We start from the raw sequence: 141,038 nt of genomic DNA on the forward strand, positions 1-141,038 counted from the left end.
GCAATGAAGACCCAAAGCAGCCAAAAATAAAATAAAATAAATAAATTTATAAAAAAGAAAAAAAAACCCACACATTAAAAAAGAATTTAATGTAAATGGGTAAAAATATATTAACTTGATTACAGGTAGTGCTCCTGGAATAGTGAATAGTTGGGGTTAATACTGGACCATGTTGGAAAGAGAAGTCATAGATTTAATCATTTGTTTATTGCAGATTTTACTAGGAATAATTTTAGACCAAAAGCTTAAAAATGCAACCAATATAGTAATTATCACCATAAATTAGATACTGATTCCTGAACTTAAGATATTTCAAGACTTTGCAGGATTTATGGTATGCACAGCTCTAGTTTCCAATATGTAGTTTAGAACTCATAGTGCTTTTTTAACTGTTATAAGAAATCAATCTGGGGACTTCCCAGTGGTCCAGTGATTAACACTCTGTGCTCTCAATGCAGGGGGCACCAGTTCAATCCCTGGCCAGGGAAATAAGATCCCACATCCCGCATGCAGCACAGTGCAGCCAAATAATAATAAAAAATAAAATAAAATGCAAGGATGAGAAAGGAAAAAAAAACAAAGAAATCAATCTGTACTTGTCATTCAAGGGAAAATCTTTGCCCTCAGTTTACCAGTGATGAATGGCTCAATGATTTGGCTTGTTTGGTTGACATTACAGCTCATCTAACTACTGCAAATACAAGGGCATTCACAAGGAGTACAGCATTTATATGATTCAGTTTTCCCGTTTGTAGTAAATAAATATGCTTTTTGGCAAACTTTTTTTTTTTTGGCTGCTCTGCACAGCACGTGGGATCTTAGTTCCCCCACCAGGTGTCGAACCCGCACCTCCTGCAGTGGATGCGCAGAGTCTTATCTATTGGACCACCAGGGAAGTCCCTGGCAAACATTTTTTTAAGGAACAATCTGGATCACTTTCATATGCTGAAGTTGGTTTCCAGAAATGAAAATTATGGCCTTAACTTCATTCCCCAAATTATGGAATTTAAGACTGAATTCCAAGCAGGCTTTTTGATTTTACACTTTATGAAAATGAATGTTTTTCAATTAATAGCAATAAGGTGAATGGATAGCTACAAATGAAAGTATTAAAAACTAAATATTATAACATCGGAGCATAGAACTCTGCAAATAGCTTTGAATTATCCTAAATTTAAAGAACTATGCAAGAACTTCATCTTTGTTTGAAAGTACCTGTGTTTAAGAAGAGTTTTTTTCTCTTATAAAACTCAGTTTTTAAAAACATACTGCTCTTAGTTCAAGGATTCAGGGCTGAATTCTATATTATACATTGCATGCTGACTACATTGACATCTTGGTACAGTTTTATATCAAAAATATATGAGCCACAAGAAAAATTTAATAATTAAGTTCCTATTTTTTAATTTTGTATTTTTTGAGTTTCAAATTTATGATCTCTTATATCATAAATGCTTGCATTATGTTACATGCCTAAATCATAGTTCATTAAAAATAATGTTTGATTCTATTTCTGGCATTGAACTTTCTGTTATCTTGATCACTTCAATTATTTATGTTACTAGCTTGTCCCCTGTAGGTATTTGAGTTTGTGACCTTTGTCACAGTTGAAAGGTAAAATCTTAGCTGTGTCCTTGGGGAAGATGCCTATGAAAATATGGTGATCACATCATTCTAATTAATTTTACACTGTTACCACTTTTCCTTAACTTAGGCATTAAATGTATTTTCCTGGTGGTTTGTTTCATGGTGGCAGTTTTAGGAACTGAAAATTGAGCGTTTATGCTTATTTATTTCAACATTGTAAGTACCTATTAGACAACTCAGTATCATGGGGCAAGAGCTTTTCCCTTCACCCTTCTCTCACCCCCTGTAGAATCTTCAATGAAAATTCCCTGTGAAAACTTCTGGGCAAAACATTGAAAAATAACACCCATAAGCTGTGATAGGATCAGAGACTCCACCCAGACTGTTTAGATGGGTAATTCTGTTCAGATGAGGAACCAGAGGCTGTGCTACGTTTTGTAATAACTCCCGAGTTTCTGTCGTTGCCTCATTGAAAATCTTTGGTATGGGATCAGTCGTATGCTGTCTGTGAGAAGCTGCCTGGTACTCCTGTCTCCCTGGTAGCACTATCCTTGCCTTGGCTCCAATGCAGCTATGGCTCTGCCTTCTCAATTGCTTGCTGTGTGTTGCCTTTTCATAGAATTATAGACTTTAAAGAGTGTAGTAAAACTTTTGACCACAGAAGAAAAAAGTTTTGTCTAGTTTCTAAACTGGTCCAAGGAAAACAGAAAAAGAGGACGATGGAAAAAGTTTTTCTAAATCTTATGTAATTTGCAGGCACTGAATTGTCACTATGCATATTTCCTTTGTTCTTCCCTAAAGTTCAGTGTCTATTTGGGTGTTTAAATTTTAACTTTGCTGACTGATTAGAAAAAATACATTTATTTAAAGAAATGACAATATCAAGAGGTACAATGGCAACTCTCCGCTCTTCACATTTCTCCTCGCTCCCTTTTGATCCTTCTTTGGGGTCAGATAGGAATAACGGGAGTTATGTTTTTGAATCTGTTCTTCAGTGGTTCTCAAGTGTGGTCCCTGTGTGAATAGTTCCCCGTACCACCTGGGAACTTACTGAAAATGCAAAATCTTGGGGGCCATCCCAAACCTACAGAATGAAAAACTGTTGGGGTGTATGTGGGCAGCAATGTGTGGTGATTGTGGCTTATACTAAAGTTTGAGAACCACCGTGCTATATGACTTGAATTATACCTCTGTTAGCTTTGTACATGGAAACCTAGAAAAGTTTACAAACTCCTTTAGTGTCTTTGTGCTTTCCTTTCATTGCTTTGGGAGTCTGAGATAAAGTATATATATTGTGGTAAGCCGGGGACCTTTATGCTAGCTGGCTGGGACTTTGTGGTCCCTGCATTCAGTGAACTGCCTTGAATGATAAAACTGATTGGTGAGGTAATGGATGAGACAGAGATGCCATGGGTACTTCCAGAAGTCAGTTAGGTCTGGCATCCCAGGAACTATTGATCAGAAGGGAACCTAGTTTTGAGACATGGCCAAGAGCAATTATTCTCATCTTGATTAGTTAGTGTATGTAATTCACTAGAGAGAAAAGAAAGTCTGAGTATATGACTTTGCGTGCAAACTCGTGTGTTTAATTTCTTTTTATTGTGGTAAAATATACATAACATGAAATTTACCATTTTAATCATTTTTAAGTGTACAGTTCAGTGGCATTAAGAACATTCACATTGTTGTGCACCTATCATCACTATCCATCTCCAAGACTTTTCCATCATCCCAAACTGAAATTCAGTACCTATTAAGCAATAACTACCCATTCCTCCCTCCCTGGAGTCCCAGGTAACCACTATTCTACTTTCTTTCCTATGAATTTCACTATTCTAAGTTCCTTATATAAGGGGAATCATACAATTTTTGTACTTTTGTGTCTGGCTTATTTCACTTAGCATAATGTCTCCAAGGTTCTTTCATGTACAGTAGCATGTCAGAATTTCATACTTTTTAAAGGCTGAATTCCATTGTATGTATATACCACATTGTGTTTATCCATTCACCTGTGGGTAAACATTTGGGTTGTTTCTACCTTTTGGCTCCTGTGAATAATGCTGCTATGAAAATTAGTGTACAAATACCTGTTCAAGCCCCTGCTTTCGGTTCTTTTGAGTATTTACATAGAAGTGGAATTGTTAGATCATATGGTAATTCTATGTTTAGTTTTTGAGGGACTGCCACATTGTACTCCATAGTGACTGCACTATTTTACATTCCCACCAGCAAGACACAAAGGTTCCAGTTTTTCCAAATATTTTCTTTTTTCTTTTTTCTTTTTTTTATAATGGCCCCCCTAATGTGTGTGAAGTGGTACCTTATTGTGGTTTGGATTGTATTTCCCTAATGATTAGTAATATTGATTTCATGTGCTTATTGGTCATCTGGATATCTTCTATGGAGAAATGTTTCTTCAAGTCTTTTGCCCATTATTTTAATTGGGTTAGTTTTTTGTTCATTTGTTTTTGGGTTGTAGGAGTTCTTTATATATTCTGGATATTAATACTTTATCAGATATACATTTTGCAAATATTTTCTTCCATCCTGTCTGTTGCCTTTTTACTTTTTATACTGTCCTTTGATGCACAAAATTTAAATTTTGATGAAGTCCAGTTTATATGTTTTTATCTTTTATTACCTGTGCATCGAATGTGTAGATCCCTTTGGGTATTATTGAGATTTTAACAGTTTTAAGTCTTTCACTACCTTTACTTGTTGAGTATTTTTATCGTGAAAGGATGTTGAATTTTGTCAAGTGCTTTTTCTGTGTCAATTGAGATGATCATGTGGTTTTTCCCCCTCAAATTCATTTTATGAAGCTAGTATTACCCTGATATCAAAACTAGACAACGAATTAAAAAAAAGAAAAGTACAGACCAACATCCCTCGTGATATTGAAGATGCAAAATTCTTAGCAAAATATTAGCATTAGAATTCAACAAGATATAAAAAGAATTATACACCATGATCAAGTAGAGTTTATTCTGGGGATGCAAGGATAGTTTAATACCTGAAAATTAATCAATGTAATCAATCATATTAACAAGTTAAGAAGAAAAATCACATGGTCATATTAATCGATGTAGAAAAAGCATTTGACAAAATGTAAAATACATTCATGATAAACACTCTCAAAAAACAGGAAGAGAGGGGAACTTTCTCAACTTGGTAAAGATAATCTACAAAAAGCCTACAGCGAAAATCATATCAATACTTAATGGCGGAAGACTGAATGCTTTCTCTTTAAGATTGGGAACAAGAATGGTCTGGGAGTTATAGCAGAGAATAAAAGACATACAGATCAGAGAGGAAGAAATAAAACTACCTCTATTTGCAGATGACATAATTATCTTCATAGAAAACCCCAAGGAATCAAAAGAAAAACTAGAACGAATACATGAGTTCAGCAAGGTTGCAGGATACAAGAAAGACATACAAAACTCGATTGTATTTCTAAATGCCAGCAGTGAACACATGGACACCAAAATTAAAAATATAGTGCCATTTACAATTGCTCCAAAATTCTGAAATACTTAGGTGTAAATCTACCAAAAACTGTACAAGACTTGTTTGCCAAAAACTATACAACACTGATGAAAGAAATCAAAAATGATCTAAATACTTCTTTGGAAAGAAATACTGTGCATTGGAAGACTCTACATAGTGAAGATGTTGATTCTCCCCAAATTGCTACACAGGCTTAATGCAATTCCTATAAAAATATCAGCAGTTTTTTTTTTGGAAAATCTAGATAAGTTTATTCTAAAGTTTATATGGAAAGGCAAAGAACCTAGAATAACTACAATTTTGAAGAATAAGAATAAAATGGAAGAAGTCAGGCTACCTGACTTTAAGACTTACTATCCTTAGCTACAGTAAGCAAGACTGTTGGTATTGCTGGAAGGAGAAACAGATTAATGGCACAGAATAGAGAACCCAGTCATAGACCTACACAAATATGTCCAACTGATTTTTGACAAGATGCAAAAGCAATTTAATGGGGGAGATAGCTTTTTCAGCAAATAGTGCTACTGCAAGTAGATATCCACAGGCAAAAATACGGACTTTGACCCAAATTTCACATCTTATACAAAAATTAACTCAAAATGGATTACCGACTTAAATGTAAAATGTAAAACTCTGAAACTTTTAGAAAAAAAAAACATAGTAGAAAATGTCAAGATCCAGGGCTAGACAAAAAGTTCTTAGAATTAATACCAAAAGCACAGTCTAGAAAAGGAAACACTGATAAATTGGAATCCATCAAAATTAAAAACTTCTGCTCGACAGAGGACCTTGTTAGGGGATGAAAACGAGCTACAGAGTGGGAGAAAACATTTGCACACCACATGTCTGACAAAGGACTAGTATTTAGAATATATAAAGAACTCTCAATAGTTAAACAAAAATCAGTCAAATTAGAAAATGGGTAAAAGACATGAGGAGACATTTCAACAAAGAGGATATGCAGATGGCAAGTAAAAACATGAAAAAGATGTTCAACATCATTAGCCATTAGGGAAGTGCAAATTAAAACCACAGAGAGGGCTTCCCTGGTGGCGCAGTGGTTGAGAGTCCGCCTGCCGATGCAGGGGACATGGGTTCATGCCCCGGTCCGGGAGGATTCCACGTGCCGCGGAGCGGCTAGCCCGTGAGCCATGGCTGCTGAGCCTGCGCGTCCGGAGAGGCCACAACAGTGAGAGGCCCGCGTACCACACACACACAAAAAAAACACAGAGAGATATCACTATACAATTATTAGAATGGCTGAAATAAAAAATAGTAAAAACACCAAATACTAGCGAGGATGGCAAGAAACTGGATCACTCATGCTTTGCTGGTGAGAATATAAAATGGTACACTCATTCTGGAAAACAATTTGGCAATTTCTTATAAAACTAACCATGCAATTACCATACAACCCGGCAGTAGCACTTGGGCATTTATTTATCCTAGATAACTGAAAACTTTTGTTTACACAAAATCCTGTACACCAGTGTTCCTAGCAGCTGTATTCATAATAAACAAAGATTGGAATCAACCTAGATGTTCTTTGAAGGGTAAATATTTAAATTATGGTACATCCATACTATGGAAATCTATTGGGCAATAAAAAGGACTGAATTATTGATACGTGCAACAACCTAGGTAGATCTCCAGACAATTATGCTAAATGGAAAAATTCAATCCCAAAAGGTTACACACCATATGACTGCATTTTTTTTTTTTTCTTTTTTGCGGTATGCGGGCCTCTCACTGTTGTGGCCTCTCCCGTTGCGGAGCACAGGCTCCGGACGCGCAGGCTCAGCGGCCATGGCTCACGGGCCCAGCCGCTCCGCGGCATGTGGGATCCTCCCAGACCGGGGCACGAACCCGTATCCCCTGCATCGGCAGGCGGACTCTCAACCACTGCGCCACCAGGGAGGCCCCATATGACTGCATTTATATAACATTCTTTTTAAAATTTTTATTTATTTTTAAATTAATTAATTTATTTATTTTTGGCTGCATTGGGTCTTCGTTGCTGCGTGCGGGCTTTCTCTAGTTGCAGCGAGCGGGGGCTATTCCTCACTGCAGTGTGCGGGCCTCTCATTGCAATGGCTTCTCTTGTTGCAGAGCACAGGCTCTAGGCACACAGGCTTCAGTAGTTGTGGCACACAGGCTCAGTAGTTGTGGCTCGCGGGCTCTAGAGCGCAGGCTCAGCAGTTGTGGCGCACGGGCTCAGCTGCTCCGCAGCATGTGGGATCCTCCTGGACCAGGGCTCGAACCTGTGTCCCCTGCCCTGGCAGGCGGACTCCCAACCACTGCGCCACCAGAGAAGCCCCTATATAACATTCTTAAATACAAAAATGGTAAACAAATTAGTGGTTGTTCCTGATATGGAAGAAGGTGATTGTGAGAGGGAAGTAGATGTGGGTATAAAAGGGCAATAAGGGCCTCCCTGGTGGCGCAGTGGTTGAGAGTCCGCCTGCCGATGCAGGGGATACGGGTTCGTGCCCCGGTCTGGGAGGATCCCATATGCCGCGGAGCGGCTGGACCTGTGAGCCATGGCCGCTGGGCCTGCGCATCCGGAGCCTGTGCTCCGCAATGGGAGAGGCCACAACAGTGAGAGGCCCGCATACCGCAAAAAGAAAAAAAAAAAAAAAAGGGCAATAAGAGGGATCCTCATGACGGACATGCTCTGTATCTAGGCTCTATCAATGTCAGTATCCTGGCTGTGATATTGTACTATAGTTCTACAAGGTGTTACCTTAGGGAAAATGAAATAAAGGATACAAAGCACCTCTCAGTATTATTTCTGACAACTGCATATGCATCTACAATTATGAAAAATTTAATTTAAAAATTGTCTGTAGACAAATTCAGCAAAGTAGTAGGTTCCAAAGTCAACACACAAAAATCAGTTGCATTTCTATACACAAACAATAAACAATCTGAAAAGGAAATTTCAAAAACAATTCCATTTACAAAAGCATCAAAAAGAATAAAATACTTAGGAGTTAACTTAACCAAGGAGGCAAAAGACTTGTACAATGAAAACTATAAAACATTACTGAAAGAAATTAAAGAAGACACAAATAAATGAGTACATATTCCATGTTCGTGGGTTGGAAGACTTAACTATTTTAAAAATGTCAATACTACCCAAAATGATCTACACATTCAATGCACTCCATATCAAAATGCCAATGACTTTTTTTTTTGCAGAAATAGATAAACCCATTCTAAAATTCATATAGACTCTCAAGGGAACCCCAAATAGCCAAAATAATTTTGAAAAAGAAGAACAAAACTGGAGGATTCAGACTTCCTGATTTCAAAATTTAGTACAAAGCTACAGTAATCAAAAGTGTGATATTGGCATAAAGCCAAACATATAGACCAATGGAATAGAATAGAGAACTCAGAAATAAACCCTTGCATATATGATCAAATGATTTTTGCTAAGGGTGCCACGACCATTCAATGGAGGAAGGATAGTTTTTTCAACAAATGGTGCCAGGAAAACTGGATATCCACATTGCAAAAGAATGAAGTTTGACCTTTACCAAACACCATATAAAAAAATAACTCAAAATGGTTCAAGGATCTAAATGTAAGACCTAAAGCAATAAAGCTCTTAGAAGAAAACATATGGCAAAATCTTCACGACATTGAATTTGGCGATGATTTCTTGAATATGACACCAAAAGCATAGGTAACAAAAGAAAAAAATAGACAAATGGACTTGATGAAAATTTAAGAATTCTGTGCATCAAAAGACACTATCAGCAGAGTAAAAATGCAACCCACAGAATGTGAGAAAATATTTACAGATTATATATTTGATAAGGTATTAATATCCAGAAACTATACAGAACTAAAACTCAACAACAAAAAAAGGCCCAATTCAAAACTGGGCAAAGGACTTCCCTGGCGGTGCAGTGGTTAAGAATCTGCCTGCCAATGCAGGGGACATGGGTTTGAGCCCTGGTCCAGGAAGATCCCACATGCCGCGGAGCAACTAAGCCGGTGCGCCACAACTACTGAGCCTGCACTCTAGAGCCCACGAGCCACAACTTCTGAGCCCCTGCACCACAACTACTGAAGCCCATGTGCCCTAGAGCCTGTGCTCTGCAACAAGAAAAACCACCACAATGAGAGTAGCCCCCACTCGCCGCAACTAGAGAAAGCCTGCGTGCAGCAACAAAGACCCCACGCAGCCAAAAATAAAATAAATAAATTTTTAAAAGCAGGGCCTCAAAGATATGTTTGTAAACACATGTTCATAGCAGAATTATGCACAATAGCTAAAATGTGGAAGCAACCCTATTGTTCATCAACGGATGAAGGGATAAACAAAATGTGATATGTACATACAGTGAAATATTATTTAGCCTTAAAAAGAAAGGAAATTCTGCAATATGCTGCTCAAAGATATGAGTCTCAAAGAAGTGACCAGAGCAGGAGGAAGCTTTTATACATTTTAGACAAAGAAACAATACATTTGTGAAGAATTGACAAGGCAGAGTTTTGGGCTAGGGACAGTAAATGGTGAAGTAAGGTTTCTGCAGCCTTCTGGTCCCTATATTCCTTGACTCTGGTTGATAGGGATTTCTCCCTTCCTCCTGGTACAGGGAGGATACCTTTCACATAAAAAGATTTATCTCTTGCTTTCAGGGAAGAAGGGCAGGGGTGGGGTCTGAGGGGGTGGTCAGAGTGATCTTGCTTCTGCCGTCTTCTCAAACTCCTTCAGCTTAAGATCCACATTCTGTGTGGCATGTCCTGAACCCATCATGTGTAAATTGGTAGAAAGTACTTTGGAAAAACTATTTGGCATTATCTACTAAAGTTGACTGAGAATTTTTACTCCCTTGGTTTATATTAGGGTAATCAACCATCCCAGTTTGCCTGGGATGAAGGGGACTTCCCTGGACATAAGACTTTCAGTGCTAAAACTGTGAGAGTTCTAGGCCCCCCGGGACATTTGGTCTCCTAGTGTATAATCAAGAGATATGCATACACACCTGCACCAGGAAACGTTCAAAGGATGTTCATAGTATCATTATTTAGAATAGTTCCAAACTGTTCAAAAACAAAATTCAAATGAGTAAATTTCTAAAACCTTATTGATTTTATTCGATGATTCATGAATCGGGCAGCATCCCATCCAGCAGATAGAAATGAGCTCCAAGAAGCTGTACAAAATGAAAGATTTTTATAGGCAGAAGAGAGCAGGACAAGGAAGTTCTACTAGCAAAAAGTGGATTGACTGTGTCAAGGTTGCTTTCCTTTAGGGGATGGTGAGGGTCTATGTGACAGATTACCTCACTAACCTTGACCAGGTAATTCCAGATTGACCAGTTTAAGATTCTGTTTCCGGAAAAACTGAAAGTATAATCAAGTATTGGTTTGGTGATGTGGGGCTTAGCGTAAGTAACTCCATTTTGAGCCTGTTGTCTTGTTTTTAACAAACCCAAATGCCCTCCAACAGTGGAACAGTTAAATTATAATATGTTCAAATAATGAGATATTATGCAGCAATAAAAATGAACAATGAAAATGTAACCATATAGGTGAAATTCACAAACATAACATTGAGTGAAAGAAGCTATATACAAGAGAATACATGCTGCATGATTCTAATTATATAAAGTTTAAAAATAAAGAAATGAAATTAAAATGTTTAGGAATGCAAGATTAGGTGGTAAAACTATAACGAAAAGCAAGGAAGTGATTATCATAATTGCCAGGCCCATAATAGTGGGCCTCTGAAGGGGAGGGAAGGGATATTATTGAGAAGGGGCAAGGACCATCTTTGCAATGTTTAATTTCTTGACCTTGGTAACAGTTATATGGGTATTTACTTCGTCATGAAGTATTAAGTTATACATTTCTGTTTTGTCTTTTTTTCATGTATATATGTCATATTTCTCAAAGAGCCCCCTTCCCTCCTTTCCTCCCTCCCTCCCTCCCTTCCTTGCTTCCTTCCTTCCAAGGTTTAGCCTTGCTGGGGAAATATTAGAGAGCAACAATAAAAAGAAATCATTGCTCACCAGGAATATGATGGTAGTATCCTCTCACAGGTATCATCACATAAACTACTGCAAACCTTCAAACCATTCTCCACAATGAATGATATCTGGCATTTATCAGTCAGAATAATGACCGTTTCAAAATAGACATCTGATTATGCTCTTTGGCTTAAAATCCTTCCACAAAGACTGGTTAAGTATATTCTAGGATAGCTCCATAAAATGAAATATTCTGCAGTCATTAAAAAGGATGAGGTAGAGCCCTTTGTATTAATATAGAATAATTTCAAAGAATTAAGTCAGGGGCTTCCTTGGTGGCTCAGTGGTTGAGAGTCCGCCTGCCAATGCAGGGGACGCGGGTTTGTGCCTCGGTCTGGGAGGATCCCACGTGCCGCAGAGTGGCTGGGCCCGTGGGCCATGGCCGCTGAGCCTGTGCGTCCAGAGCCTGTGCTCCGCAACAGGAGAGGTCACAACAGTGAGAGGCCCGCGTACCGCAAAAAAAAAAAAAAAAAAAAAAAAAGCGTTGATATAGTGGAATTTCATCAAAATTCATTTAAGTTACTCAAGATCAACCAATTCATGGAGGTGAAAGAAAGAGAAATAATATATTATTAGAGAGGGCCAAGGAGACTGCCATTGCCTTTTTCCCACTTTTTGAATATATAGTCCACTGTATAACAGTCTCTGGAAATAGTGTGTGAATAATTTTAAGGGTTTTACTAACCATTTATAAAGAAGAGTTATGCATGATTTGAGAGGCCAGAGAAATGAACGGTAGTGGTTTTCTTAACTATCGTGCTGGATTATTAATTTTAAGAGAGTGTCTCGCACATTGCAGGATTTTTATTTATTTTTTTAATTGAAGTATAGTTGATTTACAATGTTGTGTTAATTTCTACTGTTCAGCAAAGTGATTCAGTTATACATATATATACATTCTTTCATTGCAGGATTTTTAGTACATCTGACCCTCAACCATTAAGTGCCAGTACTTCCTGAGTTATTGGGTCAAAGAACCACCCTTACAGATCTTCAAACATTAGTGGGTGGGGCAGGGGTTAGGAGCATACTGTCTCAAGTTGAGAACACTAGGAGAACAAAAGAAGAAAGAATATAAGGTCATAGAGAAAGAAAGCTGAGTGAAGAAGAATTAGAGGAACTGACCACCTGGTCTTTAGGATTGGTTGCACAAAACTGTGAATGCTGTATTTGAATAAGCAATTTTCAAAGATTATTTCGATCATAAGCAAGGCAGAAAAGCAGGTAAGGTGGGTTCATTCAAGTTCTCTCTGGGGCTTAAGTTGGGCTCTCAGTGCCAACACCAGGGAGCTGCCAGGAAATGGACTTGTGCCTAAGGGACTCATCAGTCTTCCCCTCTGACCCTCACTGAGAAGTGTTCCCCTGAGACCTGCACTTGCCTTGTCTCCCCAGTGCCAGCCGGTCCCTCCTCCCTCCCAGAGGAAGGGAAGGGGAAATATCCTTGAGGGGGAGACTAATTTAAGATTTCTAATTTGATACAATGTGTTACTGGAGTTAACTAAGGAAACCCAGAATGAATTCTGCATAAAGAACTGTCTTGAGACTGTTATAACTGTGAAAAGTCACACGGAGTTCCCCTCAGAAGGGGCTTGGTGGGACTTTCCTTTCTGGTTTTGGGCATGGCCATCCTTCATCTAGCACTTCAGTGATAGACTGGATAATGCCCAGTTTTGGTTTCTACACTTTTTAAATGATGTAGATAAATTCAGGAGCCGGTGGAAAGGTGATCAGAGCCCAGCCCAAAGGTTTAAAGTTTTCAGTAGCGATACTATAAAAGACCACAAGATGGCAACAAAAGAACTCTAACATACCACTTTTCTTTCTTTCTTTCTTTCTTTTTTAAAGCTAGATTTGGTAGAGGCGATTATCAGATCAGATGTTCCTTGATGAAAACAAGAAAAAGAGTTTAAGAATGTCTATATTTTAGGTGGTGTGATGAATTGGGCGATTGGGATTGACATGTATACACTGATGTGTATAAAACTGATGACGAATAAGAACCTGCTGTATAAAAAAATAAATAAAATAAAGTTCAAAAAAAAGAATGTCTATATTTTAAAACTTATGAAATGATCAAAATACTTGCTGTGGTAAATTTTTGCAGTGCTTGCTTATTGTTTAGGCGAAGGATTTCATACATGTTAAAGAACAATATTGTGGTATCACTTATATATGAATCAAAAAAAACACCTCAAACTCATAGAAACAGAGAGTAGAAAAGTAGTTTCCAGGGACTGGGGGGTGAGGGAAATAGGGAGAGGTTGGTAAAAGGGTACAAACTTTTAGCTATAAGAGGAATAAGTTCTAAGGATCTAATATAAAACATAACTATAGTTGATAACACTGTATTGTATAATTGAAATTTACCAAGAGAGTGAAACAAATATTTTCATAATATATATGTGTGTGAATCTAGTATATATATCATTTATATAGATATATACAATATATAGAGTTAATTAATATATCCATCACTATATAGAGTATAATATATATTTAAAAATATATATATATATATATATATATAAAATATATATGTAAAGCCACATGTTGAGATGGCAGTGTCACAAGAAGATGGAACCATTTCTTGGTTCCATGGACATGGACACTGTGTGACTACTTGGAACAGAACCCTCTACCAAACTGCATTGGACAGGTAGCACAAGCAAAAAATAAACTTTGTTGTGTTAATTTAAATATATCAATATATATGTGTATATACACACACATATGTCATGATGGATGTTATATGGTGATGGATGTGTTAATTAACTAGGTGGGAGGAAGCCTCACAATTATATCTATGTCAAATCATCATGATGTACACTTTAAAAGTCTTACAATTTTATTTGTCAAGTTACCTCAACAAAGCTGAGAAAAAAAAAAGCAATATTGTTAAATGAGTTAGATATTTGTTTCTCAGACTTTAACAGGTGTCAGTATTGCCTCCTTAGCTTTCTGCCCTCTTTTTCTCTCTTTTCTGACCTCTGACCCTTTCTCTGCTTCCACCAAGACGTTACCAGAGGAAAACAATATAACAAAGTGGTGAAGGGCATGGGTTATGGAGCCCTACTGCTTGAGTTCAATTAGAGACCACCAGTTATTAACTGTGTGACATTCAGCAAATTGCTTAACTCTGTGCCTTGGTTCCTTTGTCTGTAAAATAGGGATAATAATAGTGCCCACTTCATTGGCTTATTCTCAGGATTAAATGAATTGGTATGTGTAAAAGTACTTAAAACAATGCCTGGCATAGAAAAATGTTAAATCTTTATGGAATTAAGGTTTCAAATTTTTCTACTCATTTATAGAGTTACATTGTTTTAATTTATTAAGCAGATGAGTTAACTGTTTGAGGATTTTCTCATTAAAAACAAAAAACAAAAAAACTTTTAGGGAATTCCCTGGTGGTCCAGTGGTTAGCACTCTACCCTTCCACTTCAGGAGGCATCGGTTGGATCCCTGCTGATCGGGGAACTAAGATCCTCCAAGTCACGTGGTGTGGCAAAAACAAAAACAAAAACAAACCAAAAACCAAACTTTTAAATCAAATAGTTGCTTTTGGTGTAGGTGGCATTTAATAGCTTTTTTTTTTTTTTTTTTCTTTTTTTCTTTTTGCGGCATGCGGGCCTCTCACTGTTGTGGCCTCTCCCGTTGCGGAGCACAGGCTCCGGATGCGCAGGCCCAGCGGCCATGGCTCACGGGCCCAGCCGCTCCGCGGCATATGGGATCCTCCCAGACCGGGGCACGAACCCGTATCCCCTGCATCGGCAGGCGGACTCTCAACCACTGCGCCACCAGGGAGGCCCTAATAGCTTTTTTTTTTCTGTCAGTCATGTTTCCCTATTTTCCACTCTTAGATAAGTCACTGAAGAGACGATGGCATGAATTTTGTTTATTTATATGGAAGTCTTTTATTAAAGGGTTTAGGGTTGTTATATTCCAGAAAGTGAAACAAGAAAATAAAAAGACAGATTAAAACAGAATAGATTTTTATTTTATAGATATTTGCTATCTGTATAGAAGAAAGACCTTTTCAGTAATCCAGAAGGTTTTTTTTTTTTAAAGGATACTATGCTTACTTATTTAACCATTTCAGGATAATATTTTTTTAGGGTTTTTTTAAATTGAAATACATAGTGATTTAAAATTTTTATAGATTAGACTCCACTTACAGTTGTTATAAAATATTGGCTATATTCCCTATGCTGTACAATATATCCTTGTAGCTTATTTATTTTATTTTACTTTTTTTTAAATTTATTTTTGGCTGCGTTGGGTCTTTGTTACTGTGTGCAGGCTTTCTCTAGTTGCAGTGAGTGGAGGCTACTCTTCGTTGCAGTAAGCAGGCTTCTCATTGCGGTGGCTTCTCTTGTTGCAGAACACGGGCTCTAGGCGCGTGGGCTTCAGTAGTTGTGGCACACGGGCTCACTAGTTGTGGCTCACGGGCTCTAGAGCGCAGGCTCATTAGTTGTGGCGCACGGGCTTAGTTGCTCAGCGGCATGTGGGATCTTCCCGGACCAGGGCTCAAACCCGGACTCTTAACCACTGTGCCACCAGGGAAGTCCCCTTATTTTATACAGAGTAGTTTGTACCTCTTAATCCCATACCCCTATCTTGCCCCTTCCCCTTCCCTCTCCCCTCTGGTAACCACTAGTTTGTTTTCTATCTCTGTGAATCTGTTTCTTTTTTGTTAAATTCATTTGTTTGTTTTCTTTTTTAGATTCCACATATAAGTGAAAACATCCAGTATTTGTCTTTCTCTGACTCATTTTACTAAACATACCTTCCAGGTCCATCCATGTTGTTGCAAATGGCAAAATTTCATTCTTTTTTATTAGCATACCATTGTGTACATATATATCTTCTTTATCCATTCATTTATTGATGGACACTTAGGTTGCTTCCTTGTCTTAGCTATTGTTAATAATGCGCTGTGGGACAGGAATAAAGATGCAGATGTAGAGAATGGACTTGAGGACACAGGGAAGGAGAAGTGTAAGCTGGGATGAATTGAGAGAGTGGCGTGGACATATATACACTACCAAATGTAAAATAGATAGCTAGTGGGAAGCAGCCGCATAGCACAGGGAGATCAGCTCGGTGCTTTGTGACCACCTAGAGGGGTGGGATAGGGAGGGTGGGAGGGAGACACAAGAGGGAGGAGATATGGGGATATATGTTTATGTATAGCTGAGTCACTTTGTTATACAGTAGAAACTAACACACCATTGTAAAGCAGTTATACTCCAATAAAGATGTTAAAAAAAATAATGCTGCTGTGAACATTGGGGTGCATGTATCTTTTCAAATTAATGTTTTTGTTTTCTTCAGATACATACCCTGGAGTGGAACTGCTGGATCATATGGTAGTTCTATTTTTAGTTTTTTGAAGAACCTCCATACTGTTTCCCACAGTAGCTGCACCAATTTACATTCCCACCAACAGTATACAAGGGTTCCCTTTTCTCCAAATCCTCACCAACATTTGTTATTGTGGTCTTTTTGATGACAGCCTTTGTGACAGGTGTGAGGTGCTATCTCATTGTGGTTTTGATTTGCATTTTCTGATGATTAGTGATGTTGAGCATCTTTTCATGTGCCTGTTGGTTGTCTGTTTGTGTTCTTTGGAAAAATGTCTATTCAGTTCTTCTGCCCATTTTTAAATCAAGTTGTTTGTTTTTTTTTTTTAAATATTGAGTTGTATGAGCTGTTTATACATTTTGGATACAAACCCTTTATCAGTCATATCATTTGCAAATATCTTCTCCCATTCAGTAGGTTGTCTTTTCATTTTGTCAATGGTTCTTTTGCTGTGCAAAAGCTTTCAAGTTTAAATAGGTCCCATTTGTTTATTTTCGCTTTTGTTTTCTTTGCCTTAGGAGAGAGATCCAAAAAAAAAGAAATTGCTACGATTTATACTGTTGTTGTTTTTTTTCTTGTCTTACCTCACTAGCTAGGACCTGCAATGTAATGCCAAAAAAAGCAGGGAAAATGGTTATAATGATTGAACGGCATTCCTCAAAATTCACGTCTGCCTGGAAACCTAGAATGTGAACTCATTTGGAAATTGAGTCTTTGCAGCTGTAACCAAGGATCTAGATGAGATAATACTGGATTAGGGTGGGCCCAAATTCCAATGAAAGCATTCTGATAAGGGCAGAAAGGACACACACAGCCACAAAGAAAAGAAGGTGATGTGAAGATGAAGGCAGAGGTTGTAGTGATGTATTTACAAGTCAAGGATTGCCAGCGACCACTGGAAGTTAGGAAAGAGGGTCACGTCCCTGTTTCTCCCTCAGAGCTTTCAGGAGAAACCAACCCTGCCAATACCTTGCTTTTCTATTTCTGGTCTCCTGAAATGTGAGAATACATTTCTGTGTTTTTTTGGTTTTTTTTTTTTTTGCGGTATGCGGGCCCCTCACTGTTGTGGCCTCTCCCGTTGCGGAGCACAGGCTACGGACGCGCAGGCTCAGCAGCCATGGCTCACGGGCCCAGCCGCTCCACGGCATGTGGGATCTTCCCAGACCTGGGCACGAACCCGTGTCCCCTGCATCGGCAGGCGGACTGTCAACCACTGCGCCACCTGGGAAGCCCCATTTCTGTGTTTTAAGCCACCCATTTTGTGATTTATTAATACAGCTCAGGAAACTAGTGCAATGGGCATCTTTATCTTTTTTCTGGCATTACTACTGTATTTATTTATTTAATTTCTGTGTGTGTGTGTGTGCATGCACGCGCGCGTGTGTGCATTAGTTTTAAATCTGAGAGAAATTTTAAAAATTACATTCTTTTAAAAAATTATTTTGAATAGGCAATGTATTTAAATGGTTCAAATTTAAAAGGTATAAAAGGCTATACTCCAGCCACCCACCGCACGCACTGTTCTGCCTCTTATTTTTTGCTTGTCACTAAGTATAGCTCAGTGATTATTCTTGATTATTCTACAGATTCCTTGGTCATTTCTACAATTTCACAGTATTTTTATTTGTTGAATGTACCATAGTTTTTAAACTAATTCCTTCTGGTGGATATTTAGGATGTTCTCAATTTTTTTGCAATTACAAATATTGCTCAGTGAATAATCTTATATGTTTGTACAACTATGAGTACATCACCAGGATAAATTCCTAGTAGTAGAATTCCTAGTAATTCCTAGGAATTGCTGTTTCAAAGAGCATGTGCTTTTGTAATTTTGATAGATATCGCCAAATTGTCCTCCATAGAGATCACAACAGTTTACACTCCAAATAGAAATATATGGGGGCGCTGCTCTCGGCCTTAGCGCCATCTTCTGATAAACCTCCGCGCCATAGGACCGGAGTGGAGGAAGATGCGAATGCGCATGCCGTAGCGCAAAAGAAAGATGAAGCGGATGTCACAGTAAACTCTTACACCCATGGAATCCACAGGGGCAGAAACAAGGGAAGCCAGAGGCCAGGGACGCTGGTACAAATTGTTGGACTGCATGCCTACTGCCTAGAACTTGTCTCAATGGATCTGAAACATATATGGCCATTCTGATGGCCTTGACCACCTTTGAGAGACCTACCTTGCTCTTATCAAAAGAGCCTCTTTTGGTCCTTTGCCCTGGACCTGGGACATTCTGGACTAGTTCTGTTCTCAGTTGTGACTGAATGTAACACGTGTACAATAGATTGTCTCTCTTGCTATGTTAGCTGAAGAAAAAATATATATATGTGGGGGTGCTGATCACCCACACTCTAACCAATGTAAGTCATACTTTTTGATCTATGCTAATCTGATAACAATAACAATGAGTTATTTTTTCCTTTTTGATCTATAGATGCTGTGTTGAGAAACTAGTCCTTTGTTCGAAATATGCTTTACAAATATTTTCCTTGATAATTTACTCTTTAATAATGTTTTCCACACTTTCTGATTTTGTGAATTTTTTTTGTAAATTGTTTTTTTTCCCTTGGTGCTAGTATGTAGCTGTGATGGGTGTCAAGCCAGAAAAAAATATAAATTTAGCATGCCTGAGAGATTGTATTTTCAGAGAATCCTTATGTGACTTTGGCAATCTTTAGTCAAAACTTGAGGGCTCTTATTCTGTGTTTCAGGTAAAATTTTAAATCTGAGAACTGTATCTTGATGGACACATAAGTTTTGCAAAGTTTGCTTTGGCACGAGGGAAAAACTGTGGTCATTTAAAAAAAAAAGAAAAAAAGTAGATATAAAAATAAGCAGGAAAAAAACCCTCTCAATCTCTTCCACTGTTAACACCAGGCTTTTTATGACATATACTTTTGGATATATGATTGCATATATATTTTGTTGTTTAAAAATGGAACATACTATAGATACTTTAAACTTTTTCAGCTAATCGTACAAATCTAAAAAAATGTAATAGGTTAATAATATTCTATTATATGAATATAAAACAGTTATGTGGTCTGTCCTCAATTATCGCTTCATGCTCATCCTCTTCTTCGTAGTTATTCATTATTGCCTATTCTCAACACTTGACCTTGGCCATCTGCTCTTCTCACTCAATATTATCTCCCCAGGTAATCTCATCCATGGCTTTCAGCTTCAATTATTAGATACATGCCAGTGACTTCCAAATTTACATCTCCTAAGCCTCTTCTGAGCCCCAGCCTAGGTATGTAACTGCCTATTTAGCACTTCTAAATGTGTCAAAGACACCTCAAACTCTGCGTATCCAAGCTAGACAGAACTAATGAATCCCCTCTCCCCCAAACCTGGCAGTCTTCCAGTGTTCCCTGTCTAAGTGAATAGCAAGATCACGTGTCCCACTGAATAAGCCATAAACTTAGGAATCACCATTGCTGCATATATCACCTCTCCCCTCTATCTACTGTATTACCAAACCATACCAATTTTTCCTCTTAAATATCTCAAGTCTTTTCTTGTCTTACTGTTTTCAGTGCCAGCGTCTTAGTCTCTGCTATGATCTTTGGCCAGACCAGCTGGTTTCCTGGACCCAATCATGTATTTTTTGTAAGATACAATAAAAATAAGTTACTGGAAAAAATGAAATAATTAACAAAGATAAAGTACAAGCCTCACATTTTATTAGATTTAACAGACATAAAACTGCTCTGTCAAATTGGTATAAAAGTTTCTGAACACTCTTGATGTTTGCACGTAACTTGATGTGTTGCATCTCCAGTGCTTAGCAAAATGCCTGGCATATAGAAGACATATAGAATAAATAAATTAATAAGTATTTGTGAAACGAAAGATATAACTTTGGCAATTTGGGGACATTTAAGTTGTTTCCAGTGATTGGCCATTTTGAATACTATGAGAATGTTCTCATAGTATAGTTAAATCTTCATTTCTTTTTTTTTTAATTGAAGTATAGTTGATTTACAATGTTGTTTTAGTTTCTGGTGTACAGCAAAGTGATTCAGTTATACATATATATATATATACACACATATATATATATATATATATATACACACATATATATTCTTGTTCATATTCTTTTCCATTATGGTTTATTACAGGATACTGAATATATTTCCCATTCTATATATAGTAGTTTGCATCTGCTAGTCCCAAACTCCCAATCCAACTCTCCCCCGACTCCCTTCCCCCTTGGCAACCACAGGTCTGTTCTGTGTCTGTGAATCTGTTTCTGTTTCGTAGATAAGTTCATTTGTGTCATATTTTAGATTCCACATATAAGTGATATCATATGGTATTTGTATTTCTCCTTCTGACTTGGTAAATTGGGAGGTTGGGATTGACATATATTGTACACACTACTGTATATAAAATAGGTAACTAATAAGGACCTACTGTATAGCACAGGGAACTCTACTCAATTCTCTGTAATGACCTATATGGAAAAAGAATGTAAAAAAGAGTGGATATATGTATATGTATAACTGATTCACTTTGCTGTACCCCTGAAACTAACACAACATTGTAAATCAACTATACTCAAATAAAAATAAAATAAAATAAAAAATACGGGTGTTCCCTGGCTGTCCAGTGGTTAGGACTCCGTGCTTCCACTGCAGGGGGCCTGGGTTCGATCCCTGGTGGGGAACTAAGATCCCTCAGGCCACGCGGCACAGCCAAAATAAATAAATAAATAAATAAATAAACGAAAAAAAAAAAAAAATAACCCTGGCAACCATAAGTTTGTTTTCTACATCTGTGACTCTATTTCTGTTTTGTAAATAAGTTCATTTGTACCATATTTTAGATTCCACATATAAGCTATATCATACGATATTTGTCTTTCTGTGTCTGACTTACTTCACTCAGTATGACAATCTGTAGGTCCATCCATGTTGCTGCAAATGGCATTATTTCACTCTCTTTTATAACTAATATTGCATTGTACATATGTACCACATCTTCTTTATCCATTCATCTGTCGATGGACACTTAGGTTGCTTCCATGTTTGGCTATTGTAAATAGTGCTGCAATGAACATTGGGGTGCATGTACCTTTTCGAATTATGGTTTTCTCTGGATATATGCACAGGATTAGAATTGCTGGATCATATGGCAGCTCTATTTTCAGTTTTTTAAGGAACCTCCATACTGTTCTCCATAGTGGCTACACCAGTTTACATTCCCACCAACAGGGTAGGAGGGTTCCCTTTTCTCCACACCCTCTCCAGCATTTGTTATTTGTAAGTCTTCATTTCTTTAGGATCAATTCCTATATATAAAATTGCTATATCCCGGGTGGATACATTTTAAAAAAATTTTTATTGGGGTATAATTGCTTTGCAATGGTGTGTTAGTTTCTGCTTTATAACAAAGTGAATCAGTTATACATATACATATATCCCCATATCTCCTCTCTCTTGCATTTCCCTCCCACCCTCCCTATCCCACCCCTCTAGGTGGTCACAAAGCACCGAGCTGATCTCCCTGTGCTATGCGGCTGCTTCCCACTAGCTATCTATTTTACATTTGGTAGTGTATATAAGTCCATGCTACTCTCTCACTTCATCCCAGCTTACCCTTCCCCCTCCCCACGTCCTCAAGTCCATTCTCTAAGTCTGTATCTTTATTCCTGTCCTGCCCCTAGGTTCATTAGAACCTTTTTTTTTTTTTTTTTAGATTCCATATATATGTGTTAGCATATGGTATTTGTTTATCTCTTTCTAACTTACTGCACTCTGTATGACAGACTCTAGGTCCAAGGGGTGGGATACATTTTTTAAAAAGGTTTGTTTTTAGAAATTCCCTGGTGGTCCAGTGGTTAGAGCTCAGTGCTTTTACTTTGGGGTCCCGGGTTCCATCCCTGGTTGGGGAACTAAAATCCCTCAAGACACAAGGCATGGCCACAATATTTCTTTTAAAAAGGTTTTTGTTATGCTAAATTGCCTTCTAGAAAGACTGCATCCCCATCGATATTGAATGGGAAAGCTCATTTCTGTTCCTTAGGAATAGGCCTCTTTCTCTGTTAAGCTCCTTCAATCAATTTGACTGTTTCAGTCTTGGCCTCTGTCTTCGGGCAGCTTTGAGGTGGGGAGGCACAGCTTGCCTTCCACTTGTCCCCAGTCTGCATCCCAGAGACTGGCTCACCTATGTGCTATTTACCTTCGTCCCACCTAGAGCCATTTGGGGTGGGCTGGAGGAGGCAGGAAGGACCTTGGCCCTTCAGCTGTCCTGGTTCTTTGGCTCTTCCTGGATCCTGATCAGATCTCCCATTGTGTCTCCTTCTTTACTTTAGCATGCCGTAGAAGTTTTGGCTTTTGCACCCTAGTAAGGTTATTATATCTGACTCACACCATTTTGGGATTTCTGTCTAGGCAATAAAGGTACCTCTTTGCAAGGTTATCTATCGTATTTCCTATTTGCTTTCAGATGGACCAGTTTGACTGAAGCTTGTTCTTTCCTGCAAGAATTATATGCCAGAAGTAGCCAATTATATGACTTAGAATAGTTTTTGACTTTGAGATACAGAAAAAAACAATTCAAACAAATTTATTGTCTTATGTAACCAAAAGTTCAGCAGTAGGGTGGGCTTCAAACTGCTAAACATCAGCAATGGCTCATTTATGTCATTATAGACCCAGGTTTATTCCTCTCTTCATCTGCTATTATCAGTAGAGGCTTCATCCTACAGTAGAGGCGTCATCCTAAGACTGGCTTCTTGTGGTGGCAGGGAAGCTGCCAGTAACTGTGGAGAGCACCAGAGACTTCCTTGGTGATTTCTTGGAATAGAGGCAGGGAGGATCTTTCAACTAAAATGAAATAAATCTTTTTCCTTAGTCTGATTGGAACAACCTAAGTCATGTGTTCACATCTAAAATTTTCTAAAATCCTCTAAAGCTTTAGGTGTGATAGGCACAAAGTCAGTGTTCCAAGTTACAGCAGTTTTAATGAGCTCCTTTGTAACCACAGAATAAGACTTGCTACTTCCCAGCCAGAGATAGAAGAATCCTCATGGCATTCTATACTGTAAGGTCTATCATTGCCACCCCTCCCCTTTTCCATATCAATTTATATATTAGTTAGGACTCTGGTTTGCAAGTGACAAATACCCATCTCAAACTGGCTTAAAGAAAATGGGAATTTATTTACACATGGAACTGACAGGGCTGTGGAATAGCCTGGATTTGGGCATGCCTGGATATAAGGGCTCAAGTGATGTCATCTACGTCCTCCTTTTTTCTCTAATAGGTTTTCTACATTTGGTAGTCATGAGGGTCACCAGAAGCTCAAGACTCACATGTTATCAGTTTAGCAACCTTGGCAGAAAGAAAGCATCTTCTCTGATAAGTCTGGCAGAAAAATCCCAGAGAAGATTCTGATTGGCTATGTCCTCATTCCTGAATCAATCAATCATTCCCACTCCTGACCATGGGAATGGAATATTCTGACTGGTCATGTGTCTACTATGGTCAGGGGAGGCAGATCAGCCACACCTAAACTATTTAGAAGTGGCTCCCTTCTGGAAAAGGGTTTGGTTACTGGAAGAAGGCAGGATGAATGCTGGGAAGGCAAAAATAACAGCTGCTCACTATAATGGTATTTTAGCAATTCGAAGGAGGTCAATTTGGCTAGAGCAGTGGCTCTCAAATTGTGCTCTCCAGACCTACTGAATCAGAAACTCAGCAATCTGTGTTTAATAAACCCACCAGGTGATTCTGATACAGGATAAAGTTTGAGATCCAGTGATAAAGAGGTTTCCCTCAGGGGCTATGGAAGTGCAATGGAGCTAGCAATTAATTTTGGGTATGGGGGGATTTCTTAGGGGAGGTGGAATCTATTTGGGTCCTAAAGTAGGAGGTGAACCTCATGTGTGAGGAAATTTCCATCTCGTACTCTCTAACTTCCTACTTTTCTTTTTCACTGAAGCCTGGCTGATGCCAATTTACCATATTTATCCTGCCTCTTTGAGCCACTGTGACTCATCTTTTCTTTCTCCTAGAATATCCTTCTTTTTCTCTTCACTGATTCAAACCCTAGCCATCCTTGAAGGTTCAGCTCAAACTTTCATCTTTTCCAGGAAATTTTACCTGATAATCTCAATTTTCACATGCTTAATGCTTCCTTATATACCAGGTACTGGTATATAAGGTGTACTCTTTTTTTTTTTTTTTTTTTTGCATTTTAACACGTGTAGATTTATGTAACTACCACCATAATCAGAATAAAGAACGGTTTCCTTATATACCAGGTAAGTACCATGGTAAGTACTGGAATTGCTTAAATGAATTATACTCCCTGGTTTAAAGGCTATATGCATATTTTTAAAGATGCCATTAGAATGCCCTCTAAAAACAGCTCTACCAGTTTACATATTCACCAGCATGTGAGGCTGCTTAGTTCCCCACATGCTCATCACCACTATAGACACTATCAGTCTTTCTCATTTTTGCCAGTCTGAAAAATGTACAATATCTTGTTGCTGTTTTAATTTGCATTCCTTTGACTTTTAATACACCTGAACATCTTTTCTTTGTTGGCTATTTGCATTTCTTCTATATCTTGCTTGTTAATACCTGTCTTAGTTTGGGCTTTGGCAGAATATCATAGAATGAGTGGCTTATAAACAACAAAAATTTATTTCTCACAGTTCTGGAGTCTGGAGTCTGGAAGTCCAAGATCAGGGTGCCAGCATAGTCGGGTCTAGTGAGAACCATCTTCTAGGTTGTATCTTCTTGTTGTATCTTCACATGGCAGAAAAAGAGCTATAGAGCTCTCTGGGGCCTCTTTTCCACGGGCACTGATCCCGTTCATGAGGGCTCCATGCTCATGACCTAATTACCTCTCAAAAGCCCCACCTCCTGGTACCATCACATTTGGGATTAGGATTTAAGTTTATGAAATTTTGGTGGGAGGAAAGCATAAACATTCAGTCCATAACAATATTCTAAGCCCATTAGTTTTTAGTTTTTTTGATTTACTATATTAAAAAAATGATTTTTTTCTTTTGGTGTACTTTTTTTTTTTTTTGCATTTTAACACGTGTAGATTTATGTAACTACCACCATAATCAGAATAAAGAACGGTTTCATCATTCCAAAAACCTCCCCTGTGCTAACCCTTTGTAGTCATACTTTCCCTCGACCCATAACTTCTGACAACTACTGATCTAAGCTCCATAACTATAGTGTTGTAGTTTTGAGGATGTCAAATAAATGAAATTGTATAGTATGTAACCTCTTAAGGCTGGATTCTTTCACCCAGCATAATGTTTTGAGATTCTTTCAAGTTGTTGCATGTATCAGTAATTTGTTCCTTTTTACTGCTGAGTAGTGTTAACTGTGTAGATGTACCACAATTTCTTTATCCATTCACCCTTTGAAGGACATTTGGGTTGTTTTCAGTTTGGGACCATTACAAATAAATCTGCTATGGACATTTGTGTACAGTTTTTGTGTGAACACAAGATTTTATTTCTCTAGGGTAGATACTCAGGAGTGGGATTACTGGGTTATAGAGTAAATGCATTTAGCATTACAAGAAAGGAGTAAACCATTTCCTAGAGTGGCTGTATCATTTTGCATTCCCACCAGCAATGTATCATATTACCTACTGCCCTTGCCACAGCTAATTAAATTAGGGGTAATTGCCTTAGCTAAAAGGTGTATTACATTAGCCAGACCAGTGACTTATGAGTGGACTAGCATGAGAACTCTGCAGAAAAGGGGACAAGAATATCCGAAAAAATTGAATCGGAGACTCTCAAAAAGAAGAGAGGCAAAAGCCAAGATTAGAAGTGAAGGAGAAATCTAGAAATACTGAGTCACTTATTAAGTAGACTTATTAAAGTAGGGGACAACAATTGCCTGTTTCAGAGGGAATGAAGAGAGAAGTCAGCAGAGCTGCTGTCGGATCATGAATGATGAAAAGTTCATAGCCCATTGTTCCTTGAAAACTGGCCTTCCGGTAGCTGAGCTGAAAACTTATACTTTTTTTTTCTTTTCTGTGTAGCCTTAAGATAAACTCTCATTAGTTATGAAAGGAACCTTTAACATAAAAGCTTTATTGAGATATAATTAATATACCATAAAATTCATCCATTGAAAGTATTCACTGTTTTTCAGTATATTCATAGAGCTATACAGCCATAACCACAATCAATATTAGAAACATTTTCATCACTCCAAAAAGAAACTCCATACCCATAGCCAAACAACCTTTCTTACTATAGGGACCAGGCACAGTTCCTGCTTATCCCTGAGTAACAGTTTTCCTTTTCTTGCAAGTCTGTGAAAGTATTCAAACAAGACAATCACAACTCACTGCAGGAACCAGGTATCAACCCACCTTCTTGAAATTACAAAGCCTACCTCCCACATGGGAGTTCTTGAGTACAACTCCCGTGGGGTCCTGTGTGGTGTGTGATGTCCTTCTCCCCCAGGCTGTAAGTATATGTGTAACAAACTGCTCTCAATCTCATTTGTCCCGTTTTGGTTGTCATGTGTTCAGGCATGCCCTTAATCCTAGAATGGGTGTCCCACCCTCACTAATGGGTGATTAAGGAGGAAATTAAAACAAAGTGCCCAATAGCTAATTTGGTCAACACACTTTAAAATAGTTAATTGAGATTTTCCAGTCTGAGGGGCAGGAAAGAAAAAATAAAAATTTAAAAAATGAACAAAGCCTAAGAAGTGTGTGGGACATCATCACACGTACCAATGTATTATAGGAGTCCTAGAGAGAGAGGAGAGAGAAAATAGGGCAGAAAGACGTTTTGAAGAAATAATATACAAAGACTTCCCCGATCTGGTGAAAGACATGAAATTACATATCTAAAAAGTTTAATGAACTCCAAACAGGATAAATTCAAAGAGATCCACATGAAGACACAATATAGCCAAATTGTTAGAAAAGACAAAGGGAGAATCTTGAAAGCAGAATGAGAGAAAGGACCTATCTTGTACAAGGAAGCCTCGGCAACACTGGCAACCAGTTTCTCTTCAGAAACCATGTTGGCTAGCAGGCAATGGGATGACTTAAACTGCTAAAAGAAAAAATTGTCAACCAAGAGTTCTATATCTGGTAAAACTATCCTTGAAAAATGAAAGGGAGCCTCACTCCTTCAACTGCCACTGCTGCCACCTCCAGGAAGAGGGAAAGTGGGAGAGGAGCCCATGTCACCTGTCACCCAAGTCCTCCAACTATGTCACCCCAAAGATATAGTTCACCTATGCCAAGCTTGTCTGCACCCCAACTCTGATCTAAGCTGGATCCAGGATTGCATCCAGAGGAATTTCTGCATCATCGATATTCTCTTTGACTGGAGAGAGCTCTACAGTATTTAATGGGGCCCAGAATGGTGTCTCAACTAATCCAGTGGGAGTTTCCGACCAGTACAATAAGCAGAGACATTGATACTGCAGCCAACTTTATCGATGCAGGTGCTGCAACAGTAGGAATACTGGTCTGGTGCTGGTATTGGAACAGTCCTTGGTGACCTTATCATTGGTTATGTCAGAAACCCTTCATGAAACAATAACTGTTCTCATATGCTATTCTTGGATTTTCCTTCTCTGAAGCATTGGTTCTCTTTTGTTTGGTGGTTGCTTTCTTGATTTTGTTTGCCTTGTAACAGAAACTACTGCTTAAAATGTTGTCATTTGTGGGCTTCCCTGGTGGTGCAGTGGTTGAGAGTCCGCCTGCTGATGCAGGGGACATGGGTTCGTGCCCCAGTCCGGGAAGATCCCACATGCTGCGGAGCAGCTAGGCCCATGAGCCATGGCCGCTGAGCCTGCGCGTCCGGAGCCTGTGCTCCGCAACGGGAGAGGCCATAACAGTGAGAGGTCCGCGTACCGCAAAAAAAAAAAAAAAAAAAAAAAAGTTGTCATTTGTATTAATTACAGATGGAATTCTGTGTATCTTACTGTGACTCTGAAAACTATAGTGTTGGTGTCATGGAAATGTATGTTATTTCCAAAGTTATTTTATTAAAGGTTAAAAAAAAAACAAATGAAGGAGAAATGAAGATATTCCCAGATAAACAAAAACCAAGGGAATTAGTTATTAGTATACCTGCCCCATAAGAAATGCTAATGGACATCCTTCAGGGTGAAATGAAAGAGCACTAGACAGTAACTTAACGCTATATGAAGAAATAAAGAAAAATAGTAGAAGTATCGACATAGGTGAATGTAAAAGTCAACATTATTGCAAGTTTGGTTTGTAACATTTCTTCCTATATAATTTAAAAAGCAAATATATGGTGTAAAGCAATAACAATAAATCTATATTAATGGGCACACACTGTATAAAGATATAGTTGGTGACAGTAGCAACATAAGGAGGGTGGAGCTGTAAACAAGCAGAGTTTTTTAATATAATCAACACTGAATTGGTAGAAAGTCGATTTTATCTAATACTAATATATCCACTTCAGCTTTTTATTATTGCTATTTGCTTGGTATATGTTTTTCCATCCTTTTACTTTCAACCTATTTGTATCTTTGAGTCTAAAGTGTGTGTCCCATAGACAAAATATATTTGGAGATATATTTTTATCTATTTTGATGAGCTCTGCCTTTTGATTGGATTCTTTAATCCACTCACATACAATGTTATTATTTATGTGATTGGATTTATGTCTGCTGTTTTACTTTTAATTTTCTGTTAGTCTCATAACTATTTCCCTCCTTTATTTCTTTTGTATTATGTGGATGTTTTCCTACTGTAATATCTTAATTCTTTTAATAATTTTTTTATTATATAGATATTTTTGAATTATTTTCTTAGTTGTTGCTCTAGGGTTTACCATGTACATTTTAACTTTTCAGAATCCATTCAGATTTATACTGACTTATTTGTAGTGATATTTAAAAGCATTACTCTTGTGTAGCTCTAGTACCCCTTCCCCTTTTTGGTGCTTTTAAAGTAACATTACTTTATATATGTTACAAACCCCAAAATATATTGTTGTAAGTATTACTTTATATAATTTTATGTCTTTTAGGGAAGCTGAGAGAAGAAAGGACAGCAAGTGTATATTTATAGAGTTTGTTAAAGTAATCTTATTTACCATTTTTGGTTCTCCTCATTTGTTCCTGTGTGTTCAAGTTACCACCTGGTGTCATTACCTTACTGAAATACAAATTTGCTTCCATTCACTTCCTTATATTATTGTCAAATAGATTACATTTCTATGTGTTGTAGGCCAACAAAACAATTATATACCTGTTGTTTTAAAAGTTGATTTTTAAATCACTTAAGAGAAGAAAGAAGAATAAATAGGCATTTATATTGTCTTTCATAATTACCTTTACTGGTATCTTTGCTTTTTCATAAGGATTTGAATTACTGTCTGCAGTCTCTTGTTTTCCACCTTAATAACTTCCTTTCGCATTTCTTGTAAGATAGGTCTTCTTGCAACAAATTCTCAGTTTTTGTTTGTTTTCAATGTCTTTATTTCACTTTCATTTTTGAAAGATTTGCTGGATAGAAGATTCTTGGTTGACAATTTTTTTCCTTTAATACTTCGAATATGTCATTCCAGTGCCTTTTGGCCCCCATTGTTTCTGATGAGAAATCAGTATTCGATGAGTTGTTTTTGTACTGCTGCTTTCAAAATTCTTTTTGTCTTTGTCTTTCAACATTTTTACTATGATATGTTTGTGTGTGGATATATTTGTGTTTACATGACTTGGTCGAGCTTCATGTACGTGTAGAATAATGTTTTTCATCAAATTTTGAAAGCACTTGGACATTATGTCTTCAATTTTTTTTTCCTGCTCTTTTCTCTGTCTCCTCTTTCCTCTTCTGGTACTTACATTATGCATATGTTGGTGCACTTACTGGTATCCAACATTTCTCTGAGGCTCTGTTAACTTTTCTTCATTCTTTTTTTCCCTCTGTTCTTTGGGTTGCATAATTACCATTGGTCTATCTTCAAGAGAGCTGATTCTTTCTTTTGTTAGTTCAAACCTATTGTTAAGCCCTTCTAGTGAACTTGTCATTTTAGTTATTGTACGTTTTTATCTCCACAATGTTCATGTAGTTCTTTTTAAAAATTACTTCTCTCTCTTTATAGACATTCTCTATTTATTGCAATGTTGTCATACCTTTGTCTACTTCTTCTAGCATGGTTTTCTTTAGCTCTTTCAATACATTTATAATGGTTATTATGAAATCTTTGTCTGTTAAATCCAATATCTGGGCCCTCTCACAGCCAGTTTCTGTTGCCTATCTATTTTCCTATGTATGAGTCAGTCACACATCCTGTTTCTTTGTATGCCTTGTAATTTTTTGTTGTTGAAAACTGGACACTTAAGGTAATATATTGTAGCAAATCTGATACTGATTATCCCTCTCCCCTGGGACTTGTTTGTTGTTGTTTATTTATTTGTTTAGTGACTTAACTATTTTAGTGAAGTCTGTTGCCCCTGCAGTGTGCAGACTCTGTACTTGCTCCTTAGAGATTATAGCCTTCAATGTGCACAAGTTGCTCTGGGATGACAGTGTTTTAGCAGTACTCTCTTTGACTGTCTCTTTCCCTGATCTCTCTGTTAAGCTGTCTGCTTCTGTTGGTATCACATCCAGCTTTTAGGCTGATTTCTCTATTGTTTCGGACATAAATTTCTTTATAATCTGGTCCAATTCAATTTGGGCTCCTTGGCTGGTGTACTTTTTGAGACTAGTCTCTGACGTGTCTTCTGTCCCCAGGAGGCTATTTTAACTTTTTCTTTCCCTGATTCTCTCTGTTAAACTTGCTGATCTACCAGTTTAGCTTGCTGATATTATGAAGCTATCAGCCTTCCTCTTAATTTCCTACCCAATTTCTCCATTATTTCTGAGATTGCCAGTGTAGGTTTGAACTTCCCTACACTGTTTTAAATAAAGTCATTTCCTCTGAGGAGAGCTTAAGAGCTCTCTGTTGTTATGACTGCCTTCCTCCCTAGGCAAAATCTCTGAGCCACTGCTCCAGAGCAGGTGTTGGGGACAGTGGCCCACTTCTCTTGGAATGACAACTCTGCTTATGAACAGGACTTTGGGTGGGGGCAGTAGCCTCTGGTCTTCTTGGCTTGCCTCTCCTGGAGTAAAATCTCTGTCCTACCAACAGATTGGGACAAGGGCAATTAGGGCCACAGTATTTTTGGCCTGCTTCATCTGGGATTGAGCCTCCAATTTATGAGTGTGGTCTGGGCTTAAGAAGGGAGCCCTAAACCTCTGTGCTGCACTTGCCTGAAATTTAGCGTCTATAACACAGAGCTGGGAAGGAACAGAAATGTTGGTGGCCCATCCTTCTTGATGGGGGGGGTGGGGATGCCATATCCCTTGGGAGTTAGGGGAAGAGGGCGCCCCATCCTCTTATCAGTAGCAACTGGAGTAGAGCTTCCATCACACTGAGGTTGGTGGGAGCGGCAAGTGCGTGGGCCATGGGCAAACTGCCACAAACGCTCACGTCTCATCAAGATTCAGTAGATTTTCTTAAATAAATATTTCTTCATTTGCCGTCTAAACTTAGGACAATTTACAGACACATTAAATGATCGTTTTTGTTTTTGTTTTTGTTTTTGTTTTTTTGCAGTACGCGGGCCTCTCACTGTTGTGGCCTCTCCCGTCGCGGAGCACAGGCTCCGGACGCGCAGGCCCGGCGGCCATGGCTCACGGGCCCAGCCGCTCCGCGGCATGTGGGATCCTCCCGGACCGGGGCACAAACCCGTGTCCCCTGCATCAGCAGGCGGACTCTCAACCACTGCGCCACCAGGGAAGCCCTAAATGATCGTTTTTTAAAAATAATTTTCACCAGTATGTTTGGTTCACTGGGGAGTATGTCTATAGAACTCTTCATGCTTCCACTCTTGAAGTGGATCTTTTTCTTGAATTGCTTTTGTAGCTGATATGTAGACTCTACACAGAATGTACAGGGGTAAGGAATTCATAAGATGAAATTCCTGAAGGTAAAGGATTATTCTCATTTTATGCTTGTGGAAACTATTATTATTGCTTAAATTAGATTCAAGTCAAAATTCTATTGTTTCTAAATCCCAGGTCTTTGTTCACTGATTGATATATCGTGCTTTTGACTTGTATTTTTAATGAATTGAGACCCTAATCTTCAGATAACAAATGCATTAGTTATGTACGGCTACATAAAAAATGACCCTAAAACCTAATGGCGCAAAACAAAAATATACTTTTTAAAACATATTTTATTTATTTATTTATTTATTTTTGGCTGCATGGATCTTCCTTGCAGCACACAGGATCTTAGTTGCAGCATGCAGGCTTAATTGTGGCACGTGTTGCGACATGCGGCCTTCTTAGTTGCAGCATGCGAACTCTTAGTTGCGGCATGCATATGGGATCCAGTTCTCTGACCAGGGATCAAACCAGGGATCCCTGCATAGGGAGCTTTTAGTCTTACCCACTGGACCACCAGGGAAGTCCCCAAAACTATACTTTTTTATCCTTACCATTTCCATGGATAAGGAATTCATAACTGGGTAGTTCCTCCTTAGGGTCCATCATGAGATTGCTTTCAGGTTGTTGATTTAAGCTGCAGTCATTTATGCTTCACTGAGGCTGGAGGTTCTGTCTCCCAAGTGGCTCAATGAAATGGCTGCCAATTTGGTGGTAGTTGTTGGCCGGAGGCTTTAATTTCTCTCCTTACGGGCTTCTCAAAGGCTGTTTGGATGTCCTCATGACATAGCAGCTAGCGTTTCCTGGTGTGAGTAATCCAAGGGAGAGAAGGGAGGGTCGGTCAGAGGCTACCCTTTTCATGACCTGCCTTGGAAGTCACATAGCATCACTTGCACCACATTCTGTTCATTAGAAACAATCTGCTAAGTCTGACCTACATTCAGAGGAAGTGGAGTTAGGCTCCACCTCGTGAAGTGAAATGTATCAGAGAATTGGTGGACGGGTTCAGAAACCACCTTAACAAGAAGAGGCAAACAGATTTCTGGTCACCATTGCACTAGCTTTGACAAAAACTCAGAAAAATAACTGCTTGGTGGTTTTTTTTTTTAATATTTATGTATTTATTTGGTTGCACCAGGTCTTAGTTGTGGCAGGAGGGCTCCTTAGTTGCGGCTTGCCAGCTCCTTTGTTGCAGCACGCATGTGGGATCTAGTTCCCTGACCAGGGATCGAACCCAGGCCCCCCGCATTGGGAGCACGCAGTCTTATCCAATGTGCCACCAGGGAAGTCCCAACTGCTTGTTTTCTTGAGTTAGTTTCTAAAATTCTATATATGTTACACCTGGGTACACACCTTATAGTCTGGCATGAATGCTGCAAAATTCAAGTATCAGAACTAAGTATTCTCGATGTTTATGTTCTATTGCAGGACATGAAATATTGTGGGATTTCTCAAACTTTCATCATGGCCCTGTGTCTATCCCAGTCATTAGATTTGGATTCTAAAGACAGAAGGAAGGCAATGGTTGTCCCCAAATCCTATTTATTAGGACAGTTGCAATTGAGATGAAATAGTGATGAGATTCTTTATGTCATTGAAACAAAGCCCCATTTATGTTAACAAATAACAGGAAACAGTTTGTGATGACTATTCTTTTTCTAATACGTTCAGGCATTGAGCTGTGGGTATGCTGAACAGGCAGAAGCTGAGCTTTGGATAGAGCTGCTCAGGACTTGTCTGGCCAATCAGAAAACAGAGTGGGTAAAAGTAGAGGATGGGGAATTGTAAAATAGAGTAATGGTGAGAAGATGTGGGGTAGGATACCTTTTTTTCTGTTAAGAATATTGACATTTTTAGATGGGAATGAGAATTTCTGTAAGTGGTCCAAAAAGACTAGATGACATAAAAGCCTGGCATAAAAGCATGAATACAGTAGACTCTAAGGGTAAAAATATATTTTGCTTTGGAATGCCATGAATATTGGTGAGCATCTTTCAGTTTACAGGAGATCTCCAGGCTCACATCTTATAGGCAAGCTAATCTAGTCCCCTCCCTTATAAGAAATTGAAATCCAGTGAGATTAGTATCAGAGCAGGGACTAGAAAGGTAACTCTTTTGATTCCTAATCTAGGGTTTTATTCAGTGTTCTATATTGCCGTAAGGGGTTTATAAGGCTTTGCATTAGCTGGTTCCTTGCTACCTCAACTTGTCCTTTCTTTACATCACTTCACCTCAGCTGAGCTGGCTTTCATGTTATTCCTCAAACACACCCAACATGCTCTGGTCCCAGGGCTTTTGCACTTGATGTGTCCTCTATTGGAAAGCTCTTCTTCCAGATCTCTGTGTGACTTTCCTCCTCCCTTCCTTTATATCTCTGCTCAGCTGTCACCTCACCAGGGAGGACTTCTCTGATTACCTTATTGAAAGCATTACCCAGCCCCTGCTTCATCATTTTCCCTTACTTGCTTTATTTTCCTTTAAAGAAGTGATTACAGTTAAATGAGATCATATGGGTGGGCCCTAATCCAATATGACTGGTGTCCTTATAAGAAGAGGGAGAGACAGACACCTGGGATGTGTAGGCATACAGAAAAGCCCACATGAGGACATGGCAAGAAGGTGGCCAGCTGCCAAGGAGAGAAGGCTGAGGAGAAACCTAAACCTGTCCACACCTTGATTTGGACTTTCAGCCCCCAAAACTGTAAGAAAATAAGTTCCTGTGGTTTAAGGCACCCAGCCAGTGGTATTTTGTTATGGCAGCTCAAGCTGACTAATACAGCCTGTAAGTATTCCCTGTTCCCCTCCACTCATCTCCTCTGTCTCCTCTTACTCATGCTGTTGCAGCCTTATTGGCTTTCTTGCTGTTTCTCAAATATGCCAAACTGGCTTTCACCTCAGTGCTTTTGTGTTTTACATTTACTCTGCCTGTAATACCCTTCCTCCTGGATATCTCTACTGCTTATTCCCACACTTCATTCAGATTTCTGCTCACATGCTGCCTTCTTAGTGATGCCTTTCTTGACCATCCTATTTAAATTATAGCTTCTGTCACCTCCTGGTTCCCTATGTCCTGATCCCTATGCTTGTTTTTATCCATAGCACTTAACACCATCTGACACACTACATACTTACTTGTTTACTGTCTGTCACCCCAATCAAGGCTGTAGGTGTCATGAGGGCAGGAGTTAGCATTGCTGTCTGGTTTGCCACTGACCCTTTGGTACCCAGAAGGGTTCCTGGCATAGAGTAGGCCCTTGAGTAATATTTGTTGGATCAGTTAATGAATGAACAAATGGTACTGGCCCATAGGTAGACAAACAGATTGGTAGGATAGACTAGAGAGTCCATAAATCCATTTTTATATACAGGAATTTAATAATTTGTGGTTGTTGTTTTTTAAGGGGAAAGAGCATTTCAGTGAAGGGGGAAAATGGTGGTTTACTTAGTATCTGGAAACTTCATGATGGATCAAATACATTTGGAAGAAAACAAAGTTAGGTTGCTACTTCATGTCACAAAAAGAATACATCTTAAATTAATTGAACATCTAACTGTAAAAACTAAAGTTATAAAATTGTAAGCAAAAATATTGAAATTTTAGAAGAATTTTTGTATAATTTCCGGGTGTATATGCTTCTGGGGGCAGGGGGTGAGATGAGCCTTCTTAGACCAGAAACAAACAAAACAAAAACCCACACCATTTAGAAGTCATAAAGGAATAGATGACAAATTTGATTGCATTTAAACTTTATAATGGCAAAGGACACTCAGAAACAAAAAATATCAATGCGGAGAAACCAATTGCAACATATTTGACAAAGGGTTATATTCCTTATCTACCAGCACCATCTCCTGATAAAAAAAGACAATCAGCTCATTAGAAATACCAGCAAAGAATATTAAAGGTTTTTTTTTTTTACCCATCAGGGTCATTCACCCTTTCATCAAATATACACTGATTTTCTACTGTGTGCCAGGTATCGTTCTAGGTATTAGAAATAAAGCAGTGAAGAAAACAGACAAATATCCCTAACATAGAGCTCATGTTCTAGTGGAGGGAGATAGATAAGAAATAATGAGACAAACTATATGGTATGTTAGAAGGTGATATGTGCTATAGAAATAAAGCCATGTAAGGGGGCAACATAAAGGAAATGAATCTAAGAAGTTAGTTTGCCCAACTCTAGGGAAATGAATTAGAAAACCTAGATGAAATGGATGCTTTTCTGGGAGAATGTAAATTATAGGAATCATTATGGAGGAGAGAGTAAAATTGTAATCAAATTATGTATCATAAAATATCTAGAGAAAGTTGTTCAAGAGCAGCCCCTAGAAAAAGCACCAGAAGAGATATTTCAAAGATGAATTCTACCAAACTTAGAAAGCAGACAGGTCCATTGATTTTTAAACTACGTCACTTTAGAAAAAGAAGTGAGGTTGTGGAGAAATGGTCATTCTTTTACATATTTAGTGACAGTGGGAATTTGTATAAGCTTTTTGGAAAGTATTCTGTCAATATCTAGTAAAATTAAATATCTATCTATCTATCCATGTCCTTTAATCTAGCTGTCTCACTTGCCTTTGGAAATAAAAATATTAGTTGGTAAGGCTGTTTGTATAAAACAATGTAAGTATCAAAAAGACTGAAAACAACTTTAGTGTTCAGCAGGTTGAATAATTGATGATAGAGTCATACTGTGAATCTTACGCAACTATTAAAAAAAGAGGATTTATAGGGTTTACTTGGAGAAATGTCAGTAATCAGGAAAGTAAGTAGCAGGCCAATGTGTAAATCTTTGGAAAAAACAGAATGAAGAACATTTCCCATTACATGCAATTAACACGTTTGGGTATGTTTGTATGAATATAAAGAAATATATGGAAGGAAATAATCACACTTTAACATTGGTTACTTGGAGTTTGGGGAGAGCTTCTTGGCTTTTTCTTTGTTGTTTTTGGCTTGTTGCCTCCATCAGGACTTTAAGTTTGAAAAGAAAATCCGGTAAGATATATTTTACAAAAGACTTTTCTTTCAGCCTTTTCTATGCTTAATGTGAATAAAAGAAATGCATCTACTCAGGTACTAGCAGTTGCTCGTAGGTGATGTGAATTGCATGGTATCCAAGGGGTAGGACTTGTGAATTCTACCAGATTTTGCCCAATGATTGAATTTTTTTGTTGGTGTAGTAGAGGTACTTTGAGACGTTACTCAAAGTCTCTCAACTCAAGGTTTTTAATCAGTAAAATAAAGGTAAAAAATATCTACCACATTAGGTAGGTATTTTTATTATGAAACGACCCAAAGGATTTTCCAGGTGTTAAGCTTTTAGCTCAGTTAGCTTTAATTGAATTCAGATTTCCTGACGTTTTCAGTGGCTATGATATACCTCGCATCATTGCAAATTTATATCTATTGATTTGATATTGAAATATGAAGTATTTCTATATCTATGTTTAGAGGATAAAGGCAGGTGAAATTTTAATCATACAAAGCATTACGATATCCAATGCCAGATGAATAGTATGTATTTTAATGTATTATTGAAGGCAAAAATGATCAGGGAAGGGCTTCCCTGGTGGCGCAGTGGTTGAGAGTCCGCCTGCCAATTCAGGGGACACGGGTTCGTGCCCCGGTCCGGGAGGATCCTGCGTGCCACGGAGCGGCTGGGCCCGTGAGCCATGGCTGCTGAGCCTGCGCGTCCGGAGCCTGTGCTCCGCAGCGGGAGAGGCCACGGCAGTGAGAGGCCCGCGTACCGCAAAAAAAAAAAAACCAGGAAGACTTAATGGAGGTGAGACAATGCAGGTCTCACATATGCGCATGATTTGAACAGGACAATACAGGACAGGCAGAGGCACTGATACCGGTGCTCGAATTTTGCCGGGGAGGCCTGGAACGCCACACGAAAGAGCGCCCCCTTCCGGAACCGAGTTCCTCCTGCCCCTCTCTCGTGCCTCCGGGCGAGCGCGGTGCCGGCGGTACGCAGGCGCCGCAAGCAGCTGAGGGCTCGCAAAGGCTCGACAGGCGCGCATGCGTGCGGCTCTTTGGAGGAGGTAGCTTTTTCGGCGTCGAGACTGGAGGCCGAGTCTAAACTGTGTGGGGCGCAAATGGGATCCGGCTGTTAGTCGGGTAGGCATAGGTAGGACGGCTGCATTGTGGGGAGCAGGGGGCTGGAAGGCGGGAGTCCGTAGCGTGGGGGTCCTGAGCCTTTCCTTTGCAATCCGGGCCGACTATTGTATCTGTGTCGCAGCGGCTGCGCACAAAATGGCGGCGGGCTGACGGCGGGGGCGGGAGGAGGTTGGGGGACCCCCGGGATGGGAAGGGAGCTCGGCTGCCTCGCCACCGCGTCGTTTCACCGCACTGCCCCCGGAGGGCCGGGTCGGGGCCTGTGCTAGGACCCTACTTCAGGAAGAGCCGCCTGACGCCGTTTGCACTGGGCGGAGGAACGAAAACAGCCCTTTGGCAAGGCCGTGGCGGCCCCTTCCCCATCCGCGCAGGGCCTGCCGAGAGCGCACCAGGCCTGACAGCCGGAGGAAGCGGTGGTGAGGGAGCATCGCGAAGGGAGTAACCATTCCCGTCGGGCCTGGAAGAGAGGCGGTGGAGCTCGAGCTGAGCCCTTTGGCGAGCAGTATTGTGCAAGAAGCGTGGAGAGAAGAGCGTGTTTGTGTTTGGGGCTGGGGAAGGGGGAGTTGGGGTGAAGAGGAAATCTACGATCTAGCGGCTTTTGCTGGTCGGGGTTTCCTCTGCCTGCCTTGTGCGGGCCTGAAAGCAAAGAGAGTGTCACCTCTGTGCAGGATACCGAGGGCTCGTGAACTGCTCTGATACTTATATCCATATTACTCAGAGGAATCCAGAATGTGGATCGTTAGTTTTGCGTGATTCCTAGCTTGGGCCCCGTTCTGTTCAAGGTGGGGGGAGAATGTGTACCACACACAAGAATCCTGGAGGACATCTGAAACAGATCTTTTGTTGTTTGGGATAACTGTGAATAAGGGAGACTTATATTATTACAAGATCTTTAGTTGAAGTAGACAACGAAGGCTGCCTCAAGCTATTTTCTCTTAATTTTAAAATTTGCTCTGAGGCAAAATTTGGGGGGAAAGTAATATTTTAATCTGGAGGAGTTCTGAAGAAAAATTTGTTAGTAGGATCCGGCGACTTCTGTTGATTCAAATTCTTTTTCTAACCAGCTTTGGAATTGTGCACAAAAATTTTTTCTTCTTTATTTGTTGTAAAGGGTTAACTCATTTTTCAAGGATGTTTGCTGGCTCAGATTTGCAATTAAAATTGATAACCTGAAAAACAGTTTACAAAAAAAGTGAGTTTAATGAAGCTTATACAGAAAAATGAACGCATAATTTACATTATTTCAAAATAGCTTTAAATATTGTTGATGATTAGGTGTTCTAGACTTAGTGGGCTTAATGTTGCATTCTTTTTCCATTTGACAGCGTTTCATATACACTTTATATTCTCATACTCGGTAATATACACTTAAATAATCATGTGAAATTAACATGTTAATACACAGAAATAATGCTGGGCCTTCTTGATTGTGTTGGAACCAAGTGAGGTGTAAAGATAAAACAGCTGGAAGAAACCACAGAATCTCGTTCGTTTTTATTAACTAGTTTTCATGTCACACATATCTATTACCTTGAGTAGTGGTTGTATTTTAGTTTTGTAATCTCTTGTATTTTGTTATGGAAGGTGTATACAGCATATACTCAGGTTTAAAAAAAATACTTCTTACAATCAGCGATCACTTTGTACTTCATGGCTGACTTAAAATTTTTCTCTTGGGTGCTCTTAGGAAGGTGATCTCTGGAAATTTTTTTTATGTAGTGAAAGAAAATGCGAGACAAATAGTTTAGTGGAAAGAGAATATAGGCTTTGGAATCAGAAGATCTGGCTTCGAATCCCTGTTTTCCTCTTACTGTATGAGTGAGATTTGGGGTAGGTTATTTTAGTCTTTCTGAACTTTTGTTTCCGTATCTGTAAAATGGTGATAATACTACTTCCTGCTTGGGATTATTGTGAGGATTAAGTTAGAAAAGGTATAAAAAGCCCCTATCCTTTGGCACATAGTAGGTACTTAATAAATGTTAGCTGTTACTATTGTTGCAAATTTTTAAGTGCTTAGGCAGCATCTTTTAATAGAAAATTGCAACCTGTGGATACTACCTCTTAATTAAAAAGAAGAGGCTTAAAGGAATTTAGGTTAAATTGATAGAATTTTGGAGCTGAAAGATCATATAATCTTTCATTAAAATATTTTGTTCATCTATTGATATAAACTTATCAAAATAATATTGTATCCATTTATTTATATGATTGTTATGTTCATCTTTGTATCTGTCCCAGTGCCTGGTATGTATTAGATGCTCACACATTGAGTGAACGAACTCAGGTGGTGGTTGCCAGAGTCTGGATAAGAACACAGGCCCTTGGGAGTGCAAATCGTGCTCTTTCTACTGTGACTTAATGTATACTGGTCAAGGTTTGGAAAATATCTGTCCAAATAATTAGTAAAATGCTTTATATACTGAGAAACAGTGCTTCCAGTATGGGTACCCAGTAATATATTTTGGGCTGTTGTGCAAGGAAACAAGTTACTGAATGTTGAAATGTGGTTTTAGAGATCCTCCAAACTGAAAGTAATTATACTTGTGGCTAAAGCCAGTAAGCCCTCTTTGTATCCAACTTTACTTACTCTTTCATTGCTTCAACTTTATTTACTGTAGTCTGAAATTTGTGATTGAAATGAAAATGGAAGGAAGATAGGTATATGGAAAATAAGAGAATAATAGAAAGGAAGAAATAATGGTAGGGAAAAGGTGAGGTACAGAAATAAAACACAGCTCTTATGATCAGTGAGGATCAAGAGTAACGGGCTTTGTATTGAAAAGAGAAATGTTCAGGGAGTATAGGAGAAGGGGTTTTAATGTGCATATATTTTGATGTTTTCTTAGTGCTTACCTTGGGGTACGTACATTTTGGATTATTTTTCTACTCTTTTGAGCCCCTTAAATAACAAAGTATATTTATTGTTACAGTCATTCTTAAGTTTTCATACTTTTTTCTTGCCTTATTTCCACAGTCTTCATTTTATTAATCTTGCAACTGATTTCCCTGTTGTTCTTGCTAATGAGTGAATGTTGCCAACTTTCTATTCGTTTGAATTTCTTCACTTCTTTAAAGAAAATTTTTTTTTTATTAGGGAAAATTTTAAAGATACACAAAAGCAGAGAGTATTTTATAATGATTCACCTCTCACCCAGCTTCAACAATGATAAGCTAATGGTCAGTCTTGTCTCTACCCTCTATGCTGTTATTTTTAAGCAAATCCCATAACATGTCATTCATCAATTTATAGTTGAGAATTTTTCTCCAAAATATTTAGGAAAAAACATGCATATCACACCTAAAGTAATAATAGTTCCTTAATATCAGAAATTCAGTCAGTATTCAAATCTCCCTAATTGTTTCTTATACACCACACACGTGTTTGTGTGTACATGTATTAATTTAATTTCTATTACCATATTGAAATTTTCAGAAATTACCCACGTCTTAACAAAAGGAACAAACAACTATCTGCTTCTTAGGTAAAGCATTTTGTTTACTTTCTTAACATTTTTTGAGCATCTGTTGCATGTCACGGGGTATAATTTTAATCATTCTTCACATCAACATTCTGTGCTGTTATACTGAGTCTTGGGTTAATCAGCTTGCTGAGGCTCACACTTTTAGCAAGCAACTGAGTCCAGGGTCTAAGTTCTTAAAAAACGCTATGCTATGTTAGTGTTAAATTTTACTTATGGGAGTTACCCAATTTTGCATGAAGTCACTTGCTGGCTCCCCTTGTAGCAGGGTGGATATCTTCAGATAAGTGGAAATTTCCCCAAAGATGAGATTATTATGGATTGCATAATGGGCTGACTAAGTCAATAGTTAGGGAGTGAACTGTTGCAGAAGAAGAATAGCCAAATCCAAAAATGTGCTTAGGACTGATGCTCTTTATCATTGCCAGCTTTCTGCCTGTTGCCATACTTGCTTATAGTCTCTTTTTGACCTAGTACTAAGGTGTTAGATAGCCTGGTATTGGGTCATTTACTATTTGAATGAATTAAAGTGCTGGCTGACGGGAATTCCCTATTTCCCTTCCCTTTATCCATCGTTTTGCGTGCTTGCATGCACACACAGGCACCCTTATTTTTTTCCTGAACTATCTTGAGAGTAAGTTGCATGTATTGTGTTCCTTTACCCTTTATTAGTTTATTAATTAGTGTAATAGTTTATTTCCTAAGAATAGGATGTTTTCTTTTGTAGTCATAGTGCCGTCATCAATCTCAGTAAATTTAATATTGATAAAATTTTTTACCATATTCTGATTTTGTCAGTTGGCCCAATAATGTTTCTTACAGCAGTTTTTTCTCCCTTCCAGTACAGGATCAGTAATTGCATTTAGTTGTCATGTTTGTTTAGTCTTCCTTGCTTTGGAATATTTCTATAGTCTTTTAATCTTTTTGTGAAATTGCCATTTTCGAAGAATACTATTTGCTTTCTTTTTTTTTTAATAGAACGTTTTTCATTTTGGATTTTTTTGATGTTTCCTCTTGAATAGATTCAGATTATGCATCCCTGGAGAGAAAAATCAAATTGCTTTATTCCCCCATGGTATCAGATCTGGAGGTGCAGGAAGTCCATCTGCCCCTCATGGATAATATGATGTTTGATAACATGTTTGGTCAAAATGTTTGAGGTTTTTTCTGCCTTGAACTAATTGATCTGTGGAGAGATATTTTAAGACCATGCAAATGTCCTATTCCTCATCAAAATTTCACTCAGGATTTAACATGCACGGATGATTCTTGCCTGAACCAATCTTTACATTACTGTGATGGTTATAAAATGATTTTCCAACTTAGCATTTCCTCTACATTTACAGTGATTGATTGGTATGGTGTTATGGACTCCTGGTTTTCACAGTGGTTACTGTCCAGTTCTTTCTTGCTTTATCTTATTAGATATATATATATATCTTGTTTTCCACAGTGAGAACCCTGGTTCCCAGCACTATCAAAACATTTACTTACATGCTCAATCCCATGATATATCTAAAGTAATTTAAGAATTGTTTCATCCATACCACTGCAAAAAAAAGCAAAAGACAAAACAAACTACTAAAAAGGGTAAGAATTTGTTTGTAGTTCTCAGTTTTCTCCTAGCTCCACCAAAACTGAGGATGTATAAATCAAATAGTGGGTTCATAAATTACTTGTTTTTACTCCCCTTCAGTGAGTTGTGGTATTCATTTGAAAAATGAATTAGTTTGCTTTCAGTTTTAGCTTTTTTCCTTCTTCCCATCCTTGATTTAATTTTTTTTAAAATTTAGTTTGTTGACATGCTTCTGAAAGTCAAAATTATATAGTAAGACATATTCCATGAAATATGGTTCCCATTTATTTCCTTTCAGTCCTGTTTTCTGTGTTATCCTACCTATATTTCTTTTTGTAACCATAAGCAGATACATGTGTTTTCTCATTTCCATTTTTTATATAAAGTAACATTATATATGCTCTTTTGTACTTTGTAAAGACTTTAAGGCATTTGGCATTTTAAGGCATTTGGCCAGATAATTTTGGTACGCTTAATTGAAGATTTTGGAAACCCATTTTAGGCAGATGGGAACATTTTCTGGCTCATGCACTTCATGAAAGAAGTGAACAACCAAATGGCAGGAAGGGTAGGAATGCAGTTTGACTTCAAGAACAATTGGAACTGGGTAGTGAATGTCTTCAGTACTATATTTACCTCTTGGTCCTGCTTACCTATTATACTGGCTTTCCTTTTTTCAGTGTTCGTGCTTTCTCACTAAGGCAGTGAGTATGCCGTCAACAGCATTTTGACAACAGAATTTTATCAGTGTTCACCATTTTTTCTCATTTCTAGTTTAAAAAAAAAATCCCAGAAAAGATTTCTTTATTCCAAGTTGGATCTAGTGGTTTCTCTTGGACTAATGTGTTGTATTTGTTGAGGGTGGCAAAGTAATAAGCAGGACCACCAATGAACATCTCAGGGGGGCATCATTTTCTGTGGGAATACAGTGTTGTCTGTAGAGACCCATTTATGTATGCAGTATACATATTCCTGAAAAAGAAAAAAGCATCTGATTATACTCACATATCCTGTTTATCAAAAAAGTTGTTTTCCTGGAAATAATAACTATTAAATCATTGCTGTATAAGGTTGTTAATGGTGATCTGTTCCTGGTATTGTGCCTTATTAGCAAGTTGATCTTCCGTTTTCTTTCAGATCTGAAATCATGATGGTTACCAATCCTTCCAGGTAGCAGTGAAGTTTGATGATGCCCTTCATGATAAAAACAATGTTGCAGTTTTCTGCTTACTTTTTTCTTTGTTTCTTTGACAGTTTCGTTGAGGTGTACCACGTTTTGGCATTTTTAACATCCAGCATGGTACTCGTGGCACCTTCAGAATTATGACTTGTGTACCTTTTGTGAGACATGAGGGGACAAAACTAAAGGTAGAAAAGAGTTGGCTGAGTGGGTCTACCTATATACTAGAGGAGATTAGAAGATTGAGTACCAGTCAAACTGAGAAAAGCACGGAATGACGTGTACTGTTGTATTAACTGGCCAGTGTAATACTTGCATTCTTAGGTGTGAAAGTAGATTTTATATATTTTGAGACAAACAGTTGCTCTAACACAGGGTATCAAATGAAGTATGTGGGTATATACCTAGAAAATAATGTTAATTGTAGTTTTCCCTTCATGGTAAGATTTCTTATAGAAGACTTTTTAAATTCTTTCCTGCTTGTCAAGAGGATGATTTTTCTTCTTTTCTTTCTTTTGGAGGAGGGTGTTAATGAACATGTATTGCCTTTTTTAATAATTAGAAAAAACAAAGCTATAAAATTTAAATTTTATATATCTAGAATACAGCATGGTAAGAACACCGAGAGGAGTCACAGGCTCTGCTTGTGACCTTGCCACTTAGTTCTAAGGCTTTACTTAACCTGTAAACTTGGATTCACTTGCTCACTGGGTTGTTGCAAGGCTCAGATGAGATAACGGATATCAAATTGCTTTTTAAACAGTGAAGTGCTATAAAGTTCAAGTATGGGGTTTAATAAGTCTTTTCATTATGAATCTAATGGAGCCATTATGATCTGGCTGACTAATTTTTGATGATGCTTTTATATTTTTAGATTTCAGATTTCTTTATGAATATCTGTAAAGAAAATTAAGGATTCCCTTCTATCTGAAAGACTGTATCAAAATAGCAGGTAGTGGACATCTCAGAAATATGTTATGGGATATCACGGCGATTTTAAAAAAATCTGTTAAGCCATTTCTTCATGTCTGCCTCAAGAACTCAGTTTCTACTAGATGCTTCTAAAAGAATTTTTATGGTTGACATTTTATTGAATATTTCATTTCTTTTCAGAGTGGCATATTTTAGTTCTTGATAGGACATAGAAAAGAGTTTTTAACTGGTACTTGTCAAAATAATAATCCTTCAGGAGTTCAGAATGTTTTGTGACCATTAAATATCCTGTTTTTGAAAACCATTAAATTTAGGAAAATAAAATGTTGATTGAAAATAGCAAATAGCGTAGTTCACACAGTAACGTTTGGTGTACCTCTTCCCCGTCCCACCCATGTACGTATGCACATGCACAAAACTAGAAGAAATTACATCAAAATATTAGTTCAGTGTTGGTAATGGTTTTCCTGATAAGCATTTCATTTACTACTTTTTATTGTTTTCTTTAACAAACATCTGTTATATCATCAGGAATAAAAATTTATTTTAAAGGGTAAGTATTATTTAATTGCAGTTGTGTTCAGAGGAGTTAATAATTAAGAACTCAGATCTCAACTCAGATTTTTCTAAGTTAGTTTAATGATTTGATGTGTTGGCTCTCTGTAAATTCCATTAGGTGAATGAACCTCTTTATGGCCAGAACTCCTAGAGTTAAGTGAAGAAGGCTTTATAATTGTTGTCTTTATTTGTTCAGTTGTTTTCCAGGTGTTAATGCCAAATTTACCCTTGCCTTCCTGGTTCTTGTTTCTTATCACATTGTTTTTAGGTTATATCAGTTTCATTCTCCAAAGACTGAGGGTTTGTTTTCTTTGGTGTGGCATAACCTAATTCTTAATCAGGGGTTTCATATCAAGAGTCCTTTGCTTGTTTTGCTTAATTTTACTTTTTTCATCTCACAAATAGTTTTTTTTTCCACACAGAGAAAGAGTGAAATATGAAACTGTTTAATAACTAGTAAGTCAGTTGAGTCAGGTGGGAAGGAATGATGTAGGGGAAAATGAACTAAAATGAGATTTTTAAATCTGCATGTTATTTATACATTGCCTGTTAATCATAGCAAGTTAGCTGATTTTGGCTTTTGTTAGACTTTGGTGTGATAATATTAGATTAGATTGAGAAGTATGAAGTTACGGTGGGTTTATACTCTCCCACCCTCCTTTTTTGTTTTGTTAAAAATGTCATACTGGGCCTCCCTGGTGGCGCAGTGGTTGGGAGTCCGCCTGCCGATGCAGGGGACAGGGGTTCGTGCCCCGGTCCGGGAAGATCCCACATGCCGCGGAGCGGCTGGGCCCGTGAGCCATGGCCGCTGGGCCTGCGCGTCCGGAGCCTGTGCTCCGCGGCGGGGGAGGCCGCAACAGTGAGAGGCCCGCATACCGCAAAAAAAAAAAAAAAAAAAAAAAAAAAAAAAGTCATACTTAATATTTAGCACTTTAATTTTTTATTTTGGTAATGTTCAAACATGTAAAAAAGTAGAGAGGAAAGGTGATAAATCCTTTTGGACCCGTCACTCAGCTTCCACAACAAATATTTTTGCCAGTTGTTCTTCATCTAACTTCTCACTCACCAAACCCCACCCCTCACTACCGCCGACATGCACCCTTTGTTTTCTAGATTATTTTAATGAAAATCCCAAATTCATCATTTCACTTGCTAGATACTTGAGTCAACTTTTGATGCTTTAAATGCCAGTGCATCAGCAAATCTATGTGGATAACTGTAGATTTTCAGTTTATAACAGCCAAGGAAAAAGTGTTAACTTTAGACTGGAGCATACTATTGTGTAGCTGGGAAGCTTCCCTTTTTCTGATCTTTTTGCATTTTGAGGTTTTTTTTTTTTTTTTTTTTGAGACATTGACATTAGCAGGAATTAATTGCTTCAAAACACTTTTATAAAGCACAGCTGACTTTTTGGATAGCTTTTACTTTGGGGCTTACAGAGCACCTATTATATTGTAGTTCTTCCAGGATAGGTTTTGTGTTCAAGAGGTTTAACTCTATTCTTCTGAATCTGTTAAGATAGAAAGAGGTTGTATGTGAATAGAGATAGAAATTATTTTTATGATTTCTGCTTTTACTCATCTCTTACCCTTTTTGCCCCCCTAAATTTAGCTACCCTCTGCTTTGCAGAGGCAGAGATTAAAAGATACTGATGCTTAGGAGTGAGGTTTGTCTGCCTGAAAGACCCCTGCTCAGTGGAATGAGGGGAGGGAGAGTGAAACTAACATTTAGTGGGCAGCTCATTTGTTAGACACTGTACATATTTGTATTTCATCTTAGTCCTTAACAGTAATCCATAGAGGAAGATACTTTCCGTTTTTACAGATGAGGAAACTGATGCTCTGGAGATTAAGTAGCTTGCCCAAAATCTTAATAGTAAATGGTGAATCTGGTAGAATTCAAACCCTTCTCATCTGACATATAGAGATACATTACTAGCTTAGAAATGAATTTGAACATTGCATTATTACTGCATTTATTAGATTAATAGCTTAATGTGTGCCATAGGAGATGATCAAAGAGATTCTTGTGGGGTGGGACTTGGAAACAATCTTGAAGTTTGAGTTTGATTCAGAGACCTAGGAGTATTCTAGGTAGTGAGGCATGAATAAAGTATGGAATGTGTTGAAAGTGGTCAGGAGATTGCAAATAGACCAATTTGGCTGTAGCAAAAGTTTTTCATTAAGTATTATTGGCTAGGAAAGCGTGAAAGGTAGATTGGATTAGGTTATATACTAAGTGCCAGGTTGACAAGTTTGGACACTGTCTTGCGAGAAGCAGTAAAGTGGTGAAGATTTTTATGTAGAGGAGTGATAATAAAAAGTGTTTTAGGGATATTAATCAGTAACGACAGAATGAATTGGGGTGAATTGGGGTGGAGGCCAGCTGTGGTATAGAGTGATGAGAGCTTGCAGTAGGGTGGTGGTGGTGGTGAAAGGAAAAAGGAAAGTATATATTAGAGACATTGACAGGAATACGCAGAATTTTATGATTAGTTAGACATGGAGAATAAAATGTTTTTGAGCCTCATTAACTAAAGGAATTGGTGTAGAGAACAGAGGGTTGAAAATGGATAGTTTTGGGAGGAAGTTCCAAAGTCAGTAAAAACAGTAGCTAAAAGTTGGCATAAGGGAGAGAGGTTCTGGCATTTTTTTTTTCCTGTCTTCATAGATAATTTTATTAAATAGTCCGGGGGTTAATGAAGAATCACATGTCTTAACTGAAACTATATTTTGTCTTGGTCCAGAATTTTATAACTTTGTCAGAAACACGCAGTTAATAAGTTTAATCAGTTTAAAATTTTTAAATCATCCTAGCAAGCTGTTTCATCTTATTACAGTGTTTTATTCAGAAGCCTTAACCTAGGCTATTCTACATTTTAAAAAATTTGATAAACACATGTTTAGTAAGACCTTGTTATCTGAAATCTTTCTTATCCCAGTTCCCTCAAAACTCTAGAAGATACTCATAAAATTCAACTCAAACATTCATGACCTCTTCCAGAAATAAATCCTTTTATGATGCTTTTTAGCATTGTTGTAATAATGAAAAATTCTATTTTGTTTTTCTTGTTAGATTGCTTGCACTTTGGCAGGAATCATGTTTTATTTGGCTTGAAAACTCCATAATGACTGTCACATTAGACAAAAAATGTTTAATAAATTGAATGATTCTGAACTCATTCCTTTCCACTAAAATCAAAAAGAAGGGGGAAAAAGATCTATGATGATAAAGAAACAACTTCTGAGAACTTACTGACCACAGCAACTGAATGTATATTCTCACCCCATCCCCCAATGGCATGCAGGATTTGGACACTTCTAAGAAGTTTTGAAAGGAGTTGTAATTGCCGCTCAGCACCTAGGACAGCACCCAGTGCAACACAGTGTACATGAACTCTGGCTTGAGGTTTGGGGTTTGTGTTCTGGATTCGGGAAAGAAAAGAAGAGAAAGTTTTGGGGAAAGTTTAATATCCTCGTAAACACCCTAAAAGTGTATGAAATGCAGAATGGTTTCATGGCTTTGTTTCAAAATGTTTTACACTGGCTGTAGAACCCACTTCATGAAGTAGTTTGAGTTAAAATGATCTAATATTTGTGTTTTAACTTTCAGCTTTGTGTTATTCTTGGAAAATTTCGCACCACTTGTGAATTCCTTGAACCTGGGCATTGCAAACCCACTTCTGTTGGGCCCATCTCCTTTGCACTTTGCTCAGATTAAGACTCAGTTGGCGCTTCAGCAGCTGAATGCCGTTGCCTCACATAGTTCAACACCACCTTATACTTTATTAAATCAGGCTTTCTTGAAAATAGCCATGTCGAGACCCAGGTTTAATCCTCGAGGAAACTTTCCACTTCAGAGGCCACGAGCACCTAACCCTTCTGGGATGAGGCCTCCAGGACCATTTATGAGGCCTGGATCTATGGGTCTTCCAAGATTTTACCCAGCAGGGAGAGCCCGTGGGATACCACACAGATTTGCTGGCCATGAATCTTACCAGAACATGGGACCACAGAGAATGAATGTTCAGGTAACTCAACACCGAACTGATCCAAGATTGACCAAAGAAAAATTGGATTTTCACGAAGCACAACAAAAGAAGGGGAAGCCTCATGGTAGCCGGTGGGATGATGAGCCTCATATGTCTGCATCAGTGGGAGTGAAACAGAGTTCTGTAACGCAGGTTACAGAGCAGAGTCCTAAAGTACAGAGCCGCTATACAAAAGAGAGTGCCTCAAGTATCTTAGCAAGTTTTGGATTATCTAACGAAGACTTAGAAGAGCTCAGTCGCTATCCTGATGAACAACTAACTCCTGAAAATATGCCATTAATTTTGAGGGATATAAGAATGCGAAAAATGGGGCGCCGCTTACCTAATTTACCTTCTCAGAGCAGAAATAAAGAAACACTTGGTAGTGAGGCAGTTTCGAGTAATGTGATTGATTATGGGCATGCAAGCAAATATGGCTACACAGAAGATCCACTTGAAGTACGTATTTACGATCCTGAAATTCCAACTGATGAGGTCAAGAATGAATTTCGGTCACAGCCAAGCATTTCTGCATCTGTTCCCGCTCCAAATGTGATATGTAATTCTATGTTTCCTGTTGAAGATGTGTTTCGACAGATGGACTTCCCCAGTGAGTCCTCCAGTAATCAGTCCTTTTTCCCAGTTGAGAGTGGAAGCAAGATGTCAGGCTTACACATTTCAGGAGGACAGTCAGTCCTTGAACCTGTAAAATCTGTCAGCCAATCCATTAGCCAGCCAGTTAACCAGACAATGAGTCAGTCTCTGATTCCTCCTCCTATGAACCAGCAACCGTTTTCATCGGAATTAATTTCAGCTGTAAGCCAACAAGATCGGATCCCACGTGAACCTGTCATTAACTCATCTAATGTACATGGATCGGGAGGAAGTAAAAAGAATTACCAGTCAGAGGCTGACATCCCCATTCAGTCTCCCTTTGGGATTGTGAAAGCATCATGGCTACCAAAGTTTTCACATGCTGATGCCCAGAAGATGAAGAGACTTCCAACTCCTTCTATGATGAATGATTATTATGCAGCGTCTCCAAGAATATTTCCACATTTGTGTTCTCTGTGTAACGTAGAATGTAGTCATTTGAAGGTGAGTGTTTTTAAAGATCACTGTATCATGATACTCAGCGCCCAAGTTTCCTCTAAATTCTCATGTATGCTGGTGTTAACTAGTCATTAAGGAAAAGGCAGAAATTTTGATTGCAACATCAACACTTAGTTATAATCTTAATAGCCTGGCCTAAGTACTGAATTGGGTGTTAGGCTTTCTGTATTCCTGTGACTGGGCACACCACATGGGTCTGTCCATTTATTTTGAGCTTCTGAGAAGTTATCCCAGAAAATGCAACATAAAATTGATATGACGTAAACCGTACTTATAAGACAATGTCACATGAGTTACCTTTATCTAAATAAGAGAATCTGTTAGTATAAAAATAAAAACTTGGAATAAAACACTTGTACTGCACACTTTTAAGAGACAGTCTATTGTAGCCTTGCATGTATCTATCGGTCTTGAGCTAAAGACAGTTAATGTTGACTTAAATATTTTCTGATTCTGTCTGAAATAGGATTTTTAGCATTTCATGAGAAGGAGCTTCCTAAAATAACTTAATCCATAGCAAAGTTGAGTCAAGATGAATTATTCGGACCAGCTGTGGGCTCAGAGCATAGATTATAGAATGATAGAACTTTAGAGAGAAGAGTCTTTAAAAAACAAAGAAGCCTTGGGTGTCTTCATGGTTAGTATAGTTAGAATGAAGTGTTTTTCAGAGGTGCCGAAGAGTAATGTAGACTCTACAGTTTGATAGTAATCATTGGTGGATTTGAGTAGAAATTTCCAAGTATGTTTTATTTACTTACATATGTTTGGAAACCACTGTTTCTTCTATTTACTAATGTGATTTGAAGATGTATATTATTCAGTACAAGTGGTCAGGAAGGAATGTACTTCCCAAGGGGAAAAGGCCCATGATTGGCCTTTGATTCAAGGCCATAGCATTGGTTGTATACTTTGAATAGGCTTAAAAGTCTTTCGGTGTTAATTCTCTTGTTTTTTCTCCTTCCAGTGCTGCCCTTTTATTGTCTTTCTATTACCCACTCACCAGGTTTCAGCCAACAAGAATCTGATACCTAAAGCTGATGCTTTTGTCATAAAGGTTAACGCCAACAAAGGAAATCAGCATTCTACCTCATTTTAGCCATATTTGCTGAGTTCTAATAAAATAATAATTGCCTTGCCCTATCACAGGGGATAGCAATAGCAAAGTCTTGAAAAATCTCCGAATAATTCATAGCACTTAGTTAAAATCTGTAAGTAGTCCTGGCCTAAGTACTGAATTGAGTGTTAGGTCCCCTGTATTCCATTTATTTTGAACTTTCAGTTAGTCATGATAAATCCAAGAAGAATATCTTAAATGTTTTAATTTTTTATCTGGTGAATAGAAAAGGTATACATTTATTCAGTAACTATTTACTGATTACTAGTTTTGTACATGACTATATTAGGTGCTGGGATGGAAATAAAGAACTATATAAAGTTTACATGTTGTTCCTAAGCAGTTTTTACAGTCTTACTGAGGAGAAAAATTATACACCTAAAGAATTTTTTAAAAATTGGAGGGTAACAAATGGTTCATAATTAACTTGTTTAGATATGCTGTAGGGGGAGAGATGTTTAATATTTCTATCTTGATTGCAGACTTATATCAGTTGAGGCTAGCATTATCAATTTACTGACACTTGTATATTTAGCAGTATGTAATTAGAAAGTATAATATACTTTCTGACATCAGAAGACTTCTGTATTCTAGTTAAAGAAGACTAATTGAGTGACTACTGCACTAAGTCTGTCTGGATTAGAGTGGTCTGGGAGGGAAAACTTCATGGAGTAGGTTGAAGATGGGTCTTGAATGATGAGTAGGCTTAGATATACCCAGGGAAGGAGGGATGACATTTCAGATAGGAGCAACAACAGTAAGTTTGAGGGGCCTTGAAAAGCTAGCCTAAGGAGTTTAGACTTGAGGTGAGAGGCATTAGGAAGCTAATTAAGGTTCTTGATACGTGAAGTAACACATTAAAAATGTATTTCAGGGAGATAAATCTGACATGGGTACAAGATGAATAGAAATGAGAAGAGATAAGGTAGGGCACCTAATTCGAGAGTTCCCTGGTTATTCAAGTGTAAGTTGGTGAAAGTATGGATTACTATGATAAAAGTAAAAATTAGAGAGGAAAAGAAATCATTTAATGATTATTAGAATTCACAGAGATTGATTGCCATTTTAAATGAACAGATACCTTTTAATAGTCAGAACAACACAATGGACCTAACTAATGAATTCTTCACTACTGGATGACAAATGATAGGGATTTGTGAACACGGACTTAGGTAGTACAAACTACCTCTCTTGTTTCTGTGATATATCTTGCTGCCTTGTAAGTGTGCATGTATTTGACATTATAAATATGTAACCAATAAATACAAATTACCAACTGCAAATTTTTTCTTGCTAAGTAATATCTGACAGTATGTTCCCCATCTCTGAGTCTTTAAAACTATAGCCTGAAAAAGACAACAAGAAACTGAAATTATTTTTTTTCTAAATTGGGTTTCAGACAGAGGAGGAGCCGACCTTAGTTTAGAAGTTACGTCTTTTTGACTGTCACAGTTGGTTTAGAAGCCATGTCTTTTTGACTGAAATAATTCAGTTTGAGAAAATACTGACAGAAGATTTTTGAAATAGTTGGTGGGTAGAGAATGAGCTCTGATATGGGTAGGCATTTTCACAGTTTGATTCTGGGCCCACTCCAGTCCTTGTAGCATCTCCTGCTTAGTAGATAATTATCACTTTTTCTCTGGAGAGGAGTACTGCTCTTGGACCCTTGTCTTACTGGAGAGTCTAGAAATTGGGGTGGTGTACATATATTTATTGAGCTTAAAAGCGAGTGATGTCAGTGAGTAAAGCGGGCCTGTTAAAAGGGTGTGTGTGTGTGTGTGTGTGTGTGTAGAACTGGAGAGAGTATGCCTTAAGTAAGTTAGCTGTCAGCATCACCTGATGGTTGCTATATCAAATACATGTCTAGTATTAATTACATCTTCATATTTTTTCAAGAAAAGCTGGAAATCTCTGGATTTTTAAATATCGGCAACTTATTCAAATAAAACACTTTATGGTCCAAATAAATCATGCCCAACTTGATACCTGCCAGTGTGTCTGATGTAAACAATATCCAGTTAATGTCCAAGACATGGGTTTAACAGTACTAAAGACTCTTAACTGCCAATCTCTTCTAGCTTTCTAAATATTTGTATCACTGAGCAGGATATACAGACATTTCTTTTTTGCAATCTACAATGAATTTCATGGCTTAATGAAATAATTTAGGGTTTGTCATAACCTGCTGCTGAGCATTGCAAATAGCATGCACTTATTTTCAAATAGTTCTCGACAAGGCAGATTCCAAAATTAGTGTCAACTGTTGTTTTTAACTCTGGATATTTCTAGTTCGTCTTTGGCAATGACAAACTAAAATGTTTTTGAAATGGAAATGAGTAACATTTTCCTCAAGGAAAGCATTAAAATATGGAACTGTTCAGTAAGTTTTCTGCCTTTCCAAATGTTGGAGAAACAATAAAACATTGAGTAATATACACATTGCTTTTAACTAACTGTTTCATTTGGGAGACTGTATCTTTGAAAACTGTATTGCCTTTAAAAAAAAAAATCAGATGTATCTTCCAGGAGCTTTTTATGGATACGGAATGTAACTTTAGGGCAGCTTTGTGACACATGAAGTTATGTATAAGAAAGCATTTTGTTCATTGTAAAGCTCTATATGTAAGGGATATTATGTCTTTGAAATGATGTTACTTTGCATTATATCCTGAAAATAAATTAGATTTGATCAGCAGCATTTTTTCATATTTTTACTAGTCTTATCCTTTGCCAATACATAGTGAGTACCTTGTTTGGAATAGTATTAGCCTAAGAGGTAGGATTTTTTGTTGTTAATGTTGTTAGCTTCAATTTTAGAGTTGTAAGGCATTGAGACTGTATTGTAGAGACTGTGTTTTAGACTATATTTTATAGAATGATACCATTCTATTTATAGAGTTTTTGGTGTTCTCTGTAGTAGTGTTTTATATTTGAGATGAGCTATTTCTGATCCATGCTTTTATTTTCTCCAAGTTTACATGTATATTTGACTTCAAAACGAGTATCCGTGGGTATGATTTTTAAAATGTTTTCTATACTAAAATGTTTTAAAATGGTATCAGTGAGTTGGTATTAAGTGCTTTTGTTTGGAGGCCTTTTATTTTTGTTTGTGAAAATTTTATTGTAGCCAAATGGTATTTATAACTAGATTTGGTTAATTTTTGATAAAACAAAGTATGCTGTGTCACGTTAAAAAGCCTAATTTCATTAGTCAAATAAGGGATGTTCTAATTTGTGCACTTTTCTCCTTTTACAATAGGATTGGATTCAGCATCAAAATACATCTACTCATATAGAGAGCTGCCGACAGTTACGTCAACAGTAAGAACAATTTTTTCCTTTTTTATAAGTAGCAAACTTACAAAATAAATAATGTTTCAGGTATGACTGCTTAATACCTTTAGTGTGGTACTTTGGAGAAAAAAATTTTTTTAGAAAGCTATTGTCTATTTGAAATATTAATATAAAAATATATTTAATCTTTTTCCCAAAGGAGAGAATTAAATATGATCCTTTCTTCTGACTCCTTCCTAATTTAATCCCAGTAGGTAACTTTAGTATCATTGGTTCATTCCTGCTGGCTTGCCTTCCCTTGGGACGGTTTATCTTTTTCAGAGCACATAGTCTACCCTTCTCCTATACTTCTTCCCCCTCATCCCCACCCCTTTCCCAAAGGATAAAAAACTAAAAACCACCCAAACCAAACACTAGTCTTTAATTTCAGGTCTAAACCTCTCCTGGTTTAGAACCTATATTCAGAAAAAACCTTAAGTAGGAGATGAACAGGCTAGATATGGTGCTTCCTCAACATTGGTTCTTCAATTCGTTGACCTTTTCCTTTTTTAAGACAGGACACCTATGAAGGTGAAAAGTGTGATATTAACAGTATTCTCTAATATCACCTGGAGTTACATAAAATTGTGCTCCTTTTAACATCATTAAATATGCTGATATAGTTGTGTGTCAAATTCCTGGTCACTACACTGATGATAATAACATGTTCTTGAGCAAATGGATTTGTGGCAGCTGTTTTGGTGTTTTGTTGTTCTTTATGAAAATATCAACAAAATTTTTTGAGATTATTCAGGACTCTTCTAGTCATATGTGATAAACCTAACTCAGACTAGTTTTTTAAAGTAAGGAAATTTATTAGCTCATTTAACTGGGAAGCTTAAGGAGTGTTTCTAGTTTCAGGAACAGCTGAATTAGATGCTCAAACAAAAATCAGAGTGTCAGAAATATTTTCGTTTCTTGGCTGTTCTCTTCTGCTTTAGCCTCAGGAGAAAGGCACACTTTTCTCCACAAAGCAAAGTGACCCCCTTTGTTCCAGACTTAAGCGATATGTATAGCTAGCAATTCCAGGAGTTAAAAAATAAATAAAAACACTTCTTTCCTCATAAATTCTGCAGAAGTCCTTGGTTTGACTCTTTTGGTTCACTGTGGGTTGGTTGTCTATCTCTAAACCAGTTATAATGGTTGCAGGAATAGGGTACTGTACCTCGGTTGGTGTCATGTGTTGAGTGTGATATAAGCCCTACCTTAATTGTATAGACTAATAATAGAGTTGCTTACCTGTATAGATGTGTGCACACAAACATCGGTTATCATGCGGAGATAATTTGTTACTTGAATTGGATAGGCCTTACTGCCACTTAAGTGGAAGATCTCTCCTAAGCCACAAATTTTCCCACAGATACCCAATGGGATGTCTCATTTTTATGAAGGTAAGGTATTTAGGTGGGAGTTAGTTAGTTGCTGTAGGTAGGCATTAATGCTAGTAAGAGGATTCTAGCTACATGCACTGCCATTAATTTACTACATCAAATGGCATTTATACCTATTTAAAGACTTTTGTGTAGATAAGCCTTTTTTTTTTTTTAATGCACACAGGACCCCGATTTTTTTTTTATATATATATTTTTATTTTTGGCTGCATTGGGTCTTTGTTGTGTGTGGGCGCTCTCTAGTTGTGGCGAGCGGGGGGCTGCTCTTCATGGCGGTGCGTGGGCTTCTCATCGTGCTGGCTTCTTTTGCTGCGGAGCACGGGCTCTATGCATGTGGGCTTCAGTAGTTGTGGCTCATGGGCTCTAGAGCGCAGGCTCAGTAGTTGTGGCCCATGGGCTCTAGAGCACAGGCTCAGTAGTTGTGGCACACGAGCTTAGTTGCTCCGCGGCATGTGGGATCTTCCCGGACCATGACTCGAACCCATGTCTCCTGCATTAGCAGGCGGATTCTTAACCACTGTGCCACCAGGGAAGTCTCCAGGATGCTTTTAAAGCATGTGCTTTCCATGCCTGCTACTTCATTGCTTGTTTTACATTTTTATCTTTTTCAGGTTACGTGCTCTTGAATAGTTTCTTTATGGCTTTCTGTCTATTGCAAAAAAAAATTTAACAAATATGTTAGATTTGATTAGGTGCTTTGGATCTTTCCATGGCAAAATATATGCTACTTCATTCTTTTTTTTTTTTTAAGCTGCGTTGTGTTTCTAAACCTTAATCTGTTCAGTCATTCCTCTGCTGATGTATATTTAGGTTCTTATTCCTTTTCTTAAGGCTGATTATCTCTTCTCTCTCTTTGTCTTGGATCTTTCTGGATTATGACATAAGAGTAATTGGTTAACTTGAGAAAAGATACAGTGCATTAAAGTTTTAGTATTAAAAATAATAAATAATAAGAGCTGTATGCTTGTGTGCTGGGCGTTCTTCTAAGTGCTTTACACAGTGTCTTTAATCTTCAGAGCAACCTTATGAGATATATGTATAATGATTATTTGTGATTTTACCAGTGGGGAAACTGAGAGGCAACTTCCCTGCTATAAAACAGCAAATAATTGGCACAACTAATCTGTCTAACTCATGGATCTTCGCTCCTTTTTTTCTCTCAACATTTTATTTTGAAAAGTTTCTAAGCCGCAAAAAAGTTGAAGGGATAATAAACATTCATATAGTCTTTGTCTTTATTAACCAATTATTAACATTCGACATATCTATTATATCTTTATATGCACATTTAATATTATAGTTTTTGAAAACTACTTGAAAATAAATTACAGACATTATGACACTTTACTCCTTAATTCAACCTCTGTCTCTTAAGGATAAGGAAATTTTTCTACAATGGTTATCTGTTATTACCACAGTACAGCACAGTGATTAACAGTGATTTCATAATGCCTTCCAATACATAGACGAAGTGCAAATTTTCCCATTTGTTTCCAAAATGCCTTTATAACTATCTTTGCCTACCCCGCCCCTAACACTTTTTTTTAGCATTAATTTTTTTTTATTGGAGTATAGTTGCTTTACAATATTGTGTTAGTTTCCACTGTACAGCAAAGTGAATCAGCTGTATGTATAGACATATCCCGTCTTTTTTTGGATTTCCTTCTCATTTAGGTCACCACAGAGCATTGAGTAGAGTTCCCTGTGCTCTACAGTAGTTTTTCACTAGTTATCTATTTTATACATGGTATCAATAGTGTATGTATGTCAATCCCAATATCCTTTTGAGGAGGATATTTTCACAATGGTTGACTGCTGAAATGTCCACAAAAGTTGTCTTAGAATATTCCACATTCTGCACCTTTCTGGGTTTTTTTTCCTCTTCATTAAATTCAGGTTGAACATTTTTGTCAGAAAAACTTTATAGGTGATGTGTATACTTATTGCATCACATTGGGCTACAGATAATGTCGTTTACTTAGGTCCTTGTTCTTAGCCATTATGTTTATATCGCTTATGTATCATGCTTCTGAAACACATTTTAAAAAACTAGTTAGTACCAAACGTAAAATAGATAGCTAGTGGGAAGCAGCCGCATAGCACAGGGAGATCAGCTCAGTGCTTTGTGACCACCTAGCGGGGTGGGATAGGGAGGGTGGGAGGGAGGGAGACGCAAGAGGGAAGAGATACGAGGATATATGTATATGTATAACTGATGGACTTAGTTATAAAGCAGAAACTAACACTGCTGTAAAGCAATTACACTCCAATAAAGATGTTTTAAAAAACCCACAAAAACTAGTTAGGCAATATACAGGCAGTCCAAACTCTATTTGCAGAATAGTATGTCTGCTTTATCTTTCTGCTCTGGGCAGCAGAGACAAGAATATGTATTCTAGCAGTTAACCTAGATCTGAAACATCATTTCACATCTGAAACATCGTTACCCACTCTTGAACTGGAAAGCTCTGGAAATTTAACGACTTCTGTGTGTCGACAACCAGCTATATTTCCAGCATTGTACATAAGAGAAAGCTAAGGCTTACTCATAGTAAGTAACTGGCTTTCAGATACATGGCCATTAAGTGGCATACCTACACTTACACCCAGTTGTGTTTGATTCCAAAGGTCTTGCTTTAGTTTTTTTTTTTTTTTTCTTTTGGCCGTACCACATGGCTTGTGGGATCTCAGTTCCCCTACCAGGGATTGAACCCAGGCCCCAGCAGTGAAAGTGCCAAATCTTAACCAGGAGACCACCAGGGAACTCCCAAAGGTCTTGCTTTTCAACACAGTAACATGAGACCAGAAATGTATCTTCTTATATGGTACAGAGTAACAAAAGTTTTTTAAAATGTAGTAGTAGATGAGACAAAATTGTTCATGTTTTAACAATTGTTGATGCTGGGTGATAGATACATTGGATTGAAGTTAAGTTTTTTTGCCTTCATAGTTTGTCACATTATAGTTGTAAGATGCATCGTGTCTGCTCTTAAAGCAGGAAGAAGTGGGCAGAAGCTTTCTCAGAAGTCTGCCAGTGGTTTTGCACCTATGTCTGTCTCATTGGTTTGAACCTATCACTGGCTATCTTCTAAGGAGGCTGGGAAAGCAAATATTTAGCTTTTTTAAGCCTTTGTTGTGGAGGCAGGCATGGGAAAAGAGAGTTGAGAATTGCTTTTGAGTTAACCTGCTAACGATGTCTGAGACAAATATCAACAAATAAAAACCACTTTACTTTTAGTAAGGTTTTGACCTCACTTTATTTTCTTGCCAGGTGACTTGTTGAGTCTGCTGCCTTCATTTCCTTACCTGGCTCTCCTCTTGGTTACTGAAATTGTATTTTTGAACATCAGTGATTCAATAATTTAATTTAATCACCATTTCCAGTTAACTTTTAAGAGTCCAGAAAATCTAGAAAAGATGAGGATAAAGATGTCTTTTTTTTTTTTTTTTGCTTCTATGATGTTACTCTTCCTCCTACTTTTTCTTTCTGTAATTAACCCTTAATCTCTTTCATTGGTGTATCTTTGTCTGCTTTACTCTTAAGTGTTAGTGTGCATAAGATTCTGTCCTCAGTCCTCTTTTTTCCCCACAAACTCTATTCTCTGTTTATCTCACTCATTCTTAGTAGTATAGCTGATGCCTGATTTCTAAATATCCCAGCCCTCATCTTTTTTTTTAACCCAGATATTTATTTCCAGTTGTTCTGAAAACATTCTATGTTCCCTTCATTTCAGAAATGTTTATTGTTCCCCGTTGCCTTTTACTTATGTGCAGCCTCCTTAACCTGATTTCAAGGACGTTCATAGTTTGCCTCTGAGCTGCCTTTCCAGGTTTTCCCCCTCATAATTGCTTTTCATCACTTCCATCCTGCAGCCGTACCGGTTCCTGGAATAGAACACACGTTTTGCCTCCAATGCTTCTTTTATGTATCACCACTGTATGAAACCTAACCTGATCCATGCCTATTAACAGACCTTTCGCCACATGGCTTGTGGGATCTTAGTTCCCCTGAAAAGCAACCTTTTTCTTTGAATTCTTCCCTGAATCCTCCCACTAGATCCTCTCTTGAGGAGCACTTGGTACAGTGTAAGGGGCACTATTCATGTCTTATTCTGTAGAGTGGTGTCCCCTGGAGTTCTGCAAAGTGGGTGAACTGTCTTTAACCCCTACCTAAGCTTGTGTTTTATACCTCTTCTATACCTCTCAACACTTCTATGTGTACTGCTTGTTTTACCTAAATAAACGTCGAGGCCTTTGAAGTATAGGGAATGTGTTTCTTTTCCCTGGATTGCCTAATACCTTATTTATTGAATTAGACACTCAAATTACTTTGAAGAAAATATTCATATTTTAATATACTAATAAATCACTGTGTTAACTTTGGTTTTTTATCTTTTTTAAATCTTTTTAAAAATATTTTTTAAATTTTAAAAATTTTTTAAAAATTTTTTTGTTTTTAAAATTTTTTAAATTTTTATTTATTTATTTGTTGCACCACATGGCTTGTGGGATCTTAGTTCCCTAGCGAGGGACTGAACCCGTGCCCTTTGCAATGAAGCACGGAGTCCTAACCACTGGTCCGCCAGGGAATTCCCTTAACTTTGGTTTTGAACAGTCCTCTTGATATATTGCAGGGAAAGATTGAGCCTTATAATCTTATTTTAACTGTTCATTAATATTGTTTATTCTCAAAATAGGTATCCCGATTGGAATCCTGAGATCCTCCCATCAAGAAGGTAGTTATTTTTTTTAATAGTGGTATTATTGAAATTTGATTTTCTTTTAAAAGTAAACAAGTACTTTTTTTTTTTAAGGTACTGTTTTGAATAGAGTCCTGTTTTGACCATTTTTACTTTTAAACAATAGGCAAATGCAACCATCTCAATGAATCTTTCTTTAATTACCCCAGTTTCAGTGTGATAGCTCCCATCTGTGAACTTTTTTTTTTTTTTAAGTCTGTTCTGAAAATACTTTGTACTTTTATTATTATTTTATGTTTGTGGGATCTTAGATTTGAAGGCTGGGAATGGGGTTCCCGGTTCAATGTGTAGGTACACAAGTACAACAGTCAAAGAAATATTTGTGGATCGCTTAATGTTTCAGGAAAAATTGTTGAAAAACATTTGTTTATGTAAGTCATTTCCTAAATTCTTCATGTAATATAATACTTTCAAAACATAATTGGATATAATAGTGGTATAGGAAAACTGCAAGAAATGGATGATGATATTCTTTTGTAAATTAACAAAACAGAGGAATCTAAGCAATGAGAGAGGTGATCATCTGCTCTGATTGTTTCTTACTCATCTACAAGGCTGAATTGCATCATGTCAAACAGGTTTTTGCTTTACGTAAATATATGGTATCAGAATTTGGCATTGTTAATAGTCTGTTTTTAAGAAGATAAATCTGTCATTTAATATAGATTTAAATTTATGTTAAATTGATGAATCTTGTGTTTTTTTCCTGCACTTTGTAGAAATGAAGGCAATAGAAAAGAAAACGAAACTCCAAGAAGACGATCTCATTCTCCCAGTCCTAGACATTCTAGGAGATCAAGCTCAAGTCACAGATTCCGTCGATCCCGAAGCCCAATACGTTATATGTACAGACCAAGAAGTCGAAGTCCAAGAATTTGCCATCGTTTCGTTCCTAGATACAGATCCAGATCCCGTTCACCGTATCGAATGAGAAATCCATTTAGAGCTAGTCCAAAATGCTATCGATCAGTTAGCCCCGAAAGGACATCAAGGAGATCAGTGAGATCATCAGGTACACTTATGGTTGTGAATAATAAGTACTTATTTTGACAAATTTTTTTAGTTTTTTTGTTCGTTTGAATTTTTTATTTCTATTAAGCTTGAAATGGTGACTTATATACTACCGTCAAGATTTTTTTAAATGTTGACATTTTGAGGTATTTGGCTCAGCTCTTTTTAAAACTTTCAAGGTTTTTAAGAAATGGAATGTTCTACTTTATTAAATTTTAGAATTTCTATATGAAATCCAACCGACATCCCAACCTATTTCCTTCTTCTTCCCTTTATTATGTATCAGAAGAAGTGTGGGAGACTGTATCTATCCACCCAACATCAAACTTAAAAACCAAGGATATACAAACATCTTAGTTTGCTTTAGTAATTGATTATAGACTTGTCTTCGGTGAATTAATTTAAAACATTTCAAAAATTATTCATATTTTCAACCTGTGTCTTTGTATTGGTTTAGTGACCTTTCTGAAAATAGCTCTTACATAATTCTTTTCTGAGATCTTTGCAGAGGTCTGTGAGGTCTTTCCTTTTCCAACTACATGTCTTTGTGAAGCTGGATTTTTCTTTAAATATGTCAGCTGAAATAATGTATCCAGCAGATTGGATGCAGAAGCAGATACGAGAATTCAGACTTTTTTTAAGCCCAACATTAAAGTGTTTGGAAAATATACAGTGGTGCTACTCATCTAACTAATTTTTTTTTGAAGTTAAAGTTTTTTATAAAAATATATTATTATATTAACATAGGAGTTTATTATTATTAAATGAATTAATATTTTAAAAATTCTATTTTAGTTTCTTATATGGTAAACACTGATAAATTGAACACAAACAAAAGCTCTTTGGAGTCCTCTATTTTTAATAGTGTAAAGGGGTACTGAAACCAAAAGTTTGAGTACCACTGGTATAAGAGAAGCTCACTGAATAAGGGATCTTCATGTTTTTACATCTTCACTTTTGAGTGAAGAATTAAAGAATAATAATTTTGTGTGTGTGTGTGTTTGGCACCTGTTTGGCCTAACAGTAGCTCAATGTGATAAATACTTGGACAGTTGAGAGATGATTCTTTTTTTTTTTTTTTTATAATGTGATGAGATGTTTCCTACCTTAAGTTCTTCTCAGTTGAAGTAGTATTTATGTCCTTTTTACTAGACAGAAAAAAAGCATTAGAAGATGTAGTACAACGGTCTGGGCATGGGTCAGAATTCAGTAAACAGAAACATCTTGAAGCAGTTGATAAAGGACACTCACCAGCACAAAAACTTAAAACTGTCAGTGGAGCAAGGCTGTCAGTTAAATCTACGAGCTCTACAAAGAGTGATTCAAATATAGGACATTGTACTCGTTACAAATCAAAGAATCTTGAAGATGACACCTCACCAGAAAGTAAACAGGTGTCTGATAAAGCTGTTTCTCTACAACGTAAGGTCAGTGGTTCTTTGTTACTGGAAGTGTGTGCATACATTTGTTAATATGACAAAGAGAAAACAAAGTTTTCAGAATTTTTAATTTTCATATTTCCAAAAGTTTGAAATTGTGACTTGTTGTATTGATATGGAATATTTATTGGTTTCTCTTCTGAATATAATAAAAGTCCAATAATTAAAGTCCTGTAGATTACAAATCCTAGAGGTTTGGCATTTGATACGTCAAAAGTGAGAACATTTTGACGGTTTGGTGTTTTTGGCTAACCACACAAAAACAGATCCTTGTGATAAGTTTTGCTCCCTGATTGGGGAAATGGATGTAATCAGCAGCATTAATGAGGTTTTATAATCTTTGTTAGTAAGTTATTAGTGAGTCTCTGCTGAGAATTGGTCATTTTTAATCTGTTTTGTACTTTTTGCAGTACAGTTCTTAAGTTAAATACTTCATTGTCCAGTGTAGAATACTAGTCTCTTTTCTGAGTACTAACTTATTGGTGTATTTTGATGGTATTGCTTTATTGTGTATGTTAATGAAATTACTATTATAGCAGATAATATATAAAGCATCCTGAGACTATCAGAGTAACTCCCGATAGGCCAGATTTTCAAATGTTTATTATATTGTAATAATAACAAGTCTTCAAGTATTTAGGTATACATTGCTTTTAACATTGTCTTAACTTTGAACAACTACAGTTCCCTGCCCCAGAGAGCTTATACTTAGAAGGATAAACTTAAAATAATCAACCTGCAATTACAGGATTTTGAAGAGCATTAATTAGGAAGAAATGTTGAGTACAGGGAATTAATCTCGAAGAGGCTTAATTATTCTGTAACGTTCTTTCATTTTGTTTCTAGACTTCTAGATGGTGGCAGTGGAACTTTTAAAAAGTTTTTTTTTTGAGTCAGTTTTTAACATAGGTGGCAAATTTGATAAAATATATTCAAATTGTATGTAGTATAAATCTTTAAAAATATTACGCCTATCTAGATAACATTTTTAATTATTAGAACACAGAATAAATAAAGCTATAATTTCAGCTTCACTAGTGATGTGCCATGCAGATTCATATAGAAAAATACCATTTCATTTCATAGGTCTTGTTTGTTACAAAATGCTTCTAAACAGAAAAGAGCATCTGTGATTGGTTACCCATAAACTCTGACCACTGTTGGGTTTGAGTGGTAAAATGTAAAACATATTTCTTACTACTTTTCTTTGGCCTTTAAAATTTTTTCAAATATGCTAAAAATATGTTGAAAAGACTGCTTAAAGGACTAAGATTAGTGGTAGAGGAAATTATATTGGGAATTATTGTTACTGTACTTTGTCACTTAATTTGGTTTAATTTTCTTTCATCCCCAAAAAAGCTTCGGAAAGATCAGTCTTCACATTATGGTCCCGTTCTTCTTATATCTGAATTACCAGAGGATGGCTGTACTGAAGAAGATATTAGAAAAATATTTCAACCATTTGGAAAAGTTAATGATGTCCTGATTGTTCCATATAGAAAGGAAGTGAGTCATTTAGTCTGTTCTAAAATCCATATAAAGTCATTATTTTATAAAGACTGTAGTTGGATCTTTTAGCTGCTTTTCCTGCATACACAATTGTTAATTGAGTTATGTAAATGTTTGGATTCGAATGAACAATGTTCCTAAATGCTGCTTTATATCGTTTCAAACAGCACACTGTTTTTTTAGAAGAGCACACTTTTTCCGTGAAGGGCCAGGTAATATTTTAGGCGTTGCATGTGATAGGATTTCAGCTATTCACCTCTGTTATACAACTCTGTTGTTGTACAGGTCTCCCTCCCAGTGGGTATGGGATTTGATTTTATCATGATTGCACCCATCCTGCCCCCTCGTTGTGGCTTCTTCAATATATAAATGAATGAGTATGGCTGTGTTCAAAAAAACTATTTATAAAAACAAGTGGCAGGCCATAGTTTGCCATTCATTGCTTTAGTACACCAGTAAGGTCATATTAAAAAAAATGATTTTATCTGTACAGTATTTTTTTACATATGAGTCGTATTCCTATAACTCACATAGTAGAGTTCACCAGAACTACAAACCCTAGGTTAAGCAGAACGTAAAAAAATTGTGAGGTAAGACAAAGGAACATAGTTGGTATTGTTTTCTTTGTTGCAAGAACCCTTAAAAAGGTCAGACTTAACAGCAGCTAGACAAGATCCTGCCTTCTCTTCGATTTTTCAGTGAGCCCTCCTTCCCATTTCTTATTGTTCCATGATTCTGCCATGGATCCATGCTTCCTTCTTACCTTGGTAATGGTGTAGAAATTCTTTCTATAAGGTTAAGTGTCCATTTCATGTGTGAAAACATCCTAAACATCAAATTACACTTTAGCAAAACAAAAAGTGGTGAAAGCAACCAGGACTTGGGGTAATTTCAGTTTTATATTCCACAAAGAAGTATTATATTAGGTCATACAGAGAAATTTAAGGGAGATTTTTTTGACTAAAAGTGGAATACATTTCATTTTAGGCTTACTTGGAAATGGAATTTAAAGAGGCAATTACTGCAGTCATGAAGTACATTGAAACAACACCACTTCTGATAAATGGGAAAAGTGTGAAAGTATGTGTTCCAGGAAAGAAAAAGTCACAGGTAAACTGAATTTAGTTCTTATGTGCTTCATTGTTGGTTAATTTTTTGTTTAAGTATGGCACATACAGAAAAAGGCATAAAACAAAAATGTTCACTCCACAGATTAGGTATAAATTCAAATACATTGAACTTAGCAACTTCTTTATGCATACATATATATATCACACTGTAAACAGTATTGAATGATAAGCAATAGACTAGGGGAAAATACTTAACAGAATTAGCAAAAGTCTGTGAAACCTCTACCTAAGTCACAAACTGCAACACTGACAACATCCTGGAAGCCCCTTGCGTACTTCTTTTGAATACTTACTTCGGGGCAGAAGGGAGTGTGTAACCCCACCTTGGTTTCTAATACCGTACTTGAGTTTTGCCTGTTTTGAAGTTTCTATAAACAGAATCATAGTGTATATATTCTTCTGGGCCTTTCGCTTCCTTAGAAGTATCAACGTTTATGAGTTTAGTCTTTGTAGATCATTTTCTTTGCTTTAGTTTATATATCCATAGATAATGTCTATAGAAGTACTTAAAAATATCCAGTAAGTTTTGCTTTGTGTATATGTGTTGCTTTTATTTTATTTTCTTATTTATTGAAGAATGCCTGCGTTGGAGCACACATTTTTCAATTACTAATTTGATTTGGAGATCAAACCATGTTAGTACCTTATAGATTTTCCTTATCCTTTTAAGCTTATATGCGGTGTTACTTCCTGTGAATATACCACAGCTATTTCACCAGTTCCTTATGGATTGCTATTTAGGTTATTTCTAGTTTACTATAAATTGCTATAAATAGGACTTCAGTTAACTTCCTTGTATATGGCTTTCACAGGCCTTTCTTAATGCACTTATGATAGTGTTTTTTAAGGTGATATCTACAGTGGAATTGCTGGGTTATAGGGTATACAGTAATAAATAATATTGGATTGCCTGTTAAATGACTAATAATTTATAGTCTAATAATTTATGTGAGTACTGGTGTTTCTCTATTATCAATGATATCTTAATATTTGCAGTTTTAAAATCCAGTATGTAAAAAATGGTATCTAGTTTTGATGATCATCTTTAGTTTTGATTTGGGTTGTTTTTTCTTTTTTTGTGTGTGTATCTATGGTAGTTTTTTGGTTTGCTGTTCCCATGAGGTTTTGATATAGCAGTCTGTATATGTACAAGGTTGTTTTAAGTTGCTGGTCTCTTTCCCGCTTGAGAAGTTCCTTTAGCATTTGTTGCAAAGCTGGTCTGGTGGTGCCGAATTCTCTTAGCTTTTGTTTGTCTGTTAAGCTTTTGATTTCTCCATCAAATCTTGGACATATATACACTACCAAACGTAAGGTAGATAGATAGTGGGAAGCAGCCGCAGAGCACAGGGAGATCAGCTCGGTGCTTTGTGACCGCCTGGAGGGGTGGGATGGGGAGGGTGGGAGGGAGGGAGATGCATGAGGGAAGGGATGTGGGAACAGATGTATATGTATGACTGATTCACTTTGTTATAAAGCAGAAACTAATAAATAAAAAAAAAAAATCTGAATGAGAGCCTTGCTGGGTAGAGTGTTCTTGGTTATAGGTTCTTCCTTTTCATCACTTTAAATATATCATGCCACTCCCTTCTGGCCTGCAGAGTTTATGCAGAGAAATCATCTGATAATCTTATGGGTGTTCCCTTGTTGTTTTAATATTTTTCCTTTGTCTTTAATTTTTGTCCATTTGATTACTATTTGTCTCAGCTTTCCTCCTTGGGTTTATCCTGCCTGGGACTATCTGCGCTTCCTGGACTTGGGTGACTGTTTCCTTTCCCACGTTAGGGAATTTTTCAGCTATTATCTCTACAAACATTTTCTCAGGTCCTTTCTCTCTCTCTCCTCCTACTGGGACCCCTATAATGTGAATGTTGGTGCATTTAATGTTGTCCCAGAGGTCTCTTAGACTGTCTTCATTTCTTTTTATTCTTTATTCCGTTCTGCGGCAGCGATTTCCACCATTCTTTCTTTCAGGTCATTTGTGCATTCTTCTGCCACTGATTTCTTCTGGTGTATTTTTAATTTCAGTTATTGTGTTGTTCATCTCTGTTTGTTTGTTCTTTAGGTCTTTGTTAGTTCTTCTAGGTCTTTGTTAAACATTTCTTGCATCTTCTTGATCCTTGCCTCCATTCTTTTCCCGAGATCTTGGATCATCTTCACTGTCATTATTCTGAATTCTTTTTCTAGTAGGTTGGCTATCTCCACTTCATCTAGTTGTTCTTCTGGGGTTTCATCTTGTTCCTTCATCTGGGACATATTCCTCTTCCATCTCATGTTTTCTAACTTTCTGTGATTGCGGTTTCCATTCTGCAGGCTGCAGGATTGTAGTTCTTGCTTCTGCTGTCCTCTGGTGGATGAGGCTATCTAAGAGGTTTGTGCAGGCTTTCTGATGGGAGGGGCTGGTTCCTGCCTAGTGGTGGGTAGAGCTGGGTCTTGTCTCTCTGTTGGGCAGGGTCATGCTCAGGGAGACTTGTCTGCTGATGGGTGGGGCTGTGTTTTCGCACTGTTGGTTGTTTGGCCTGAGGCGACCCAGCACTGGAGCCTACAGGATGTTTGGTGGAGCTAATGGCGGCCTCTGGGAGGGCTCATGCCAGTGTGTACTTCCCAGAATTGCTGCTGCCAGAGTCTTTGTCCCCGCAATGAGCCAAAGCTGCCCCCTGCCTCCGCAGGAGATCCTCTAATACTAGGCAGGTAGGTCTGACCCAGTCTTCTATAGAGTCACTGCTTTTTTCCCCTGAGTCCTGGTGTACACATGACTTTGTGTGCACCCTCCAAGAGTGGAGTTTCTGCTTCCCCCAGCCCTGTGGAATTCCTGTTATCAAACCCTGCTGGCCTTCAAAGCCAGTTTCTCTGGGGACTACTCCACCTGTTGCTGGACCCCCAGGCTGGGAAGCCTGACATGGGGCTCAGATTCCAGTTTGTGGGTCTCCCTCCCAGTGGGTATGGGATTTGATTTTATCGCGACTGCACCCATCCTGCCCCCTCGTTGTGGCTTCTTCTCAGTCTGTGGATGTCGGGTATCTTTTTTGGTAGGTTCCAGCGTTTTTTTGACGATCGTTGTCCGGCAGTTAGCTATGAACGAAGTGGTGCGTGTATCTTTTTGAATTACAGTTTTATCTGGATATATGCCCAGGAGTGGGATTGCTGGATCATATGGTAATTCTATTTTTAGTTTTCTGAGGAACCTCCATACTGTTTTCCACAGTGGTTGCACCAAATTACATTCCCACCAACAGTATAGGAAGGTTCCCTTTTCTCCACACCCTCTCCAGCATTTGTTATTTGTAGACTTTTTAATGATGGCCATTCTGACTGGTGTGAGGTGGTACCTCATTGTAGTTTTGATTTGCATTTCTCTAATAATTAGCAGTGTTGAGTATCTTTTCAAATGCCTATTGGCCATTTGTATGTCATCTTTGGAGAAATGTCTATTTAGGTCTTCTGCCCATTTTTCAGTTAGTTTTTTTGTTGTTGAGATGTATGACCTGTTTGTATATTTTGGAAATGAAGCCCTTGTTGGTCGAATCATTTGCAAATATTTTCTTGTATTCTGTAGGTTGTCTTTTTATTTTGCTTCTGGTTTCCTTTGCTGTGGAAAAGCTTGTAAGTTTAATTAGGTCCCATTTGTTTCTTTTTGTTTTTATTCTGTTGCCTTTGGAGACTGACCTAAGAAAACATTGGTATGACTTATGTCAGAGAATGTTTTGCTTGTGCTCTCTTCTAGTTTTATGGTGTCATGTCTTATGCTTAAGTCTTTAAGCCATTTGAGTTTATTTTTGTCCACGGTGTGAGGGTGTATTCTAACTTCATTGATTTATATGCAGCTGTCCAACTTCCCCAACACCACTTGCTGAAGAGACTGTCTTATTCCCATTGTATATTCTTGCCTCCTTTGTTGAAGATTAATTGACTGTAGGTGTGTGGGTTTATTTCTGGGCTCTCTGTTCTGTTCCATTGATCCATATGCCTGTTTTTGTACCAGTACCACACTGTTTTGATTCCTGTAGCTTTGTAGTATTGTCTGAGTCTGGGAGAGTTATGCCTCCTGCTTTCTTTTTTTTCCCTCAGGATTGCTCTGGCAATTCTGGCTCTTTTATGGTTCCATATAAATTTTTGGATTATTTGTTCTAGTTCTGTGGAAAATGTTATGGGTAGTTTGATAGGGATTGCATTAAACCTGTAGATTGCTTTGGGTAGTATTGCCATTTTAACAGTATTAATTCTTCCATTCCAAGAGCATGGTATATCTTTCCATTTCTTTGAATCCTCTTTTATTTCCTTTATTAATGTTTTATGGTTCTCAGCATATAAGTGTTTCACCTCCTTGGTCAGGTTTATTCCTAGGTATTTTATTTTTTGTGTGCGATTTTAAAAAGGTATTGTTTTTTTACATTCCTTTTCTGATATTTCATTGTTGGTGTAAAGGAATGCAACCGATTTCTGAATGTTAATCTTGTATCTTGCTACTTTGCTGAATTCACTTATTAGATCTAGTAGTTTTTGTGTAGAGTCCTTAGGGTTTTCTATGTATAGTATCATGTCATCTGCATGTAGTGACAGTTTTACCTCTTCCCTTCCAATTCAGATATATTTTATTTCTTTTTCTAGTCCGATTGCTGTGGCTAGGACTTCTAATACGATGTTGAAGAGCGAGTGAGAGTGGGCATCTTTGTCTTGTTCCAGATTTAGCAGGAAGGCTTTCAGCTTTTCACTGCTGAGCATTATATTGGCTGTGGGTTTGTCATAAATGGCTTTTATTATGTTGAGATATGTTCCCTCTAGTCCCACTTCAGTAAGAGCTTTTATCATGAATGGATGTTGAATTTTGTCAAATGCTTTTTCTGCATCTATTGAGATGATCATGTGGTTTTTGACTTTTCTTTTGTTAATGTGGTGTATTACATTGATTGATTTGCATATGTTGAACCATCCTTGTGAACCTGAGATGAATCCCACTTGGTTGTTGTGTATGATCTTTTTTATGTGTTGTTGAATTTGGTTTCCTAATATTTTGTTGAGCATTTTTACGTCTATATTCATCAAAGATATTGGCCTGTAATTTTCTTTTTTCGTGGTGTCTTTGTCTGGTTTTGGTATCAGGGTGATGGTGGCTTCTTAGAATGTCTTTGGGAGTGTTCCCTCCTCTTCAGTCTTTTGGAAGAGTTTGAGAAGAGTTGGTATAAGTTCCTTACATGTTTGGTAGAATTTACCTGTAAAGCCATCTCGTCCTGGACTTTTGTTTGTAGGCAGTTTCTTTGTTACAGATTCTATTTCAGTTATAGTGATCGGTCTGTTCAAATTATCTATTTCTTCTTGATTCAGTTTTGATGGGCTGTATGTTTCTAGAAAGTTGTCCATTTCTTCATAGGTTGTCAGATGTGTTGGCATATAATTGTTCATAGTATTCTCTTATTGTTTTTTGTATTTATGCGGTATCAGTTGAGATATCCCCTTTTTCATTTCTTTTTTTGTTTATTTGGGTTCTCACTCTTTTCTTTTTGGTGAGCCTGGCCAGAGGTTTGTCAATTTTGTTTACCCTTTCAGAGAACCAGCTCTTGTTTTTGTTGATTTTTTTTTTAAATCTCTATTTTATTTATTTACTCCCTGATCTTTATTATTTCCTTCCTTCAGTTGACTTTAGGTTTTGTTTCTTCTTCTTTTTCTAATGCTGTCAGGAGGTAGGTTAGGTTGTTTACTTCAGATTTTTCTTGTTTTTGATGAAGGCCTGTATTGCTATGAACTTCCCTCTAAGAACTGCTTTTGCTGTGTCCCATAGATTTTGTATGGTTGTGTTTTCTGTCCATTGTTGTTTGTCTCAAGGCATTTTTAAATTTCCATTTTGATTTCCTTGTTAACTGATTGGTTTTTTGCTAGCATGCTATTTAGTCTCCACGTAATAGTTTTTTTCTCGTTTCTTTTCCTGGGGTTGATTTCTAGTTTCATGCCACTGTAGTCAGAGAAGATGCTCAAAATAATTTCCATACTCTTAAATTCGTTGAGGTTAGTTTTGTGACCTAGGATGTGGTCAATCCTAGAGAATGTTCCGTGTGCACTTGAAAGGAATATATATTCTGGTTTTTTGGATGTAGTGTCCTGAAAATATCAATTAAGTCTAACTTCTATTGTGTCATTTAGCACCTTTGTTGCCTTATTGATCCTGTCTTGAAGATCTGTCCATTGATGCAAGTGGGTGTTGAAGTCTCCTAGTATTATTGTATTCCTATTGATTTCTCCCTTTATGTCTGTTAGTATTTGTTTTATGTATTTGGGTGCTTCTATATTAGGTCCATATATGTTGATAAGTGTAAAATCCTCTTCCTGTATTGATCCTTTTATCATTATATAAGTTCCTTTATCCTTCTTTCTAGCCTTTGCTTTAAAATCTATTTTGTCTGATATGAGTATCGCAACTCCCGCTTTCTCGTCATTTCCGTTTGCATGAAATATCTTTTTTCATCCCCTCACTTTCAGTCTATGTGTGTCTTCTGCCCTAAGGTGGGTCTCTTGAAGGCATCATATTGTAGGCTCTTGTTTTTTTATCCAGTCTGCCATTCTATGTCTTTTGATGAGAGCATTCAGTCCACTGACATTTAAGGTAATTATTGATACATATGTATGTATTGCCATTACAAACTGTTTTTCAGTTGATTCTTTGTTTCTACTCTGTTCCTTTCTTTTTCTTTTTGTGGTTTGATGATTTCCTTTTATTTTATGCTTGTGTTCTCTTCTTTTAGGTTTTTGTGAATCTATTGTATGTTTTAAATTTGTGGTTGCCCTGTTTTTCAAGTATGTTAACCCCCTCCTATGTCTGCTTGCTTTAGACTGATAGTCAGATAGGCTCCAACACATTGTAAAAAAAAGAAAAGAAATCTGCATTTTCTTACTCTCCTTCCCCACATTTTATGATTTTGATGTCCCTTTTTACATCTTCATGTTTATCCTTTTGCTGTTCCTTGTGTTTATCATTGCTTTCACAAATAAGGTGTTTTGTTTTGGTTTGGTTTGGTTTTTTCTTTTTGATGTGTATACTGGCTAATTTAAGTGATTTACCTTCCAATTGTGATTTCCTCCCTCCTATTTCTTCTTGACTCTTTTCCATTTAGAGATGACCTTTCAATATTCTTTTAGCATAGGTTTAGTATTGCTGTATTCTTTTAGTTTTTGCTTGTCTGAGAAATTCTTTATTTCTCCTCCTATTCTAAATGATAGTCTTGCTGGGTAGAGTCTTTTAGGTTGCAGATTTTTCTCTTTCAAGACTTCGAATATATTTTGCCACTCCCTTCTGGCCTGCAGTGTTTTTGAGAGAAATCAGCTCATAGCCTTATGGGGGTTCCCTTGTAATGAACTGTTTGTTTTTCTCTTGCTGCCTTTAGAATCCTCTCTTTAACTTTTGCCACTTTTATTATGTCTTGGAGTAGGTCTCTGTGGGTTCATATTGTTTGGGACCCTCTGTGTTTCCTGCATCTGGATATCTGTTTCCTTCTTCAAGTTTGGGAACTTTTCAGCCATAATTTCTTCAAATACATTTGGAATTCCCTCTCTCTTTCTTCTCCTTCTGGAATCCCTATTGTGTGTACATTGGCCTGCTTTATGTTATCCCTTAGGTCTCGTATATTGCTTTCATTCTTTTTCATTTGGCTTTCTGTCTGCTGTTTTGGTTGTGTAATTTCTGTTAGTCTTTTTTCCAGGTCACTTATTCTTTCTTCTGCATTATTCATTCTGCTAATCATTGCCTTGAGCTCAGCTTTTGTCTTGGCAAATGAAGTTTTTAATTTTTCTTGGCTCCTCCTTATAGTTTCATTCGTTTTCACAGTAAGATGCATTTCTGTCAATAACCTTTCTTAACTCTTTCAGTATTTTCATTACCTCCTTTTTGAACTTGGTATCTATTAGACTAAAGTGGTCTGTTTCATTGTTGGTTCCTTCAGGGGAATTTTCTTGGTCTTTTAACTGAGAGTGTTTCCTCTGCTTCTTCATTTTGCTTATGTATCTCTTAGTTTGTGAGTTTAGGGGAAACAATTATCTACTGTAGTCTTGGAGGGCTATCTATAAGTGGGAGTGTCCCTGTGTAGCTGGTGTGGGTTTAATATTTTTTTGGCATGAGGGCTGTTTTTGGTTTGGATGCTTGCTGTCTCTTTCCTTAGCATGTGCTGGCTGTTATCCCCTTGATAGGGGTTGTGCAGGTGCACAGCTCCTGCAAGCTCCCAGGAAGGCAGGGACAGCAGTTGGCTCCTGGTTGTGGGTCACTCCACAGTGGTGGTGGTGGTTTGCACACCCCCGGGGAGGTGGGGGCGGTGGTTGGCACTGGGTCGTGAGACCCTCAGCAGCAACGGTGGGCCATGCACGCTCCCAGGGCAGTTGGCCCCAATCGTGGGACCCTTGACAGTGGTGGGCTGTGCAGGCTTCTGGGAAGGTGGGGGCAATGACCTGCACCCACGCACAGGGCCCTTGGCATCAGCAGTGGCTCGCACCCGCCGCTGGAGCTTGTGTAGGCAGTGTCCTGCCACCTGTGAGTGCACAGAGAAAGAAGCTCCTATGGTGGGCCAGCCTCCTCCTTGCGTACCCCCCAACAACAGTGGTGCCTTGCCTCTCTGGTGGGCCCAGGCTTCTTCCTGGACTTCCTCAGTTGTGGTGCATTACACCGTAGCCCCCTCAGGGCTGTCTTCACTCAGCCAACCCCAGTACTCTCCCCAGAGTCTGACCTCTGAAGCCCAAGCCTCAGTACCTAGCCCCCACCCATCCCAGCAGGTGAGCAGACAGGCGTCTCAGGCTGGGGAGTGCCAGTCGGCATGAGCCTCTGTGCAGGTGTCTCCGCACTTTGCGCTCCACACACCTGTTGCTGTGCTCTCCTCTGAAGCCTACGCTCTGGCTTGGCTGATCTACTCACCAGCGAGGGGACTTCACAGTGTGTGGAAACCTTTTCTCTTTCACAGCTCCCTCCCAGAGGCACAGGTCCTGTCCTGATTTCCTTTCTTTCTTTCTTTTTTAATTTTTATTTGTTTGTTTGTTTGTTTGTTTATTTGTGGCTGCATTGGGTCTCCGTTGCTGCGTGTGGGCTTTCTCTAGTAGCGGCAAGCGGGGGCTACTCTTCGTTGCAGTACACGGGCTTCTCATTGCGGTGGCTTCTCTTGTTGCAGAGCAACGGGCTCTAGGCACGCAGGCTTCAGTAGTTGTGGCACACGAGCTTAGTTGCTCCGCGGCATGTGGGATCTTCCCAGACCTTGTCCCCTGCATTGGCAGGCGGATTCTTAACCGTCATTTCACTATGACATAGTGAAATGGATGGATTAGAAAGACTCATCAGGAAGTGATATGCAGAATGAATTAGTTGGGCAAATGACTCTGAAGGCAAAGAAAGCTTAGCAAATTGATTAAAGGAAAGAAGAGAAAAGATCACTGATCCAGTTAGAGTGCTCATCTAGCCAACCAGACTGTTATAATAATAGTAACGGTTTGGGGTAGATTAGTAACCTTGAGAATAGAAAGGAGAAATAGCTTATACCAGTGACTCTCAAGCAAGACTGGCTGATCATTAAATTTGGAGAACTGGGGAGATCAGTCTTCTTTAATTCTAAAACGTTTAATCTGGGAAAATGGGTGACTAAGGATACATTTAGGGTATTAGAGTATTTCAAACAGTATTTTAAAAATTCTCTTGGATGACTTATTGATAAGTTTGGTAAGGCAGCAGTGTAAGTCAGATAGCCCAATCATATTTATTTATTTATTTATTTATTTTTGACTGCTTTGGGTCTGTTGTGCATGTGCTTTCTCTAGTTGTGGAGAGCAGGGGCTACTCTTAGTCGCAGTGCGTGGATTTCTCATTGTGGTGGCTTCTCTTTGTTGCAGAGTACGGGCTCTAGGCGTGCAGGCTTCAGTAGTTGTGGCTTGCGGGCTCAGTAGTTGTGGCTCATGGGCTATAGAGCACAGGCTCGGTAGTTGCAGTGCACAGGCTTACTTGCTCTGTGGTATGTGGAATCTTCCCCGAACAGGGCTCAAACTGGTGTCCCCTGCATTGGTAGGCGGATTCTTAACCACTGCGCCATCAGGGAAGTCCCCATATTTTACTGTTTTGATTTTCATAGTAATGAATGGGCTAAGTATCAGCACTAGAAACTAGAAAACATGCCATCTACCTGTCAAAAACGTTGATGTTCTTCAATTAAATATGGTTTGGATGGTGCTGAAATGAAGCCTTAGAACGCTAACTCCTGACTTCTCTGTTGTGACTCACCAGAGGGGATCCCCAACAGAACTCTGGTTATGGCTTCTTCAGATTAGAAGTATATGGGACAATCTTTCTGACCTGTTATCACAGGGGAAGACATTAAGTTTTCCTAATAGAGCAAGCCCAAAATAGGCTTGAAACTCAAACTAGAAAAGAAAGGGCAGCCCTAAAGGTTTCTTGATCCACGTCTTAATTTTGGCATGAATAGTCAAAACTACGATGAAACTTTTCTGCCCACGTTTGATATTTCATGTTAGGATAGCCTTGGACTCTGGTTGTGGATTCATAGAAATTCTCTTCATTTTGCTACTTCTTGGAGTCAATAATGAAATGTTAGAGAAAAGGTTAAAATTTTCTACATCCCTGTATTTAAGCCTGAAAGATTAAAATATGGGTCTGCACAACTCTGCCAAGCTCAGTAACCTTGTTTTTAATCATAAGCCAGCATAGACCTCAATCCTTAACAATGATTCTTAACTCATCTCCTGAAAGCAAGCATTCTTTTCCAGAGAAATGGACACATGTTGATACTGAAAATTTTCCTTAAAGGAGCAGGAGCTCTTGATAAAAAAGTAGAATCAGATTTTCCAACAAACAGAACCCTTGTAATTGTAAAATAGTGCTGCAGGTTAACCCTTTGCAAAAACAAAACAAACAAGACTTAAAAATTGTTAATTTACTGTTTTCAGCAAGATTCACGGGGACGTTACATCTAAAACCTAGAGCAAGCAGCCAGCTTATACTTAAGAAGACTGAATGGAAACAAAAGCAGTGCTGGGAAGCAGTGAACAGTGGTTTGAGTTTTATGGAAAATCTAATGAATAACAAAGAGATAAAACTGCAGAGATACAAGCAATTCAGAAGAGAGTTTAGTTTTACTTTAATTCAGAAACTATTTCTTGAACATCTGTTATGTGTCTGGCATTATGGTACATGCAGAAGATGCAGTGATGAACGAGGCAGATGTGCTTCCATTCTTCTTAGAACTTATTGTCTATTAAGGAAGGTTAAAAAGTCTAAAATGATTAAGAGCAAAGGCATGGTGGATACATCTAGGAGACCCAATCTGCATATAACTGGAATTCCAGAAAGAGAACATCACTTAAAAACTGGTGAAGATGTTAATTTTCATAGTTATAAAGGTGCAAGCTATAGTGATCCAGGCAGAAACAGTATAAATGTAAAAAGTAGACTAGCCTTAGATAGCCAAGCAACACATTCTCAAGGTTGAGTGGAAAAAAAGATTGATTGTAATGCAGTACATGCATTTCAGGTCAAATCCCAAGTTGTATGCTAGGGCGGTATTCTCAGACATGTATGGGCTCGAAGAACATTTCATCTATCTTTCTGAAAATATTACTATCAAAATGAACAACTTAAGAAATGGAGAAGTTATGATATAAAATGATTGGTGATGAGTAATGAAACCATTTAAGCAGAGTAAGATCCAAATAGTCGTTCGTATCTTTATAAAATAACATAAATTGTAAAAAAAAAAATTACTTAAAATTAAAAACAATAATAATTTTGGTCTAAAATATGTCATCAGAAATTGGCATGGGGACTTCCCTGGTGGTGCATTGGTTAAGAATCCGCCTACCAATGCAGGGGACACGGGTTCAAGCCCTGGTCCAGGAAGATCCCACGTGCTGCGGAGCAACTAAGCCTGTGCACCACAACTACTGAGCCTGCACTCTAGAGCCCGCAAGCCACAACTACTGAAGCCCGCACGCCTAGAGCCTGTGCTTCACAACAAAAAAAGCCACTGCAATGAGAAGCCTACACACCGCAACAATGAGTAGCCCGTGCTCGTCACAACTAGAGAAGGCCCGCGTGCAGCAACAAAGACCCCACGCAGCCTAAAATAAATAAATTAAAATTTTTTTTTAAAGTGCCATGTAAGCCAAGGTGTAAGGGCTTTTAAATTTATACAGAAGAAATCAGTGGATTCACATTTCTTTTAAAACTGAAGATACCCATTAGTAGAATAAAAGTAGGATGATGATTATCTTCTAAACCATTGGGGTGAGGAAGATGTTTGGGATAAAATCCCATATAGAACAAAAGGAAATGGCAAGGTTGCCCCAAAAGAACAGAAAACATAAAATAACATGACAACAATTTTTGTTAAGTTCAGATCAGTTTAACACATTTATTGAATGTTCACTAATTGCCGAGCATGATTTTAGACACCAGTGATAGTGAAGAGGAGAAAGACCACAAGGAAATTAAATATATATATATATATATATATATATTATGTCTATTAACAACAAGTGCTGTGGAGGAAAGTAACAGAAAAGGGAAATAGAAGTGCTCTTTTTGGGGAAAGAGGAGCCGTGCAACTTTCAATAAGGTAGTTATAGAAGCTCTCATTGAATAGGTGATATTTGAACAGACACCTAAAGGAGGTGAAGGAGCAAACTGTTCCTTGGATTGAGAGCATTCCAGAGAGAAGGAACAGCAACTTCAAAGGGCTTCTCAGGTCCATGCCTATGTAGTTTGTTTTGTTTGAGAAGTATAAAGGATGCTTAGGATTGGAAGTAGAGAAGGATGGGGAGAAGTATATGATAGTCTGGGGGTAAAGAGTGCATGGAATGTGTGGTGTAAACGCTTAAGTATTAGCTTTTTCTCTGAGTGTGATGAAAGGTTTTGAGTTTAGGAATGGCAAGATCAATCTGGTTCTATGTTTAAAATGGAGTGAGGATGGGTGAAAAGGCAAAGACAGAAGCAGAGACCATTATGAGTCTATTATGGTAATTAAAGGAAAAGATGGTGGTAGATTGGACCAGAGTGATAGCAGTTAGACATCAGAAATATTATAGCACTATTTGAAATAATGTTTTTGAAAGGTAGTGATAAGAAAATGTAGATAAGTGATAAAAGGCAGGATGTAAAATTACACTGTAGGATCACAAATTGAAGAATATCTATAAATAGAAAACAGTGATTAGCATTTATACTTTAGGGTAGGAATATTTTAGATTGATGTACATGTGTGTGTGTGTTTCTTATGCTTTTGTGTGTTTTCTAAATGGTTTTTTATAATTGGGGAAGAAACTAAATTTTTCAAAATATTTTTCTTTCATAGAACAAAGAGGTGAAGAAAAAGATATCAGATTCAAAGAAAACATCTGCATCTACTTTAAAGTAAGTAATTCCATCATCTCCTATGTGAGAATGACTATGCATATGAATTAAAATTTTTTAATTTTTACAGTGACATTTTTAATATATTTTATCATCCTGGCTCCAGTTAAATGGGACATCATTCAAACTGAATTATTTTAAACTTTTTTAGATTTAAGCTTTGCATCTTTAGAAGTTTTAGAAGTTAGAATTTTATTCTTTGCTAAATTTTTTTCTCCTTTTAACAGAAAAGATACAGATGCTTCCAAGGCTGTTGAAACTGTGACTTCAGCTTCTGCTAGTAAGTTGTTACTTTCAGTACTCCTCCAAATGAGTATGTTTTGTCAGATGATTGGAAACTTCTTGTAAGATGATGCTAGGAAAACATTATTCATTGTGCTTTAGGAGAAGGGGGACCCACACTGGCTCCTGTATTAAGCTAATGGTTAATATTAAGTGTTTAATTGTGAAATCTCTTGTGGAGTAAATATAAGGACTCAATGAGATAATGTATGCAAAGTACCTATCATAGTTCCATAGTAAATAGCTATTTAGGTTAATTTTGCAGTATCTGTTTCCATTCCCTCCCAGTAAACTGACAAGACAAAACATAAAGGTATGTTAAGATTGCTTGGGTGGTCCCCTTTGATTTTGAAAGTCTGCTAAGAACCAAAAAGTAAACAAAAAAGACTAAACAGAAATAGATGATATTACACTTATGTGTTATTTCTTTACACACAGGCAAATACTTCAGGTCTTTATTATGAATCTAGCTAAATGAATTTTGCATACAATTTTAAACCCAGTTTATTATTTTTTTTCTCAGTCCATTTAGGATTGGAAATGTCGAGAGAAAAAAGTTATTGCCAAAACATACACTCTTGAATCTAGTAAACAGTGTGATAGTGAAGGACAAGACAGAAAGGCTGAAATAAACAATATATTAGGAAACTTAAATTGTGTTTTGTATGTTATCTTTTCGAAAGGTAGGTAGTTTATGGATTTATATTCAGAATAGATAAAGAGTTTTTGGCATTAGAACTAATATTCAAGTGACTGGAAAATTGGATTGTGTAGAATATCTCAATTTTCCATAACGTTTAGTTGGATAGTGTCCTGAAGTTATTGGAAGTTAGTGCAGGTGACTATGAGTGGCTTCTGGAATGCAATAAATTTTTACTAAAGTTTTAAATGTGAACCTGTAAATGGATAATATTTAGAGGCAGAAGATTACTTCAGTTAGGGACATGACATAAAAAAGGTAACAGAAAGGCCTTGAAGAGTAGTGCTGGGGTGTTTTTTAATTTGACCCCATTAACAGCATTTCTCAAAATGTGTTGCTTGAAAGACTTATTCATAGAACATGTTTTGGATCAGGTAAAGTTTAGGGTATGTATTATACCTTTTTTTTTTCCTTTAAAAAATAATCCACAAACACATTCACTTTATGAAATCCTGCAGGAAAGAAACCCGTTTAACTTTGTTTAACCCACTGTTTCCAAAGCTTGGATAAGTGCACCCCATTTTTTCTGTGTAAGACCTAGTAATAATTGGTACAAACTCTGGGAAATTTCCTTAGAGAATAAAGAACCACTAGTTGTTTAGGATTCTCATGTAGATTGGATACATGGAGTGATTGAAAAATCCTATTGAGAAAACATTTGGGATTCACTTTCAGGTAATTAGGACCTGATATTAAAAGGTTAATTAAAATGATCTGGGATGCTAAAATCTTAATTTTTATTATACAGAATTTTTTAGTGGATAAAATAAAAAAAAAATTAAAAAATTTCAAGGTTTCAGGCCGGATGGAGTTTTCTAGATGAATGTGGTAATGTTGATTATAATAAAATTTAGCTGTAGTGATTTCTTTGAACTGGGGGAGAACATTGCTAAATATCAGGTATCAAGGAATATCTATGGGAGATATCATTTAGTCAATCACATGGCATTGAAAGTGGGATACTTAGGAAAATTTTTTGTTAAGTTTAAGGTCTGAATTTTGGGACTGGCCCTAACATAATAAAAGTAATGCGTAGGGGGAGAAGTGCTTCAAGTTAAGTACTTCCTCCCTTCTAATATAAATGTAGAAAGAAAGAGAGGAACCCAAGGCTGAGAAAGTGTCAGGTGAGAAAGATAAGATAGCTTTTTGAGATCAGCAATGTCAGATTGAAGAGGGATAGGAAGTCAGGGTAGTTTTAAAGAGAACTTTGGTGGGGGGCTTCCCTGGTAGCGCAGTGGTTGGGGATCCGCCTGCCGGTGCGGGGGACACGGGTTCAAGCCCTGGTCCGGGAGGATCGCACATGCCGCGGAGCAGCTAGGCCCGTGCGCCACGGCTGCTGAGCCTGCGCTCGGGGGCCCGCAAGCCACAGCTGCTGAAGCCCGTGTGCTGTGGCTGCTGAGGCCCGTGTGCCTGGAGCCTGTGCTCCGCAGCGGGAGAGGCCGCCATGGTGAGGGGCCTGCGTCCTGCAGCAGGGAGTGGCCCCCGCTCGCTGCAACTAGAGAGGGCCTGCGTGCACCAGCGAAGACCCAATGCAGCCAAAAATTAAATAAATGAATAAATAAATAAATTTATTTTAAAAAAAAGAACTTTGGTTATAAGCACAAATCTAAAAGGATGTAGGAAAGTACAGGGAGGGAGCAAAAGCCTAATTTTATCAGAAAGGGAAACTTTAGAACTTTTACCCAGTGCTAATTACTTACTGAGCACTCGGCTATATGCCCATAATTAGATACGTTTTATAAAGTGGTTAGGATACATCAGAGAGTTATTTCTAAGTAGCTTATAGTTTAACTTGTGCCAGAAGACAGAAAACAAGGGAAAGAAACCTGTCATGGTTACACTATTTATAGTAGGCAATTTGTTACTTCACTTAATATTTCAGACCACCCTATGAGTATAGTTCATACTGTTCTCGTTTGATAGATGAGGAGACAGATTCAGAGAGGTTAAATGACTTACTCAAGGTCACATGGAAGAGTTAGGATTCAAACCCAAAAACTGTATGCTTCCCAAGCTTTTCACCTATACTAAAGTACCTCTCTGAGAATGAAAACTTGGTTCTATATCTCCTTTGATTGCTCTTCTTTTATCTTCCCTTCATTGTTTCCCTAAATGTCTGTTCCTCTTCTCATGTCCTACTTTTCTTGCTGGTTGATTTCTTTCCTTTCCATATCTTTAAGGACCAATGACATCTCCCATACAGACATAAACCTCTTCTGCCCCCTCAAGTTTATGCCTCATTTTCTTATATTATCTAACAACACCGCTAGTTATCCAGTGTAGGAATCTATTAGTGACCCTTTACCCTGTCTTGTCTTCTTTTTTGTCCCACCCAGTTCAAACTTCAATAACATCCTTCCTCTTTTCATCCAATAGGTGGCTGAGTCCAATTAGTTCTCTCTTGAATATACCTCAAATTATCTCACCTTTACTCCATCACAGCTGTAAATGTTTTAGTTTAGACTCACATTTGAATTTTTGAAGATAGCCTCCCGACTGGCGATTTTTATTCTACTCTGCTCCAGTATTAACACCCTTGCCCTGAGGTCACTTTAAAGCAGATCTGATCATTCCACTCCTAGTGACCCACAGAGGAAAGCCCAAATTCTTCATAATGACCCCTTCCCCTTTGGCCCAGATGACTTTTTCAATCTCTTGTCACGCAACTGTATATTATGTTTAAGCTACTCAGAATAGTTTATTTTCCAGCTGTGGTATTTCATTTCTCGGGTCTTTATGCTATCCATTTGTGTGGAATCATTGTCTAAATTCCAGTTAACTTCCTTAGTAAGCACTTATGAAGTAGCTATTTAGTAGGTGCCAGGCCTTGTGCAAGGTATTGAAAATACAAAGTCAATTAAGACTCCTTTTGGAGGGTCGAGGTGGGGCAAATTCTAATTTTTTTTTTTTTTTTCTTTTTGCGGTATGCGGGCCTCTCACTGTTGTGGCCTCTCCCGTTGCGGAGCACAGGCTCCGGACGCGCAGGCCCAGCGGCCATGGCTCACGGGCCCAGCCGCTCCGCGGCATATGGGATCCTCCCAGACCGGGGCACGAACCCGTATCCCCTGCATCGGCAGGCGGACTCTCAACCACTGCGCCACCAGGGAGGCCCCCTAATTTATTTTTTAAGGCCCATCTCGGATGAAGCTTCTTTGTGATACCTTCCCTGACTCTTAGGCAGTTAAATGCTCCCAACTCCCTCCTAGAAATACTGTATTGTGTACATTAAATCACTTGGTATTAACAGGTTGTTAATAAGTCTGTCTCTTTCACTTGGCTGGGTAAGGGAATATTTGTAGTTTTATTTTTCTGTACCTTAATATCTAATGTGGTGTAAGGGTTAGTGAATAAATATTTGCTGGAGGAAGAGTATAGGGATACTCAAATTACATTTGTATTAGTGTCATAACTGAACCCATGGAAGGCAACTAGAGATTATCATACTAAGTGAAGTAAGTCAGAAATAGAAAAATAAATACCATATGATATCACTTATGTGGAGTCAAAAAAATGACACAAATGAACCTATTTATGAAACAGAAACAGAATCACGGACATAGAGAATATGTGGTTGCCAAGGGGGAGGGGGGCAGGAGAGGGATGGATTGGGAGTTTGGGATTAGCAGATGCAAGCTGGTATACATAGAATGGATAAACAACAAAGTCCTACTGTATGGCACAGGAAACTGTATTCAGTATCCTGTGATAAACCATAATGGAAAAGAATATGAAAAATATATATTTGTATAACTGAGTCACTTTGCTATATAGTGGTAATTAACACAACATTGTAAATCAGCTATACTTCAATAAAAAAAATAACTGAACCCATGGAAAAACACATAGTGAACCAAAATTTTCTGATTAGTCATTCTTGATTTAATGATTTTTTCTTCTGTAAGATTTTATTGGTTTCCTTTTTTTTTAAAGTGCATGTCTTTTTCTTTTCAATTCCCAGGTGAAAATGACTTTTTTTGTTTAAGTCAGTTATTTCCCCAATAAAAGCACTCTGCCCAAATAGTTCCCACATGTGAGTTCCAGCAAACCTTAAAGGAAGTAATAACTCTAGTTCTGATTGCAACAATTCCATAGCATGCAGAGGAAAGGAAGACATTCTTTAAAAGGGAGTATGGAGGGAGGGGAAACAGGAAGGAAAAAACAGGCTAATACCAACATCGAATACTGACAAAGACACTGCACACTTAGCACAGTGGCTAAAGTAAGAAAATAGTAATACCAAATGCTATTGAAGACGTGGAGAAACTTGCACATTGCTGGTGGGAATGTAAAATAGTATGGCCATTCTCGAAAAAAGTACTGTAGTGTTTTAACAAAGCTAAACATGTGCGCACCATAGGACCCAGCAGTTACACTCTTGGGCATTTATTTCAGGCAAGTGAATTACATTTCACACAAAACCTGTTCACACAAAACCAGTACACAAATACTTACAGCCTCTGTATTAATAGCCAAAAGCTGGGAACAACCCTAATGTCCTTCAGTAGGTGAATGGCTAAACAAACCGTGTTATGTCTGTAGCATGGAATACCTACCACTTAGCAATAAAAAGGAATGAATTATTGATACATGCAACAACTTGAATGGATTACAGAGGAATTGTGGTGATTTAAAAAACTAAATCTAAAAAAATTATGTATTGTAAGCTTCTATTTACATAACATTCCTGAAATGATAAAATTAAAGAGATAGAGAACAGATCAGTGGTTGTCAGGGATTCTGGGGGAGGAATGAGATGGTGCTTTCTATAATGGGTAGTAGGAAAGATCCTTGTGGTGGAACTCCTCTTTGTCTTGACTGATGGTCGTCACCGTAATCTACACATATATGATAGAATTTCATAGAACTAAATATACATTACGCGCATGCAATCTGGGGAAATTGGAATGTTTGTAAATTACATCAATGTCAGTTCCCTGTTTATGATATAGTACTTAGTTATGCAAAATATTACCATTAGAGGAAACTCCGTGAAGGGTATATGGGATCTCTCCCTATTATTTCTTACAACTCCATGTGAATATACAGTAATCTCAAAATTAAAAGTTAGAGAAATGTTGTAAAATGCTGATAAAGCTATCATAGTAAATTAGAATTATAGAACAATTTCACTTCTGAATATTTGATGTAAAGTTTTTAAGTAAAATTTTAGTGTCTGGAAGTATATTAAATGAATAACATAGTATGCCCAAGATGGGGAGGGGGGTTATGTCAAAAGTATAAAGATGGTTCAAAATTAGGAAATCTGTCAATTCCATTTACTATATTAAATAGAGGGAGATAAATGCTGAGAAATTCTTAAAGTAGGTGACTACTTCCTTAATATGATAAGGTGTTTGTGTATACGTACTTTATTTATATACATAACAAATATGCATATATCAGGTCAAAAGCCAGCATATGCTTAAGTTAAACAGTAGAAGCATTCCCATTAAAGTTGGGACCAAAACAAAGGATACTCATCATCACTTCTGTGAGTTAAAATAAATATTGTTCTAAAACTAATAGCCATTAGCTGGTGCACTACTATAAGTCAAGAGGCATAAAAATTGGAACGTATGATAAAACATTATTGTTTGCAAATATATATGTATGATGGAAAACCCAACAGAATCTATTGAAATGCTATTAAATAATTAGCCATCTTAATTCTCTAAATAACTATAACATTTTAATTGCTTTATTACATAAAAAAGAACCATTCATACTAATATACTAATAAAATATTAATATACTAATAAAATATTCCATTTATAATAAAAAGGTAGAAGCTATGAAAAGAAAACTTTTAAGTACTAAGAGGCATAAAATAAGGCTTAAATGAGAAAACAGCTCATTTTTGGATAGAAAGCCTCTCACCATTATAATATGCCTTTTTTTCTTATATTAAAAGATAAATATTAGGCACCTAATACCAGTAAAGATTTTTTGAATCTATATAAGCTGATAATAAAGTTTATACATAGAATAGACAAGAAAATTCTGCAAAGGAAGAGTAATTAGGACAGACCAGCACTAACAGATATTAAAATATATTACAAAGTTAAAAGATTTATATAGTTTCATATAATTGCATAAATAGACAAAAGATCAGTAGGACAGAATAGATTCCATGAATACTCCCCCAAACATATGGAATATCAGTAAATCATTATGGTAATATTTCACATTAGCAGGGAAAAGATCAATTATTCATTAAATTGACTATAGCCTCTTTGTAAAGTATATAGTTTATAGTATCAAAATAAATTACAGGGACTTCCCTGGTGGCGCAGTGGTTAAGAATCCGCCTGCCACTGCAGGGTACACGGGTTCGAGCCCTGCTCCGGGAAGATGCCACATTGCCGCAGAGCAGCTAAGCCCGTGCGCCACAACTGCTGAGCCTGCGCTCTGTGGCCCACATGCCACAACTACTGAAGCCCGCACGCTTAGAGCCTGTGCTCTGCAACAAGAGAAGCCACCGTAATGAGAAGCCTGCGCACCTCAATGAAGAGTAGCCCCCGCTCGCCACGACTAGAGAAAGCCCGCGCACAGCAACAAAGACCCAACGCAGCCAAATAAATAAATAAATAAACAAACAAATAAATTACAGCTGGATCAGAGATTTAACATGATACACAGACAGCAGTTAAAAGTATTGAAAGAAAATTTGGAGGGTTTTTTGGTTTGTTTTTAATTTCAGAATGAGAAAGTCCTCCCCTGTCAGGAAGACGTTGATTACACGAAAATATTTTTGTATAAGTATTTCTCATAACTTTTTTAAAAGTTGTTACCTATATGATACAGATTAATTTTAATGTATAAAGAACTCTAATAAGAAAATCCTCAAAACCCAAAAGATAAATTGGCAAATATTAAGAATAGACAGATCACGAAGAAATAGAGATAAATTTACACGTATGAAAATTGACACAGCTTTCCTTAAAATTTAAGAAACAAAGATTAAATCATACTAGTTTCTAGCTCAGATTGGAGTGATTAATAACTTCTTTTACATACTGTGTTTGTGTGGAAATGGGAAGCCCCACTCTTGTATACTATTGATGGCAATATTAATTGGTACAGCCTTTCTGGAGGACAATTTCATGTTTGTTAAAATTTAAATCTATCCCTTTGTCTCAGCAAGTCCATGGCTAAGAATTTGCCTATAGTTATAGTTCCATGGGCATACAAAGATGAGTATAAGGATGTTTCTTGCAGTGTTTTTACCAAAATTATGCTAAGTTAACTCTTTCCTAAATCTAAGTGATGTTTTTTGTAATGTGTTACTGATATATTTTTCTTGTTATTTTAGCCAAACCTGGACAAACCAAGACATCTGCAGCCAAAGTAAATAAATCTTCAGGTATGTTTTCTATATTAGGATCCTAGACATGTTAACTTTAAATTATTTAAGCAGTTTTTATCAGTAGTCTTGAATCTCATGTGACACAGTGTGTGCTGAGTATGTACCAATCTGTGAAATTTGTAGTCATCTAGAAGTTTTGAGAAAGCAGGTTTAGTAGATAATGCTCTTTCCTTGCAGTGATTATCAAAATAAAATAATTTAACTGGCAAACTGTTTCTCATGATGAATATTGACGATATTTCCGTCTTTCTCTTTTATTGAGGTCTTCTCTGTTTACTTTCTTTTATAAACAAACTAATAGCAAATTATGTTCTCTTTGCATTTTTTATGGGCTATAGTGGATTTTAAAGTAATTATTAATTTTTTTCTCCTTCCACTAGCATTATCCCCATTTCTGTTTTTCCTCCCATTTCTGCTAAATGCTGGTTAATTCAGAGTCATCTTTTTAAGAGGATAGAGATCAATGTATTAAATTGTCTTTATAATGGTAGGAAGGAAAGGAAGCGGTCTTGAACCACTGTTGGTGGCAGATCCATAATTATCATATAGTAGTTTCTTAGAAACAGTGACCTGAGGGGTCAGTTGTGGCTAGAAAACATGTTTTGAAGATGCACTTATTTAGCAAACAGTTTGATACTACTTTAATAGTAAGTTTATAGGAGTCATTGGTGGAAATCTGGGGGAGTGGGTGCTAAAACCAGTAGCTTCCCCCTTGAGTGTTGGAAATTAATTCTGGATATTTCTTCCTTAAGTTCTGGTACCCAACTAGAAGTAGTAAAGTGAATTGACTTGTGGTAGTAACATAGGATAGTGAGAGAAACACCTTAAGAGCTCAGTGGGGCTAAGGTTACTGCAGTGTGACAAAATTTGGGAATGACTAAGAAATGACTGGTTGAGTGACAATCTATAAAGATTGGTATTTCTCTTTTTGAGCAAAAATTAAGGTCTGTCTTTGGATATAAAGTGTGGATTTGTAAACTATTCTGATTAAATTTTGCAGATGTCAGTAATTCTTTTTGTTTGTTGAATAACTTCAAAAGCATGATCATATTCTCACAGAATGTCCTGTTAGGTAGTTAAGGCAGTTACCACTCTGGTTTATAAATGGGGAAACGTGCACAGAAATCAGTAAATTCCCCCAGACTTCACACCTTGACTTGGAATTCAACTTGAATTCACTGACTTGTGATCCTGGGCTTTTTCCTTATACTACCTTGCTCGTTGAGCATCCTAATTTTCAGAGCTAAAGCTCCTGTTGCTCTCTGAATGAAAAGGTTTTTGACTCTGGTAATCTTTTTAGTGACACTTAGATGATCACAGTCTTTATAAACAACATCATTTTGGAATACAAGCAACAGTAATATACATATGTACAAAGAAGGGTCAGACAGTTTAAATAATCCTGTTCAGATAGGGCCCATTAGGAATGAGTCAAAATAGTCTTTATGTAGCCTGACCATGATGTAGGTATTCTTAAGTGCTTTTTAATCAACTGGGAGCCAAGGAAGCATGAGCTGGGAGGTCCTCAATAAAACTGCTTTTGGAGCCATTAAAGGCATCATGGGATTGTGTTTATATCCTTGAGGTTAGTAATTTTGCTTCTAATTACTAAGTTGATTCACACATTTAGAGATCTGTGTAACTTGGCTGAATGCTGTTTTTAAGTACCCCAAAGGGGAGGTGAGTTCTTATTTCAGTGATATTTTTCTTCCTAAAGAAATTATCATTTCTAATTTAGCAAATGACCTGTGTCCCTAAAGATGATAGCATTTTATTTTGAATAAAATATAGTTTGTTACTCTTATATTCTTTGTGAGGTTCTTTGGGAATTGTTGATACTAGTTAAATAAATCAGTTTTGACTAAGCTTTTGTGATTTAGGGAAATCAGCGGGTTCTGTAAAATCTGTGGTAACAGTAGCTGCTAAAGGTAATAAAGCTTCAATCAAAACAGGTAAGACTGTTGGAAAAGAGAGGTTATATTAAGTTTATTCTTGATTCTGCATTAAAGAATGTAATAAATATGATATCAAAAGCAAGTTTTAATTTGTAGTATGTAATAACATCTTGAAAAGTTTAGTAAATAATTCTTTGATATTTAGAACCTGACACACATAGGACTTTTGTTTTTTGATGCTTTGATCTTTGACAGTATCTGCCATTGCAATTACATTTTTGTTTAGGAAACATTTCTGACAGCCGTATAATCATAGGTTGCTCTGCCACTTCCCCCCCGTTTAATCTTTTTTTTACTCATTTTTTTAGAGCTGTCACTTCATATTACCTTCCCCAGCTTGTAAATTTCCTCTGATACTTGTTACTTTAAAGATTTTCTTGCCATGTTACAAGGATGTATCCTCCATAAAGAAATGGAACACTAAATTGTAACATGTTGAAAATAACATGAACTGTTTATTTATATATTTTTCCAATTGACTAATGTGATTTTAAAGAATCTTTGTGGAAGTTATAAAATAATGATTTTTGTGTGTGTGATTATGATGTGCTTTTGCCACATGAGGATTTAATAATTTGTGAATCATTAATAGCCCTCAACAAAAGTTGTATCTCAGTTTAAATTTGCTTTTAATCTTATTGGTAAACAGATACTGAAAATAAATGGAAATAAATATGTGGAAAAGATCTGCTTTTATAATAAAGTTGAACTACTTATTTACTAATATATTAGTATGAAACATGCTAAATGACTGAATAGACCCTTAGAATAATGGTTCAACTCTACTTTTAAAAGCAAAATCTAGTGGAAAGAAGTCTCTAGAAGTCAAAAAGGCTGGAATTGTCAGAAACAAAGACGCCGGTAAACCTGTGATTGTACCAGGTAAGCTTGAAATGCTGTCATGCAGTGCTTTCTTTTCATTAAATCCTATTGGTATACATTCTAGGTATATTTTGAAAACGTTGCTTAAAAATCTTCAAAAGGATTATTTGGTGTTTCAAAGGAAAACATGTATTAGCTTTGGCTTAAATCAGGTCAGCCTAAGGAGACTTGAAGTGAAGTAACAAAATAAACTGGCTTAAGTTCCTGTTTAGATTCATTAGTTTAATTATATTAGTGTGTTTTTCTAGACTATTAAAGCAGACTATTTCATGCAGAAAACTCTGAAATAAAGACGAGTGTGGAAGTCAAAGCCACTGAAAATGGTGCTAAAGAAACTATTTCAGGTAGGTCAATAGAAATTTTATTTTGTTCTCTTATGTTTAAAGATAGAAAATTAAATTTTAGGAAAATAATTTTGTGTCTCATGTATATATATATTTTTTCAATACCAGAGTCATACCTAAGTGAAATTAAGAATATTATGATTCAGATCTTCACCTTGTCTCTTGATTAGTCTGAAATTTTGCTCTCAGAAAGAATAAAACAATGTATTATTGAAAAGCCAGTGTTACTTATGTAGCTATATCCTACTTAAATTCTCTAGTCTTTTGCCCACTATATACATTTTCATGTAGCTACTGTTTAATCCATTGTGGAATAAAGTGGGATCTTGATAAATAAAGTATATCTGCATGAATTCTTATTTTATTTTGTATCTTAAGAAGCTGCTTTGGAGGCCACAGAAAATGAACCAGTTAACAAGGTCAGCTTTTATATTTTACTTATTTTTTTAAAGCTTAAGAAATTTTGACACAATGTATTTTTCTTACTATAAACCTAGGTAAAAAATACACAGATTTGGTATGGTGAAAAATCCTGGTCATTGGAGACTTTTAAAATATGGTTTGAGTTAAAAAAAAATCTTGAGTTACAAAAATTTAGGTGCAGACTATCAATAAATGTACATGTTATTGAGGATTACTTTTCACTGAGAAGAAAATGATAGGCCAGTTGGGTTTTTGAATAGATAACAGGTTGTCAAATTAGAACCAATGGAATTTTGTGAAATTTCTTTTTTCTTAGAAGCAGATTGGAGATATGTTAGTATTTAGATATGTTAGTATTTAGAATACCATTTATTTTTTGTGTTTTTAGAGGAGCAAGTGGGGTTTGTGGTTCTATTTGAAGGGCATAAAGTTCACTTTATTGTTTTCATGTGCTTATATCTGTTATTATGAATATATTAAGATTTCATTAATTTAGACTTTACTGGTTAAGATCTTGAGATCCTTCAGGTGCTCAGGATAAGTTTATTTTAGACTGGTTGCTCCATTCTTCGAGTAGTAACTAAGTAAGTAGTATGTGTTAGCTTACTGTTTTGTTTTAAGAAGAATATTGTAAAACACCAGTAGGGTATCTTAGATTTACTTACTGCACTTTAGAAGGAATCTTTTTTTTTTTTTTTTTTTTTGCGGTACGTGGGCCTCTCACTGTTGTGGCCTCTCCCGTTGCGGAGCACAGGCTCCGGACGCGCAGGCTCAGCGGCCGTGGCTCACGGGCCCAGCCGCTCCGCGGCATGTGGGATCCTCCCGGACCAGGGCATGAACCCACGTCCCCTGCATCGGCAGGCGGACTCTCAAACACTGCGCCACCAGGGAAGCTCCCAGGAACCTTTTAGATATATATATATATATATATATATATATATATATATATAAATAAACTTATTCATCTTATTTATTATTTTATTTTTGGCTGCGTTGGGTCCTCGTTGTTGCACGCGGGCTTTCTTTAGCTGTGGCGAGCGGGGGCTACTCTTTGTCGCAGTGTGCGGGCTTCTCATTGCGGTGGCTTCTCTTGTTGCAGAGCACAGGCTCTAGGCACGCAGGCTTCAGTAGTTGTGGCACACAACCTCAGTAGTTGTGGCGTGCAGGCTCAGTAGTTGTGGCACACGGGCTTAGTTGCTCCGTGGCATATGGGATCTTCCCGGACCAGGGCTCGAACCCATGTACCCTGCGTTGGCAGGCGGATTCTTAACCATTGTGCCACCAGTGAAGCCCAGGAATCATTTTTGAACATAATTTACTTGCTAGTTAAAAATCATTCTCAACTAGCTTATGAAAATTATAATTTCCCACCTTCCCCCACCAAAAGAAGTCACAAGTTGCTAAATTTATGCCTTTGGGGATTTCGCCAACATCCAGTAAAGGAAAAGTTGGCATTTATGAGAGTGATCTTGAAGAATAAAATAGATCTGAGAGAAGAGAAGGCAGAAATGAAAGTATTTACTTTGTAGTGGGGATTGGGTTATGGGGTAAGGATCCTAAGAGACTAGGTAAGCTTTTTTATATTGCCAACAAAGGATTATTTTACTCAGTAAGATAAAAGAGTATGCACCGATTTGGAGCAGGGGGATCTTAGCATCACAAGGCATAGGAATGGCAACAGTACACGAAAGGAAACACCTGTAGTCAGAGACAGGCAAACCTGTGTTTTTAAATTTATTTTTAAGCAGTGGTTGCAGAAGAGAACTGAAGACCTTGACTAGATGATAGATGGTATGACTGAATTATTCTGTGTACTTGAAGAGTGGAAAAGTGCATTTTGTTTTGTTTTTAATTTGTGGTTTAGACCAGCCTTCTGAATTAATCAGATTTAGTATTAAATACAATTTAAATACTAACATAACATATGATCTGCAGTGTAAATTTAAGTAAATATAACGGCAGTTAAGTTTTAATGTCAATTCTTAAATTGGTTTTGAAGGAAACAGAAGAAATGTGTGTGGTACTTATTTCTGATTTGCCTAATAAAGGATATTCTATTGAAGAAGTTTACAACCTAGTAAAACCATTTGGTGGTTTAAAGGATATTTTGATTTTATCATCTCATAAAAAGGTAAGAGTTGAAAATTGTGAATTCATGTTGTCTGCAAGCACATTTTGAAAAACATTAACTTCACAAAACTAGGACGAAAGGGTTTAAGAGCAACACCTCAGAATAAGCTGTCTCAAGTTAAGGCATTTTTAAAATATAAAACACAGATAATCCTTTATTTTAAAAATATATTATTCTAATCAGATGTAGTTTTACGATAGGAAGGATGGATTTCCCCATTGAAGTTTTGCTCAAACGTTTAGTTTAACAGAAAATACTTTACATCTGTAATATGTTAATACAAAGTTTTTTTTAACAACTTATAAAATTTTGTTGAGCACTCTTTACTAGTATTTCTGTTTGCTTTTTTTTTTTTACCAGTTATACTCAAATGGGAAATAACCATTTTCAGACTCAGACTAGTGAAGTCATAAGCATTTAGAGCAACCTAGATTTATGTATATGTCTTCAGTTTTCTATAATGAGTATATATTGCTTTTGTAATTTAAAAACAAAACAAAATACTGTTAATAATGAACAACTTGTGGAAGGTATTTTATAGGAAGTGAATTTCAGGGAAGTTTAAATAACGGAAACAACACCATTAGAGTGGTGGGAAGTAGTGTTCTTACTATAGGAAGGAGTTAATGATCACTAGAGATTTTTGAGAGTCAAGCAAGTGTGCTTAAGAAAACAAAGTAGGAGGGGAGAGTAAGTGTAAGTAGTCATATGCAGTTTTACCTTATGTTAAAAGTAGATTATTTGAATGGTTGCACAACTCTATAAACGTATTAAAAGCCATTAAATTGTACACTTAAACAGGTGAATTTTATGATATGTAAACTGTATTTCAGTAAAGCTGTTTTCTAAAAAGCACATTTTTGTAATGTTTAGAGATGGACAAGAATAAGAAAGAATACATTTTTTAATGTAAGAATTTTATGTGATGATACATTAAAATAGGGGGAAATTGTGGGAACCTGGGAATGAATAATTCAAGTTCATACTTTGCATCATATACCAAAGTGGATGTGTATGTAGATAAATATAGAATCCAAATACAGAAAATCTAGATTATTTATGCCCAGTTTTGGTTAGAGTTGAGTAGAATTATTTGGAGATTTAATTTAATTTAATTATTTGGAGATTTAATATTTTTCTAGATGTTATATGGAAAAATATCAGATTCAGTCATATAAACATTTTAAACATTTGTGAAACCAAAATTAATATAAAGCAAAATGGAAATAAAAAATTTTAAATATTTATGTAAAATGAGAAACACGGTTCATATAAACATGCTGTAAAATATTAAGTTTAATAAATAAATTGGCAAATGACATAAAGAGAATTTATTTTAAAAAATTACAACTATAAATAAAAATATGGACTATTTCCACCTCATTAACGATTAGGCCTATGGAAGAATGTTCAATCTCTTTACTTACCCAGGTATGAAAATTAAAACCAAAATGTATGGAGTTACAATTTTACACTTAGGAAAACAACAAAATAAAAAATAACTTGGTAACCATTACATGTTTCTTTGATTCTTTCATTCCTCATATTTCTCATATTTTGTCAATCATTAAATTTATTTACTCAGTAAATGTTCATTAAATGTTTGCTACATGCTAGATACTGCTCTAGGTACTAAGGGTATAGTGATGAATAAGATAAATAAGATTTCCCTAGTGTCATTTACTACAGTGTCCCTTCTTATTTCTCTTTAGTATTGCCTATGAGTTCAGTCTTTCATTATTTCTTGGTTATGGTAGTAATGTTTTAAGGAATGCTTTTTTTATCTTAAAAACATTTACTAAGTTATTCAATTCATTTGACTCTTAAATATTAAATTTTTTTTAAGAAAAAGTAATTTAAGATTTATTTTTTCATTCTTGTAATTTGTATTTTAAAAGGCATTTATAGAAATAAATAGAAAATCTGCAGATTCTATGGTAAAATTTTATACCTGCTTCCCAATATCACTGGATGGGAATCAACTCTCAATAAGTATGGCTCCTGACAACATGAATTTAAAAGACGAGGTAAATAATAGACTTACCATCATATTTACTAGAATATTACTAAATTTTTAAATCATATTTATTATAGTCCATTATGTTTTCTAGTTTTCTTCTTTGGGTCACATATTTTCTCTCAAACACTGAGAAAGCATCTTCTTATTTCTCCATAGTTGCCCATCTCATTGTTTGAGAGTTACCTCCATATTGAGGGAATCCAATCCCTCATGTATGTTGGAATGGAAAAAAAAAGTTGAAAACGGTAGTCTGTAAAGAACCCTATTCTTATCTCACTGCCATTATCTGTCATCCAAACTGGAATTCCAGAGGTTACCTTTATCATTTTTTCCTCTCATTTCTCATAACCAGCTGGTCACTAGGTCTGGTCTGTTTTAACTCCTGCATATTTCTGGAATTTGTTCCCTCTTCATCCCATTCACCATTGCTTCACCTCTTTAAAACGCTGGCTAAAATAGTTATTCTTTATATCCTCTGCCTTCAGTCTTATCTCCCTCAAAACCTTTTTCCCAAAGTCATGAGACTGGCGTACAATTCAAATCTCTTCAAATTCAACTGATTTAGAAACCCTTCATTGTTTCTGTGTGGCCTACAAACATTTACTGCTAAGAGGCATGAAACAGAGATACTAGAATCTCTAGAGGAAGGTGGAAATGCATGTATTTTTTTAAATTAATACTTATTGGAGTATAGTTGCTTTACAATATTATGTTAGTTTCTGCTGTACAGCAAAGTGAATTAGGTATACGTATACATATATCCACTCTTTTTAAGATTTCCTTCCCATTTAAGTCACCACAAATCATTGAGTAGAGTTCACTGTGCTATACAGTAGGTTCTCATTAGTTATCTGTTTTATACATAGTAGTGTATATATGTCAATCCCAGTCTCCCAGTTCGTCCCACCCCCCACCCCTGCTTGATAACTATGTTCTCTACCTCTGTGACTCTGTTCCTGCTTTGCAAATAAGTTGATCTGTACAATTTTTCTAGATTCCACATATAAGTGATATTATACGATATTTGTTTTTCTCTTTTTGACTTTCACTCTGTATAACAATCTTAGGTCATCCTCATCTCTGCAAATGTCACTATTTCGTTCCTTTTTATGGCTGAGTAATATTTCATTGTATACATATACCACATCTTCTTTATCCATTCCTCTGTCGATGGACAATTTAGGTTGCTTCCATTTCCTGGCTATTGTAAATAGTGCTGCAATGAACATTGAAAATGCATGTATTTTGTAAAAGCCTTCCATTGAGAATCATTCTAATGTGATGTAATTGCTGAGGTGGTTTTATATATATCAGTAGTGTCGAAGAGAAAAAAAAATTGAAGAACCATAGTCTCATAAAGTTCCTTTTCTATACACTTAAGCCTTTTATCAGCTAGCTTCTCCCAGCTTTGACATCCTTGTCTTGTGCCAGTCTTGGCCTCTTTATATAATTCAGCAGCACCAAATCACTACACACTTAATACCCTGTGATATTTTTTTTACTAGCCTACATCTCTGTTCTTCCTCATCCCCTATTTTGCTTAGCTGACTTTTTGTTGCGTAATTTGAATTCTCTTTCTGCTAAATTAAATCTCTTATTCCTTGCATATGAATTTGAGTGTCTTCCCCTAAATGGTACCACCTTATTAGTCTTTAATGTACTTAGGGGATTAGGAAGAATTAAAGTCTGTGGGTAGGGTGGGACTTAGATAACTTGTTTTAGAAAGAGGGAAGGATTTTTGGAAGGAACAAATTTTGCTTACTCATTTTATGAAATAGTTCTTAATGCGTATTCATATAGATTATTATATCAGTAAATCTTGACTAATTAAGTATACAAATAAGAAAGAGCTTACACCTTCAATCTTCCTCTGTTTGCCTTTCTAGGAAGCTCTATTTACAACCTTGATTAGAGAAAATGACCCAGAGGTGAGTTTTGCATTTAAGTGCTTTTGTACACTTGTTTAGTTGATAGAAACATTGGTTGTTTTATTGTTCACCTGTCAAGAATTAAAGAAAATCTTAGCACTAGTTTTAAAATATTGAGGTGATGGAGATGTCAGATGAGTCTTCTCTTGGTAAAAATAAGAAATAGAGGGTAAAGGAGTCCTAATGTGCAATAGTTTTTAGATTCTCGAGCCATATTAACTGACTTGGGTAAATATTCGGTATATTAAGTGTTTCGGGTATGTATTATGTTGATAGAAGAAAGATTATACTTCCTTCTTTAGTATATTGTTTCACTGATATTCACATATAGTACTAAGACCTCACTATCTTTACCCATATGGTCATTTTCTTACTCTTGGGAGAGGACATCACCTGACGTCTGAAAAATAAATTGTTAATCTGTGTTTTACACTTTGATACTTTAGCTGTTTTTCTCTTTTTCTATGCTGTCTCTTAAAAAACAAAAACAAAAAAAACTACAGGCAAATGTAGATAAAATTTATGATCGATTTGTACATCTTGATAACTTACCAGAGGATGGACTTCAGTGTGTACTTTGTGTTGGACTTCAGTTTGGAAAAGTGGATCACCATGTATACATGAGTAATAAAAACAAGGTAACAAGGTCCCTTCTATTTTCACTGTATGTTCTGTAGAGAATATATAATTGAACCCTATATTCTTATGGTCTGTAACTTTTAATTCAGCTTCTGAACTGAAGCACCTATAAACATTATTCAGCCTCTTAGCAGAATTATGATATACCATCATATTTTCTCCTGGGCTGTGGCAGGAAGGAGGAAGAACTCTTAGTTTGAAGGGGAAATAAAAACTTGCACAAGGGAGAAAGGTAATACGTGCAAAGAGCATTATCTTTTGGGGAAGTGCAGACTTTCGTTCATCTAGCCTTAACTACCTCTGTGACCTTAGCTAACTTGGTTTACACTTTTAGTTCTTATTTATAAAATGAAAGGGTGTCAACCAGGTATTTCTAAAGTCCCTTTACGTTTTCTGTGCCCTCTGTCTTCTCTATTTAATTCAGACGTGTCCATAAAAATTAGATTTTGGTCAACCATGTATTACCTAGAAAGGTAGAAAGGGTTTTATAGCAAAGTTGACAGTATTTGCTTCATAAAAAATACCTAATTGACCAAGTAGTAGATACTAATTTCTTTGACATGTTTAAGAAATTTCTTTAACCATGTTTAAGTGTCAGTTCAGTGGCATTTAAGTATATTCACGTTGTTGTGCAGCCATCACCACTATCCATCTCCAGAACTTTTTCATTTTCACAAACTAAAACTCCCTGTCCATTGAACAACTCTCCATCCCCCCTTTTCCTAGCCCCTGGCAACCACCATTCTACAATTTAAATTTCTGTCTCTGAATTTAACTACTTTAGGTACCTCATATAAGTGGAATCATACAATTTTTGTCCTTTTGTGTCTGGCTTATTTCACTTAGCATGTCTTCCAGCATGTGTTGCAGCATATGTCAGAATTTTCCTTCTTGAGGCTGAATAATATTCCATTGTATGCATGTACCACATGTGTTTATCTACTCGTCTGTTGATCGACACTTGGGTTGCTTCCACCTTTTGACTGTGTGAATAATACTGGTATGAATATGGGTGTAGAAATACTTGTTCCAGTTCTGGCTTTCAATTCTTTTAGGTATATACTAAAAAATGAAATTGCTGGATCTTATGGTAATTCTACTTTTAATTTTTTTAGGAACTAGTAATTAATACTTTTCTGTCTTTTCCAAAGGCAATTCTTCAGTTAGATAGTCCTGAATCTGCTCAGTCAATGTACAGCTTTCTGAAACAAAATCCACAGAGCATAGGTAACCATGTATTGATCTGCACATTATCTCCAAAGATAGACTCATCAGAGGTAAGATGATTTTGTATCAACTTTTGTGCTTTTAGAAAATGAGGAAAGCATAAAGGTCATTCTCCCAAAGCTAGAAGATACACTCTGAAGCTGATTCGAGAATTATTCTTGGACAGTAGTCAAACTCATTCTGAGTTTAGATACTGTTTCTTTTAAAATTTTATTTTGCAATCATTATTCCAATTTTCATGGTTTATGGAACAGTATAAATTTGTGTAAATGAGAATAAATTGAGGTAATTTTAGAAAATGTAGCATATTCATTCTGATGCTTACTATGGACATATGTGCAGAGTGATGCCATATACATAGCATGATTATCTCCAGAATGCAGTCTACATTGAGTCCATTTTGACTTCCTCCTGACAGAAGTTTGTTTTTTTCTTTTACTTGTTTAAATTATTATACTCTCTTCTTTTATAAGAAAGAAGATTTTACAGGTTCTTGGCTTGCACAGTAATAATCTTTGAAAACTATGAATAGTTTACCTTTGAAAGAATTAAATTGAAACTCAGATGTTTTCTCTTTCTAATAGTTTCATTGTATCTCAATAGCAAGAGGTAAATAGGGCCTTATATTTGGTATCTATAGGTTTTTGTTAATCTGCCAAACTCTTGTGCTAGCTCAAGAAAGAGAAAATTCCACCATCTAAATCCAAATTAAATAGAGCACCTATAAGTAAATGAATGCATCATGATACTGATTTAAGTGCAATTTTTTTAAAAAAAATTAATTTATTTATTTATTTTTGGCTGCATTGGGTCTTCGTTGCTGCGTGCAGGCTTTCTCTAGTTGCAGCGAGCGGGGGCTACTCTTCATTGTGGTATGCAGGCTTCTCATTGTGGTGGCTTCTCTTGTTGTGGAGCACAGGCTCTAGGCACACAGGCTTCAGTAGTTGTGGCACACGGGCTCCGTAGTTGTGGCTCGCAGGCTCTAGAGCGCAGGCTCAGTAGTTGTGATGCACAGGCTTAGTTGCTCTGTGGCATGTGGGATCTTCCCAGACCAGGGCTCGAACCCGTGTCCCCTGCATTGGCAGGCGGATTCGTAACCGCTGGGCCACCAGGGAAGTCCTTAAGCACAAATTTGTGTGGCTTGTTTAACCTGATTTCAGAACAAGTTTTTTAAGTTTTTAACTTTTTTTTTTTCTCAACAGAGCATTGTATTTTTAAAACTTTGTGTTGTGGTATGTTTCAAGTTACTGCTTTCAACTATGTTCAGAATTACAGTAAACACAGACTACACAGAAAATTTTCTTCCAGAATTGTGGTCCCAAATTCTTAGACTTAAAGAAAATGAAACAAGTGGAAATTATATGAAACTTCTGCCTAAAATTAATGCTTTATTTCCCACATCCTAACTCAACCTCATTCTTACAGCTTATTAAATTGAAGAGCACATTTAACTTACTATAAAAGACTTATTAGCTCAACCACTGATAAGCTAGCCTTGTAAACTTGAGCATGTCACATAGTGTCCATTATATCCATTTAACAAATCATAAATTGGATCAGGTGGACTAATTTCAAGGTGTTGTAATAGTCTATATGAGAGGTAATGAAAACCTAAGCTAGACTATGAGGTGGAAATAAATCCCGCCCCCAGATTTTTTTAATAACAGTTTTTAATTTACCATGTTTATAATGAGTTAATTAGTATCCTATATTACCCTGTGTTCAATATTCTCCCCCCATTTTTGTTACCTGTAATGTTACTTCCACATGTAATGCGTTACAACCTTTAATTCTATAACTATAGTTACCTTGCATACAGAGTATAAAGGCTTAATTCTAAGTACTGAAACCCAGTACCTGCATTTTTGATATCTTGATTATGAAATATTTACTGCAGAATTTAGTAATGAGAGTAGTTCTATAAAGAAAGAAATACGTGTAATTTGCACACTTGGAAGTGACTCTTATACTCCCAGTCTTTTCTCAAAATGATGTTGTGTTTTTGTTCAGTATTTGGGTTATGGCTTTCCTGTACAGTTTAGGGGTTGTTTTTTGTTGTTGAAAGGAAAAAAGAAGACTGTCTTCATGTTACTCGGGTCACATAACTCAGTTACTTTTTGTTGAATAGAATATGTTCTCTTCTTAGAGCTATCCTTCTGACACCCTGTTCTAAATTTATGGCCATTTGCTTTGTAAAGCATCTATATACCTTTGATTTTCTTTTTATTGCTCTTCTGAGTTATTTCTGTTATTTCTTGGACTCTGTATCTCCTACTCTCTTGGATTACTTTCTGTTTGCCAGAATATATTGTCAATTAATTTTCCCAGAAAGTATGTATGGCCAGTAAACTTTCTAAATCCCTGCATATTTGGAAATGACTTTATTTTTCTCTTACATGTTTCATTGATGGTGTGTCCAGGTGGAGAATTCTGTGCTCAGATTGTTCTTGCTTTTATTGTTTTGTTTTTTCTTAACCAGTGTTGTTAAGGAGAAGGCTGATTCCAATCCTACGTCTATGTAATTTTTTTTCCTCTTTGAAACTTTTTAGCATTTATTCCTAATTCATTTAGCAAATAGTTATCTAATTCCTTCTCTATGCCAGCACTGTTTTAGATTTTGGAATACATTGGTAAACAGGGGAGATAATGGCTCAATCTTCAAGGAGCTTATTTTATTTATATATATATATATATATATATATACACACACACACACACACACACACACACACACGTATATATACACATAGTGTGAGGTGGTAAAAAGTGCTATGAAGTGCCGTGGAGAAAAATCAAGAAAAAATGATAGAGTGTGCTGGATGGTGGGGTGTGCAGGGGGATATGTGTATTTTAGAGTGGTCAGGCCCTTCTGAGAAAGAGTTATTTGAGAGACCTGAAAGAAAGAAGTAAGAGAGCGAACTCTACTGACATATCAAAGAGAAGAGGGTTTTTAGAGAGAACAAGAGCCTAGGCCTTAAGGGACATATTTGGTGAATCGGGAATTCCAAGGAGGATCAGTATGGCTAGTGCAGTGAGCAAGATTTTTACTTGGTTTGGGACTTATTTTCTGTATCCTGCTTAGATCGTTCATTGAATTTATGAAATCTAAAAATTAGTGTGTTCCTTCACCTGAGGAAAATTTTCCTCTTATGTCTTCGAATATTTCTTCTCTTCAAATTTTAATGTTCTGTCTTTCTGGAAGTAGCACCTGTACTGATACTATGGATGCTATATCCTATTGAATTTTTTTTTAGAAAAATTTTTTAGAGAGTATTCTTTAGAGTTGTTTTTAAAGCAGTTCTCTGAAATATTTTCAGTCAGTTTTGTATGCTTAATTTGTTCTCTCTTGTGCATTTGTTTTTCTTTTCTATTAATTTATGAATAACGAAGCAAGTTAGCTAATACAGGTATCTGGTATAGATTTTCTCTACTATCATATAGGTTGGTTTTGGTTTTGGTTTTGGTTTTGGTTTTGGTTTCCGTTTCCTCTAACAAGTTTCTCCCATGAATGAGAAGACGGCTTGTAAGCACTGTGGATGGGACTTATCAACTGCCATCTTTAATTTTCTTTATATACCATTACAATGTAGACTGGATACCTTACCAGATACCCTAGTAAAGAAGGCCTTTACTCTGGGACTCCAACACCCACACCGGGAACCTCTTTAGAAATATTATTCAGTTTCTATACAATATAATTCTCGGCTTTTAATCTGAGAAAATCTAGAGAAAGATAATTCTCAACTCAGCACACAATTCCCCACAGAAAAAGCCTTCAGCTAGTATATGTAAGTTCTAAAGGGCAGATATTTTTGCTGTTTTGTTCAGTGATGTATCCTAAGTGCCTGGATCAGTGCTTGGTACATAAGCACTGAATTTTTTTTTTTTTTTTTTTTTTTTTTTTTGCTGTACGCGGGCCTCTCACTGCTGTGGCCTCTCCCGTTGCGGAGCACAGGCTCCGGACACACCGGCTCCGCGGCCATGGCTCGCAGGCCCAGCCGCTCCGCGGCACGTGGGATCTTCCGGGATCGGGGCACGAACCCGTGTCCCCTGCATCGGCAGGCGGACTCTCAACCACTGCGCCACCAGGGAAGCCCATAAGCACTGAATTTTAATTCCTCCTTTCATTTTGGGCCCCAGGACATTGCTTTCTTGGTGGTTCAGATACATGTTTAAAAGGATTATTGTTAAATTTTGTCCAGCACTTCTATTGTGTTTTGAGTAGAAAGCTTTCTAAGTCAACTAGTCTCTCATAAATAGAAGTCTTTTAAAATAATAATTGCACAAAAATATGTTGATATTTCAGGTTGATTGTTTTTATTCTTAGCAAAAGGTGGTATTTCCAGGCTTTTAAAGTTAAAATTTTCTTATTTATTATAAACATTATGGAAACTTATTTTTCTCATTAATTTCTGTGCGTCATTTATTCTGTATAATCTTATTTAGAGATCTTTATCTGAAAATGGGGAAAAAGTTCTAGAACCTGATGGTTATGTGGACACTGAAAACTATCTGTTTTGATATATTTTTAAGGTATGGGGGGTTTTTTTAGCTTAGATTTTAAGAACTGAAAACACTGCATTGATGAGTTAAATATTTTAAATCCAGTAGAATAGCCTCTAATAAAATGTGGAATTATATTACAGGCTGAAGCTGAGAAAAACCCAGAACTAGGGAAAAAAAGGTATGTTGCTTTAAGTTTGCTAACAGTTTTTATAGTACGTAGTTAATTACTGAATATTATTTCTGTATTTTATGGTAATTGTTCACTAGTAACAAAAAGTTTGTATCTTTTATGAGTGTTATGAGGGTGTTTTTTGTTTTGGGGTTTTTGGAGGGGGCTCTGTTTGACCTAGGGGCTTTTTTTGTTACTATTTTTGGTCTCTTTCAGATATTTACTGATTTTTTTTTTTAGGAGAAGTGAATGTGTACACACAGTTTGAATTAAATATATAAATTTGCCTTCTTTATGAAATGTTTTGCTAAGACTCTTGAACAGCTCAACTCTGTCATCAGTATTATATTCTTGTTAAGGTTTTTCTATTCCAAAATAGTTAGGCACAGTAGTAAATTTTAAGTTTGTATAATTCTTTTAAATTTTCATTGAGTTTTTAAAACCAGAAAGGTAATATTTAGTGTGTATTTTGGTATAAAACAAAATACTATGTACGCTGCTTTATATTTTCAGAGGTTGAAAGGTTGTTCTTCAGAGTCTATACAAACTGGAAACTCACAACTTTTTTTGACCACATATAGTATATCCTCTTCGTAGTGACTTCCTCATCCTGATGAATACCACACTCATCACACCCTTGTCCCTCCAATGAATTTACTGCTCTTCATTGGGAATCACTGATAGAGAATTCTTTCTCTCTTTCATACTAAGTGATTTACCCTTATTTCTTAGTCAGTGTAGTAAGAGCTTATCAGTTTGAAAGAGGAGTTTGAGTGTTTAAATATGGAAAGTTTATTTTATTTGATACACTGCCTAATTATAAGATGCCTGAAAAACAGGATGTCTTATAGATTTTTCTTCTCAGTAATTAATTTTTATAAAATGAGACTTTTAAATGATAAAGATGATTATGAGTACATTAAAATGTATTGGCAACTTTAAGCAATAGGTTGGCTATACGTATCCACACAGACTTTTTTAAGTTGCACATCAGCATACCAATTATATTTACATGCCTAAGAAGTAATAACCAATGGCAAGCAGTGTTTGCTACAAAAGCCCGCAAAGGGCTGAATAAGTAACAATGTTGCATGTAGTAGTATAGATAGACCTGCAGTTTGGCTGTAGTAACTCTGGCTGGTAAGTAAGTAGGCTCTTCCAAAAATCCATTTTATATATTTCATTTGACAGTTTCTTTCACGTCCAAAAGAATAGTTATTGTATGCATTTGGTCATTTTCTCTTTCATTGTTTTCACTTATCTTTTAAAATCAGATATGTCTTAATGAATTTACAAATAGTTGTCTAATCTTACTAATTTTTAAAGTTCTAGCACTAATAATTTCTTAATTCCCACTTTGCAGTTGTTTTTTTCTGACTTGTATGACATTAGAGAAAAAAGACATGGGATGTGGCTGAATTCTTCACATTTCATTATTGGAGTAAGCTGATCCTGAGAAAATACTGGTCCTTGTAATTTTTTTTAAGCACCTGTGGATGCTAATTCGTTAATATGATCCTCTTGTTTATAGTTAATGTAAAGTATTTGTTTCCTTTTTAAAAGAAATCTCACATGGATATATTAATAATTTAATAAAATTCTACATTTTCCCTGTTTTAACCAATCCCCATGTGAACATTATTTATTTATCATATGATTAAGGCTCCAAATAAGGGTGCAAGAGGAAATGTTCACCAGTTCATTAATAATGTTGGGCAGTACTCAGTGGCCCTCTGAAATAAATACTGATCTTCAGTGTTATGTCTCGGTCTAAAGTTTCTCAGAAAGTGTATGGTATGGTGTTTACCTTTGTTCTCATGGCCAGCTTTTATTGTATACCTTCTCTGAAGATTTTGAAACCCTGGTTTTATGGAGGGATGCGGTAGGACAGGGAAGTGGGAAATTAGATACCCCTATCCTGAACCCAGCCTTCCTGGAATCCTTTTTTGGTCCAGTTTCCAGAATATGATTTTGTTTTCTTTGTTCTTTTAAAAGACTGTTTTTTATACTCTGGTGTTAATAATTTCATTTATTTGACATTTCAAACTGACTTTCCAAGCTAACTTGATGAACACTGAAGGTTTTTACCATATCAGCCAGAAAACTAGATACTAATTTTTGGAAAATAAATCCTATGAAGAAAGCACTATAATTTTAAAAGACTGGCACACAAGAACAAATATGGAATTAAGCCATTTTCCTGAGTAGGTTCATGCTGTCTGTTTCAAGTGTGAAACTGCATAGTGATTCATTTTGTATAAAAGATAACAGCTTTTTAAATTTACTGACAAACTTTAAATGTGGTGAAGGGGGAGGACTTGCTATATCCTAGAGCCAGGAATCAAAATCTCCATTGTTCTCCTTCTAAAGCCCAGTAAATTGGTGTTTTTGTATAGCTCTAGTTTGTGAAGCCTTTAGGGTTAATACGCAGTTCTGTAATGAGGCAGGAGTTTGAATTTAATGTTCATTATTGGAAATGAGTCTTGTAACTTAAAAATGAAAGCTTATTTCTTGAGAAATAATATTTACATAACTGCTTTAACTGAATATCACAACTTTTTCTTTGTTATACTTGTGCTTGGCAGCAAGTTTTTTTTTTTTTTTACTTTTCCTAAGAATTTGGAACACCAAAAATCAGCCATTGGTATTTTTTAATATAAGGGATGTGAACCATTTCATATACAAACCTTTAAACCCTTTCAGCATACAAAGGATAGCTTATACAGTTGAATAGAATATTATTTGATAAAGGTCTATGGTTACTGACTTTTTAACTTAAATAAATTCCTCAAACTCTTTGCCTTAATGGCTTTTCTTTAAGAGGTGTTTCTCTGATTTCTTAGAAAAGTTTTCTCCTCTGAAAGTTTAAACTTACCATCATTGGAGGAGGGAGGAATAGTTCATTGGCTCATATGATTAGACCCTGATGTGGTAGCACTTACTTCTTCCAAACTTCTGAAATATTATTAATGTTCAGGACACGGACACCATCTTGCAGTAACTAAAGAGTATATAGCCACCCTTTGAGAAGCATATCAAAAGGGATGTCTCATCCCCTCCTTCCTTGAAGAGTAGGAGGAAAAAGTCAACACTGAGATATTGAGATGGCAGGATCACTTTCTGGAGTCTTTTTCCAACCTGTACCTTCTCATGTAATTAAGCAGATGTATTTGTTAAACGTTATTGTGTTGACAGCGTGCTGGATGTTGTCTTCAGAAGCTAAGATTTTCCTTATTACTATTCAGGATAATCTCTTATCTATGGAGCATTAATATAAAAATTAAAACAATTCTGTCTCTGTCTCAGTGAAAATAGTTGTATCGCACACTTTTATTTTTATGTTGGATTTGGGAGGACCTTGATGAATTAGATCAGTTGCATATATTTGCCATGTATTTCCTCCATTTCTTCTAAATAATTTTACTTAAAATTTTAAGCTATGTATTAGAATCTTAAATTAGTCTCTGTAACTGGAAGGATTTCTTTTAACAAATTTCTTCTTGTGATATAGCCAAAGGCACATACTTTATAATAAGAATACATGTTTATGTTAAGGTGATTGTATCAGCTTTGCCTCTAACTTTAAATCTCCAACAGAGTATTTAAAAGATATTTCCAAAGAAAGTTTTCTTTTAAGTATTACTAATAAATACAGTTCTTGGGAAATTGAAAACAAATCTGTTACACATCCAAAAGAAAGAGGTGACGTGGTTAAGATAAGTGTGGCCTATCAGTTTCTGTTTCTGTTCCTTTTAGGTAAGGCTCACTTATAAAATTGTAAATTTTAAAGCATGGATCATTAGTTTCACGAACCATAAACATATTTTATTATTTCAGTTACCACTGTTGGGGAGATAGGACCTAATAATAATTTGAGATGTCTCAAATTCACATTCAGCCTTCTGGTCTCAGAGGCAAACTTGACACAGAAGGAAAAAGATATGGTTATTACTCATATGAGTAAAATGATCGTATCAGTGGTCATAATATTGCCATAATTTCCTTTGAACTAAAAAGAAATCTTTAGTGCAATGGAGGATCTTTTTAAAATTTTATGTTATTTGTATATTTACATCAAAACTTCTTAACCATTATAATGCTGATTGGCTGGATTTCCCAATGCTTATTGCTCTTGTATCAGGAAGTCTTAACAATTAGCATCAACAGGATTATTTATGATGATTGAATTCTCATCGTAGTTTGATTTTTGTGTTTTTGTTTGTGTTCTTTTTGTTTTTAAATACTTTTAGCCCTGACTTGAAAAACCGTCCAGTTGTTGAAAGTGAGGTGCAAAGAGCAGCTGATAGTCCCTCTGTTAAACCTAGTGAAGTTGAAGAAGAATCTATTCCCAGCATTCAAATAGAAACTTTCATACAACAGGAAGAGCCTTGTGAGGAAGAACCAGAAAAAGCACTATGTGTCTCTGACTTTGCCATTGAAACATTTGAAGTTGAAACTCAAGGAGAGGAGGTCAAAGTGGAAATTCCTCTTGTAGCATCCACTCCAGCCAGTATTGACTTATTCACTGAAAATGGAGAGCAGTCTGTTTTAAATCAGCAGGTGTATACCAGTGACTTTGAGAAGGAAGAGGCAGAAATTATTAACCCTGAAACAGAATTATCATCATCTGATAGTGCATTTATAGAAGAAAGGAACATCAAAGGAATTCTAGAAGACTCTCCATCTGAAGCAGAAGACTTCTTTTCTACGATTACACAGTCTATGATAGAAGCTGTAGCTGAAGTAGACAAACATGAAACTGTTTCAGAAATAGTACCATCTACTTGTGTTGTGGCCTTAGTACCTGGAATTTCCACTGGGGATGAGCAGGCAGTGAGCACAAAGGGAATTTCTGCAAAAAGTAATATGGATGAAAAGGAGGAGAATGAATTAAATACCAAGGAAACCAGAATGGATCTGCAAATACGAATAGAGAAGGCTGAAAAGAATGATGATAAGATGGTTGCAGAGAAGTTGGAAAAGATTGTGGCTGCAGTGAAAGAAAAGCCTGCAGAAAACTCAGTGACCAAGGCATGCCCAAATAAAGGAGTGGTTCAGGCCAATAAGTCTGATGAAACTAGTAAAATTAGTATGCTGCCTGCATCAAATGCATCTAGTAGTAAATCAAGCATCAAGGCTGGTATGGTCTCTTCTCTAAAGGCAAAAGCTACAGCTTCAAAATCTGAAAACCAGAAAAGTTTTCTAAAATCTGTACTCAGAGATCAAATAAATGCTAAAAAGAAACTTTCAGCCAAGGAATTGGGTCTCCTTAAACCTCCAAGTGCCAGATCAGGCTTGGCTGAAAACAGCAGTAAATTGAAGCCCACTCAGAGCAGTGTTACCAGAGGAGGCAGTGGAAGGATCTCAGCCCTGCAAGGCAAAGATTCTAAACTGGATTACAGGGATATTACAAAACAGTCTCAGGAAACAGAGGCTAAACCTTCCGTCATGAAACGGGATGACAGCAACAGTAAGGTGAGGAGGGTAGGAAGAATGTTCAGAGGATCTTTGAAGTGATTAGCTCTCTGTTGTAGCTAAGGAGTAGGAGATGTAATCTTGTTTTATGCTTTCATCTCCTCACTCCCTTCACCCCCAAGCTCCCTTTTCCCTTTCTTAAATGACTCCATTGATTTAAGCCAGTAGACACTTAGAATAATAAGCTCAAGTCTGTAATTTATTAATAGATGTGAAAGCATTATTTGGATAAAGTGTGGTCAGAAATAAAACTTTGCATTAAAAAAAAAAAAAATCTGCATTGAATCTCCTGAGGTGATTTAGCACTCTGCTCCTGAAATGGGAAACCGTTTTCTCTTTTAAATTGAAGCTCCCTTTATCAGCTTACTGATGGCCCAACGTAGACAGTAAAACTGAATTTAACTGCAACTTATGGAGATGATGCCTATACTGTTAAATGATTGTTGACCTAGCTTGGTATACCTGTTAAATATTTATATAATTGAATGTGTTAGGGTAATACTTGCTTTTTGAATTCTTTTTGTGTTTTAAAGAGCATTAATAACCTAGTTGTAAATTCTGTTTTTCTGTATTTCTTATTTAATATTTCAGACTTTGACTGGGCAAAACACTAAGACTTCTAAAATCACCACTGGTAGAAGTTCCAAACCCAAAGAGGTAAGAAACAATCTACTAACACAGACCCATCTGTTCCATCATTCCATAAAAGAGTTCGTCCACCTTGTAACTTGTGTCTCTCCTGTAATAATTAGTTTGATATAGAGCAAGGGACAGGAATGAGAGAGTATATTTTTAACCCCACCACCAGTTTGTTTTCTGACCTTGAGCTAGACTAAATAGTTTGTTCTTGGCGTGGGACAAAAAGTTACACAGGGATGGAAAGGGGATTAGAGTAGGAAGACACGTCCAGTCTCACATCAGTAGGAATGGGTTGTAACACAGAATAAAATCATCTATGTAAAGGAGGTTGACATTTGACTGGAGTCCTCTCCCTTTTGTTTTCCTTTTGGTATGGCTCAATTTAACCTAACTAGACGGGCTTTAAGATTTACTTTCTTGGTACTGACTTCTACTGCCAAATAAACATGTTACAATTTATATTTGGCTGTTTGGTATTTTAGATTTCTGTTATTCATAGAATATTATTTCAGTTATTTTACTTTTTTCCCCTGGTAGGGCATAAATTTGGGTCTATTTTATTAGGGCAAGGAGAAATGTTAGTAGTTTAAGAAGCAGAAGTAAGGATTATGGTTCTTCCATGGCTTAATAAATTGATAGTACAGTTGCTTACAGATTCCCCCTCCTGCCCTAAATTTACTGGGTATGTATTGTAATGCCATTATTATATTTACTAGTAATTGACCATTGATAGTGTACTAAATGTGTAGGAGGCCTGCCAGGAATTTATTTTCTTTAGTAATTGGCACCATTTTTCAAATTACAAATACTATTTTTTTTCAAGTGCAGTTATATTTGTCATTAAGTCTTAGTAATAAATTTTCCATATAACTTTCTCAAAATATAAATCTTATATAGGCATACCTCAGGATATTACAAGTTCTGTTCCAGACCAGAATAGTAAATTAAATATCTCATAAAAGTGAGTCACACATATTTTTTGGTTTCCCAGTACATGTAAAAGTTGTGTTTATACTATACTGTACTCTATTAAGTGTACAGTAGCACTGTGTCTTTAAAAAAATGTGCATACCTTAATTAAGTAACTTATTGCTAAAAAATGCTAACCGTCATCTGAGTCTTCAGTGAATCGTAATCTTAATGCAGCAGTAACATCAAAGGTCACTGACCAGAGATCACCATAACAAATATAATACTAATGAAGAAGTTTGCATATTGTGAGAATTACTGAAATGTGACACAGAGACATGAAGTTAGCAAGTGCTGTTGGAAAAATGGAGCCAATAAACTTGTTTATCACAGGGTTTCCACAAAGCTTCAATTTGTAAAAAGTAGTATCTGCAAAGTACAATAAAGCAAAGTGCAATAAAGCAAAGTGTGCCTGTATCTTAGTATTACATAGCTTAAAATATGTATATACATTGATTGATGGAACAATCTAGTTAGCTATTAACTTTCTAGTTGCATTTGAGGTGTTTTTAGTAGTCCTTGAAGTCTCCAAAACACTTGCTAGATATCATTTAACATATGGAATGGTAAATTCTTTATATTATATTAATTGTTTGACAAATGCTCTTAATGTAGTATTTTTGTACATCATATTTCCAATTCGCACATCATTTAGGAAATAATTGTAATCTTACTGAAATTAAGTAAAGGTGGAATTAGATTGATACTGTTAGGATTTTACCATTGGCATTGTTTACTCTTTGGATTTGTTTGTGGGGCTTTGAAAAATAACTAATTTCAGCTTTAGGAAACATCTCTATACTGAAATTCTCACAAATGATAGATATGTCATGCACATTTATTGAGACTGTATGGAACCTCGCCAGTTATCAGTAGTTGTTCACAATTCTGTGAGTTTTTTCACCTTTCCAACAGGAACCCTTATTTACATTTAATTTGGATGAATTTGTTACTGTGGATGAAGTTATAGAAGAAGTGAATCCTTTTCAAGCCAAGCAGAATCCACTGAAGGGAAAAAGGAAAGAAGCTCTCAAAAATACCCCTTCCTCTGAACTTAACTTGAAGAAGAAGAAGGGGAAAATCTCTGCTCCTCGTGTTGTTGAGGGAGAATTATCTTTTGTAACATTGGATGAGATTGGGGAAGAGGAAGATGCAGCTGCACATATAGCACAAGCTCTCGTCACTGTGGATGAAGTAATTGATGAAGAAGAAGTAAATATGGAAGAAATGGTAAAAAATTCAAATTCACTTCTTACATTAGATGAGTTAATCGATCAAGATGATTGCATTTCCCACAGTGAACCTAAAGATGTTACTGTACTGTCCGTGGCTGAAGAACAAGATCTTCTCAAACAGGAGCGCTTGGTAACTGTGGATGAAATTGGAGAAGTAGAAGAGCTACCTTTAAATGAGTCGGCAGACATAAGGTTTGCTGCTTTAAATACGAAAGGAGATGAGGAAAATACTGGAAGGGATTCCATTGGGTTCATTTCTTCTCACATGCCCGAAGACCCTTCTGCTTTAGTTACTGTAGATGAAATACAGGATGACAGCAGTGATCTGCATTTAGTGACATTAGATGAAGTAACTGAAGAGGATGAAGACTCTCTGGCAGATTTTAACAACCTTAAAGAAGAGCTTAATTTTGTTACTGTTGATGAAGTTGGAGAGGAGGAAGATGGAGACAATGATTTAAAAGTTGAATTAACACAAAGCAAACATGACCATCCCACCGATAAAAGAGGGGATAGAAAAAAGAGAGCTGTGGACACAAAGAAGACAAAACTTGAAGCTTTGTCCCAAGTGGGTCCAGAAAATGAGAATGTTATGGAAGAAGATCTGAAAACCATGATTGAAAGACACTTAGCAGGTAGATACTCAGAAGTGGTAGCTTTTGTTTTACGAGGGGACTACATTTAAAATTTTTTAAAATATATGTTACAACATTGCCAATAATTTCACTGTGTATTGACATAAGCCAACAGATAGTTAGGGCCAAGTGATATTTTCCAAAGAAATATGTTCAAGTTTCACAAATTTCTCTTAGTTCAGACCCTACCCCAAGTTACTATATCTCAAGAAAAGATAACAAAACCAGAAAGCAAACTAGAATACCCAGATTAGAATTGGAATGAAAATGATATATTTGCATTATTGAGAAAATACAGCTTTTGATAAGTAGAAGGCTGTTTATACCAGCCTGCCTCCTAGTTTTTGCTTAGACTTAGAGTTTGGGAAAATTTGTGAAGGTACCATTTCACTTTTTTTTTTTTTTTTTTTTTTTTTTTTTTTTTTTTTTTTTTTTTTTTTTTTCTTTTTGCAGTATGCGGGCCTCTCACTGTTGTGGCCTCTCCCGTTGCGGAGCACAGGCTCCGGATGCGCAGGCCCAGCGGCCATGGCTCACGGGCCCAGCCGCTCCGCGGCATATGGGATCCTCCCAGACCGGGGCACGAACCCGTATCCCCTGCATCGGCAGGCGGACTCTCAACCACTGCGCCACCAGGGAGGCCCGGTACCATTTCACTTTTAAGTAATATTTTGATGGTATAGAATAATAGGTCAGCTCACTTTCAGTACTCTAGGGAGATCAAAATAATTTCAAATACAAAAATCTTGAAAGATTTAACCAAACTAAGAATAAAAAATACTAGCAAGGTCCCACAGTCTTGAACAAAATAGAAAAATGTGTGTAGGCTCCTTGAGAAAAGCAGGTGGGAAGGTGGAGTTTTGATCAGGATAAATGGGAAAATAAAAGGAGAATGCTTAGACTAGTGCTGAATTTTTTTTTTTTTTGCATTATGCAGGCCTCTCACTGTTGTGGCCTCTCCCGTCGCGGAGCACAGGCTCCGGACGCGCAGGCCCAGCAGCCATGGCCCACGGGCCCAGCCGCTCCGCGGCATGTGGGATCCTCCCGGACAGGGGCACGAACCCGCGTCCCCTGCATCGGCAGGCGGACTCTCAACCACTGCGCCACCAGGGAAGCCCTAGTGCTGAATTTTTAAAAACAGAATTCTCCTATTTTATATTAGAAATAGGTTTCCTTCCCAAATTTGAGTAATATCTATCTTGTTTGCAAAAAAGGTTAAAGTCGTTATTCAGAGTTAAAAGCAATTTAAACACTGTTACTGTAGCAATAAATTAGACTTTCTCTTTAAAGCTAAAGTGCCAGCCAAGAGAGTTAGAATTGGGAAAACGCCACCATCAGAAAAAGCTGTTACGGCAGAACCAGCAAAAGATGAAGAGGCCTTCCAAATTAGTGAAGGTAAAGCAGGATTGATAGAAGTGGGGGAGAGAGTAACACAATATGAGGAGGTGGTTAAAGTTCCAAAGATCTACTGTCTAAGAAGAAAAGTAGAAAAAGAGTCTGTAACAGAGCAGGGATGGGAGTTGAGGGAGTGAGGGAAGGCAGCCCATTAAGGATTAGATCTGGATAAAGATTTTTATCTTTGCAATTATAGAGATAATGGAACATAATGGAATGGGATAATAGAGAATAATATGTGGTCCTATTATAATAGAATGGGAAAATTTTCGTGGAAATTACCCACGAAAGGTTATTCTGACCATGTTGCAGCATCGAGTAAAAATTATTTATTAACTAGCTTTTATTTGTGTACCAGGTCCCTTGCTTTGTGGATGCTGCCAAGCAGGCAGCCAGTGAATTAAATAAGATGTCTTAATAACATTAATACAATTTATGTTGAGACAAATAGGGAACAGTGTCTAGAATACTCCAGTTAACAAGTATTTGTCATTGTGTCCACATATTCATAGCAAAATCCTAAATCCCTTGTACCATTCTCTTTGAAAACAGCACCCTCATTGCCCTCCTGCTTTTGTATCCTATGTTCTCTAAGGAAAAACTACCAACTGTGATTCAGTCGAATCTCATTGACCTAGCTCTCAGCTGGGTCCTCAGTGCTGCTCCACAATTTATTTGGGCCTCCTTCCTTTCCCATTTCCTAACCAGGTGTAATAAAAACCTAAAACCCTTCTGCTTGTTGTCATACTAGATTAAGTTTTTTTCTTCTTAATTCAGTCTTATTTGACTTCTCTGCATCATTTGTTACTGTTGGTTATGTCCTCTTCCTTGATGATCTCTCCCTTGGCTAAGTGGGTGCTCCTCCTTTGTTTATTCTTCTCCCTTAACCTCTCCTTGATACCAAGCCATAGTCAGTGGTTTCACTAACTGACAAATGCTTCTAGCATAATTTCATGAGGGCTTTCCCCCCTCGATTTCTGTTGTGATAGGGCAACTTCAGCTACCAGCTTGCTTAGAACTGCCTCATCTCAACAGAAGAATAGAAAAAGAATCATTTCTTTACTGCTTTTGTAACCATTTATTTTCATTAATAGACAGTATATTTGATGAAAGAACCTAGCTTAAGAAAATCATTTTTTAAATAATTTTAAACTTAAAATATTTGTTTTAATCTCTTAAATGATTATGTAATTATATATAATATGTATTATTGTTGTTGTTATTATTAGATAAAGGTGCCTTTGGAGTGCTGGCAGCAAATGTGTTTGAGAAAGTATTACTCTGTTGAGGGTTGTAGCAAGACACTGGAGGCTGTTTTAAGCATCAAGTCAAGAAAAGCGAGACAGCCTTTTTAATCGACTCTTTGGGACTTGATGACTGGTAAAATGCAAGGAGTAAGAGAACAGTAAATAACGATTTCATAGTTTCTAACCATCCCCTCAGATTTGGGAAAGAGTAGCCCAGTTACATGGGGAGAGCACTGAACTTGAAGTCACAAGTCTCTGTCACTGGCTGTGTATCCTTGGACATAATCAGTTTCTTACCTCTTTTGGTTTTGCTTTCTCCATCTGTGAAGAAATAGGGATAATAATGATTTGACCTGCCTGTCTCACATGAGATAAAAGCTAAATGAATGATACATATGTGAGAGAGATTTGTCCAGTGCTTTACAACAGTTAGGTATTTCAGCTACTGAGGGTAACCAGAATTGCTTGGAACCAGTTTTTGTTTTTGTCTTCCCCCAAGATCCTGTTAGGCATTTTGCTGATAACATTGAGTGCTTCTTACATGTTAATTCACTTTGCTGGGTTTGAATGTTTGTAGTTTCACTTGTGATTCAGTGTAACAAGGGTCTTAGTCCATCAGTTTAGGCTGTGTTTTTCTTGGTTGGAAGGGTTTCAATACAGGACAGCAGAATTATTCTCTGCTCGTGTCCTTTCCCCCTCAATCCGCACTCTTCTCCCACCCCAGCACTTTTGCATACACACGTTAACTCTTGCCAGTAATATAGAACTTGAACTTCTTGCATTACCTTTTAAATTTTTTCCTGAACAATGTGAAAATAAAATATGCTGCTAAGCTTTAGTCTCATATCCTTGAATCTGTTTAATAAGGTTGAACAGATTTACCCATTTATTCCTTATATAAAGACTCTTGGAAGAATAGTTGGGTGGGATTAACCAAGAATGGTTTACTTAGAGAGATGATCCATAAATTAATCTTTTTTTCCATAGATTAATCTTTGAAGGCAGAGGTTATCTGATGTTAGCTTCAGATAACATCACTTAGTATAAAATCTATAAATCTATTTTGAATAACTTTTTTTTTCCTTGAAAAATTTAATGACTTTAGTTGATGAAGAATCTGGATTAATGGATTCAGAACCAGAACGAAAACGCCAGAAGATTGAGGACTTTTCTTTGGGGAAATCAGTGGCACCTGATCTCCCTGAAGGTAAAGTAAAAATGACATTTTTTCCTTATCCATGTGAAATAAAAATTCAGAACCATAATAAGTGTTCTGTTGTTTAGATAAGCAATGCGATGACCTTGCTTAGATGATTAGAGTGGAAATCAGCAAGCTTTGCACACTGGCGTTTCTGAGAACAGTTTATTAAGCTGTGTTTTTATCTGGCAAAGATATTTTTATTGCACTCTTGAAGTCTGGGATATGTACTCTCTTTGTTGCTCTGGTAAGAATTGAGTTATACTTGCCCAGGCAGAAATTCCAGTTGAGTACGACATGCTAGAAAAGCTTAGCTAGCAAACTTTGTGCATGGCCAGCTCAGATGAGCTAAGGGGCACCTTATTTGTTTACCCATTGTATTCCTCAAGCAGACAGTTGACTATCATTTTGCCTCTTCTCCCTGTTTTATTTTAACAGTGGATTCCTAAGAGGTTTATTTCAAAGACTACCAGATTCTTTTCCAGTGAACTGCTATTCTGAAGGAATTCCCTGCCATTCCTGGAGGCTCTGGAATATTACAGAATTTGTTTAAAAATAAAGACTTCTGTTTTGTGATTAGAGGCTTAATTGCTCTTAATCCCTAGATATATAACAGTGTGTATTATGTTTGTACGTAAGTGTATACTGTGCTTAGTATGTTTATCATGTTTAGATAAGTTAACACAGCTCTAGAGAAATTATCGTTAATTTTTTTCCTTTCTCTTCCCCCTCTCTCTTCCTGTCCTCTAGATTTAGACTTTCTTGTACCGAAGGCTGGATTCTTCTGTCCAATTTGTTCCCTCTTCTACTCAGGTGAAAAAGCAATGACAAATCACTGCAGGAGTACACGTCATAAGCAAAATACAGAGGTAGATATTTTTTATTTTTAACTCATCAAAAAGTGTCCACACAAAATGTACATTCTTTCCTTTTGGAAGAACTTTTTAAGGTTTGTTTATTCCTCTTAAGTTTATTCCTCTCAAGTTCAAAGTACTATTCATGTCCTTCACTGTATCTTGCCAGTTACTCCTAGTTTTTATTCCTTTTCCTCTGGCAGCGTTTGCCAGAGTAGATTTTGCATATCACTAGTCCCATGTGACACTCCATTAAAGTGTGGGAAACTATATATTCTGATGCCCTCTTGCAGAGTCATGGACACATAACATGTTAAAGTTTCAGACTTGTCTAGCCAAAGAATCCACTTAACTTTATTTAATCCATTTCCTCACTACTACCACCCCTTTTTTTAGTTGTACATGTCTTTGGGACACATTTAGATTAGAACTCTAGAGAATCATCATTAGCCATAGTTGAAACTGGTTCTGATTCCTCCTGAATATTTGAGAGTTGCTTTATATATCCTCTGTATTGAGTTTGTGGCACAGACACTCATCTAACATTCATTGAGCTGTTATTTGCTGGAAGCTTATTCAATCCCCCAATCAATTTTATGAGGTAGATGCTATCAGTTCCAATTTTGAAGATGAGGAAACAGGATTAAAGAGTACCTAATCCCCAAGATCACATAGCTAGTTAGTGGCAGATTTAGGATTTGAACCTACCTTTGTTTTATTCTAAGCTTATGCCCTGAAACATCGTGCTGTGCTACCTATGCTCTTAACATGTCACTTTTCCACTTGAAATCTTCCACTGGTTTCATATTACACTTGGAATAATATCCAAACTTATTGTGGGTCTGTAAGGCCCTACATGATCTGATTTTTTTCCTGCTTCTCTGACCTCACTGTTATTGCTCACTGTGTTTCAGCTTTTTTGGCTCTCTTTTTGTTCATACATGAAAGGCCCCTTTGCTGCCTTTGCACCTTTATATTGCTGTTCCTTTGCCCTCTCCCAACCCCCCTTGTATAGCTGGTTCTTCCTCATCTTTTAGGTCTCGACTCAAATAACAGCTTCCCTGAAAGGCCTTTGACAAAGAAAGACCTAGCTAAAGTAGAACACTCCTCCCACCCCAAAAAGCAGTCAATCTCATTTGCTTTACAGTCTTTCTTTCCTTTATAATACTTACCACCACCCCCTAAATTATCTTGTTTATTCTTTTATTGTTTCTCTTCCCCCACTAGAATGTCAGCCCCATTAGGTAAGGGGCCTTATCTATCTTGTTGACCACTGAGTCCCCAAGCATCAAGATAATGCATAAGTATATCATAAATATCAGATGATTCACAAATGGAAGGAAGGAATGTTAATGTAAGGCACTGTGTTTCTAATCTTTATTCTGTAGGATCAAGCTCTTTAAATTGTAAATACAATGAAATAGATACATTTGTAACACAGCAAAGCAACATCTAATAAATATATTATGAATTGCTTTTAACAGAAGTTCATGGCCAAGCAAAGAAAGGAAAAGGAGCAGAATGAGGCTGAAGAAAGAAGCTCTAGGTGATTGGGGGAAAGGGGAAAATATTCATTAGAAATTCGTTTAGGGTCCAGTTGATTTGTGTATTTTTGTTATCACTTAATTTGTAATTTTTGTTTCAGAAGCAAATATTCATGTTGTACAAAGTTCTGATTGCCCTTGATGTAGAGAGACTGAAGGGGAAAGTATGATGGGTTTGATTTTTATATCAAATCATCAGGCATGGAGAAATATCTTTTAGAAGTGTTAAAATAAATGTTCCTACTGTATATTTAAAATACCATGTGTTTGTGGCTGATTTATTAAAGACTTGCTGGCCTCCGCGGACAGGCTTCTCTACAACCACTGAGACTTGGGAAGTTTGGGGATTCTTCTTGTGTTACTGGAAGTCATAGGCATGACAGTGTTTGGCTTTGCTTCAACTGGTACAGGTCAAAGATTTCTTAAAACTCTCAATTTTTCTGGATAAAATTCAAGTACAGCATGTTTGGCTCAGGTAGGTTTGAGTAAAACCTTGCTTGACTTTTTTAATGGGTTAGAAAGATATTTTTTCTGCGTCTGGTAACATCTGCTATTTTTGCCAGGACCCATTTAAGGTAGCTCCTAGCAAGTCATTTAATATTAACTTGAAACTACAAAGACAAAGTAGCCTTTACTTTCTGTAGACCACAAGAATTGCTTTTTAAACCACTTGAATTATTATTTAATATGTTTGTGGGGAGTTGTAAAGGTACAAAAAAATAATTCACTGGATTGTTAGGTGCTGGACATAGCCCTGTACTGTAAAGTTTTAGATGAGGCCATGCTTCAGACATAAGCCTACTGACTGAGAATTTTTAGTATCTGATTCTTTATCTCTTTAGATTAGAATGCACCAATTAACAATAGAGGGTGAATGGAGGGAAACAAAAAACAACTACTTTTTTAGATCTCTTACTCCCATCACAGCACAAGAGTTAGCTCACAGCAAGAGTGGAGTGAAGAACACAACATCTTTTTGTTGTTGCTCACTAAACTCACTGCACACTCAGTTCACACTTAGCCACAGCCTGAGCAAAATGATAAAATACTACGCGCCACAGAGTAAGGAACATGGTGGGGAGAGGGATGGCTTGTGAATGCCAAGAGTCTGTTGTAATTAAAACCATATAGGTGAATGAGGTACTAAGAGGGAGAAGAGCTATTAAAAGGTTGGAGTATAAGGTGCTGGCAAGTTGAGGTGGCAAAGTAGGGGAGTTCCATGATGGTCTGGTGGTTAGGATTTGGCTCTTTCACTGCCAAGGCCTGGGTTCAGTCCCTCATCTGGGAACTGAGATCCTGCAAGCTGTGCAGTGCAGCCCGCCCCCTCCCCAAAAAAACAAAACACCAGTAGAGTAAATAAGACTCTTAAAGAATCTTTTCCTGGGGCTGCTTCTGAAGCTTTTAAAACCAGAGAAATTAGGAACTTCTTTAATCTTGCCTGGATCAACCTTGGTATTTAATCTTAAGAATTTATTTTTATTTATTTTTTTCTTTTTGGCCACACCGTGTGGCTTGTGGGATCTCAGTTCCCCAACCAGGGATTGAACCCAAACCACGGCAGTGAAAGCACCAAATCCTAACTACTAGACCACCTGGGAACTCCCTAATCTTAAGAATTTAAATGTGAAACTCTTGTTTCCTTCAAATTAGTTATCTGGACATTGGGATTCTAAATTAAAATAAAAGGAACTGCTAAAGCATAAAAGTATAGTAGAGGTGATTTGTGTGTTTTATCCTAGTGACAGATGTTGATGGTTCACTATACGTAGTAAATAATGTTCCTCTCTGCTGCTGCTTGCACTTAAGACTGGGAATTTTTATCTTAGGACTCCAAATACAAAAGATTTTTAGGTTTGTTTTGTTTTGTTTTATTATTATTATTATTATTATTATTATTTTTTGGCGGTATGCGGGTCTCTCACTGTGGTGGCCTCTCCCGTTGCAGAGCACAGGCTCCTGATGAGCAGGCTCAGCGGCTGTGGCTCACGGGCCCAGCCGCTCTGCGGCATGTGGGATCTTCCCGGACCGGGGCACGAACCTGTGTCGCCTGCATCAGCAGGCGGACTCTCAACCACTGCGCCACCAGGGAATCCCTGTTTTGTTTTTTTTAATAAACATACCTTTTTTGCATATAATCTTAGAAGTGTTCTAGACTTTTCCAGAAAACCTTGAAATACTTCCCTCCCTTTATTCACACTACAAATATGGAATGTCATTTACATAACAGTTTCTGCTTACTAGTTGGTTTAGGTATATAATTGGATCACAGCTTACTTTTATCATTTCAGCATACTTTTATCATTATCTAGACACCAAAGCAAGAAAAGGTTGTGTTCAACACCTCCATAAAGGTATTTAGATTCTTTTACCCTTTCTGGCATAGAATGCTGTGGAAGTTTGCCTCTCTAAAACTGCTCCTTCTGAATTCTTTAAAAAGAAAAAAAAAAGTGTGTTGAGAGATTTTAAAACTTTAAATTTTTATTTTAATATTTTATTGTTTGTAGAAAATATCAAGCATTTGAAAAAGAATAGGGTAATTTATATATATTATCTAGTTTGAGTAATTATTAATTTATATGTTTACTTTTTTCACTTTTATTATTATTATTATTTTTTGTGTGTGTGTGTGTGTGGTACGCGGGCCTCTCACTGTTGTGGCCTCTCCCTTTGCGGAGCACAGGCTCCGGATGCGCAGGCTCAGTGGCCATGGCTCATGGGCCCAGCCGCTCTGCGGCATGTGGGATCTTCCCAGACCAGGGCACGAACCCGTGTCCCCTTCATCGGCAGGCGGACTCTCAACCACTGTGCCAGCAGGGAAGGCCCATCACTCCTCATATTATTTTAAAGTAAATCTCAGCATGTCATTTTACCCATAAATGTTTCATTATGTATTTCTAAAAGATAAGGATTCTTAACCAGTAATATCATTAAAAATATTCCTTATTTAAATAAAAATCCAGGGATTTTCTGGTGGTGCAGTTGTTAAGAATCCGCCTGCCAATGCAGGGTACACGGGTTCAAGCAGTGGTCTAGGAAGATCCCACATGCTGTGGAGCAACTAAGCCCATGCGCTACAACTACTGAGCCTGCACTCTAGAGCCCACAAGCCACAACTGCTGAGCCCGTGTGCCACAACTACTGATGCCCGCGCACCTAGAGCCCGTGCTCTGCAACAAGAGAAGCCACCACAATGAGAAGCCCGTGCACCGCAACAAAGAGTAGCCCCTGCTCGTCACACCACAACTGGAGAAAGCCCGCACACAGCAATGAAGACCCAGTGCAGCCAAAATAAATAAAAAATAAAAATCCAATTCAGATTTTCTACTCTCTCATAAATGATTTTTGTTTTCTTTTACTATGTTTGCATCAAGAGCAAAATAAGATCCATACATTGTTGCTGGCTTGCTAGGTCTTTTGAATTATTTTTAATATATAGACTCTCTTCTGGTAATTTATTTTTTTTCAGTTTTTTTTTTTTTACATTTTCTTTATTAGTTTCTGCTTTATAACAAAGTGAATCAGTCATACATATACATCTGTTCCCACATCCCTTCCCTCTTGCATCTCCCTCCCTCCCACCCCTCCAGGCGGTCACAAAGCACCGAACTGATCTCCCTGTGCTATGTGGCTGCTTCCCACTATCTATCTATCTTACGTTTGGTACTGTATATATGTCCATGCCCCTCTCTCGCTTTGTCACAGCTTACCCTTCCCCCTCCCCATATCCTCAAGTCCATTCTCAAGTAGGTCTGTGTCTTTACTCCTGTTTTACCCCTAGGTTCTTCATGACATTTTTTTTTCTTAAATTCCATATATATGTGTTAGCATACGGTATTTGTCTTTCTCTTTCTGACTTACTTCACTCTGTATGACAGACACTAGGTCTATCCACCTCATTACAAATAGCTCAGTTTCGTTTCTTTTTATGGCTGAGTAATATTCCATTGTATATATGTGCCACATCTTCTTTATCCATTCATCCGACGATGGACACTTAGGTTGTTTCCATCTCCGGGCTATTGTGAATAGAGCTGCAATGAACATTTTGGTACATGTCTCTTTTTGAATTATGGTTTTCTCAGGGTATATGCCTAGTAGTGGGATTGCTGGGTCATATGGTAGTTCTATTTGTAGTTTTTTAAGGAACCTCCATACTGTTCTCCATAGTGGCTGTACCAATGCACATTCCCACCAGCAGTGTAAGAGTGTTCCCTTTTCTCCACACCCTCTCCAGCATTTACTGTTTCTAGATTTCTTGATGATGGCCATTCTGACTGGTGTGAGATGATATCTCATTGTAGTTTTGATTTGCATTTCTCTAATGATTAATGATGTTGAGCATTCTTTCATGTGTTTGTTGGCAGTCTGTATATCTTCTTTGGAGAAATGTCTGTTTAGGTCTTCTGCCCATTTTTGGATTGGGTTGTTTGTTTTTTTGCTATTGATCTGCATGGGCTGCTTATAAATTTTGGAGATTAATCCTTTGTCAGTTGCTTCATTTGCAAATATTTTCTCCCATTCTGAGGGTTGTCTTTTCATTTTGTTTATGGTTTCCTTTGCTGTGCAAAAGCTTTGAAGTTTCATTAGGTCCCATTTGTTTATCTTTGTTTTTATTTCCATTTCTCTAGGGGGTGGGTCCAAAAGGATCTTGCTGTGATTTATGTCATAGAGTGTTCTGCCTATGTTTTCCTCTAAGAGTTTGATAGTTTCTGGCCTTACATTTAGGTCTTTAATCCATTTTGAGCTTATTTTTGTGTATGGTGTTAGGGAATGATCTAATCTCATACTTTTACATGTCCCTGTCCAGTTTTCCCAGCACCACTTATTGAAGAGGCTGTCCTTTCTCCACTGTACACTCCTGCCTCCTTTATCAAAGATAAGTTGACCATATGTGCGTGGGTTTATCTCTGGGCTTTCTATCCTGTTCCATTGATCTATCTTTCTGTTTTTGTGCCAGTACCACACTGTCTTGATTACTGTAGCTTTGTAGTATAGTCTGAAGTCAGGGAGCCTGATTCCTCCAGCTCCGTTTTTCGTTCTCAAGATTGCTTTGGCTATTCGGGGTCTTTTGTTTTTCCACACAAATTTTGAAATTTTTTGTTCTAGTTCTGTGAAAAATGCCAGTGGTAGTTTGATAGGGATTGCATTGAATCTGTAGATTGCTTTGGGTAGTAGAGTCATTTTCACAATATTGATTCTTCCAATCCAGGAGCATGGTATATCTCTCCATCTATTTGTATCATCTTTAATTTCTTTCATCAGTGTCTTATAATTTTCTGCATACAGGTCTTTTGTCTCCTTAGGTAGGTTTATTCCTAGATATTTTATTCTTTTTGTTGCAATGGTAAATGGGAGTGTTTTCTTGATTTCACTTTCAGATTTTTCATCATTAGTGTACAGGAATGCCAGAGATTTCTGTGCATTAATTTTGTATCCTGCTACTTTACCAAATTCATTGATTAGCTCTAGTAGTTTTCTGGTAGCATCTTTAGGATTCTCTATGTATAGTATCATGTCATCTGCAAGCAGTGACAGCTTTACTTCTTCTTTTCCAATTTGGATTCCTTTTATTTCCTTTTCTTCTCTGATTGCTGTGGCTAAAACTTCCAAAACTAAGTTGAATAAGAGTGGTGAGAGTGAGCAGCCTTGTCTTGTTCCTGATCTTAGTGGAAATGGTTTCAGCTTTTCACCATTGAGGACGATGCTGGCTGTGGGTTTGTCAGATATGGCCTTTATTATGTTGAGGAAAGTTCCCTCTGTGCCTACTTTCTGCAGGGTTTTTTTTTTTTTTTTTTTTTTTTTTTTTCTTCTTTTTGCGGTATGCGGGCCTCTCACTGCTGTGGCCTCCCCCGTTGCGGAGCACAGGCTCCGGATGCGCAGGCCCAGCGGCCATGGCTCACGGGCCCAGCCGCTCCGCGGCATATGGGATCCTCCCAGACCGGGGCACGAACCCGTATCCCCTGCATCGGCAGGCGGACTCTCAACCACTGCGCCACCAGGGAGGCCCTCTGCAGGGTTTTAATCATAAATGGGTGTTGAATTTTGTCCAAAGCTTTCTCTGCATCGATTGAGATGATCATATGGTTTTTCTCCTTCAGTTTGTTAATATGGTGTATCACATTGATTGATTTGCGTATATTGAAGAATCCTTGCAGTCCTGGAATAAACCCCACTTGATCATGGTGTATGATCCTTTTAATGTGCTGTTGGATTCGTTTGCTAGTATTTTGTTGAGGATTTTTGCATCTATGTTCATCAGTGGTATTGGCCTGTAGTTTTCTTTCTTTGTGACATCCTTGCCTGGTTTTGGTTTCAAGGTGATGGTGGCCTCGTAGAATGAGTTTGGGAGTGTTCCTCCCTCTGCTATATTTTGGAAGACTTTGAGAAGGATAGGTGTTAGCTCTTCTCTAAATGTTTGATAGAATTCGCCTGTGAAGCCATCTGGTCCTGGGCTTTTGTTTGTTGGAAGATTTTTAATCACAGTTTCAATTTCAGTGCTTGTTATTGGTCTGTTCATATTTTCTATTTCTTCCTGATTCAGTCTTGGCAGGTTGTGCATTTCTAAGAATTTGTCCATATCTTCCAGGTTGTCCATTTTATTGGCATAGAGTTTCTTGTAGTAATCTCTTGTGATCTTTTGTATTTCTGCAGTGTCAGTTGTTACTTCTCCTTTTTCATTTCTAATTCTATTGATTTGAGTCTTCTCCCTTTTTTTCTTGATGAGTCTGGCTAATGGTTTATCAATTTTGTTTATCTTCTCAAAGAACCAGCTTTTAATTTTATTGATCTTTGCTATCATTTCCTTCATTTCTTTTTCATTTATTTCTGATCTGATCTTGATGATTTCTTTCCTTCTGCTAACTTTGGGGGTCTTTTGTTCTTCTTTCTCTAATTGCTTTAGGTGCAGGGTCAGGTTGTTTACTCGAGATGTTTCCTGTTTCTTAAGGTGGGATTGTATTGCTATAAACTTCCCCCTTAGAACTGCTTTTGCTGCGTCCCATAGGTTTTGGGTCGTCGTGTTTCCATTGTCATTTGTTTCTAGGTATTTTTTTATTTCCTCTTTGATTTCTTCAGTGATCACTTCGTTATTAAGTAGTGTATTGTTTAGCCTCCATGTGTTTGTATTTTTTACAGATCTTTTCCTGTAATTGATGTCTAGTCTCATAGCATTGTGCTCGGAAAAGATTCTTGATACAATTTCAATTTTCTTAAATTTACCAAGGCTTGATTTGTGACCCAAGATATGATCTATCCTGGAGAATGTTCCATGAGCACTTGAGAAAAATGTGTATTCTGTTGTTTTTGGATGGAATGTCCTATAAATATCAATTAAGTCCATCTTGTTTAATGTATCATTTAAAGCTTGTGTTTCCTTATTTATTTTCATTTTGGATGATCTGTCCATTGGTGAAAGTGGGGTGTTAAAGTCCCCCACTATGAGTGTTACTGTCGATTTCCCCTTTTATGGCTGTTAGTATTTGCCTTATGTATTGAGGTGCTCCTATGTTGGGTGCATAAATATTTACAATTGTTATATCTTCTTCTTGGATCGATCCCTTTATCATTATGTAGTGTCCTTCTTTGTCTCTTCTAGTAGTCTTTATTTTAAAGTCTATTTTGTCTGATATAAGAATTGCTACTCCAGCTTTCTTTTGATTTCCATTTGCATGGAATATCTTTTTCCATCCCCTTACTTTCAATCTGTATGTGTCTCTAGGTCTGAAGTGGGTCTCTTGTAGACAGCATATATATGGGTCTTGTTTTTGTATCCATTCAGCCAATCTGTCTTTTGGTGGGATCATTTAGTCCATTTACATTTAAGGTAATTATTGATATGTATGTTCCTATTCCCATTTCCTTAATTGTTTTGGGTTCGTTATTGTAGGTATTTTCCTTCTGTTGTGTTTCTTGCCTAGAGAAGTTCCTTTAGCATTTGTTGTAAAGCTGGTTTGGTGGTGCTGAACTCTCTCAGCTTTTGCTTGTCTGTAAAGGCTTTAATTTCTCCATCAAATCTAAATGAGATCCTTGCTGGGTAGAGTAATCTTGGTTGCAGGTTTTTCTCCTTCATCACTTTAATTATGTCCTGCCACTCCCTTCTGGCTTGTAGAGTTTCTGCTGAGAGATCAGCTGTTATTCTGATGGGGATTCCCTTGTGTGTTATTTGTTGCTTTTCCCTTGCTGCTTTTAATATGATTTCTTTGTGTTTAATTTTAGACAGTTTGATTAATATGTGTCTTGGCGTATTTCTCCTTGGATTTATTCTATATGGGACTCTCTGTGCCTCCTGGACTTGATTAACTATTTCCTATATCAGGGAAGTTTTCAACTATAATCTCTTCTCAGTCCCTTTCTTTTTCTCTTCTTCTGGAACCCCTATAATTAGAATGTTGGTGCGTTTAATGTTGTCCCAGAGGTCTCTGAGACTGTCCTCTGTTCTTTACATTCTTTTTTCTTTATTTTGCTCTGCATCAGTTATTTCCACTATTTTATCTTCCACCTCACTTATCCGTTCTTCTGCCTCAGTTATTCTGCTGTTGATCCCATCTAGAGTATTTTTCATTTCATTTATTGTGTTTTTAATTGATGCTTGATTCTTCTTTAGTTCTTCTAGGTCTTTGTTAACTGTTTCTTGCATTTTGTCTATTCTATTTCCAAGATTTTGGATCTTGGAAATAGAATCTTGGATCATCTTTACTATCATTATTCTGAATTCTTTTTCAGGTAGACTGCCTATTACCTCTTCATTTGTTAGGTCTGGTAGGTTTTTATCTTGCTCCTTCACCTGCTGTGTGTTTTTCTGTCTTCTCATTTTGCTTATCTTACTTACTGTGTTTGGGGTCTCCTTTTTGCAGGCTGCAGATTCGTAGTTCCCGTTGTTTTTGGTGTCTGTCCCCAGTGGCTAAGGTTGTTTCAGTAGGTTGTGTAGGCTTCCTGGTGGGTGGGGACTAGTGCCTGTGTTGTGGTGGTTGAGGCTCGATCTTGTCTTTCTGGTGGACAGGTCCACGTCTGGTGGTGTGTTTTGGGGTGCCTGTGGCCTTATTATGTTTTTAGGCAGCCTCTCTGCTTATGGGTGGGGTTGTGTTCCTGTGTTGCTAGTTGCTTGGCGTAGGGTGACCAGCACTGTAGCTTGCTGGTCGTTGACTGAAGCTGGGTGCTGGTGTTGAGATGGAGACCTCTGGGAGATTTTCGCCGCTTGATATTATGTGGAGCTGGGAAGTCTCTTGTGGACCCGTGTCCTGAAGTTGGCTCTCCCACTTCAGAGGCACAGCACTGACTCCTGGCTGCAGCACCAAGAGCCTTTCATCTACCCGGCTCAGAATAAAAGGGGGAAAAAGTAGAAAGAATTAGTAGAAGAAAGAAAGAGAGAGAGAAAGAAAGGAAGAAGGAAAGGAAGGAAGGAAGAAAGGAGGGAGGGGGGAGGAAGGAAGGAAAGAAAGGGAGGGAGGAAGGAAAGAAAAAGTGAAAGGAAGAAACGGGAGGGAGGGAGGAAGGAAAGAAAGGGAGGGAGGGAGGAAGGAAAGAAAAAGTGAAAGGATGAAGGGAGGGAGGGAGGAAGGAAAGGAGGGAGGGAGGGAGGAAGGAAAGAAAGTGAAAGGAAGAAAGGGAGGGAGGGAGGAAGGAATGAAAGAGGGAGGAAGGAAAGAGGGAGGGAGGGAGGAAGGAAAGAAAAAGAATGAAAGGAAGAAGGGAGGGAGGGAGGAAGGAAAGAAAGACATGGGAGGGAGGAAGGAAAGAAGGGCGGAGGGAGGGAGGAAGGAAGGGAAGGTAGGAAAAAAAGAAGATAAAGTAAAATAGAATAAAGTATAAAATATAGTAGCGTTATTAAAAATAAAATAATTATTGAAAAAAAAACGGTCGGATAGAACCCTGGGACCTATGGTGGAAGCAAAGCTATACAGAGAAAATCTCACACAAAAGCATACACATACACATTCACAAAAAGAGAACGGGGAAAAAAATCGAAAATCTTGCTCTCAAAGTCCACCTCCTCAATTTGGGATAATTCGTTGTAAAAAGAGGAAAAGGGGAAAAATCTTAAATCTTGTCCTCAACGTCCACCTCCTCAATTTGGGATGATTCGCTGTCCATTTATGCACTCCACAGACGCAGGGCACATCAAGCAGACCGTGGAGCTTTAATCCGCTGCCTCCGAGGGTGCACAGAGAGATTTCCCTGTCTCTTCTCTGCTCTCACAGCTCCCGGGTCTCAGCCTTGGACCTGGCCCCGCCTCTGCGCGTAGGTCGCCGAAGGGCGTCCGTTCTTCGCTCTGACAGGATGGGTTTAAAGGAGCCGTTGATTCGGGGTCTCTGGCTCACTCAGGCCGAAGGGAGGGAGGGGCGCGCAGTGTGGGGCGGGCCTGCGGCGGCAGAGGCCGGCGTGACGTTGCACCAGCCCGAGGCGCTCCGTGTGCTTTCCCGGGGAAGCCGTCCCTGGGTCCTGGGACCCCGGCAGTGGCGGGCTGCACAGGCTCCCCGGAAGGGGGGGTGGACAGTGACCTGCGCTCGCACACAGGTTTTGTGGCGGCGGCAGCAGCAGCCCCAGCGTCCCATGCCCGTCTCCGGGGTCTGCGCCTTTAGCCGCGGCTCGCGCCCGTCTCTGGAGCTTCTTTAATCAGCGCTCTTAATGCCCTCTCCTCGCGCACCAGGAAACAAAAGGGAAGAAAAAGTCTCTTGCCTCTTCGGCAGCTCCAGACTTTTTCCCCAGACTCCCTCCGGGCTAGCCGTGGTGCTCTAACCCCTTCAGGCTCTCTTCCTGCCGCCAGCCCCAGTCCTCTCCCTGCGCTTCGACTGAAACCCGATACCCGAGCCTCAGCTCCCAGCCCCGCCCACCCCGGCGGCCGAGCAGAGAAGCCTCTCGGGCTGGTGTGTGCCTGAGGGCACCGGTCCTCTGTGCGGGAATCTCTCCGCTTTGCCCTCCACACCCCTGTTGCTGTGCTCTCCTCCGCTACTCCGAAGCTTTCCCCCTCCGCCACCCACAGTCTCCGCCCATGATGGGGCTTCTAGTGTGTGGAAACTTTTCCTCCTTCACGGCTCCCTCCCACTGGTGCAGGTCCTGTCCCTATCCTTTTGTCTCTGTTTATTCTTTTTTCTTTTGCCCTACCCAGGTATGTGGGGAGTTTCTTGCCTTTTGGGGGGTCTGAGGTCTTCTGTCAGCGTTCAGTAGGTGTTCTGTAGGAGTTGTTCCACGTGTAGATGAATTTCTGATGTATCCGTGGGGAGGAAGGTGATCTCCGCGTCTTACTCTTCCGCCATCTTCCTCCGTCCCCTGGTAATTTATTTAATGAAGAGACGAGATATTCAGTTCTGCAAAGCCATGCTACTCAAAATGTGGTCTTTGGATCTAGTGCCAGTCCACGAACTGTCTGGTACTAGTATAGAAGTTGAAAGTGTTTAGAAACCTTATCGCTGTTTGACAGAGACTTTGTCTGTTTGTTGAATCTAATAATTTTAAAAATTGAGCTTGCATGTTTTTGCACTTTTTATTTTTAAAAAAATGTTTACAAGTATTAGTCTGTGATAGACTGGAAATTAGGGGGTGAAAAATAAACTGATCTATCACATAGTTTGAGAAGCACTGGTGAAGGGTTTCACACAACCTGGATTTTGTTGATTGCAGCTGTACAGTGGAATTCTAACATTCCTCTTATAAATTGATAGTTGAGTACAGAACATTGATCAGAATTTTCTTTCTTTTTGGCAAGACTGCTTCAGAACGTGTTGTGGTCTTCCTGATCAGGAGGCACAAAATACCTGTTTTCTTTGGGATTTTGGTAGCCGTTGATGCTTAGAGCTTTGATGCACTTGGTCATTAGGGATTGTGAAACATTAACATTATAATTCTGCATTTCTTCTTGTATAAACTAGGATACTTCCCCTCATCTGCTGTTTGGTTACTCAGTGGGTATGGTTTGTGTAAAAAAGACATGATATGGGGCTTCCCTGGTGGCGCAGTGGTTGAGAGTCCGCCTGCCGATGCAGCGGACACGGGTTCGTGCCCTGGTCCGGGAAGATCCCACATGCCGCGGAGCAGCTGGGGCTGTGAGCCATGGCCGCTGAGCCTGCGCGTCTGGAGCCTGTGCTCCGCAACGGGAGAGGCCACAACAGTGAGAGGCCCGCATACCACAAAAAAAAAAAAAGACATGGTACATATTTGATGCTTTTCCTTTATTTACCTTTTTCCCCAAAAAAATAAATTGTTTTGTTGGCATTCACTGATCGTGATAAATTCTTTTTATTTAAATATTGATTTGAATTCATGAATTTTAACATATTTGATGTTACAAACCTTTGCAGTATCAGCCTGTTGATACTCAAATTGTTCCATTTTTGGCCTTTTTGATTTGACTACTCATTCCTTTTAACATGACACAACTAATTTTAATAGGTTCCTTCCTATCTGTATATGAAGATGTTGCAGGCTCACCTTGTATACCTCCTTCCCCAAATTTGAAGTCAGCCATGTCCTTAAGGAACAGTGTCTACTTAGAGTGTTCATTGCTTCTGTTTGGTTATTGCTCTTCAGTGGCTGGAACTTGGAAGTATATGTTTTGTTTTTAAGGTAAAATGCATCATGATCATACTGATTCTTCTGGTTCAAATTCAGGACTTACAAGTTTTTATTTGGCTCTTTTATCTTAACTCTAGATCTTCTTTGTCCTATGTCAGGAATTCTCATTCTCAAGGACATCAGTCAGAATAACAATACCAAGACCACAACCAACAATGTGATTATTAAAAACAGAAAATTTTAAACTTGAAAGCTTTTGCACACCAAAGAAAACCATAAACAAAACGAAAAGACAACCCTCAGAATGGGAGAAAATATTTGCAAACAAAGGAACCGACAAGGGATTAATCTCCAAAATACACAAACAGCTCATTCAGCTCAATATCAAAAAAACAAGCAACCCAATCCAAAAATGGGCAGAAGACCTAAATAGACGTTTCTCCAAAGAAGACATACAGATGGCCGAAAAGATGCTCAACATCACTAATTATTGGGGAAATGCAAATCAAAACTACAATGAGGTATATCACCTCACACCCGTCAGAATGGTGGTCATCAAAGAATCTACAAACAATAAATGCTGGAGAGGGTGTGGAGAAAAGGGAACCCTCCTACACTGTTGGTGGGAATGTAAATTGGTGTAGCCACTATGGAGAACAGTATGGAGGTTCCTTAAAAAACTAAAAATAGAGCTATCATACGATCCAGTAGTCCCACTCCTGGGCATATATCCAGAGAAAACTATAATTCGAAAGGATATGTGTACCCCAGTGTTCATTGCAGCACTATTTACAATAGCCAGGACATGGAAACAACATAAATGTCCATCAACAGAGGAATGGATAAAGAAGATGTGGTATATATGTATACAATGGAATATTACTCAGCTGTAAAAAAAAAAAGAATGAAATAATGTCATTTGCAGCAACATGGATGGACCTAGAGATTGTCATACTGAGTGAAGTAAGTCAGACACAAAAAAGACACAAGATATTGCTTATATGTGGAATCTAAAAAGGTACAAATGAACTTATCTACAAAACAGTTACAGATGTAGAAAAACGGTTAACAGGAAATAAGGGGGAGGAGAGATAAATTGGGAGATTGGGATTGACGTATACACTACTGTATGTAAAATAGATAACTAATAAAGGCCTACTGTGTAGCACAGGGAACTCAATACACTGTAATGGATTATATGGGAAAGGAGTCTAAAAAGGAGTGGATAGGGGCTTCCCTGCTGGCCCAGTGGTTAAGAATCTGCCTGCCAATGCAGGGGACACGGGTTCAAGCCCTGGTCCAGGAAGATCCCACATGCCATGGAGCAACTAAGCCTATGCGCCACAACTACTAAGCCTATGCTCAAGCCCACAAGCTACAACTACTGAGCCCGCAAGCCACAACTACTGAAGCCCCCATGCCTAGAGCCCATGCTCTGCAACAAGAGAAGCCACTGCAATGAGAAGCCCACACACCACAATGAAGAATAGCCCCCGCTCGCTGCAACTAGAGAAAGCCCACGCACAGCAACAAAGACCCAATGCAGCCAAAATATAAATAAATAAATAAATAAATTTTAAAAATCTTAAAAAGAGAAAAAGTATGGTATTGGGAGAAAAAAAAAAAAAACCAGACACATAGATCAATGGAACAGAATAGAGAGCCCAGAAATAAATCCACACACTGGGTTATGGTCAATCTATGACAGAGGGGACAATATACAATGGAGAAAAGACAGTCTCTTCAGTAAGTGGTACTGGGAAATCTGGATACCTACATGTAAAAAAATGAAATCAACATTCTCTAGCACCATATACAAAATAAAACTCAAAATTGATTAAAGACCTAAATGTAAGACTGCAGCCATAAAACTAGAAGAAAACATAGGCAGAACACTCTTTGACGTTAGTCATAGAAATATTTTTTTGGATCTGTCTCCTAAGGCAAAGGGAAAAACAGTAAATTAAACAAATGGGACCTAATTAAACTTAAAAGCCTTTGCATAGCAAAGGAAACCATCAACAAAAAGGCAACCTGAACAGGAGAAAATTTTTGCAAATGATATGACCAATAAGCGGTTAATATCCAATATATATAACAACTCATACAGCTCAATATCAAAAGAAAAACGAACAACCTGATTAAAAAATGGACAGAAGACCTGAATAGACATTTTCCCAAAGAAGACATACAGATGGCCAAAAGGCATATGAAAGCATGCTCAACTTCGCTACTTATTAGAGAAATGCAAATCAAAACCACAATGAGAGAGCACATCACATCTGTCAGAATAGCTATCATTAAAAAGTCTACAAATAGCAAATGTTGGAGAGGATGTGGAGAAAAGGGAACCCTCTTACACTGTTGGTGGGAATATAAATTCGTGCAGCCACTGTGGGAAACAGTAGGGAGGTTTCTCAAAAAAACTAAAAATTGGAACTACCATATGATCCAGCGATTCCACTCCTGGGTATATATTAGGAAAAAAAAATGAAAACACTGATTCGAAAAGATACATGCACCCCAATGTTCATAGCAAAATCATTAACAATAGCCAAGATATGGAAGCAACGTAATGCCCATCAACCGATGAATGGATAAAGATGATGTGGTGTATATATATTATGCCATGTATGTAATATATATAGGAATGGAATATTACTCATCCATAAAAAAAGATTGCAATTTTACCATTTGCCACAGCAGGGATGGACCTGGAGGGCACGATGCTGAGCGAAGTAAGTCAGACACAGAGAGAGAAATACTATATGATGTCACTTCTATGTAGAATCTATAAAGTAAACGAGTGAATGTAACAAAAAAAGAAACAGACTCACAGAGAAAGCAAACTAGTGGTTACCACTGGGGAGAGGGAAGTGAGGAGGGGTAAAGTAGGGGTAGGGGATTCAGAGGTACAAACTACTATGTATAAAATAAATAAGCTACAACGATGTATTGTACATCACAGGGAATATAGCCAATATTTTTATCATAACTATAATGGAATATAACCTTTAAATATTGTGAATTACTACACTGTGTACCTGAAACTTATATAATATTGTACATCAACTATATCTCAATAAATAAATAAAGTTTATATGGGAAGGGAAGAGCCCTAGAATAGCCAAGACAATTTTGAAAAAGAAGAATAAAGGGAAAGAAATCACTTTCTAATGTTAATTCTTACCATTCAGATGCAGTATTCAAGAGAGCATGGTACTAGCAGAAGGAAATACACATAGATCAATGGAACAGAATAGAAAACCTGGAAATAGATCCACACAAATATACCCAATTAATTATTTACAAAGAAGCAAAGGCAATTCAATGGAATAGGAGTAGACTTTACATTAAATGGTGTTGGAGCAATTGGACATCCATCAGCAAAAAACTGAACCTCAACCTAAACTTCACACCTTATATGAAAAACACAAAAAGGATCATGGATTTAAATGTAAAACACAAAGCTATGAAACTTTCAGAGAAGAGTGTAAGGAAAGTCTTAAAGATCTAGTATTTGGCCAGAGTTCTTAGACTTGACACCAAAAGTAAAATCCAAAATAGGAAAAATGGATAAATTGGATTTCATCAAAGTGAAAACTTTTGTTTTGCAAAAGACCTAAAAGGATGATAAAGACAAATTATAGACTAGCAGAAAATATTTACAAATCACATATCCAACAAAGGCCTTATACCTAAAATATATAAAGTCTTGGACTTGCCTGGCTGTCCAGAGTTTAAGACTCTGTGCTCTTCCACTGCAGGGGACAGGTTCGATCCCTGGTCAGGGAACTAAGATCCTACATGCCGCACGGTGTGGCCAAAAAATTTTAAAAAATAAAGTCTCAAAACTTAAAATTAAAAAAAATCCAATCGAAAATCAGCAAAAGGACATTTCACCAAAGAGGATATACAGATCACAAATAAACATGAAAAGATATTCAACATCATTAGCTGTTAGTGAAATGCAAATTAAAATCACAAGGTATCACTACACAAGTATCCGAATGGTTAAAATGAAAAACAGTGATAATACCAAATGCTGGCAAGGAATCAGACAAACTTGGTTACTCATACATTGCCCACCAGCACAACCACTCTGGAAAATAGTAGATTCTTTTGAAACTAAAAATGAACTTACCGTATGACCCAGCATTTGTACTCTTGGGCACTTATCCCAGAGAAACAAAGATTTATTTTTTACACAAGAACTGGTACACAAATATTCATAGTAGCTTTATTTGTAATAGTCCCAAAAGGGAAGCTGCTGAAATACCCTTCAGTGGGTGAATAGTTAAACAAACTGTGGTCAATCCATACTATAAAATACTTTTTTTTTTCTTTTTTTTTTTGCACTACGCGGGCCTCTCACTGCTGTGGCCCCTCCCGTTTTGCACGGCACAGGCTCCAGACGCGCAGGCCCAGCGGCCATGGCTCACGGGCCCAGCCGCTCTGCGGCAGGTGGGATCTTCCTGGACCGGGACACGAACTCTCATCCCTTGCATTGGCAGGCAGATTCCCAACCACTGCTCCACCAGGGAAGCCCTGAAATACTCTTTAACAACTAAAAACAAGCCATTGATACTCAGAACGACTTGGATGAACCTCAAGGAAATTATGCTTAGTGAAAAAAGCCAGTCTCAAAAGGATACATACCACATGGTTACAGTTATGTAGCATTCATAAATAGCAGTTAATAAAGATGGAGAACAGATTAGTTATTGACAGGGATTAAGAATGGGAGAGAGGATGGGTGTAACTGTAAAGGGGTAACATGAAATAGTCTTTGATAGTACAATTGATTATCTTGATCATGGTGGTGGTTATGCAAGGCTACACATAACAAAATTGTATAGTGCTATATGCACATACAAGTGAGTGCATATATAACGTGAAATTGAAAAAGCTTTATGGGTTGTACTAATACCACTTGTTGATTTTCATATAGTTCCGTGGTCGCTTAAAATATTAACATTGGGGGAGTTGGTGGAAGGGTGCACAGAACTTCCCTGTACATTTCTTTGCAACTTCCTGTGAATCCATAATTATTTCAAAGTGAAAATTTTTTTAAATTGGATTCCGGGCTTGCATTGGTCATATATTCAAGTAATACGTAACCTCTTTGCCAGGGGTGAATAGAACATGGTAATCTGGTATGCATTATCATCACAATTATTCCAATTATCACCAATGGTATCAAGGAATGAAGTTTAAGGGCAGGCTTTGGAAGACGAAGTATCTGTGGCACTTTACCTGGTTTCCTATGACCCCGGTTAGCATATTTAGAGAAAAAGAGAAAAGTTATAAGCATACAATTAAAACAAGCATGGAGGGACTTCCCTGGCTGTCCAGTAGTAAAGATTCCGGCTTTCACTGCAGGGGGCACGAATTTGATCCCTGGTCGGGGAACTAAGATCCCACATGCCATGGGGCGTGGCCAAAAAAACCAAACAGCAACAACAACAAAACACAGGCACGGAGAGCCAGAAGACCTCTATGGCAGCTCTGAAGTAGATCCTCATCTGGTGTCACAGAGAAGGTAAGGGTGAGGAACCTCGATACGACACATTCCCCTCAGATCCTGCCAGCCACTTGGTAGCTGGTTGACTATATTCAGCCCCTCGCATCATGGAGGGTACATTGCTTTGTCCTCACCAGGGATATACACGTTTTGGGTCTGGATTTGTCTGAACTCAGGGCTTCTGATAGTACCACATTTGTGGACTTACGGATGGATTTATCCATCACCATGGAATAGCATTCAACCTCATTTTGACAAGGAGATACATTTTTTGGTAAATGGACACGTGGGCCATGGGCTCATGCCCACAGACTTCACAAGTTTTACTGTGTGCTCCATACCCCAGAAGCAGGTGGCTGATAGGTGGAATGACCTGCTAGAGTAGTTATGGCACAAATTGGAGACAACATCTTGGAAAGTATGGGTGTTGTCCTGCAGATGCTTTATATACTTTATTTATTTTTTCTTTTTTTTTGCAGTTTGTAGCCTTTTATTTATTTTTTACTTTTGGCTGCATTGGGTCTTTTTTGCTGCACGCGGGCTTTCTCTAGTTGCAGTGAGCAGGGCTACTCTTCGTTGCAGTGCTCAGGCGTCTCATTGCAGTGGCTTCTCTTGTTGTGAAGCACGGGCTCTAGGCGCGCGGGCTTCAGTAGTTGTGGCTCACGGGCTCTAGAGCACGGGCCCAGTAGTTGTGGTGCACAGGCTTAGTTGCTCCACAGCATGTGGGATCTTCCCAGTCCAGGGCTCAAACCCATGTCCCCTGCATTAGCAGGTGGATTCTTAACCACTGCGTCACCAGGGAAGCCCACTTTATATACTTTAGACAGAGGCCAATATGTGGTACCATCTCCCCCATGGCCAGAATGCATAGGTTTGGGAACTAAGGAGTGGAGGTGTGTGTGTTCCCTCTCACTATTATATCCACTAACCCACTTGAAGGATTTTTATTTCCCATCTTTGTGACCTTGGCCTCAGTCTTTTTGGAAGTACCTAAGAGAAGAATGCATACACCAGAATGAATTGGAAGCTGAGACTGCCCTTTCACCTTTTGGGGTTCCTCATGCCACTGGACGAACAGGAAGGGAAGGAGATCATTGTACCTGATGGGGTAATTGGTCCTGTTTACTGGGGGAAACTGAGTTTCATGGGAGTGTGCCTCTTACGACTCACTTGCCCAAAGCCCTGGTCAATGGAAAACTGTGGCAATCTGATAAAGACAGGACCAGCAAGGACTCAAATCTGCCCAGCATTCCTGCTGGCAGAGGGTTATGCAGAAGATGGAATGAGTAATGGGAAAATTAAACTTGATTATCAACATAGGCCTTGTTACCAGATACAGAGGTGGAGATTATAGCAGATGATTCTTTTTTTTAAATCTCTATTTCTCCTATTATTTTATATGCTGTGTGTAACAAACTAAAGATGCTCTGATAAGTACCCAATTCTAAAACCACTAAGGGACTTGAATATTAGTAAAGATTGATCTCAGAGCCTAGGCTTATCCATCTTGGAGGATAAAGTGTCCTCAAATGTTAGGGGTGCTAATAGAACATGATCTCTGGATAAGATATTGGACAATGATTGGGCAAGAGAGAAGAGCAACTGTGAAGTACTGTGACTGGATGGGAAGTACTGCAGCGTGGTTTGTTCTCTTGTCTCAGTAGGACCTTTGGCTCAGTTCTGTTTTTCTCAAGCCAACTATATTCCTAAGCTGACTCTATAAAAAGAAAGCTCTTGGGAAGGGTGGGGATTTGCCAGGATCAAGGAGTTAAGTGGGTTCCCTGGGTTTGAGGGAGCCTGGTTAATAGAGAGTGTTGTGGAAAGACAGAGTCCTACTGAAATCACAGGGTATGAGCCTTGAAAACCAGTCATCGCCCTGGATAGCATTCATCCCAAAGCTGATTCTCCCCAGGCTTCCTTCTGTGCCTGCTTTTCCAACCAGTTCTTTCTCGTTGGCCAGGATTATGTTCCATGTAGTGGGTTCCTTCTTTTTCAGCTCATCTTCTAAGCAATGGAATGGTCCCTAAGGTAAATCGAGATGCATATCGCTGAGCTACTGTAACTTCCCCCAAATGTCCAGAGAGTGGAAGTCTCTCCTCACCACCTGGGCTAGCCCTTGCACTAGAATCATCATCTCCAGTAATCATATGTTCCAGTTTCCCTTCTCCTATAATCCTCACCTAGAGCCTCTCTTGCATGAGTCTTGGTGAGGATTTCCATGCAGAGGTACATCTTCTTGATCTGCAGGACTCTCTCTCCTGCTTTCTGGTAGTTATGCTGCTTTGATCAAGGACTATCTTTCACCACTTTGTTGGGTTTATGTAAATACTTCTACTGTTAAAACCATAAATGCTTCTGCTATGGTCTGAATGTTTGTGGCCCCCAAAATTCATGTGCTGAAATCCTAACCCCTAAAGGTGATGCTATTAGTAGGTGGGACCTTTGGGAGGTGTTTAAATCATGAGAGTGGAGTCCTCATGAATAGGATTAGTGCTTTTTAAAGAGGCTCCAGAGATATTCCTAGCCTCCTTCTATCACGTGAGGACACAATGAGAAGTCTGTGACCCGGAGAAGAGACCTTACTCAACCATGCGGGCGCCCTGATGTGAGACTTCCAGCCTCCAGACTGTGAGTAAAAATTTCTGTTTATGAACCACCCAGTCTATGTTATTTTGTTATAGCAGCCTGGATGAACTAAGACAGCTTATAACATTTTTACAGGTGTTAGAGACCATAAAT

The 141,038-nt window shown here is 37.5% G+C and overlaps 1 protein-coding gene and 1 pseudogene across 5 annotated transcripts; both read left to right on the forward strand.

Moving 5' to 3' along the window:
* The first annotated feature begins 26,456 nt into the window (after window positions 1-26,456).
* LOC309815530 (ATP synthase F(0) complex subunit C3, mitochondrial-like) lies at window positions 26,457-28,395 on the forward strand (annotated as a pseudogene). The gene is made up of 2 exons: window positions 26,457-26,507; window positions 27,765-28,395. The product of its transcript is annotated as an ATP synthase F(0) complex subunit C3, mitochondrial-like (transcript).
* Window positions 28,396-49,917: 21,522 nt separating this feature from the next.
* Window positions 49,918-120,527, forward strand: ZNF638 (zinc finger protein 638). Of its 4 annotated transcripts, XM_082643161.1 has the most exons (27): window positions 49,918-51,431; window positions 55,820-55,881; window positions 61,982-62,020; window positions 62,764-63,056; window positions 64,208-64,482; window positions 65,854-66,000; window positions 66,991-67,113; window positions 80,450-80,508; window positions 80,736-80,788; window positions 88,803-88,853; window positions 90,737-90,808; window positions 91,607-91,693; window positions 91,969-92,037; window positions 92,416-92,456; window positions 94,460-94,591; window positions 96,490-96,618; window positions 98,498-98,539; window positions 99,043-99,177; window positions 100,330-100,455; window positions 105,052-105,089; window positions 109,331-110,555; window positions 111,147-111,212; window positions 113,079-114,033; window positions 115,321-115,425; window positions 117,778-117,879; window positions 118,621-118,739; window positions 120,209-120,527. In XM_082643161.1, the coding sequence occupies exons 1-27, from the start codon at window positions 50,118-50,120 to the stop codon at window positions 120,272-120,274; spliced, it is 5,925 nt and encodes a 1,974-aa protein (XP_082499287.1). In that variant the 5' UTR covers window positions 49,918-50,117; the 3' UTR covers window positions 120,275-120,527. The 4 variants fall into 4 exon arrangements, with proteins under 4 accessions (XP_082499287.1, XP_082499285.1, XP_082499286.1 ...); XM_082643159.1 differs by lacking the exon at window positions 115,321-115,425 and having other exon boundaries at window positions 50,027-51,431; XM_082643160.1 differs by lacking the exon at window positions 100,330-100,455 and having other exon boundaries at window positions 50,027-51,431.
* Window positions 120,528-141,038: the final 20,511 nt, after the last annotated feature.

Source organism: Mesoplodon mirus (genome assembly GCF_964341445.2).
Source record: "Mesoplodon mirus genome assembly, chromosome: 14".
Lineage (NCBI taxonomy): Eukaryota > Metazoa > Chordata > Mammalia > Artiodactyla > Ziphiidae > Mesoplodon > Mesoplodon mirus.

Coding starts and splice junctions, on each gene's coding strand:
- ZNF638 (XM_082643161.1), top strand. CDS start 50,118: ATGTCGAGACCCAGGTTTAATCCTCGAGGAAACTTTCCACTTCAGAGG. Junction 63,057..64,207: donor GAGATCAGTGAGATCATCAG/GTACACTTATGG, acceptor CCTTTTTACTAG/ACAGAAAAAAAGCATTAGAA. Junction 67,114..80,449: donor CAGGAAAGAAAAAGTCACAG/GTAAACTGAATT, acceptor TTTCTTTCATAG/AACAAAGAGGTGAAGAAAAA.